The sequence below is a fragment of the Choloepus didactylus genome, chromosome 16, assembly GCF_015220235.1.
Source record: "Choloepus didactylus isolate mChoDid1 chromosome 16, mChoDid1.pri, whole genome shotgun sequence".
Lineage (NCBI taxonomy): Eukaryota > Metazoa > Chordata > Mammalia > Pilosa > Megalonychidae > Choloepus > Choloepus didactylus.
Genome location: NC_051322.1, coordinates 14,156,438 through 14,300,616, shown reverse-complemented (window position 1 = coordinate 14,300,616; position 144,179 = coordinate 14,156,438).

Sequence of the window (144,179 nt, the reverse complement as noted above, 5' to 3'; positions counted from 1 at the left end):
GCTGGTGACAGGAAGGGATGTAAAACTCCTCCTCCCCAGAACAGGGGTGGACACAGCAGGTCACTGGAAATGGCTTTTGATTAGTGAAATCAGATTGCTTGTTCCCAGCTCTGAGGACAGTCACTGTTTCAACCCTCCCTGGACAGAGATGGGACAGTGGAGATTCAGACACACGGGGCTTCCTCAGAGTGGCAGGGGACAGTTAGCAGAAGGGCTGCATTTTCCAGGTAGGCCATGAAAGCTCAGCTTCAGGGAGCCATTGGAGAAGCTTTTGGAACATTCCTGAACCCCTTCCCAGGACACTGTGGTGGCAGTTGGCACCACCTTTGTGGGGCCCTGGCCCTGTTTTGGCTGGGGACAACTGACTTGGGAAAGTCCTCTCTGGTGTGACGCTCCTTCCAGAAATTGCCCTCAAGGAAAAAGCAGCAGGAGACAACGAAAGGAGTGTAAAATCTACAGAGGCAGACGGAACAAAGGCCTCAAATACCCAGGAGTGGGAGGTCTGCCTCTCGGGAAACAGAAGGGACAACCAAATTCCTGAAACAGGAGAATTCCAAAAGAAAAAACAAGTGAAAGCTTAGGACAAGACAGAAGCCCAGAAAACAGGGAAAACTCAGCACACTCTATTTGCCTTAGGCAGACTTTCCAGATAGGAGGTCTTAAGTTTAAGGAAATCTCTGTCTTATCACCAGCTGGTTAAAAAAACAAACAAAAAAAGCCAGACATCCCAGGGAGCAAATGTCAGGGTTATGTTTTAAAATATTGAAACATACAGTGTGCAAAAAAAGAGTACAAGACAAACAAAGAAACAGGAAATGATGGCCCACACAAAGAAGACAAGAATGGGAAAATACTGAACAACACTTTAAAAAAAAAATGATCTTAAAAATGAAGACAAGAATGGGAACATACTGAACAACACTTTAAAAAAAAATGATCTTAAAAATGCTCAAGGAAATGGACCTAAGTGCAGAGAAAGAATTAAAATACATCAGGAAAACAATTTATGAACAATATGAGAGTATTGGTAAAGTAACAGAAAATTTCAAAAGGAACCAAAGAGAGCTACTAGAGTTGAAGACCACAATAACTGAAATGAAAAATTCCCAGGAAGTTTTCAAGAGCAGACTGGAGCTGGCAGAAGAAATCTGAACTTGAAGTCAAGACACTTGAAATGAGTCAGGTTGAGGAGGAGTGTGCCAGTTTGGATGTATTATGTCCCCCAAAACACCATTATCTTTGATGCAGTATTGTGTGGGCAGGAAACATATTGGTATTGATTGGGTTGGAGACTTTTGATTGCATGTTTTCATGAACATCACTCAACTGTGGGTGACATCTTTCATTGGATAAATTCCATGGAAGTGTGGCCCCGCCCATTCAGCATGGGCCTTAATTAGTTTTCTGGAGCACTATATAAGTTCAGACAGAAGGAGCGAGCTTGCTACAGCCAAGAGGGACACTTTGAAGAATGCACAGGAGCTGAGAGAAGAACATCCTAGGAGAAAGCCATTTCGAAACCAGAACTCTGGAGCAGATGCCAACCATGTGCCTTCCCAGCTGACAGAGTTTTTCCGGATGCCATTGGCCATCCTCCAGTGAAGGCACCTGATTTGTCAATGCATTACCTTGGACACTTTATGGCCTTAAGACTGTAGCTGTGTAACCAAATAAACCTCCTTTACAAAAGCCAATCCATTTCTGGTGTTTTGCATTCTGGCAGCATTAGCAAACTAGAACAGATTTTGGTACCAGAGAAGTGGGGTGCTTGTGCTGCTGAGTTTGCAAATACCAAACAGGTTGGAATTGCCTTTTACATGTATAAGGGGAAGATTCTGGAAGAATTGTGAGGAGCCAATGGCATCTGGAAAACCTCTGTTAACTGGGAAGGCACATGACTGGCATCTGCTCCAGAGTTCTGGTTTCAAAATGGCTTTCTCCCAAGACGTTCCTCTCTAGGCTTCAGCTTCTCTCCAAAATGTCACTCTCAGTTGCTCTTGGAGCATTTGTCCTATCTTAGCTTCTCTGGAGCAAAAGTCTTCTTTCAAAGGCCATCTCCAAAATGTCTCTGTAAGCTTCAGCTCCTCTCTCAGCTTACATGCATTCTTTAAAGTGTCCCTCTTGGCTGTGACAAGCTTGATCCTTCTGTCTGAGCTTATACAGTGCTCCAGTAAACTAATCAAAGCCCACACTGAATGGGCGGGGCCACACCTCTATGGAAATTATCCAATGAAAGATGTCACCCACAGTTGAGTGATCACATCTCCATGGCAACATCCAATCAAGTCTCCAACCCAATCAACACCAATACATTTCCCTGCCCACACAAGACTGCATCAAAGATAATGGCATTTTGGGGGACATAATACATCCAAACTGGCACAAGCAGAAAGAAAAAAAATATTAAAAGTGAAAGTAGGCTGTCACCATTTACTTAGGCTTCAGCCTGCCTGCACACAGCCAGACAGTAAAACTCCTTTTGATCGAGTTTTCATCTCTTCTTTTCTTAATTGAAAAAACTAACATACTGGTGCTGAAACCCAGGATCGAGAAAAGGGATGAAATCTCCATCAGACGGGTCAGAACCCAATTGCCTGACTCCAACACCCACCACCAGCAAATCACCTCAGGGTAAGAAGAAAGTGCCTTCTCTCCCTCTGGCACTCTCTTACTGTATTGTCTGGGACAACAGTCATGGGAATCCTAGCACAAGGTGAGAACTGCTTCTGTCTGGTCTGGGACCTTAGGGGTGAGTATCATGGTGGGATGCCACTATCTGCTCCCCCATCACTGCACTGGAGCTTGGGAACTCTTAAGAGGGGGCACCCTCTTGATTGTTCCTAAGCTTGGTAGCTGGGATTTATCCTTACCCTGTACACCCTTATTCTATTTATGGGCTGCATGACCACAATACAAACTACATAATGGAACAACCTGGCCAAAAAATGGAACTCTTGATCCCCAAATTCTTTTAACCTTGACAATTACTGTCAGCATCTCAGCAAGTGGAGTGAAGTCCCACATGTCCAGGCCTTTTACAACCTGCACAGGCACTCCTCCTCTCTCCCCTTCTCTCTGCCAAACTTGTTCCACATCAAATCCTTCTCCTCCTCCTCCTCCCAACTCTTTCTTCAATCCTGCCAAAAACTTTCTCAATTTTCCTCCTTCTCCTCCTTACACAGCCCCTCCTGGCCAAGCTGAAACTGCTGTTAAACCACAGCCAGTAAACAACCCTCCCCCCATCTCTAAATTCTACCTCAGCATCTTAACCCTCCTTACCTTTCCCACAAAAGACCCACTCCTCTTGACCTCAGCCTTTCCTCTCCTTGCGAGAAGTGTCTGGACTGGAGGGTCCCATCTACGTCCATGTTCCCTTCTCTTTCTGACTTTTCCCAAATTAAACATCACCTAAACTCATGCTCTAAAAAACAAAACAAAACAAAACAAACAAAAAAACCCTGCCCCTTTTCCTCTCATCTCAGGAAACTCATATTCTGAAGAAACTCTGCCTTTTTTCTCTCCGGTCTCGGAAATGCCCTCCTGCTCTATGCTAATCTTTTAATAATAAAAACCTTGAGTGTACTCAGCAGGAGCAGAAGAAAACAAAATCCAAGGCTAATTCTAAAAGCAGGCATGTCCATTACTAGCAAAAGCCTTAAAGGAAAAATGCTTGGTTCCTGCCAAACCCCCTCCTGAGCCATCCTACTGTGCAAACAGTGAGGCCACTGAAAGTCCAATTGCCCTCAGGCCCCTCCAGGCCAAAGAACATCAGACTCCCAAAGCCAATCCAATCCACAGCTCGAGCTCCCCAATCTTCTGGGGCTCGCCATGGACAACTGAAAATACCCGGGTACCAAAAAGGCTCCAGTCACCATGGGTAATCCTCTCATTTGCAGGTAAAAACATTTCATTCCTTTTAAATGCGGAGGCCACTTAATTTGATATGCCTAAATTCTCCAGGCCATCGACCCACTTCTCAATCTCCAATATGGGAATACATGGTATAATTTCTAGGCCCCTGCAAACCCCTCCACTATCTTATATCCTCCATAGTGTACCTTTTTCTCACTCCTTCTTAATAATCCCAAATGTCTCATTCCTATCCTAAAAATTCTTGTTAAAAAGCATGTATTGCTGTTTCAATAATACATTAACTAAAGTGTTTTAAGTATTTAGTATTATTCTAACAAGTTTCATTTTAATGATAATAGTATGTTATGAAATGCTCACTTAAGAACAGTTTCCAAGATTGTTTTAATAACTTAAATGTAGAGGGTATGAGAGATGTTTTTATTGAAAGGAAAAGGAAAGTAGGTTTATCTGGAATGACTGGTTGTTTAAAAAATAATGTGGAACAAAACCTAAATGGATACGGAAAGTTAAAGAAAGTTTGTGGAAAGGGAAATTTATTTCTGTGGTCAAAGTTAGAGAATGGTAAAAACTAGTGCTATCACTGCTTAATAATGCCTGGAATTTCTTAAAAGCTGTGTGTACCAAAAGAAATTCAACGCCCTAATCCCTCAATAAGGGAAGAGGGTGGGGCAGCTGCCACCACCCCAGCAGTAGCTACTGATTAAAAGAGAGGGAAGAATGGCCACAAAATGGCACTCTTGGCTCTAACACCATATGCCAAATAATCTTTTTTTGCAAAAAAAGAGGGGTGGGAATAGTCTGAAATTCCATACATCCAACTTTTATAATCTTCTATCAGGACAGGACCGTGAGGGGGACTTGTAAAGTATGTTATCTTAAAGGTAAAATAAGAAATAAATCCTTTTTATCTCAGGAAAAAAAGGAAGCATGATATTTTAAATAACTCCTTATTAGTCAAACCTCCACAATTCGAGGTATGAAAAAGCCCCAGGAATAAAAATCCCCTAAACCTAGCCTCTAAGCCCATCAAACCTACAGCAAATAGGAATATGGGAACAAAAAGAATCCATGTCCCTTTTCCATGACAAACTTAGCACAGTATAAGAAACAATTGGAAAAATTTTCTGAAAACCCCTCCAAATTTATGGAGGAGTTCAAAAATCTAGTCTTAACTTATAAGTCTACTTGCGGACACATTCAAGTTATTATTTCCTTTTGCTGCACTCCCGAGAAAAAGTGGTGGATCTGGGTAAAGGCCCAAAAACATGCAAATAATCTCCAAGCGAAACAGCCCTCACAGTATAGGGCTGGGACTAAAGCTGTCCCTAGCATAGACCCTGTCGAGAACTATCAGAGGGGACAATAAAACCTGAAAGCAAAGAACCATACAATTCCTTGCCTAATAGAAGGTAAAAACAAGTCATGTTAAAAACCTACTTTATAGGACAGTCAGCCTCAGGGCCTCAAACACCTATGAATGATCTTATAAATACTGCCTTTTCTGTCTTTAATAATCAGGACCAGACTGCAGAGGAGGCGAAAGCAAGATGGGACCAGTATAAGGCAAGGTTCACCGCTTTAGCTGTAAACAGTAATCAGCCATCTCAGGGTCACTCAGGGGCAGAAGACACCAGGAACCTTCATCAATGCAGAGAAATGGCACTGGAAACGAAAGTGCCCCCAAGAATGAAAGGAGCCCTGAGAACGGAGAGTCTCTGTGGCCCTGTCCACGGTGTGGGAAGCCAGAACACTGGGACTGAGAGTGTATAAGCCCCCAAGGGGTGGCGAGGCCTCTCCAAAAGCCCTGTTGGCTGCCCCTGACCAGGACAAAAGGGGCCCAGAGCAAATGGCTCCCTGGATCTCACCAAAGAACATCAAAATCATCAGGCCCACAGTGTCTCTTGATGTGGCGAGTAAGGCTGCTAATGTTAATTTTTTTAATTAATATGGGAGTCACCTATTCTGTCTGAACCTCTCACTCCAGCCCTCTCTCTAAAACCTGTCCCACAGTGGGAGTAGATAACAATCTCGAGCTTGAGCCTTTACCCCACCTCTCCCTTGCCAAATTGGAAAAACCTGTACTTTGCTTAATAATTGAAAGCTTAAAAACTTTACAAGCTAAAGAAAGTGCAGCTAACAACACAGTCTAGCTTAGCTCTCTCCTATTTGACTTCTTATCTCCTCTGCATTCATTCTGGGATCTTGTTTCTTACAACTTCTAACCAGGTTTATTTGCAGAACAGTTCCAGTTGTGACAAACTAGGCTACTCCTCTAACAAAAACACCCTTAACAACCACTACCCCACAATGGACTGTAGGGCTACCCACACCCCCCCCCCCATCAGCCAGAAACAGGTACAGAAGAACAGACCTGTGTCCCTCAACATCCCAGAAACAGAAAAAGCCTGGAATATTAGGTTTAGGCCCTGGGCCCTCACCCCACGCCCACCCTTAGGAATTTTGTGATAGAGTCACTGCCCCCACCTCCCACCCTAGGAATGCTGTACGTCTGCACTAAGTGACTGCCTCCACCCTTACGAATCCTGAATGTTTAAAATTTTAAACTTTCCTGCTCCCAAGCCCTTGCTCTCAAACCAGCCAATGGAAATCTCCCAACTATCCCCTTTCCCAAAAGTAGCCACTGAAAGACTACAAACTGCCAGCCTCCCCTTCCCTGGACAAAGAACTTCTTGCCACCCATCTTTTATAAGCCCTACTGTTCACTTGGCTTGGGGCTGTTGCCATTTTCTTGGGCTTCAGTCTGCCTGTGCATGGCTGGACAGTAAAACTCCTTTTGATCAAGGAAAAAAAAAAGTGAAAGTAGCCTAAGACAGCTAAGGGACACTATCACACACACCAACATAGGCATGATCATAGTCCCAGAAAGAGAAGAAAGAGAGAAAGGGGCAGAAGGAATAGTCAAAGAAATAATGACAGAGAATTTCGTAAACTTAGCAAAAGACATGAATATGCACATCCAAGGAGCTTAGAAAATACCAAACAGGATAAACATGAAGGAAAACACACCCTGTCATACACTGATTACACTATCAAATGCAAAGGACAAGGAGTGAGTTCTGAAAGCTGCAAAAGAAAAGCAATGTGTTATGTAGAAGGGAGTCCCAATTAGAGTGAGTACTGATTTCCATCAGAAACCATGGAGGCAAGAAAACAGTGAGTTGAAGTGCCAAAGGAAAACAAATGCCAGTCAAGAATTTTATACCTGGTGTGACTCTCTTTTAAAAATGAGGGAGGAGAAACTAAGACGGTGGTTAGGTAAGACAGGGCAAAAAAACACCTCCGTGACAAAAACTAGATAAAAACCAGAAAGTGACCCAGAATACCGGTTACAGCAATGCGCCAGCTGGACGAGGTCTGCTAGTATCACAGGGGCCATATACTTGGTGAAACTGGGAGTCTGCATTCTGAAATGAGTGAATAAGCTGGCTGGAAGACCCGCAGCCGCGCGGCGGTGAGGGGAAGCCAGGGCTTGGCATTTGGAGACTGACTGGCTCTTTAAAAAAAAAAAAAAAGGGAAAAACCCAGGCGCAGCTGCAGTTGCAGGAGTGGGAACCACGCAGTAAAACACAGCAAGAGGGGGCTGGGCTGGCCTTTTGGTGTCTGGCCTGGAGGATAGTCCGCTGCTGATACCCTTGGGGCTGGGGGAATGGAGGGGAGAGCCAGAAGCTGAAAGAAACCCCACGGCTCGCAGCTGGCTCCCCGGAGGGCTGGATAAACTCCTGACCAGGGCCGTGCCCACAGCCCAGATCCCCACCAGTTGTCCTGGAGCTGGGAAGGAGGAACTGTGTGAGGAGGTGGGGGTTGAGACGCCCCGTTCGGCCATCTTTGCATCAAGCTGAGAGCGCCCCTACACGGCCCGGCGGCCCAGGACTTCCCTTGAGGGACAGCGCACACTGGTGATGTAGCACAGCATTTTCTCAGTTGAGCTCCTGGAGGATCGTGGCTGGGAGGGGGGACCCGCTCGGAGAATCCAGGGACACTACGCCAAGTCCAGTGGTTTGTGAGACAGTGAGAGAGAGGGTCTGGGGCTGAAAGGAAATGAAGGCTTAGACTCTTGCAGCAGCCTTGAATCTCCGGGAACCTGGGGGATTTGAATATTAAAGCTGTCCTTCCTCCCTGGCCACCCGTACACACGCCACACATTCAGGGCAGAGGGCTCCAGCAAGACAACCAATGTGAGTTCTCCAGCTGAACCCCACAAGAATCATTTCCCCACACACCGTGAGAACAAGGTTGAGAACTGACTTGAGGGATATAGGTGACTCACAGACGCCATCTGCTGGTTAGAGAAAGTGTACGTCACCGAACTGTTTCTGAAAAATTAGATTGGTATCTTTTTTACAACTTGAAAGAACCCTATCAAGCAAAGCAAATGCCAAGAGGCCAAAAACAACAGAAAATCTTAATGCATATGATAAAACCAGACGATATGGAGAATCCAACTCCAAACACACAAATCAAGATATCAGAAAAGACTCAGTACTTGGCAGACTTAATCAAAGAACTACAATCAAGGAATGAAAACACGGCAAAGGATTTAAAGGACATCAAGACCATGGCCCAGGATATAAGCGACATAAAGAAGACCCTAGAAGAGCATAAAGAAGACAATGCAAGAGTAAATAAAATATAGAAGACCTTATGGAAATTAAAGAAACTGTTGGCCAAATTAAAAAGACTCTGGATATTCACAATACAAGATTAGAGGAAGTTGAACAACGTCTCAGTGTCCTAGAAGTCCACAGAACAGAAAATGAAAGAACAAAAGAAAGAATGGAGAAAAAAATCGAAAAAATCGAAATGGATCTCAGGGATACAATAGATAAAATAAAACGTCCAAACTTAAGACTCATTGGTGTCCCAGAAGGGGAAGAGAAGGGTAAAGGTCTAGAAAGAGTATTCAAAGAAATTCTTGGGGAAAACTTCCCCAACCTTCTACACAATACAAATACACAAAGCATGAATGCCCAGCGAACTCCAAATAGAATAAATCCAAATAAACCCACTCCGAGACATATTCTGATCAGACTCTCAAATACTGAAGAGAAAGAGCAAGTTCTGAAAGCAGCAAGAGAAAAGCAATTCACCACATACAAAGGAAACAACATAAGACTAAGTTGTGACTACTCGGTGGCCACCATGGAGGCGAGAAGGCAGTGGCATGACATATTTAAAATTCTGAGAGAGAAAAATTTCCAACCAAGAATACTTTATCCAGCAAAACTCTCCTTCAAATTTGAGGGAAAGCTTAAATTTTTCACAGACAAACAAATGCTGAGAGTTTGCCAATAAAAACCTGCCCTACTTCAGATTCTAAACGGAGCCCTACCAACAGAGAAACAAAGAAAGGAGAAAGAGATATAGAGAATTTTAACAGACATATATAGTACCTTACATCCCAAATCACCAGGACACTCATTTTTCTCTAGTGATCACAGATCTTTCTCCAGAAGGGACCATAAGCTGGGACATAAAACAAGCCTCAAGAAATTAAAAAAAAAAAAATTTGAATATACTCAAAGCACATTCTCCAACCACAATGGAATACAAATAGAAGTCAATAATTTTTGAACTGTAACTCCACTATTTACTTCCTACATGATATAAAATACACAAACTCTAATGACAAATCAGTGGTTTTGAACTCAACGTAAAATATGTAATTTTAGACAACTATATAAAGGTGGGGGAATGGAGGAGTATAGGAACATAGTTTATGTGTCCTATTGAAATGAAGGGGGTATCAAAGAAAAAACAAGATTGATATAGATTTAAGAGGTTAAATTTAAGCCCCACAGTAAACACAAAGAAATTATCAGAGAATATAAACATAGAGATGAAAAATAGAGTTTGGGTTAAGAGAAATTGGGGAACAGGCAATGGGGAGTTAAGAAATGAGTGTAGGGTTGCTGTTTGAGGTGAAGGGAAATTTCTAGTAATGGATGGTGGGAAAGAGCATTACAACATTCTAAATGTGATTAATCCCACTAATGGAAGGCTAGGGAGGGGGTGGAATGGGAAGGTTTAGGCTGGATATATGTTTCTACAATTGAAAGAAAAAAAGACAGTCTAAATAGATGACAATTGAATGCCAAGGATGAGCCTGGATGGGATTAAAGGATGGAGGACAGGAGACTCAAAGGGACACAGTTGAGACATAAGGAAAAGGAAATATAGAACATAAGCTTTGTATCATTGTTGAATCTCTTGTACTTCTTAGCTGAGCTTAATGGGATGGCATAAAAGAATGTTCTTATTCATGTAAAGAGTATATATGAATTATAGTGTTTGTTCAAGGTTGTGTGCAGCTAGCTCTCATACGTTCAGAAGACAGAGCAATAGATGATGGATGATAGATAGGCAAGGAGGGAGGGAGGGAGGGAAAGAAATAGCAACGTGATAGCATGTTAAAGTTGGTGGATTGGGCTATCGGGGGAGGGGGGTCAGGGTATGATGGAATTCTGTGTATGGGGTTAGTATTGTTTTTGCAACTGTTCCTATAACTTTGAATTTATTTCAAAAAAAAAAAAATGACGGAGCAATTAAGACATTCTCAGATAAACACCACTAGCCCAACCCTGCAAGCAATGCTGAAGGGATTAATTCAGACTGAAACAAAAGAACCCTTGACAATGGTTCAAAGAAGCATAAAGAAATAAAGAACTCCAGTAAAGGTAACCATTTGGGTAGTTATCAACGTCAGTATTATTACATTGTATTGCTTGGTATGTAGTCCACTCCTATAGGTGCTAAAATGCAAATAACAGAGCTAGGCTTTGGGACATACAATGTACAAAGATATAAGCGGTAACAAGTACAAAAGATATGGTAGAGGTACAGAGGGGTTTAGGAAAAGTCTATTTGCATGCTATTGAAGTTAATTTGATATCAAACCAAATATAATTGCTATATATTTAGGATGTTAAATTTTAACCCCAATGCAACCACAAGGAAAATAGATGAAAAATATATCTAGATAGAAGTGAGAAGACACTCAATATGGTACAACATGAAAAAGTAAATGAATGTAAAAGTAGGCTTTAACAGAAATGAGGAACAAAAAAGTTATGACTGACAAAAGGCTAAATAGCAAAAAGGCAGAAGTCCTGTATTATCAGTAGTGACTTTATGTAAATGAATTAAACTACCAGTCCAAAAAAAAAGACATTGGCAGAGTGGATAAAAAAGCATGACCCAAATATATGTTGTTTGCAAGACAATCATGTTAAAATAAAAGATACAAGTAGACTGAGTGTGAAAGGATGGAAAAATATATATATACCATGCAAGAAGTAACCAAAATAGAGCTGGGGTGGCTACATTAACGTCAAATAAAATAGACTTTAGGTCAAAAAGAGTTACAACTGATACAGATGGTCATTATATACTGATACAGGGGCAATTCAACAGGAAGATGTAACAATTATAAATATGTCTACACCTAACAGCTGAACCCCGAAACACATGAAACAAATACAGATTTGAAAGGAGAAATTGATGGTTCAACTTAATATTGGAGACATTAACAGACCACTGTCAAAAATGAATAGGATATCTAGTCAGAAGATCAATAAGTTAGTACAGGACTTCAATGATGCACTCAACTAACTAGACCTAACAGACATATATAGAACACTGCACCTAACAAAAACGGAATACACATTCTTCTCAAGAACATAAGGATCATTCTCCAGGATAGACCATACATTGGGTTACAAAGCAAGTCTAAATAAATTTAAAAATATTGCTCTCCTACAATGTATATTCTCTGACCACAATTGAATAAAGCTAAAACTCAATAATAGAAGGAGAAAGGGGAAATTCATATTTATGTGGAAATTAAACAACATACTCTTAAATAACCAATAGGTTAAGGAGGAATTCATAAGTGAAATTAAGAAATATCTTGAGGTGAATGAAAAGTAAAATAAAACATACCAAAATTTATGGAATGCAGCAAAAGCAGTGCTGAGAGGGAAATTTATAGCTCTAAATACTTACATTAAAAAAGAGGAAAGACTTCAAATCAGAGACCTAACCTCAAAACTGAAAGAACTAGCTAAAAAAAGAGCAGGCTAAAACCAAAGTAAGCAGATGGAAGGAAATAACAAAAATAAGAACAAAGATTAATAAAATGGGGGAAAAATAGAGACAATCAAAAAAACTAAAAGCTGCATGTTTGAAAATCGCAATCAAATTGACTAACCTTTAGCTAGACTGACAAAGAAAAATGAGAGCACATACAAATGATGAGAAACAGAAATGAAAATGGAGATATTACTATCGACCATACTGTAAAAAAAAAGACTATAAGAGGACACTATGAACAACTGTATGCCAATAAATTAGATAACCTAGATGAAATGGACAAAATCTTGGAAAGACACAATCTACCTATATTGACTCAGAAAAGATTTAAACAAATTACTGGTTAAGATATTGAATCAATAATCAAAAACCTCCCAATGGAAAAAAGCCCAGGACCAAATGGCTACCAAGCGTTCCAAGATGACTGAATTCCAATTCTACTCAAATTCTTCCAAAAAACTGAAGAGGAGGGAACATTTCCTAACTCATTCTATAAGGCCAACATCACTCTCATACCAAAGACAGATAAAGACACCACAAGAAAACAAAACCAGAGACCAGTATTTCTTATGAATATAGATGCAAAAAAATCCTCAACAAAACACTAGCAAATGGAATCCAAAGGCATATTAAAAGAATTATACACCATGATCAAGTGGGATTTATACCTGACATGCAAGATTGGTTCACCATAAAGAAAAAAAATAAATATAAGGCCCCACATTAACAAAATGAAGGGGGAAAAAAACACACATAATCATTTCAATTGACACAGAAAAGGCATTTGAAAAAATACAACACCCTTGCCTGATAAAATCCCTTAGAACACCTATCAATAGAAGGAAACTTCCTCAACATGATAAGTGGCTTACAGGAAAGTCCACAGCTAACATCCTAATTAACAGCAAAAGACTGAAAGCTTTCCCTCTGAGATCAAGAACAAGACAAGGATGCCCATTATCATTACTATTATTCAACACTGTACTAGAAGTTCTTGCCAGAACAATTAGGCAAGAAAAATAAATAAAAGGCATCCAAATTGGAAAGGAAGAAGTACAATTTTTGCCTTTTGCAGATGATATGGTCCTATACACAGAAAATCCTGAAAAATCTACAACAAAGCTACTACAGGTAATAAATGAATTCTGCACAGTGGCAGAGTACAAGGTCAACATGGAAAAATCAGCAGTGTTTCTATACACAGGCAGTGAGCAACTAGAAGAAACCAAGAAAAAAATTCCATTTGCAATAATAACAAAAAGAAAATATCTAGGAATAAATCTAACCAAGGATGTAAAAGAGTTGTACACAGAAAACTACATAACACTGCAAAAAGAAATTTAAAAAGACCTAAATAAATGGCAGGGTATTCTCTGTTCATGGATTGAAAGACTAAATGTCATTAGGATGTCAAACCTACCCAAAGCAATATATAGATTCAATGCAATTCCAATCAAAATTCCAACAACTGTCTTTGCAGAAATGGAAAAGCCATTCATCAAATGTATATGGAAGGGTAAGGGTCCCCAAATAGCTATCTTGAAAAAGAAGAATGAAGTTGGAGGACTCACACTTCCCAACCTAAAAAGTTATTATAAAGCCACAGTAATCAAAAAGCATGAAAGTGGACAAGGACAGAACTACAAACCAATAGAATTGAATTCAGAGTTCAGAAATCAACTCTTACATTATGGCCTTTTGACAAGGTGGCAAAGATCACTCAACTGGGGAAGAATAGTTTCTTTAACAAATGGTGCTGGGAAAACTGGATCTCCAAATTGCAAAAATAAGAAGGAAAATCCCTAGCTCACATCATATACAAAAATCAACTCAAAAATGGATCAAAGACTCTAATATAAGAGTTAGAACTATCAAACTCCTAGAAGAAAACATAAGGAAGCATCTTCAGAACCTTGTATTAGGCGATGGTTTCTTAGACTTTATACCCAAAGCACAAGTGACAAAAGATAAAACAGATAAACGGAACCTCATCAAACTTAAAAAAAAAAAAAAAAACTTCTGTTCTTCAGATGACTCCATCATGACAGTTAAGCGACAACCTACACAATGGGAAAAATATTTGAAAAGTACATCTCTGATAAGCATTTAATATCCAAAATATTTAAAGAAACCCTACAACTTAAAAATAAAAAGACAGATAACCCACTTAAAAACTGTGCAAAATACTTAAATAGACATCTCTCCAAAGAAGATAAACAAATGCCCAAAAAGCACATGAAAAGATGCTCAATATCATTAGTCATTAGGGAAAAGCACATCAAAACCACAAAAAGATACTATGTTATACCCATTAGAATGGCTGATATTTTCAAAAATGGAAAACTACAAGTGTTAGAGAGTATATAAAGAAATAGAAGTATTTTTCCATTGCTGGTGGCGTGTAAAATGGTGTAGCCATTGTGGATGACAGTTTGGCAGTTCCTCAGAAAGCTAAATATAGAATTACCATATGAACAGGCAATCCCACTACTAGGTATAAACCCCCCAAAAAATTGAAAGCAGGGACTTGAACAGATATCTGCTCCCCAAAGTTCATAGTGTCATTAGTCACAATTGCCGAAAGATGGAAACAACCCAAGAGTCTATCAACCAATGAATGGATAAACAGAATGTGGTAGATATATAGAATGGAATATTATTTAGGCATAAAAAGAAATGCAGTCCAGATACATGCAACACCATGAACCTTGAAGACACAATTTTGAGTGAAATAAGACAGAAGCAAAAGGACAAATATTGTATGATCTCACTAATATGAATTAATATAAAAAGCAAACTTGTGGAGTTCATATCTAGAATATAGGTTACCAGAATATAGAATCAGGGTAGAGAATGGGGAGTTGATGCTTAATTTGTGCAGAATTTTTAGTAAGGTTGATTTTAAATGTTTGGAAATGGATAGAGGTGATGGTAGCACATTGTTGTCAGTGTAATTAACATCACTGAATTATGTGTCTGATTCTGGCTGAAAGGGGACATTTAGGGTCATGTTTGTCCCAAGAAGGAAAGCTAAAGAATGAAACAAGGGACTGTATAACATAGTGAACCTTGTTATGGATGAAGAAGGTGGTTAATAGTATAACTATAAGAATGTTCTTCCATGAACTAGAACAAATGTATGCCATTATTACAAGGTGTTAATAAGAGAGTGGTATTTGGGGAAAACACATCTAATGAAAACTATGGAGTACAGTCATAGTAATACTTTAATATTCTTCCATCAATTGTAAGAAAGATACCATACCCAAACTGTCAATAAAAGGGTGATATAAAGGGTATGGGGCTTTTCTTTTTGAAGCAATGAAAATGTCCTAAAATTGATTGTGATGATGAAAGCACAGCTCTGTGATTATACTGAGAGCCATTGATTGCACACATTCAATGGACTGTATGACTAAAAAAATAAAAAAATATATAACTACTAAAACAAAACAAGCTCATCTAAGTACTGACTAAAATTTTCTTCCATAGAACTATTTTCTTCCATATGTCATTCTTTAGGAAGCACTTTTATTGGGTATAAACATATGTGTAGCACTAACAAAAAGTCAATTGACATGAGAAAACATCAAGTTAACTGATGGTAAATGATTAAGGATGGGAAAAAATATATAAATTTTTAAAAAGCCTTCGTATTCATAATTTCTCTTTACTGTTTTACATTCTTTTAATTCTTTTTTCTTTCTTGTAAAAAAGAAGTAGCAGATAACAAGAAGAGAAAATAGAAAATGTTGAAAAGTAACAGAAATTGTTATAATAAATTAAAATTTAAAGGAAGTGAAAAGAAATTTTTATTATGATTTTCCTGCCATTCATCAGATATTTTATATATATATATCTCCATAAAAGTTTTAGGACTTCTAAATCCATCATGCAACTTAGTAAAGTTTAATAATTCACAGTAATAATATGGAAAACTAATTTGACTGACCAGGTTTGTTGAATTACTTTTTGTTATAAAAATGATGAGAAAACGGAAGCAAGTCGTTCAGAAAATATCCCTTTATAAACCTATTTTGACAAGTGCCATTTAATTCCCATTATTTCTAACACTTGATGATATATTATTAAATGTGTTTAACTAAACTCAATGCCAGTAAAGAATTCTTAATCTAATTCTAAATATTTGCAGGGAGGTAGGCTGAGACTTTAAGAATGTGTGAGAACAACTCAGCCCTCGGGTTAATGAACTCAGTCATCCTGTTGCAGACTGCACTGCTTGTCTTTCATTAGAAAACGTTGGGAGGTAAAATTTCTTCTCAGCCTATTTCAGAAAAAGAAGCTTATTTTCCCTTTATACACCCAAATGATTTGGAGGATCTGTGTTTTCCAACTCTAGACGTTATTAAAAGAAAAAAAAAAAACTAAACTAAACTAACTAAACTAACAAAAAGTTTAATACTTGAAGAATCATTTAAATGCAAGGAGTGCATTACAAACCGATCAGGAACAACCCAAAACAAATGGCAAGAAGGGCATTTTCATAAAACTACTCTAATTACCATGTCAGGTGCTTAAAACATAAAGTTAGAGTAATATGTGCAAACATTCCCTGAGGCAGTACGCTACCATCTGCCATAGGGAATATGAGTCCAACATTTTGTTGCTCCATCACCGGAGCAGTGATAAAAATTTTTTCCTAAGCTGTCACATAAAAGATTGGCAAAGTGGCTTAATAAAATCCTGGCCAAAGGGCCAGATCAGGTTGGGTGAAGCTAAACACAATAACTCTACAGAAAAGAGAAATAAGATAAGGCTAGTATCTTTCACTGTTTTTTAATGAATTACCTTGGGCTTCCTCTTCCAATTATTTGGAAAACAATTAGAATGACTTTTTTCTAACAAAGAGAGGGTTCAAGAGAACTTGATAACTTTATAATTTGATTTGCATACTGAAAGGAAAATGAGCATTTGACATGGCGGCTTATTTGTTAATTGTCTATTCTTTCGTTCTTTTGCCAAACATTTATTAGCTCCTACTGTATTCCTAGCCCTGAGCTGGGTATGGGGGATACAGGGCTCCATCTACTGAGAGAGAAAGTGTCCACATTAGACTGCAGGGGACAAGAGCAGAAAGGCAGGGACCCAGAAGGGGGCGCCTGACTAAAACGGAGCGGGAGGACCCTGACGAGGGAAGGATAAACTAGGCAAAAAAAACAGCAAAACTGAAAAGGGTTATTTAGAAACACCAGGAATCTATTCTTTTCATTCAAACACTTCGATGTCTGGGAGGGTACAGCTTTCACAGACAGCTCAGATTTTGGTTACAATAGGCTAAAAATAAAGTCAAAATACCTGATAAAAAGAGCAGAAAGAGATGCTGCAATATCTTTAATGAATTTTTGCTTGCTAAGTAACAATAGTTGCATTTCACTTCTGTGACGTCATGTTGGGGCATTACCTGATGGACAACACTGATAAATCTGAACTGGGGTTGATTAGTCACTCGTAGAAGCAGCACTGAGAGTCTCTGGGTAAATTCCGAAGATGACTTTCAGTGAAATCCATGCAGTTTACAAATACCATATACGTGAAGCAGGTATAACCGCAAACTCTCTCTGCACTATTTTCTCAGCAGGCTTTTTGATAGTTATCCCTTTGGTCTTAACCTCTGTAAGATTATCAGTTTGTCATAAATTCTAGTTGTTTGTAAAATAATAATTTCATGCTAGCACTTTTATTGATGAAAGAGTATTACACAGTTTCAGTGCCATATAGGCGATGCTATATGTGCATGCATTGTATTTTCACTATATGCAATAAAAATTAAGCAAAGGAAAAAAAAAAAAAGCAAAATGAAAGATACTGGCACCCGTAATTCCATATACACTGTTTCCTCTAAGTCTGGTGCAGCCTAGTGGCCCTGCTGGTATACCTGATGATGCTTTTTACCTCGTAGTCTCCCAGCAGGCAGGGAGCTCAGAGCAGACCTGCTTATGCTTCTTAACTCCTACACAGCATGAACTGTCTAGTATTGACATTGACCTGCCATTGTTAAAAGTGAGAATGAATAAGTCAGATTCAGCCAAGTTTTAAGTTATCAAATAAATGGATTTACTTTAACATTATGGCAAATAAAGAAACAAAATTCTACCCCCAAATGCAAACAGATTAAGCTCTGTAAACCATGCCAGCTGGCGATGATATAATTTCTTACAGGATCAAAAACTGACTTTCAAATTTAAGAAGAAACTGTTGACATATAAATAATAAAAGCATTTTTGTCAGGCCTGGATATTTTAATGCACATGATCTGGGGTTTGGGCCTTGTCCCGGTTTGCTAATGCTGCCATTTTGCAAAACACCAGAAATGGATTGGCTTTTATAAAGAGAGTTTATTTGCTTACAAAATTAGAGTCTTAAGACCATAAAGTGTCCAAGGTAAGGCATCAAAAATAGGGTACCTTCACTGAAAGATAGCCGATGGTGTCCGGAAAACCTTTGTTAATTGGGAAGGCATGTGGCTGGCAACTTCTTCCTTTGCTCCCAGGTTGTATTTCAAAATTGCTTTCTTCCAGGACATTTCTCTCTAGATGTCTGGGGGTATTCTCTTTGTTTCTCCCAGGCAAACTCTGGAGTAGCAAAAGTCTACTTTCAATGGCCGTCTTCAAAACATCTCTCTTGGCTGCAGCCAACATCAGGGGTCCACAACTCCAAGCATCTCTGAGCTAAGCTAGCTAGCTCTGGGTCTGTGCCAGCGTTTTTAAAGGACTCCAGTAATTAAATCAAGACCCACACGAATGGGCAGGGCCACACCTCCATGGAAATAATTCAGTCAGAGTTATCACCTTTGGCTGGGTGGATCATATCTCCATATAAACAACTTTTTCTGAAGATTCCAACTTAACACTAATACGTCTGCCCCCACAAGACTGCATCAAAGAACATGGCATTTTGGGGGACATAATACATCCAAAATGCAGAGGCCTTTATTTCATATAAAAAGAAATCAAAGCATGAGCAATTGCCCTGTTTCTGTTTCTGCTTAAAGAAGGCAGAGATTAATTTAAGCACATCATATACATTTAAAAGTTTAATCTTGATTGGATTAGTTAGGTCTTTCCTGGATTGATTTTGAGTTTAGTGATATTTGGAAATAAAATTTTTATTTCAGTTATATATATTTTAAATGTAAGAAACAATGACCACAGTTGCAAGGAGACTGACCTTTGAATTCTAACAATAAATAGTAAGATTAAAATTCACTTACTGTTATAAGCACTGAGGGTTTTGGAAAGGTCAAGCAAGACAAATATTACCAGCATGGCCATATGTATATACATAAAAAAATATATAAAATTCTTATTGGATCAATGAAAATACCATTTTTCCAGGTGATGTGATAGGGTCTTTTATACATGTTCTCTCACTAAGTCCTCAGAAGCATCCTGTTACATAGAGATGGGGAAACTGAATTTCCAAGAATTTAAATGTGTTTCTGAATGTCACATACCCAGGTCATGGCCAGGCTGAGAATAATTGCCAGCCTGCCTGTCTATAGAACCCATACTCTTTCCATCACATGGGCTGCCTAAAGCACTGTACCCTGTTTTTTTCCGCATACCTTGTGTTCTAAAACTTGTTTTGCATATCTAGCCCCAATGAATTCTCTGACTTTGTATATTGTTTACAACTTCTCAAAATGATAGCCATATGGAAGAGTAAAAAAGTTAAAAGTACTTTATGATTTTCATTTTATTGACTTAAAGATCATTACAAATTCCTGTAGCTTTGCCTGTTTTCATGCAACTTTCAAGTCATTCTTGACCTTTGAAAAACTTATAAAATGTACTGTAATTTTTATCAGATTCCATAGTCTTTGATGCTCCATCTTACACATCTGTAACCAAGCTTTTAGATATTTTGAAAAATATGAATTAATTTCAACAATTGGAGGCATTACCCTTCCCATTTATTCAGCTGCTGCTTTGATTGGATAAGTATTGATTTAATTTTGGGGTTGCCTTTTAGTAGAAAAGTATTCCATCCACACGCAATAACTTGAAGAAAGAAATTTAGATAGTATACTGTTAGGCAGAAACTCTAATGATTTTTCTCTCTAAATTCAAATTACTGAACAGCTTTTGTACTTTCTGCCCATTTGATCAAATAATAACTGTGTGCAGTGTCAAATGTGTAGCAAGACCAGTTTCAACTGCTCACTTTCCTGCTCTGGAAAACAGTACCACATTTGGAAACCACCAATCCATACTGGTTTGAGGAATGCTGGGTAGATAGTACATTTAGCACAATCAATGCCCTGGCAGCTGCACCTTAGCTACAGTGGCCTAGGATTAATGATACAGTCCACAGTGATTTACTATTAAGGTATTTAATTATATAACAGAAAGAGTGATGTTCCCAAACTGTAGAGTTCTTGAATTATTGAATACCCAGGACATAACAAGAAAACTATTATTTTTTTCTTTGGCCCTAGCATTATTTATGATTGAAAGCCCTCATAAGCCATGGAATATGATTTAGTAGATGGGACAAAACTCATGTTTTTATCTTTTAATTTGTTTTATAATCAGATTTATGCATTGATGCAAAATATATTCAAAAATATTTGAAGAATTTCCAAGACTTAAGAGAATGGAATGAAAGCAGTGCCTCTTTTATTGATACCCATCTTTTTCAATTAATTGCAAGGTTGCTTCTGTATAGTTTAGAGGATATGGACAAATTTAGAATTTTCAGTTTTACAGTTTCCTACTTTCATGACTTCAGAAAAATTACTGCTCTGGGATTTAGACTGTATACCTCTAAAACAGGAAAATAGTAGCAAAATAAAAGGCCAATGAAATCATATCATGCCCTTTGTGTAAGGGCAAATACAAATAAAATAATAATAACAAAGGGTTTAATTCTCCCTGTTGAGAGTAAGGGAAGTGACCACTCCCTCCCTCTCATCTCTAGTCCATTTATTTTTGAAAACCTGGAACTGTCATTTCTCTTTTTCTTTGCCCAAACATTTACAAAGTGTTTGGTTAACCTACCTGATTGAAAAGGGTGAATAAGCTTCTTCCAAATTCCACCACAAAAGACGGTCTCCTCAGAGAAGGAATTCATTTCTATGTAAAGAAATTAAGAACGATATTGTCCCTATCTCTTGTTTTCTGGGAAGAAGTTACCTTAACTTCCAGAGGGCTCCTGGTTCCAAATCCTCAACTTACCTCTGAAATATCTTGAGTGTGTATGTAATGGCTGGTATCTGGTTAGCCTCATAAAGAGGGTGGGCCCTCTTTGACTTTGCATTCTCTGTGTGGCTTGCTGTGATGTATCACATTCTGGCTTAATGCTTACTCAATAATAAAACTGTGTTTCTTTCACATCTACCTTTGTGGCAAGGTTGTCTGGGTTAGGAGTAAAGATATATTTTTAAATCATAATATCCCAACACTCATTAATGAGGGTTCTAGCTAATAATAGTGGATTGACCTTACATTTTTTTAAGCCATCCTCCATACAATCCACTAAAATGATAGCTAAACTAAAAAGATGAAATGTAAACCCATAAAAATGAAGAGAACAAGAATTGACCAAAAACAAGATTGGATAAGTATATGGTTGAGGAAAAGCAGGAGTAGAGTAGTAAATAACAATGACATATGAAAGAAACCAAAATCTAGAATGAGATTGTAATAATAAAAGACACCCAATGGCCACTTTCATTGTGGCAGGCCTATTATAAGTGTTTCCAATCAATCAACTTATTCAATCATCAAAATAAACTTTCAGTGTGCACTGGATCTTGCTTTTGCAATTAATCCATCTCTCTTTTTTTATTATCTTTATTCACTTAAATGTTTCTTTCCTTCAGCATAATGAGGTGTAATATTTTCCATTTCAACTCCTTTAACCTAACATTTCCATCTACCATCCAGTTTCTCTTATCTCATTGATTGTAAATGCTTTGGAATAGATTCTGCGTCTCTATTCACACTGTCCATTTCCTTATCTGTGATTCTCTGTTCTCTCTCTACTTGACAATTTGGCAGCAGGGGACAAATGATACCGCCTCCTTCTTGAAATGCTTTCTCTCAGTATCTTGCATGATACTATTCCCTCCAGGCATTTCTCTTACCTCCCTGCCCGCTCTTTCTCATAATACTTTGCTAGAATTTTGTCCACTTTCTATTCTCTAAAATTGAGCTACCTCAGAGTTCAGTCCTTGAATTTCTTCTTCCCTGTTAACTACAATCACATTCTAAATGATTTCATTGAGTTTATTAGAATTTAAAAATACCTATATTCTGATGACACTTAAATATAATATGTCCAAATGTGAATTTTAATTTCCATCTAACACTGTGGCTTTGTTGTTGTTTCCTGTCTTAGTGAATACATCATCCTTTGTCTACTTGCTCAAATTAAAACTCTGGGAGCTATTCTGGACTCTCTCTTTCTCTCATATCCCACTATCCAAACAATAAGCAAATCCTATCAAATATATGTTCAAAATATGCTCAGAAATCAGACTGCTTACCATTCACAAACACTTAAAACATAATATGCCAAGCCTCCATAAGGGACAATTCTTGCCTTAATTGTCTATAGTCTCCCAGCTGGTCTGTTTGTTTCCATTCTTTAATTAGGATAAGGGGTGGGTGGGTGGGCAAGTGAGTAAGTAAGTAAATAAATAAATGGCTTAATTCTCCCTGTTGAACCCAAGGGAAGACACTTCCTCCTTCCTCCCATCTCTTAGTAAAGAGTTTATCCCTATGCACAAAGCAGGAGATCAGGGGGCCTGTCCACCCAAAAAAAAACAAGGGAAGGATGGAATTGTTACCACTACAATGGTACCTGTAAACAGGTATAAGAATAAGCATACACAAGGCTGAGACCTGGCTAGAAACGCCATGATAATAGTAAGTATAAACAAGGGTGAGTCTAGATGAGTTTCAGTAATCTCAGGTATTAACTTCTGCCTGTTCTACAATATAGAAAGAAAAACAATCTATGTAATGATTCAGTAATTACAATCATTTGTTAATTCTTAATTTCTCAGTTACAGTTACTACAAAACAAAGAGTAAAACCAAGAAAGAACTGATGTGATTCAGGAAATAGAAACCAAATCTAGAAACAGAGTGAGGATGCTCCAGGATGACAGCTGTCCTTCAGGCCTGGAGAGCAGCTAGTCCAGACTGGCTCATAAGGCAGAGGGTAGTGATGGGTAGGAGATGGCTCTCTGGCTGCCTAAAGCTGATTGTCAGATATTCAGGAATTTTACAAGCTACTTGAAATCTGATGCAGTGAGATCATATACAGCATATCAAACTGCCACCTACTAATTCACTAGACTAGTCCCTCCTGTACTAATTTATTAAACTTTTTACTTTTTTTTTTTTTTAAGCTGTTTCCTTATATTTATTAACAAAGGACTTGCCTCCTGGAGGACAAGTTCCTTTTGCTTCTTCCCTTATGGAACCATTGATGCATGTGCAGAAAGGAGAAACCTGAACTTAAAGTGATCCCAGAATATAAAATACCCTGCAAATGGAATCAAAGAGAGCAGGAACAACAGGAAAGAGAAACACCAGATCCTAAAAGAAAACAAAAGGTCTGATCATTACAAGTTCCAGCAACATCACAAACCCCTCCTCAAAATAGGGAATCAATCAATGATAATGGCCAATTTATAATCCTTAATTTGAATGTGAACATAGCCAATTACAATAAGCAACTTGCAATTCTTAATTTGAATATTAACCTGCCAGTTACAATGTGCCAAATTCTCATCCCCACCTTCCTTTGTTTAACCTAATAAAAATCCCTCTCCCCTCCAATTTGGGGAAACAGATGCAAGGATTTTCCTCCCGTCTCTGCTCGGCTAGCCTGTGCTAATAAACTCTTTTCTCAAAATCCTGGTGTCACTGAATTTGCTTTTGGGTGCACTGGGCAAGAAATGACTTGAGCAGTGTCACATGGACTTTGAAAAAGGTTACAAATTAGGCCCCATCCCCACCTCCAGAGAGCTAGTTTACCAGGGCACCGCTGCACATCCCAGTAGGTTGATGCTGGAGAAGTCACAGACACATGTTCAGTGGCCAGCCCCCAGCCCCCACCTACCCCCGCCTCCTGGCCTATTGTGTGATGATTTGATAACATTTTGGTCTGGTCCCATTCCACAGCCCTAGGAAGATGTTAGGTCTAATGAAAAGGCCCCAAAAGACCTTAAACCTGGAACCCAGCCCCAGAAGCTTATCAGGACAGGAATTCTCAGTGGCAGGGACCCCTCACCCTGGAAGGATAAAACTCAATCCTCAAACAGCACAGGTGGGTCTCTCCCCTCCAATGTGAAGTGGGGCGTGCAGAGCTGCCATCCGCCGACCGTTATCTGAACAGTTGGCTTCCCCGGGGGACGGGCCATGATGGGATCTCTTCCCCTGCTCTTTTGGACACTTTGTGCTGTGTATGTAATAAAGTGGTATTTTCTAAAACTTTCTGTTGTGCCTGAGCCTGTGTTCCTATGACACACCGTGTAGCATCTTGCTCCACAGGTGAAGTGTGGGGCTAATATATCCAGAAGAACTGTTTGTAGTGAAAATTTGTAAGAGATGACAATGGATAGGGGTACTAGATTTATTTTTTAAAATGTGTTTTAAAATTCCAGGAAAAGAGCTGTACCAGATAGGAAATGCCAACAGAATTGTCATTCAGTTCTGTCATAAGGGCTTATAAATAATTGAATACTGCTTATAGATTTGCAATATTAGAAACAACATATAGACAAAGCATGGAAGACAACCTCTAGAAGGAAATGTTACCAAACCTGATAGAGTGAAAAGAAAGATGCAAATGACAGAGGTTTGAGATTCTGGGCTGGAAGTAGAGGACAAAAACAGAATGGAAGCCCAGGGCATTCATTTTACAAGTATGAAATCAAAAGATGTCAGCCACAGATGGAGTCAATAACAATGATAAGAATCTAGTAGACAGGCTTTATGGGGGGGGGGTGTTAGAAGTGAACTGTATCCTTATCCTCATAATGGGAAATCAGTTAATTCAGCCTAAAACTAATTTTCAAAAACCATAAAAACATATTATTTAGATATATGAAGGACTTTACCAAAAAGAATGGCTAAGAATTAAATATGATGGTCTCTGAAGTTCAGACCAAGAGTGAAAGCAAGTGGAGCTGGAGACTCCTGTTTTCCATTTTATCCCTTTGTGGTTTGATGTTTTTAGCCAAACACATGTATTAATTTGATAAAGGTTTTAATCAGGGAAATCTTGAATCATTCTAGCACTATACATTTTGGTAAACTCTGTTCTAGACATTGAGAATAGAATAGAAAACAAGAGATATTGTTCTTGGTTCATAAATTTATCTTTGAAATGAACCTATTCTAACTGAGGTTTGCATTAAATGCCCTCTCTCACTTTTTCTCTTTTTTTTTTTCCTTTTAATGAGTGAATTTATGAAACTCAGGGAGATTTGATAATTTGAAAATGTCAAATAGCTGATATGTGACAGACTTTGCTGTGAGGTCTTAATAATCCAAGGCAGATCTATGAATGTATTTATCAAAGAAATAAAACAGTTTTATCCTTAGTGGTTTAATTTCTATAGTGCTTTGAGTTTAGCACTGTACATTGTGGGTTAAATATACTTTGAGAGTAACTTGGGCACATAACTACCTTAAAATGAATTGTTTTCTGTGAGAATGCACTCTGAATTTCAAATCCCCAACTTGTGATGTAATGCTTAGAATTCAGCCTGTAAATAAGTTGGAGATTCACATTAAGAAAAATAAAAATAAAAACAGAATAGGATATTCATCCATTTAAGAAGAAAAAATTAAATATATTATTGAATTTATATCTAAACATTTTTAAAATCTTTAAAATATGGATTTTACAACAAAATATTATGTATGGTTATACCAAATTCAGGAAAAAAATCTGTGAAATTTTACTTAAGAAAATCAAACAACTTAGCATTTGTAACATTTTGATTCATTCATTAAACTTAAAGGTACTTGTATATGGAGTTTCTATATTATGAATATGAGGAATAAACCAATTTATATTCTGTAGTCTTTCAATTATTCTTAGAATGTTCTTATGGTTCCTGAATGGACTTGGAATTTATTTTAGATGTGTGCTATCCATTTGCAGACATCAGAAGAAACAGTCCTAACTCACAATTAACTTTACCCCTTAGAAGGTCTGAGGAAACCAAGGGACAGCAACACTTTTGCTTTGGAAGAAATAGTAAGTGATGTTACCAGGTCATCATGCCCTTTTATTTAACAATTCATCTAGAGTCACTCAGGCTAAACAAAGCAAAACATCTTGTTAAAATGAGCTTTTTCAGTTCAAAGATTTGATTTGCCTAACTTTATCCAGAAAGAAAAAAACAAAACAAAGTTTGTGTTTGGAAAGGAATATATATTAAGAAGTTGTTAATGATAGACTTTTTTTTTTTAGATTAGCAAACTAAATGAATCTAAAAATAATGAAGGTAAAATACTTTTACATATCAGAGTATTTTTAAAAATTAATGCTAGCTTCTGATCAAGGAAACATTTAAATTACTTAATATAGTGCCCAGATACACTAGGCTCTCAGTTTGTATTAGTTTTTTTTATTTTAAATTCAATTTTATTGAGATACATCCACATACCATACAATCATCCTGTATTAGTTTTTATATACATAAATGTTTGAGAAATGTTTATTTCCAATGATCCATGTGGTCATTAGATCAGAAGGGAGCACTTGCTTTCACTGGCTTATCTCTTTCTGAGACCCAAGCAGGAAAATAGGAGATTAAATAGCATTGACTAAACTTCTGCGTCTTTCAGAGAAAAAAAAAAAGCTTCAGAAAATTTAGGAAAGCATATAGGGCCACTACACAGTAATTACTGTATTCTGTGATTAAGATTAATATTATCATACCCTATGATTAAGAAAGCTCTGGGTTCAGCTCTTTCTAAACCAAAACATATCCAAGAACACAGCTTGAGTATTCAACATGACTTACATGTTATTTTACATGAAGAAGAAATCTTAATATTCTTTAAAAATTCCCCAAACACAAGTTGACATCTTACTTTTGTTATCTCTCATGCTAAAATAATTACAAAGAGCATTGTGAGAAATATCTGTTATACAACAAACCACTCAGCAACAAGGGCAACTTGTATTCAAGAACCCCTTAATTTGATAATATAATATGGCCTTGCCAGTTCTACTTCTACATTTATAATAAAAAGTTATTACATAACTTATGCTTCAAAAGCCTTTTTCTTTTAATCATGCCAGACTATCTTGAAAGCAAAACAAAATTTAAAAAAGTGATTTGAATGAAAGTCTGGGCATGCCTCTTTCTTCCACTGATTTGACCTGCATGATTTTATTTAATTGATTATGTTGGGCCCTACTTGTTGCCAAGTAATAAAAATGTACAAAAATTTGAAGGTGTGAAAGGCATTCCTGAGAATTATCTAGGGGGTATCCAGTTCAGGTTGCTGCAAAGAGAGTGGATTTCCCTTCCTCTTTCCCCAAGAGCTACCAAAGAGAAAACTCTGAAGGAAAACATCGAATTCAAAAAGGTGGCAGAAAGGAAGTGAGGAAATTTTTTTTTAAACACACTTTAATTCACTTGCTCCCCACCTTCCTTGCCTTGGTAAAAAGCATTACTTGTTCTCCTTTTGCAACATTTCGGTAAGGCCCAGATCACTGGAAACGGGGTCCACAGGGTAGCTCAAAAGCTATGGGCACAGAGGTACAAAGAAAACACGTAAGAACTGGTTACCTTTTGGAATATCCCCCCACTCCTCCTTCCAAATTCCCATGGCGGTGGATGACATTCTAGAAAGCCTCCCTCAAAGCTGTTTCTCCTTGAGCTGCTTGGTGCTGATACAAAACGGGAGTGATAAACTCGGATAAGTAGTACTTGTGGCTTTCCACCCTAAGGCTCATTCAATCATCTTTCTTTTAAACCATCTGAAACAACACAGATATGCCTCTAGCCTTTGGCTCTTCCACAATTTGTGCTGCCAGAATAACCTGTAGACCCGGTGAGGATAACCTCACAGCCCAAAATGAGGACATAGCTAAGGAGTATGAACACCTCAAAAGGAAAATAACAAATGGCTTTTAGATGCCACACATGATAGTGGAGAAAAGCAGTGGGTTCTCTGCCTGAGGCACATAACAGCCAATCCATGACACCTGGGTTTCAAAGAGAGAAAGAGTTTATTCCTAGGTGTGAAGCAGGAGATCAGATGGCCCACCAGCCTAAAAATCTGTCTGCCAAAACTGCAGTAATTCTGATAGTTTCATAGTACCAAAAGATGGGCAGGTTTTAAGATAATGAGCACAATGGCACGAGATGACGAGGTTAGAAATAATGTAATTATTGAGCATGTGCAGATTGATTACTGCTTAGTCACAGAAAGTATGTAAGAAAATGGTAGGCTTCATATGATGAGGGGTGTGATTTTTAGTATTATAATGAGGTATAGGTCACTTTACATTAACATCTAAGCTACTGCACATGTCAGGCAGGCCCATTTTGGTTAGATCCAACTTTAGTTATCATGATAAGTTTGGAATTGGGTGGGTTAGTTCTGAACTGACCCAAGGCCCTTCACTAATAAACAGCAGGGGCTGTCTTTAGTGATCACAAGACTCAAAAGTCGAAAAACTGGATTAAATGGGTAAAAGTGAGGGTCAGTCACAAGGCTTGTACAATCACAAGGGCACAAGATAAAGGCTACCTAATTATTACCAGCGATCAAAGCAGCTGGATTACAGTTCAGAGATTTCAGGTATTTCCCTCTATCTATTCTAATATACCAGAAAGAAAGAAAGAAAAAAAGGAATGTCTATCTAATGATTCAGTAATCATTATCATCCCTTAAATCCTAACTTCTCAGTTACACACATAGCAAACACGTTAGAATAGAAGGACCTAGATTTTAAAACAAGCACATCAAAAGAGATAATGGAAGATTATAACAGGAAACAAAAACAAGATTTTACAAAGAGAAATAAGCAGAAATAATGGGTAATATAAATAATGGCTAAAATGAAGATCACGATAGATGGCACATATAATGCAACACATAACTAAAAAGGGCTTGCTCAATTCTTACAAACGGAAAGAGTAAGTCACACTGAATGAATTTAAAAAGGGAAAAGACATGAAAAACTTTTAAATATTTCTTCTAGTAAAATTTATTTTCAAATTTATTTATTTTTCACCCTCCTCCAGGCCCTCTCTCTCCCCCAAGACCTCTCCTCACTTCACTTCTCTGTACTTTCTTAATGTTACATGGGGTTTTATTCCCAAATTATTGCTTAGATCATTATTACACTCTTTAAGAACATTTTATGTTTATGTTTTAACATATAAATTATATATATAAAATGTTGATCTTAATTGTTTTTAGAGCCCACTGCTAGATTTTTTATGCAATTTTATAGACTTATATTCACACACCATATAATCTATCCAAAGCATACAATCAATGAGATTTTTTAATATATTAAATTCAACACTTATGATGTTTTACTTTTGTAGTTTATTATAGCATATACTAAACTTTGGGGAAAGACTAGAGGAATGATCCTAACAACTGAGTATACAACTGTGAGGGAAAGCTGAGATCTTGCCCTCAAGAAGTTTATATCCAAGATATTGGGGGGGTGGGGGTGGGGAGGTTTAAAAGGAGGTAGAGTCAGGGAAAATACGTTAATCATGTAAGTTTGAAATTACACATATGATAAATACAATGGAGGAATAATTCACTATCATGTAGTAATCTGAAATAAAATATCCTTAGTCCAGTGTCAGAGAATGTTTCTCCGAGATGAGAGACGAAAGCACCTAGATGTTCCCCAGGACAAGTGGTATGGAAGGAAAGTGCATTCCGGGCAACAGTAACATGGCTACAGCAGGAGGGAGCAAGGCTTGCTTAAGAAGTAAAGAAAAAAAGAAAGGCCAGGATAGCAGGATGAGAGAAAGATAAGAATCATGTACAAAAGTTTATAGGGCAGTTGAAGAAAGCTCAAATTATTCCTAAGAGCAGTGGGAAGCTATAAATGGTTTTGAATAGTGGAGGCCATTACTCACCTTTTTTCTAGGTTAAGGAATATTTGAAAATGTCACTCAGTCATATCATAGACAGGCAAAGAGTAAATTAAATAACATTGAATAATGTTAAATATAAATATCATTTTATATCTTTGAATATATAAGGCAACTACTTTTCCAGTGTCCCTGGAACATACAGAACACATTAATATATATTATACCACAAAGAAGAACATTGCTTAATAAATAATGCACAAGCAACAATTTGAAAAAGAAGGCATATTCCCATCAAAATAACTTTGTTTAAAAAGGAAATCAAAATAACTTTGTTTAAAAAGGAAATCAAAATAGTAATATCAGCTGCTGCTTCTCATCCTACCTCTTTCTTTTCCTAAAGAGGTCTCACAAAAGAAGTATATATCCTTTACCTGATTTTCCTCCTTTCTGACTCAATGAACTCTGGTTTATTGCTCCAGCAAACTACTTAAATTAATCTCTTCTTAATTTCTAATAATGTCTTACAACTTATCTTAGTAGATAAATTAAGCTATCTCTGAATACTTACAATCATTGTCCTTCTGCAACACATGATACTAGCAAGCATTCTCAGATCTTGAAAGTCTCAAGTTCCAGATTATTGCTTCATCTGAGTTTACACTCTTTTCTGATGACTCTGTACACACTTTGATGTGTCTTGCTTCTTTTTTATCCTCATAATCAGGTTTCCCAACCTTCAAACATCTATTACTTTATCTCCACATTTATTAAAGTAATGATTTCATTTGGGAATAACTCTTCTGGTGATTTTATGACCACAATTTATGTAATAGCTAATTTTTGATAGAAGAATAAAGTAAGAGCCATTATATGATACAAACCATAGAGTGGAAGGAGATAGTCACTGTTTTAGTTTCCTTAGCTGTTTAAGCAGAGACCATGAAATGGGTCAGGTTAAACAATGGGAATTTAATGACTCACAGTCTTGAGGTAGGAAAAATGTCCAACTCAAGTCATCATCAAGGCGATGCTTTCTGCCTGAAGACTTTGGCATTCTGAGGCTGGTTGCTGGTGATCCTCGATTCCTTTGTCAAATAGCAAATCAAATTGTTGTGTTTCCTGGTATCTTCCTTCTCTTCCAGGTTTTGTTTCAGCTTCTTGCTTCATGGGGCTTTCTTTGTCTGAATTTCATTCTTTTATAAAGAACTCCAGTAATAGGAGTAAGACCCATCTGAATGAGGTGGGTGACACCTCAACTGAAGTATCCTCATCAAAAGGTCCTACTTACAATAGGTTCACACCCACAGGAAGTGATAAATTTAAGAACATGGTTTTGCTGGGGTACATACAGATTCAAACCACCACATTCAAATTACATGTATCAAATTATTTATTTCAGAATATAAAAAGAACTGTATAAATCAGTAAGAAAAAGACAGACAACTCAATAGAGCAGGCAAAAAGCCAAAAAAACATGAAAATATACCCAACTGCATGTCTTTATGAGAAATCCCATAAAATCCACAAGCAATACAACTACATTTCTGGCATAATGGCTAAAATGAAAAGGATAGATAAAACAAAGTGTTGGTGAAGAGGTGGATTTTGAAACTCATAAATTACTGGCAGAAGTATAAATGCATTTGTATAACCTTGTGGCAAAAATGTATTGGCTGTGACTACTAAAGAAAAATGTATGTATAATTTTTGACCCAGGATTTCTACACCTAGGTATGTATCAAATACAAATGCCTGCCAACAAAAGAAAAAATAGGTAAGTGGGCCCTCATCAAAATTAAAAACTTTTGTTTCTCAATGAACTTCATCATGAAAGTAAAACAACTACTATATAATGGGAGAAAATATTTGGAAACCATATATATGATAAAGAATTAATCTCCAGAATATATATATCAAGTCCTTCAACTTAACAAAAAATAAATAATGGGCAAAAGACTTGAACAGGCATCTCTCCAAAGAAGACATGCAAATGGCCAGGAAGTTCACAAGAAGATGCTCAACATCATTAGCCATAAGGGAAATGCAAATCAAAATTACAATGAGATAACATTTCACACCCATTAGAATGGCTGCTATTTATAAAAAAAAAAAAAAAAAGAAAAGAAAAGGAAAGAAAAGAACAAGTATTGGAGAGGATGCAGAGAAATATAAACAATTACTTGCTGGTGTTAATGTAAAATGCTGCAACCACTGTGTATGATTGTTTGGTGGCTCCTCAGAAAGCTAAGTATAGAACTACCGTATAACTTGGCAATCCCGCTATTAGGTATATACCCCAAAGAATTGAAAGCAGGGACTCAAACAGATATTTGCAAACCAATATTCATAGCAGCATTATTCACAATTGCCAAAAGATGGAAGCAATCCGTGTCCATCAACCAATGAATGGATAAATAAAATGTGGTATATGCTTACAATGGAATATTATTCTGCCATGAAAAGGAATGAAGTCCTGATACATGCAACAGCATGGAATAACCTTGAAGACATCATGTTGAGTGAAATAAGCCAGATGCAAAAGGACAAATATTGTATGATCTCACTGATTTGAAACAATTAGAATAAGCAAACTCATAGAGTCAAAATCTAGAATGTAGGTTACCACAGGACGGGGTAGGGATAGGGAATGGGAAGTTGAGATTATAAATGTACAGGGTTCCTATTTGGAATGATGAAAATATTTTGTAATGGATGGTAGTGATGGTAGCACAACATCATGAATGCAATTAACAGCACTACACTGAAATATATATCTGAATATGATTAAAAGGGGAAATGTGAGTTTTTAAATATGATAAGAAAAAATTTTTTTTTAAATCCATGGAGCTACACTTCACAAACAGTGAACCCTAAGTTAAACCATGGACTTTAACTAGTAGTACAGCTATAAAAATGTGCTATCATCAGGTGTAACAAATGTCCCACACCAAAGTTAGTTGGTGGCTGTAAAGTGGTACATGGGAATCCTGTATTTTATGAATGATTTTTTTCTGTATACCCAATACTTCTCTAATAAAGAAAAAAAGAAATGTATGCATATATCCAGCAAAAACTCTATAAGAATATTTATGGCAGCATTGTTTGTAATTACTTGAAATTAGAGAAAACTCAAATGTCCAACAGTAGAATGGGTCAATAAACTTCATTCACACAATGAAATATATAAGAAAAGCAATGAAAAACGATTGAGCTATACCTACTTGCAAAACTATAAATGAATTCCATAAGCACAATGTTGATATAAAGAAGCCAGACACAAAAACTTTCATATTATCTGATTCTAATTGCAGGATGTTCAAAAACAGGCAAATCACTCTATGGAGCTAGAAAATTGTTCTAACCCAGTAGTCTAACTATCAACGAAAATCTAATTCTAAACTTCTCTTTCAAATACTATCCCCATGTTTTGAGCTTGCAGCTAAATATATATATCCTTGCATTAGTCTAAAAATCTATTCCATTTGACTTCTCTATTTCAGATGACACTATAATTACATTTTGCAGTCTCATTTAAAACAATATGCAGGTAATATTGTTCATTTTTCTAGCTTCTTCACTCTTTCTATTATCAAATAGAATGTATTTCAAAGCAAAATGCCTCGCAAATATTTTTTTCCTTTAAAAACTATTGTCTCAGCTCAACCCTATTCATTTTATAAACTAATAACAGATTAAACTTCTTAAAATACTAATTTCATTTTATAAATGACATTATTTTGATCCATGCGCTAAGTATGACATGGATCACAATTTTATCTAGTACCAAGATTTTTATTGTTCATTATAGCACTCAGCATTCATCACACAGGAGTCCCAATATGCATATGAATATAAATGTTAAATCCTCTAACAAGTATTATCAAATTCTTCCTACTAGGAATATAATTTGTTTTTAAAATTCCTGTTAAAATATTTCCTATAAATTATAAAATATTTTGAGTAAAAGATATAAATTCAAAATAATATTTGAGGATTCAAAAGTCAGAATTGAGTAATATTTCATCTTATCATTAATATATATTTTAATAGAGTGTTTTGTTTTAATACTACATTAAATTCTACTTTGTAATCTACTTATGTAATGGGCATTCACAAGCTTAAAACAAAAGACAAACATTTTAACAGGTTATAAAAAGAGTGACAGTGCAGAACAAAAATCAAATAGCAGTGACATGTAATAGAAGTAAGTGAAGATCAAAATAGGAGTTTTCAAAATATAAATTGCTTGATAATTCAGCAGTGAAGTTAAATTATATGAAAAAAAAGAACTGTGTGCCCAAAAAAGCAATACTAATGGCAAAATAAGAATATGAAAGAGTTTTGGAATTGTGTGAGTGCTTAGCTGTAAAAGTAAAAAGCTGTGTATGAGAACCAACAATACATATCAACCTGCAAAAACCAACAAATATTGGAAATTCACTCAGATACCATACCTAGTTTACCTTTTACCTAAAAGATAGATTTATTATTCATGACATGTTTCTTAAGCTCCTATATCACACCAGTCAAGGGGACCCAGACATTGAACAAAATCTGCATGTCTTTGACACATGGATATTTGCTTGAATAGAAATTACAGTAAGTGCTATATTAAGCAAAGCTAGAGTTCTATTTCAGAAGGGGTGCTTAGAAGCATTTGCAATAAGATCTAAAGGATAAGTTGGAAAAAATGTGCTCATTTTTCTATGTGTTCTTTTTAAGTAAATGGCAGTATCATTAACTTGGTTTCCTCATTAATATTTACCTCAGTGTCTTATGCTAATATTTTACATTTAATCCAAATTATTTGGATGTTTATTTTACTTCATATATAGCTAGGCAAACATCCTATCTCTCTCCATCTCCATTTCCATCAGGGAAAATTTTGCTATGATATCTACCTGGATTAATGCAATAGCCCTAATCAGTCTTTCTATATTCTGATTTTCTGTGTGGCACCTTGTACTCAGAGCCAGAGTTCAGCAGTGGTGAATGTTGGCATTGCCCCATTCTGTTAAACTGTTAAAGAGGCTGAAAAGGAGATCAGACTTTGATTGAAGGTATGAACAAAATGGAATTGGTTGAGATTGGGGTAGATCAGACTAAAGGGTAGAGGATGATATTAACTGTGTTTTAAAACTTCAGCTTCTATGTGGGACCAAGGAAGAGAAGTTTATTTGGTGAAAATTTATATCTTCTGTAGCACACAATATAATTTAACTCGTATGGTCAGTTTACTCAAACACTTGGGTACTACCAGTTTAGTGGGCCGAGCCCTTGATCTTGGGGCTTATCCTTATGAAGCTCATTACTGCGAATGAGAGACTGAGTCTACTTATAATTGTGCCTGAGATTCACCCCCCAGAGAACCTCTTTTGTTGCTCAGATGTGGCCTCTCTCTCTAAGTGAACTTAGCAGGTAAACTTACTGCCCTCTCCCCTACATGGGACATGACTCCCAGGCATGTGTATCTCCCTGACAACATGGGATGCGACTCCCAGGGATGAGCCTGGACCTGGCATCAGAGGACTGAGAAAGTCTGGTGGACCAAGAGGGGGGAGAGAAAAGAAACAAAATTAAGTTTCAGTGGCTGAGACATCTCAAATGGAGTCAAGGGGTCATACTGGAGGTTATTCTTAAGCATTATATAGATATCCCTTTGTAGTATTTAGTCTAAAATAGCTAGAAGGAAATATCTGAAACTGTTGAACAGCAATCCAGTAGCCCTGATTCTTGAAGATGACGATATAACTATATAACTTATATGGTGTAATCATGTGATTGTGAAAACCTTGACTCATACTCCCTTTATACAGTGTATGGACAAATGGGTATTCTTTCTTTTTTTTTTTTCCATTTTTATAACTTTTACTTTGAAAATAATTTTAAAGTTACAGACAGTTACAAAAATTATATCATAATACAAAGAACTCCAATATATCCCATACTCACATACCCTATTTGTCTACCTTCAATATTTTGCCACATTTTTGCATAATTCTATCTATATCTGTGTCTATCTATCCATCATTTACCTATCTATCTACCTATTTTATATACACCTATTTTCAAAAATTTGATAGTAAGTTACGTACATCATAATCCTTCAACATGTCACACCTCTATGCATATTACTGACCCCATAGAAATTAAAAGGATAAGAGATCCTATGAAAATTGATATGCTGATAAATTGGAAAAACTAGATGAAATGGACAAACTACTGGTAACACACAGACAACCTACACTGACTATACAACAAATAGAAGATCTCAACAGACCAATTCCAAGCAAAGAGATTCAATCAGTCCTCCAAAAATCTCCCAGCTAAGACTAGTTCATGATCTGATGTCTTCACAAGTGAATTCTACCATTCATTCCAAGAAGAATTAATATCAATCATGTTCAAACCCTTCCAAAAAAACTGAAGAGAAGGGAGAACTACCTAATTCACTGTATGAGGACAACATACAAAAAGCCACATAAAGATACTACAAGATAATAAAATTAAACACCAGCTTCTCTTATGAATATAGGTGCAAAGATCCTAAACAAAATACTTGCAAATTGAATCCAACAGTGCATGAAAAAAAAGAGCAAGTGGATTTTATCCCAGGCATGCAAGATGGCTCAACATTAGAAAATCAAAGAATATACTACACAACAATATCAAACAGAAGGGAAAAGACAACATGATCCTCTCAATGCATGCAGAAAATGCTTCTGACAAAATGCAGAACTCTTTCTTGATAAAGAAACTTAGTAAGAACAGAAGGAAACTCCCTCAACCTGATAAAGGACATAAATGACAAACCCCACCTAACATCATACTTAGTAGTCAAAGAATGAAGCTTTCCCCCTAAATTCTGGAACAAGACAAGGATGTCCACTGTCACCACTCTGTTCATCATTGTTCTAGAAGTTCTATTCAGAGCAGCTCTGCCAGAAAAAGAAACAAAAGGCCTGCAAATTGGAAAGGAAGAAGTAAAACACTCACCATTTGCAGATGACATGACCCTATATATGGAAAGGCACAAAGAAAATACAAAAATGCTACTCAACCTAATAAATGAATTCAGCAAAGTGGTAGGGTACAAGATCAACAGCTAAATATATTCACTGTTTCTATCCAAAACATTGAATAATTGGAAGAAAGAATCAAAGAAAAAAAATTCCATTCACAATAGCAACTAAAATAATCAAATATCTAGGAACAAATCTAACCAAGATGTAAAGGGCTTGTACACAGAAAATAAGAAAACATTGCTAAAAGAATTAATGAAGACCTAAATAAATGATAGAATATTCTGTGTTAATAGGTTGGAAGAAAAATATCATTAAGATGGAATGAGTGCATGGATCTGCCATATTGTTATCTCTCAAACAGAACAGGGATCCAGGTTCAAGTTGTTGTAAAGACCAGAATCTGGATCAGTCAGAGGTGGCTGACCACTGCTGCTGGGGTGTGGGGTCTTCTGGGAGAATGGCAGGATACAGGTATGGAGGTGACCATGGAGGGCTTGGGGTCCAGGGTGCCCATCCTGGTACCTGAGGGTTCTCCATGTAGATCACAAGTGGGGAGTCACCATCAGTTCTTCAAGCGGCACAAGGATGGTGCAGGCCTGGAGCTGGAACTCAGGACGTAGAAGGTTGGCCATGTCTGCCTGGGGACAACCTGAGGAGAATCTGTCCTCCCAGTTATACTCCATTATCCTGTGTGGGGCCTCTCCATAAGCACAAGGCAGGGATTCAGTCCTTGGCTTCTAGTTGGCTTCATGTATAGTCCAATGTAAGTCTGTCAAACATCAACATGTGGAGATGTTGTTGCCAGCTCTTCTTTATGCCCCTCTTCCTGAGCCCCTGGGCAATTGATTTTTTTTTTTTTATTAAATTCAGTTTTATTGAAATACATTCACACACCATACAATCATCCATGATATACAATCCACTGTCCACAGTATGATAACATAGTTATGCATTCATCACCACAATCTATCTCTGAACATTTTCCTTACATCAGAAAGAACCAGAACAAGAATAAAAAATAAAAGTGAAAAAGAACACCCAAATCATCCCCCTATCCCACCCCATTTGTCCTTTAGTTTTTATCCCCATTTTTCCACTCATCCATACACTAGATAAAGGGGGTGTGATCCACACGGTCTTCACAATCACACTGTTACCCCTTGTAATCTACATTATTATATAATTGTCTTCAGGAGTCCAGACTGCTGGGTTGGAGTTTGGTAGTTTCAGGTATTTACTTCTAGCTATTCCAATACATTAATGCCTAAGAAGTGTTGTCTATATAGTGCATAAAAATGTCCACCAGAGTGATCTCTCGACTCCATTTGGAATCTCTCAGCCACTGAAACTATTTCGTCTCATTTTGCATCCCCCTTTTGGTCAAGAAGATACTCTCAGTCCCACGATGCCGGGTCCACATTCATCCCCGGGAGTCATATTCTGCATTCCCAGGGAGATTTACACCCCTGGGAGTTGGGTCCCACGTAGGGGGGAGGCAGCGAGTTCACCTGTCGAGATGGCTCAGTTAGAGAGAGAGAGGGCCACATCTGAGCAACAAAGAGGTACTCAGGGGGAGACTCTTAGGCACCATTACATACAAGTTTAGACTCTCCTTTGTGGTAATGAGCTTCATAAGGGCAAGTCCCATGCTCGAGGACTCAGCACATCAAACCGCCAGTCCCAATGTTTGTGATAACATCAACAACAGTCCAGGTGAGGATGTCCAACACATCCGTACCTTCCCCCAGATCCTCGGGGCTGGGGAGGGGGAGGCTGTAAATATATTTTTTATTATATGGGCAACTGATTTTGACAGCACTTGATTCTTTTTCTTCAGTCTGGGATACATCTCACATTCAAGGGATTCCCATTCCTGAATGAAACTCCTGATTTCCTCATCACTCCAAGGAATATTTAGCTGACCTGAGGGCTTCTCTGGTTCCTGAGTGTCTTCTTCCTTCTTTACTTCCTGGACATTTCTAGTAATTTCAGGCTGAAGCATCACTTTCTCCATTTTTTCCCTGAGTTTTTCCTGAGACTCTTTTCTCTGCTGCCATAGGGCCTAATCCAGGGTGGGCAGGGCTGGCACTTACAGTGTTGCAGAAATCTAGGTAGGTATGGAGGCACTGAGTGTGGAAATGTGTTTGCTTCTCTCTGCTGTGTGGAGTCTCTCTTGGGTGGTCTTTTTTACATTTATTTTTATTCTTATTTTCATTTTTATTTTTTTAATGAAAAAGTTCAAAAATTGATTGTGATGATGCACAACTATACAATGATACTGCGAACAACTGTTGTACACTTTGGATACTTGTACAGTATATGAATATATTTAAAAAAATTGCATTTTAATAAAAGTAAATGGATTAAACTCTCCAGTCAAATGTTGGAGATTGGTAGAATGGAGAAAAAAGCATGACCCAACTGTATGCTGTTTACAAGATGCAAATAGGTTGAAAGTGAAAGGATGGAAAATTAATATAACATGAAACAGCAAACAAAACAGAGCTGGGAAAGCTATTCTAGCGTTAGATAAAATATACTTTAAGTCAAAAAGTGTTATGAGGGAAGAAGAAGGACACTTCAATTTAATATGAAGACATAACATATATATACATAATTTATAATTATAAATATATATACATAATAACAGATCCCCAAAATATATGGAACAAATATTGACATATTTGAAGGGAGAAACAGATAGCTCTATATTAATAACTTCAACACATCACTTTTCAATAATGGATAGAACTTCTAGACAAAACATCAATAAGGAAATAGAAGACTTGAACAATACTCTAAATAAAATAGACCTGCCACACATATGTATAACACTGCACAAAACAGCAGCAGAATTCTCATTCTTCCATAATGAACATGAATCATTCTCCAGGATAGACCATGTACTAGATCACAAAACAAGTCTCAATAAATTTAAAAATCTTGAAATAATATTGTATAACATCTCCAGCAACAATGGAATAAAACTAGAAATCAATAACTGAGGGAGAAATGGAAAATTCACAAATATGTAGAATTTTGAAACTACACTCAAATAACTAATGGACTAAAGAATAACTCATAAAAGAAATTAGGAATTATCTTCAGGTGAATGGAAATGCAAATACAACATACCAAACCTATGGGATGCAGCAAAGGCAGTGCTGAGAGGGAAATTTAAAGCTGTAATGCTTACATTAAGAAAAGAAGGATCTCAATTCAGAGGTCTAACTCCACAGCTAGAGGATCCAGAAAAAGAAGAGGAATCAACATGCAAAGTAAGCAGAAGGAACCAAATTATGAAGATCAGAGCAGATATAATGAAACAGAGAATAAAAAAAAAAAAAAAGAAATAGACAATCAACAAAACACATAGTTTGTTCTTCAAAAATATTAATAGAATCAGTAAGCTTTTAGCTGGACTGCCAAAAAAGAGAGAGGATGAAAACAACTAAAATCAGAAGTGAAAGGGGGGTGGGTCATTATTGCTGGGGAGGTTGCACACACATGCTCAGTAGCCATTTCCCAGCCCTTGCCTAACACACATCCATCTCTATTGTGTGCAGACATCTCAGTCTGTTTCTATTCTGCAGCCTGTGGAAGATATTAGGCCTAATGAAAAGGCCCTACCATACCTTGATCGTGGAAACTGGGAACAAAGAGCCCCAGATGCTTATCGGGGCAAGAACTTGCAGTGGCAGGGTCCTCTCCCGCTTGCAATTATGAATATCAACACTCAAGCAGCACAGGCCCTCTCCTTTCTGATGAGAATTATGTGTGCAGAACTGCCATCCACTTACCCAGACCTTGAGCAGTTGGTCACACCCAGAGACTGGCCATGATGGGATATCTTCCCCTGCCGTTTTCAACCCTTTGTGATACGTGAGTGATAAAGCAGTCAGTTGCTAAAATTTTCTGTTGTGTTTGAGTCTGTGTTCCCATGATGTGCAAATTAGCAACTTGTTCCACAACTGAGCCCACTGAAATAAAAGGATTATAAAAGGATACTATGAACAATTATAGGTCAACAAATTAGAAAACCTAAATAAAATGGACAAATTCCTAAAAACACAAAGCCTCCTAAACTGACTCAACAAGAAATAGAAGCTCTCCACAAACCAATAACAAGTAGAGGTAGAATCAATAATCAAAAACCTCCCATCAAAGAAAAGTCCAGGAGCAGAGGGAATCATTGGTGAATTTTATCAAACATTCCAAGAATTAACATCGATCCTGCTCAAACTCTTCTAAAAAACTGAAGAGAGGGAAACACTTCCTAACGCATTCTATGAGGCCAAAATCACCCTAAGATCAAAGCCAGATAAAGATACAAGAAAATAAAATTACAGACAAATATCCAGTATGACTATAGATGCAAAGATCCCCAACAAAATACCTAAAAACTGAATCCAACAGCACATTAAATGAATTTTACACCATGTTCGGGTGGGATTTATTCCAGTTATGCAAGGTTGAAAAAAAATTTTTTAAATGCAATTTTAACCTGATAAAATACAATTTTGCAATTTGAATTTGATATCATCTTTGATTTGATAAAAAATAAAATATCAACTATTTAATAAAAACAATTGATATAATACACTACATTCATAGAATAAAGAAAGAAAAACACACACACACACATGATCCCCTCAATTCACCCAGAAAAGGCAGTTGACAAAATCCAACACACCTTCTTGAAAAAACATGTAGAAAGCTAGGACTAAAAGGAAACTTCCTCAACATGATAAAAAGCAAAAATGAAAAATCCATAGCTAACATCATACTAAATAACGAAAGACTGAAAGTTTTACTCTGAGATCCTGAACAAGACAAGGATGCCCACTGTCGTTATGCAACATTGGACTGGAAATTCTAGCCAGAGCAATAAGGCAAGAAAAAAAATAGTGCTTCTAAATTGGAAAGGAAGAATTAAAACTTTCCCTATTTTCAGATGACATGATCCTATACATGGAAAATCCTGAAAAGTCCACAATGAAACTATTAGAGTAAATAAATATATGTAGCAATGAGGCAGGGTACAAGATCAGCATACAAAAATTAGTAGTATTTTTGTATACTAGTAATGAACAATCTCAAGAGTAAATCAAGAAAATAATTCCATTTACAATAGCAACAAAATAAATCCAATAACCTAGGAACAAATTTAACAAAAGATGTAAAGGACTTGTACATAGAAAACTACAAAACATTGCTACAAGAAATTTTAAAAAGTCTAAATAAATGGACATTCCATATTCATGGAATGGAAGACTAAATATTGTTAAAATGTCAATTCTACCCAAAGCAATTTACACATTCAAAGCAATCCAAATCAAAATGCCAACAATCTTCTTAGCAGAAATGGAAAAGTCAACCATCCAATATATACGGATATTAAGGGACTCTAAATAGTCAAAACCCCTCTTGAAAAAGAATGAAGTTGGAGGATTCACACTTCCTGATTTTAAAACTTATTACAATGCTAGAGTAATCAAAACAGTATAGTACTGGTACAAGGACAGATATATAGACCAGTGGGATTAAATTAAGAGTTCAGAAATAAACCCTCATAACTATGACCTAGTAATTTTTTTAAAGCAGTTTTATTCACACACAATATAATCCATACACCTTGTATAATCAATAGCTCTCAGCTTTCATCACCACAATTTTAGAACATTTTCATTGCTCCAAAAAGAAAAGCCCCAAATCTCCTTTATCCCCCTATTATGACACTTAGTTTTGTTGTGATACCTTTCTCACAATTGATAGAAGAATATTAAAATATTACTGATAACTGTAGTCCATAGTTTGCATTAGGTATATTTTCCCCCCATACCACCTTATTATTAACACCTTGTAATAGTGACAAACATTTGTTCTAGTTCATGGAAGAATATTCTTATATTTGTACTATTAACCACCTTCTTCATCTGCAACAGTGTTCACTGTGTTATACAGTCCCAGGTTTCATCCTCTAGCTTTCCTTCTAGTGACATACACAACCCTAAACTTCCTCTTTCAACCACAATCACACACATGATTCTGCACTGTTAATTACACTCACAATAATGTGCTGCCATCACCTCTATCCATTTCCAAACATTTACTATCAACCTTATTAAAAATTCTGCACAAATTAAGCTCCAGCTACCTATTCTTTATCTTCACTCTATCTTCTGGCCAAGTGATTTTTGACAAGGGTGTCAAGTCTACTCAGTGCGGAAAGAATAGTCTTTTTAACAAATGGTGATGAGGAAATCCAGATATCCAAATGTGAAAGAATGAAAGTTGACCCCTACCTCACACCATATACAAAAATTAACTCAAAATGATTCAAAGACCTAAATATGAGAACCAAAATGTTTAAAACTCCTGTAAGAAAATAGGAACTTGCCTTAGGTAATGTTTTCTTAGACTACATCAAAGCACAAGCAACAAAAGAAAAAATAGATAAATGGGACTTTTTCAAAATTTGAAAACTTTTGTGTATCAAAGAATTTCATCATGAAAGTAAAGACAACCTACAGAACAGAATAAAATATTTGGAAACCACATATCTGATAAAGATTTAAATTCCACAATGTATTACAAAATCTTACAACTCAACACCAAAAGGACAAGAGATCCACTTACAAACTGGGAAAAGATTTGAATAGACATTTCTCCAAAGATATACAAATGACCAATAAGCACATGAAAGATGCTCAATATCATTAGCCATTAGGAGAATGCAAAGCAAAACCACAATGAGGTATTATCTCACACCCAGTAGAATGGCTACTATTAAATAAACAGAAAAAAGCAAGCGCTGAAGGGGATGTGGAGAAATAGAAACAGCTATTTATTGTAGGTGAGAATGTAAAATAGTGCAGCACCTGTGGAAAACAGTTTAGAGGTTCCTCTAAATATTATGTAATGATCATTTGGCCTGGAAATCCCACTTCAGGTATATACCCCAAATAACTGAAAACAGGACTTGAGCAGATATTTGCACACCAGTGTTCATAGTGGTATTATTCACAACAGCCAAAAGATGGAAACAACCCAAGTGTCCATCGACCAATGAATGGATTAACAAAACATGGTCTATACATACAATGGAATATTCTTCAGCCGTATAGAGGAAAGCCTCCCTGATACATGCTGCAAGTAGTTGAATCTTGAAGTCATTATCTTGAGTGAAGTAAGCCAGACACAAAAGGGCAAATATTGCATTATCTCACTAATATGAAATAATTAAAATAAGCTAATTCATACAGTCAGAAACTAGAATGTAGATTAAGAGGGACTGGGGTCTAGGTAGGGAAAGGGGGGTTAATACTTAATGGGTACAGAGTTTCTGTTTGGAGTGACAGAAAAGTTTTGGTATTAGACTGTAGGGATGGTTGTACAACATTGTGAAAGTCATGGGGCCACTGAATCATGTATTTGAATGGGTTAACAGGAAATTTTGGGTTGTGCATATATTATTAGAATGAAAAATTTTAAAAACAAACAAATATATGAATGTACAACACAAAAAGTGAATCCTAAGGTAAGCTATGGACTGTGGTTAAGGGTATAATGGTAGTGATAGTGCTAAATCAATTGTATTAGGGGAGCTACACTGCAGCAAAGCGTTGTAATGGGGAGGACTAGGTGTGTGAGGAGGATATATAGGAACTGTATTTTCTGCCCAAATTTTCTGTATACCTGAAATTTCTCTAAAAAATGTTAAATTAAATAAATGAAAGTCTGACTACTTCAATCCCTTATAATAATCTCTAAAAATTAAGCTTGAAACTTTCAATAGCTTCCTACTATTTTAGAAAATGTTCTACAATGTTCTAAGTCCTGAGTGGTTTCTCCCACGCCTACTTTGCCAGATATATCTTGCATATCCCTCCCTCTTATTCTTCTTGATACAGACACAATAGCCTACTCTTGATCTTTTCTGAACACTTTTCCTTGCTTGACGTAATAGATCCTATTGCTGCATTTTGTGTTGATGTAAATATTTGAATGATACCTTTACATACATCCAGATTTGTTAAGCTGTTTGAGAGGGGATGCTCATACCCATTTTGCTCACAGTTTTTTTTTTTTTAATTAACTTTATTTTTAGAACAATTTTAAATTCAGAGAAAATTGAGATGATAGTATAGAGGGTTTCAATATATTCTACACTCAGTTTCCCAATTATTAACCTCTTATATAAATACAGTAATTTGTTATAATTAATGAACTAATATTTATAAATTATTATTAACTAAAGTCCATAATTTATTCAGATGTCCTTAGTTTTTATCTACTATCGCTTTTCTTTTCTGGGATGCCACTCAGGATACAACCTTACATTTAGTTATAATGTTTCCTTAGGCTCCTATTGGCTCTGGCAGTTTCTCAGACTTTTTTATTTTTTGATGACCTTGAGAATTCTGAGGAGTACTGGTCAGATATTTCTTAGGATGCCCATTACTGGGATTGTCTGATATTTTTCTCATGATAAGATGGTGGTTGTGGGCTATTGAGAGGACACTACAGAGGTAAATTTCCATTTTCATCACATCATACCAAGGGAAACTATTATCAACATGAAATATCTCTGTTGATGGTGATCTTGATAGTAGCTGAGATGGTATTTTCCAGGTTTCTCCACAGTGAGCTTTCATTTTCTCCCTTTCCAGACTGCACTCCTTGGAAGGAATCTGCTATGCACAGCTCAAACCTAAGTTGTGGGGAGTTGTGCTTTCCTTCTTTGAGGACTGAGCATCTACATAAGTTATTTTAAATTCTCATGCCTGAAAGATTTGTCCCTTCTCCCCTACTAGTTAATTTGTTCAATCATTTATTAATGGATAATTATATTCTACTTTGATCATAATCCCAAATTACCTTATTTATTTTCCTGCTCAAATTGTTCCAACTAGGACATTGCAAGCTCCTTCAGTTGGCTCCTGTGCTCTTTTGATATACCCCCATCAGTGTGGTTTTTATTTTTATTTTTTAAAACTTCTTTACTTCTGGCACTACAAGAATCTTCAGACTCATCTTATATATTTCCTGTCCCAGTCACAGAATCGGCCATTTCTCTGAGGATCTCTGGTTCCTTTCATTGTAGAATGATACTATAAACCAAGGTCTTGCTGCTATCTGTTCCTGTTGCTACTGAAGTGTCATTTTCTTAAGCCCTCTAAGCTAACAGAGCACAGAAATGTATTTGTATATACTAACTCGGGTATTCACATATATCCATAAATACTTCTATATGCAACCCTTTTTGTCTATATTTAGCTAGACGTGAATTTATTCTGATGTTTCCATCTGTAATCCATTCCCACAAGGATCATTCTAGCTCTTTCCCCTTGTTTATTTTTAAATTCCAACATCAAAAGTGAGAAACCTGAACCCCACTCTCTGACTTTCATTTATTTATTTTTCAACTCCAGTATACATGTATAATGGTTTCAGAATTTTTAATCCATACCCCCATAGGAAGCAATTTTATTATCTAGAGTATGATGCATATGTATAGTTCCTTTTACCTTCAGTCTTAGACTCCACTCATTTCCCAAGTTACTTGGTTCAGCAACCTTGTCCCTCACCGTATTCAGTGAGGTTGCTTCATAAATTTGTAATGCAGTTAGATTATCTCACCACATTCTGCATTCCTTCCTAGAAACCCCTGATTTCCCTAATGATTTTTTTTAATCTGCATATATTAATGTTCACTTTTCATGCCATGAATTTCTATGGTTTTGAAATTTATAATGCCATGCATAATGCCATGTATCCATCACTACAGTCTCATACAGAATAGTTTTATTGCATCAAAACTCCCCTGTGCTTTACCTATTCATCTCCTCCCCACCCTCAGATCTGTACAGTCAATGATCGCTTTATAGTCTCAATAGTTTCACCTTTGACAAAATGTCATATAATTGGAATCATGAAATATGTGATTTTTTCAGACTGGCTTCTTTCATCTTACAGTACACATTTAAGTTTCTTCCAAATATTTTTGTGGTTTGAGAGCTCACTTATTTTTATCATTGAATAATACTGACTAATAATCAATTGTATAAATATACCAGAGTTTATATAATGCATTCACTTTTAAAGAACATCTTGCTTGTTTCGATTTGGCAGTTTATTAATAATGCTGTGATAAACATTTACGAGTAGGTTTTTATGTGTACCCAAGTTTTCAAATCAGTTGGGAAAACACCTGGGAGCACAACTGCTGGATGTTTGGTAAGACAATGCTTAGCTTTACCTTCCAAAATGGATGAACCATTTTGTATTCCCAGTATCAATAAATGAGAGCTCCTGCTGCTCCACATGCTTGCTCACGTTGAACATTCTTAATGTTTTTGTTTTTTTCTTAATTTTAGCCATTATAATAGGTGTGTGGTGGGATCTCATTGTTGTTTTAATTTGCAATTACCTGACGACAAATGATGCTAAGCTTCTTTTCATATTCTTATTTGTAGTATGTTTATCTTCTTTAGGCAAGTATCTTCTTTAGATCTTTCACCCATTTTTTAAAAAATTGGGTTGTCTTACTGCTGACTTTTAAATTTCTTTGTATATTTTGGATGCAAATAATATATCACATATGTGTTTTGCAAATATTTTTTCTCAGTCCATAGCTTCTCTTAACACTATTTTGCAGAGCATAAGTTTTTAGTTTTAATAAAATCTAATTTATCAATTTTTTTCATTGACGGACCATGCATTTGATGATGTATCCAAATTCTCTTCACCAGACTTGATGTCACATAGATTTCCTCTTTTACTTTCTTCTTGAAGTTATATAATTTTGCCTTTTAGGTTTAGGTCTATGATCCATTTTGGTTAATTTTTGTGAAAAGTGTAAGATCTGTGTTAAGATTCATATTTTTGCATGTGAATGTCCAGTTGTTTCAATTCCACTTGTTGAAAAGACTGTCCTGTCTCCATTGGATAACTTTTATCCCTTTGTCAAAGTTTAGTTGACTAATTTGGGGGATTACTGGATTGTGTATTCTATTCATTGATCTATTTATCTATTCTTTGACTAATACCACACTGTCTTGACATCTGTAGCTTTCTAGTAAGTCTTGAAGTCAGGTAGTCCCAGTCCTCCAATTTTGTTCTGGCTCTTCAGTACTGGATTGATTATACAGACATTTGAGGAAAACACTGGCAGACAACAACTGAGGGACTGAGGGTAGGGAAACTACTCTCTCACCTCAGTTCATTGACTAAGAACAATTTCTTGAGTGCAGAGGGCTGGAATCCCAACAGATATAAGAATTCAGACATGTTAGAATGAAGCTGCTGGTGTGGCTTTAATCATGAAGTCAGAACACCACAGAGGACACAGTTACACATAAGGGGATCCCATAATCTGTATACAAGTTCCCCATATGTCTTTGACACAGACTTAGATATGCAAATGTAGGTCTTATCAGAAAGCCTCTGCTATGGGGCTTATATCAAGAAAAGTAATGACTGGGTGTATATCAGGGCTTAGAAATATTGAAGTTCCAGCACAGCCTGGCTAGAGAGATGGCCATTAACATTCCACACAGAAAGCTAAAAGATCACACCTTAGGAATAAGAAGTAAATCATAGAGGAAGTTCTGGTTTATACTCACATTACAAAGTATAAAACCAACACACAAATCTTCAGGGGATAAATAATTTAGAAGGTGACTACTGACTGACAAGTTAGAAGAATTTTGGGTTTTTCACATAATAAACCTAACAAAGCACCAAACTAAGCCCACTCAAGATCAAGGTTTTGGGCCAGTAAACAAACTGCCTACTAAGACAAAAGCCAAAACTCTTCAGAGGAAAATAACAGAATCCAAAACTTCTAAAATATGTCATCCAAAACATCCCAAATATAATTTAAAAATTACTATTCAAAGAAATAGGAAAATTAACATGTAAGATAAAAGCAGTCAAAATAAAGTAACCTCAAGATGGTACAGATACAGAATTTAGTAGACAAAGATTTTTTAAAAAAACTAAAATAAACAGATTCAAGACCTTAAAGGAAAATATGATTTTTATGAGTAAAGAAATAGAGAATCTCATTGGAGAGACTGAAATCACAAAAGAAAATACCAAATGGAAACTTTAGAACTGAAAATAGAGTAACACAAATGAAAATTTTACTGAATGGGTTTACCAGCATATAGGAGAAAACAGAATACAGTATTAATGGATTTGAAAATAAAACGATAGAAATTATCCAACAGAGAGAAAAAATATCAAAGAAAAATTAAGATGTTCATGGGATAATGCAAATGTTTTTTTAAAAATACATGCAAATGGATTTCCAAAATGGAAAAAAAAAATCAGAATGGGAAAGAAAATCAAAATTTGCAAGCACTGCAATATATAATTTCCCAATTTTGGCTAAGAAAATCTCGAATTACAAATATAAGCAGCTCAGGATTTCCCAGAAAGATAAATACTAAAATGCCACATCTAGAAACATCATATATAATTGGCAGAAACTAAAATAAAAAGAAAATCTTGGATTTACAGTGGTATAAAAATATAAATAATGGCTAGTTTTTCCTTAGCAAAAATGGAAGAAGGCAGATAATTAGACTGCATCTTTAGGTTTCTGAAAGAAGAGTGGTCAAACTTCCAAGAACTGTGAGGGAACTGAGATTTTTCTCCCATCTGCAATCTGCAAGTTAGTATGTTAGTTGAGTCAGAGACAAAAGACTTTATTACTCACAGCACGGTAGGCAGCGTGACTTTTAAGTTCACAGTGGACCCCCAATCACCAAGCCCAGCAGGGCAATGAGGAGCAGCCCAGGTGGATGCTGTACACACAATGGATTTGAGTTAAGATGAAAAACCTGAGCTCAAAAATCCCCCAAATCGTTCAGGGGCTGCTGGCAAAACTGCAAAATCTTTGCTCTGGAGGAAGACATTATCTTTATTCTAATTGCCTGGAAATAAATTTTCCCTCTGCTTCAGAATTCAACACTATCTCAATCTTCCAAGGAGGTTTGCTATAAAAACATACTTGAAAATATAGTCTGGATCTGTATAAAAATGTAGCTTATGAGGGGTGACAATGGGATTGGGAAAGCCATAAGGACCACACTGCACTTTGTCTAGTTTATGGATGGATGAGTAGAAAAATAGGGGAAGGAAACAAACAGACAAAGGTACCCAGTGTTCTTTTTTACTTCAATTGCTCTTTTTCACTCTAATTATTATTCTTGTTATTTTTGTGTGTGTGCTAATGAAGGTGTCAGGGATTGATTTAGGTGATGAATGTACAACTATGTAATGGTACTGTGAACAATCGAAAGTTTGATTTCTTTTGTATGACTGCATGGTATGTGAATATATCTCAATAAAAAAAATAAAAAATAAATAAATTCAATGGTATTCACAAATATATATATATATATATATATATATATATATATATATATATATATATATATACATACATACATACATATAGTCTGGATCAAAAGCTGCCAAGGCTTCTTCAAAAGAAACCTACTTCTTGTTTCTACACGGTCTTGCATTCCCATATATACAGGTCTCCATCAGCCATTCTGATTAATCTGAATGACAGAAGTTGGGACCAAATCTGTTCAATTAATTTCATATATCATTTAATGAAGGCTAGCAACAGGACTCCAAGCATCAGATGAGGTCAATTTGCTGTATTTATCACAACAGTGTCCCTCAGGGTTTCCACCAAACAAATCCCATCTTACAGTCACCTTAAGGGGCAAGTCACCATATATTTTTCAGGAGATAATCAAGGTAATGCCTAGCTTCCACACAAGAAGCCCAATACTGAGGGTCCAACCCAGAATTCTATTTTCTACCACTAAGACTCAACTCTTCTACTCTACCTTAAATGCCATGAATTATGAACACCAGTGGAAACAGATGAACATCTCAGTGTTACTGCTGAGTTCTATTCTCTCTAATCCTTTTGATGGCTCTTTCTCTGGGCTTGGGCAGTTGTCTTACTCACACATACACTCATAAGCACGTACATTTATTGCTTTTGTATTTTATTCTGCAGTAATAAACAACCTTAAAAAACAAAAGATTTATAACTGAACTTCAGAAAAAAGGAGACTTTGTTGAATATTCCAGGAGGACTCTCTGCAGAGGTCCAGAGTTCTCACTCTGTGTGGTTCCCTCCCCTCTCATACTCTGACCCTAGAACTCACACTGCTGTGATCTTCCTAGAGCCTGTATCTCTTTAGATCAGTGACTCTTCCTTCCTCTGCCTCAGTTCCCTTTCCCTGCATACACCCTGAAAACTCTATCAAGGCTGTAATTTCAAATGCAGAGCTTTCATCAATTTGTTTTTTCCCCTTTGTATCTCAGGGATTACTCTCCCTTGATGCCTGATGACCACTATCTTGAAAATTACTGCATCATATATTTTGTCCAGTTTTTTGTTGTTGTTGTTGTTGTTTTAAGGAGAATGGAAAATCCAGCCCTTGCTCCTTCTTGACCAGAGCAGAAAACTAGGAAGCTTTAATGAGTTAACACATATTGTTGGCCATATAGCAACCATTTAAAAAAAAAAAAATCAAAGCCAATAAATTAAAAGTGGAAATAAAATGGAATATTAAAAAATAAATATCCATTTAACCCTAAAAGGGAGAAAAATGTACATGGTGCGAACCAAAACAAATTAATAGATAATAAGCCCAAATACAGCATTATCAATAATTACATTAAATGTAAATTGACTAAAATTGCCAATTAAATGTCAAACATTATCAGGCTAAGTTTTGTTTTTTTTAAAGTAGATTCAACTATATTCTTTGTGTATATTTAAAGATGAACTTTAAGTAGAAAGATATGAATAGGTTGAAATTTTAAGAATGGAAAATCATTTTTTAAACTAGATAGGAATCATTTAAAAAAACACTATTAAACAATTTGACCACATGTCATTATAAAACACTATAACCAATAATTGAAGGAAAGTTGGATGATAAAATGATGTTTCAAGACTGAAATCTTAAATACAATGTTCTGTGACTGCAACAGTGTGAAATTATAAACCAGTAGGAATACAATATTTAGAACCTCCCTCTAAATATTTGATACTTAAACAACACATTCCACACATTTCTAAGTAACAATGGGTTAAAGAGGAGATCAAAAGGAAGATTAGAATTTTTTTCAAAATAAATGATAAAAGTAAAGAGAAAATTTTGAAATTTGTGATATACAGATAAACAGTTCAGATGAAAAAATTTAACTACAAATATTAATGTTAGAAAGAAGAAACATTTAAAAACAAGTATCTACAAATTTTCTACCTTAAGAATCTAGAAAAAGTATACATTAACCCCAAAGTGTGTACAAGGAAAACACAAAGCAGAATATAATGAAGGAGAAAGCAAACAATAGAGAAAGTTAACTAAAGCCCAAAATCTGTTCTTTTAAAAGATTAATAAAATTGATCAAAAGCTAGCAGAACTAATTGAGGAAAAAATATAAAACACAAATTACCAATCTATGGCATGAAAGAAGGTAGGAATAATAAGGAAATACTATGATCAACTATATGACAAAACATTTTATGCTTTACATGACATGGAGAGTTTACTTGAAAAGCATTATCTTACAAATACTGGTTCAAGAAAAAATTAAAAATCCAAATAGCCCTATCTTAAAGATAATGAATTCATGTTAAAAAACCATTCACAGAAAGACATCTGCACATCCACCTGGTATTACTGGAGAATTCCATCAAACTTTAAGGAACAAAATACTATCAATCTTGCACAAACTCAGATAATTTAAAAGAACTATAAAACTATATTAGGAACTTCTTACACTATTGATTTTTATTGAACAAAAATTTTCAATCAGATAACTAATTGTGTATCTATATTTAACTTATTTAACAAAACCAAGCTGTGTTTACCTATTCTGCAATCAGGCTGAGTAGCCCTAGGTGTAATGGTAAATAAAGAAAAGTCACTTCCTGCCTGTTCTCTTGCAGTCTGCATTCCAAAATTCTCCCAGACACACACACACACACACACACACACACACACACACACACACACACACACACACACACACACACACACACGGAGAAGGGAGAGAGTGCGGGGGAGGGGAGAAGGAGGAAGAAAGAGGTAGAAAGGGCAAGAGAGGGAGAGGCAAAGAGAGTGTGGGGTGGGGGGGGAAGACACAGACTCCCACATACACTCTCTCACACAAACTGAACAAATACCAATTTCAACCTATCATTGGATCACTGGTTTTACAGGCTTTGTCCCTATGCTTTTGTAGACTCAGCACAGAAGCCACAGTGTTGGCTATTGCAATAGTATTGCAATAGTATTGCAAATAGTATTACTAATTGGCCCTTGCAATTTGTAATAATTATTGTGAGTGTCTGCAGAGTTTCACAGAACACTCCTACTCTACAATACTGAACAGCCAAGCATGAAGTAATACATTAGATTATAAACATACTGGATGAAAGTTATATTCTCTATTCACTATGGATTTGAGATTACAATTTGGTTTCAATAGATTTTAAATAACAATATGATACAGTACCACCCCAATTATACAAGCAGGAAGATAATGAGGGTATTGCCTGGTGGAAGAATCCATTCATTGATATTATGTGATATTTGATGATTCAGAAAAAAGAACTGTTATATAAACACCTTCAGAAGACATTTGCCTTTTCTTTCATTGTTAAATACTACTATATTTCATGAAAGATTAAAGAATTATTTGATAAAATAAAAATTCAACTAATTAGAATCACATTGGACAAAGAAGATACCATTCAAAGTATCATTTTTCTTCATACTCATTAATTTATTCATTTTAAGTGTTGTATTCAGCAAGTATTTAATAGCTACTGACTTCTTTGTTCTGTGCTAGTATAAAATAGTATAGGAACCTGTGCCAGTTTGGATGTATTATGTCCCTCAAAATGCCATGTTCTTTGATGCAATCTTGTTGGGGCAGATGTATTAGTGTTGATTAGATGGGAATTCTTTGACTTAGTGTTTCTGTGGAGATGTGACTCAAACAACTGCAAGTGAAACATTTGATTGGATAATTTCCATGGAGGTGCTACCCCGCCCATTCAGGGTGGGTGTTAATTGGATCACTGGAGTCCCATAAAGGAATTCACAGACAGAAGGACTTTAGAGCAGCTAAGAGTGACATTTTGGAGAGCAACTGAGAGTGACATTTTGAGGAGGAGCTGCAGCTAAGAGACGACAAAATGCCCCAACAGCAACATTTTGGAGATTGCCATTTTGAAACACAATCTGGGAGCAAGCAGATGCTAGCCATGTGCCTTCCAAGCTAACAGAGGTTTCGCAGACACCAATGGCCATCCTCCAGTGAAGGTGCCCTGTTGTTGGTGCCTTACTTTGAACATTTTTATAGCCTTAAGACTGTAACTTTGTAACCAAATAAACCCCCTTTATAAAAGCCAATCCATTTGTGGTGTTTTGCATTCTGGCAGCATTAGCAAACTGGAACAGAATCTTAGCTGTGAGTTTTGTCTATGACTGTTAAGCATAAAAACATCAATGTTTCAATAAGAAGGAATTTCCATTTAAACTTCTACGTGCATTTATGAAATGTAATTTATGATACTGTATCCAGGACAACCCCCAAGATTCAAGTTTTTGTTTAGTTTCACTAATTATTGTCTGTTTCTCTTTTTTAAAAAATCAGTTGTAAGTAAATTCCTTCCAAAATCTATCTTTGGGACCCAGGTATTTCACTGCCATTTCTAAAATGATACCTTTCTTCTTAAACATTCTCTACCCCAGCACAATACTCTAAGTAGATGCATCAGTTAATCATTAAAGATGGCCCCTAATGAACCACATCTTCTGGTATCCACATTCTTGCATAGCTCCCTTCCTGTACATCTCTGTGGTCTCTAACTGGATTTTGACCAGTGAAATACAAGGAATGGGATTCTTTCTTCCAAGACTGGGTCACAAGAAGTCTGGTAGCCTCCACCTGGATTTCTTAAAACATACACTCTAGGGAAAGCCAGTGACCATGTAAGAAGTCCAATAACCCTGCAGCCACCACACTGTGAGAAACACCAGGCTGGTCACAGGTGGGAACCACATGAAGATAAAGAGATGCTTAGCCAGCTCCAAGCTTGTCAATCCCACCTGAGGTGCAAGACCTGTGAGTGAAGATGCCATCATGAACATCTAGCCCAGTCCAGCCTTCACATGACTCCAATCCCAGCTGCCATCTGACTACAACAATACAACAATACGAGAAACCAAATAAAAACTGTCCAACCAAACTGAGTAAACCCACAGAAACATGACAGTATATGATTTAAGCCTTAATTTTGGATTTACAAGTTATGTGGTAACATAAAACCAGCATGTTAGGTAACAATGTTGCCGATAGGATTCATTTCCAAAAATAATTAGGATATTTTCAATAATTAGGCTACTTTTCCAATAACAGTGAATCACGAAACCATATATAATTGTGTAATCCATGGGAATATATACCTTTTGAGCTTTATAGTAATTTCCAGTTCCTCTTTGTACTTTATATCCAAGGCCAAGTCAGAGCTATATATCCTGGGCCCAGGATCATTGACAATTCTTTTAAAACACAATCTTTATTTAGTTCTTCAAGTAATAGCTTCTCTAGTGATGTCTTCTCAGAGAACTATAGTTGAAAATTCTACTGAATATGTATTAATACAAATCTGTTTTCTACAATATTTAAATAGATAATGATGAATTTATACAGGTAATTATTACCTAACAAGTTTGTTTTTCAATAGCAGGATATTGAATGGGAAAATATATTACTTAAAAATTTAAGGCTTTTTATAACTTTCTTTTTTGAACTTCTAGCACTAACAATAAGACAGCAAAAAATAATAATGCCTTATTAAATTTAGAATAAGAGGTATGATGTTTCCTTGCTAAGTCTACACTTATGTGTCAACTCATATCAACCAGTTTCGCAGATTGGTCTAGTAGAGGTTCAGAGGCTGCCTCTAAATTCAGTTTGGAAAGAGTGCCATGACAGATGGCGAAGATCTCTATCACTGGGGAAGAGCCATATACATCACATGTACCATGTATTTACAATCCACCAACCATAAAATAATTTCCTTTCATTTTCAATCATTTTCCAGACATATAAGTAGTTGTTCCCATTGTAGGAATGAGTTAGGGCCATCTTTGATCATTCTACACACAGAGTAGCTTTAGTAGGATAGTTGAGCCCCAGCTAATAGGATGTCTTCTCTCGAAGGCAGCGATAGAATGCAGTTGAGAGGAGATGAATTTAGCCCTCTTTCTAAGCTATTTCAAGGAGAGAGGGAAGAATAGTTCCATGACAGCCAAGTGTTCATTAGGAAAGGTTTGTTCTCAATTGGGGTCAGTATATGATCTCTAGTACAAAAGAAGGATATGGCCTAGTCCAAGCATTGTCCCCTTATTTCATTAGTCATTCTCTGTTCTCATTTGCTAAAGCTGCCATTATGCAAAATACCAGAAATGGATTGGCTTTTATAAAAGGGATTTATTAGCTTACAAATTTATAGTTCTAAGGCCATAAAAGTGTCCAAACAAAGGCATCAACATGAGGATACCGTCACTGAAGAAAGGCTGATAGCTTCCGGAACATCTATCAGCTGGGAAGGCACGTACATGGCTGGTGTCTCTCATCCTTTGCCCCTAGGTTCTGGTTTCAAAATGGCTTTTTCAAAAAGTCTCTGGATTTCCATCTCTCTTACCTTCTCTCTCTGCTCCCGTGCATCTGTGCTTGTTCTCCCAGGGCATTTCTCTCTAAGTGTCTGGGGGTCCTCTCTTAGGACCATATACTGGTCTAGAATTAAACAACTAAAGAGGTCTAATTTAATTTTCATCTTTTGTATACAATCTGTTATGCTTCAAAATAAGCTGGGGTAAGCCCTCTTCATCTGTTAGCTTAGCATCTTCAAACATCTTTCTCTCTGCACCTCCAGGTGTCTGGGTCTGTGCTGGCCCCTGAGCTCTCTTAGAGGACTCCAGTAAATTAATCAAGACCCACCTTGAATGGGTGGCATCACACCTTCATGGAAATTATCTAATCAAAAGGTCTCACCCACAACTAGGTGGGTCACATCTCCATGGAAACAACTGAATCAAAAGATCCCACCCATAATAAGTCTGCCCCCACAAGACAGCATTAAAGAACATAGTCTTTCCTGGGTACGTAAGAGTTTCAAACTAGCACAGACTCCTTTCCCTATTCTTTATTCTGTTCTCTAGGTTTTTGTTTTGTTTTGTTTTGTTTTGTTTTTTTACTGTATACATTTCTTCCTTTATTCTTTTATTGTGTTTTTATTATTTAAATTTTGCTAAATGTCCTAAATGGGGCTTCTGAGTGACGGTCACATAGAAATCAGTCAGGTAGTGTATATGAGAGCAGGAATGAAAGTAACTACAGATATCACAGTTATTTCACAGATATCATCTAGGTGACAGAGTTATAATATGCTTAAATCTATAGGTAAAAGAATTGCCAGAGACTGTCTAGGACATCACACTTCTTTCAGAATGGATGTGCCAAGCAGGGGAAATTATATTTTCTCATGTGTGTTATGAAACAGAACACCATTCAAAGAGATCAGGAGTTATATTATTACCCCACACTGGATGCCAGATCCATAATGTTCTGCTGTATACTTCAATATATTTTGTGGTCCTTTCTTCTTTTGAATAATAGTACCATAATGACTACAATTTGATGTTCAACTGGTTTTGAGCAAAGTAAAATGATGAAGCTAAATGCTATTTTAATTTACCATAATGGACAATAAGAACATAATTAACAAGTCAAAGACAAATCTAAAACACTGATTCAATATCATCCTTAGTATTCTGCTCTAATAATTTTGCAATTATAATAAACTGAATTATTTGACATTGATAAAGCAATCTTTCGTTATATTATTATAAATGACTTATTTTAATCAATTTGTAACTATACAGTTTTCTGTCAATTTATTCATGTAACTGGCAGCACTCAGCAGATCATGAACTTTTACTCTAACTCAGTAGGGTCAAAATTATAATTTCAATTCTCTAATATTAAAATTAGAAGTTAAAATATTATGTTTCATTGTGTGTTTAGAAAGGTCTAAATGCAAAAATTGAGGTCTTGACCTCAATTTTTTTATTGAAAATTTGCTCTATCTTTTCTGGTTGAACTAAAAGGAACTTTCATAACAGATATTAACCTATTAAACTACAAGCACACTCAATTCAACTGATTAAATTCTCCATAGTTTAACTTGAAAAATGGAAAAAGAGGCATAGTAAATATCAAATTTATTCTGACCATTTTAAACTTCAATCATTTGTCCACCCCTAAAAATTATCTTTAATTCAATCAAACATATTATCACTACATAATTAAAGATCCATAGAGGCAGGACACTTCGGCTTTTGAGCAGCAATGACATTAAACCTTCCACAATGAACACCTAGGGTGTCCTTTCCATTTCTACCATGTTCTTCTAACAAGTTCTTATCTGTGGGTGCTTTTATCAATTTTTGCTGCTTTCACACCATTTGGCATAATCTGATATTCCTCTTTGGAAAACAAACAATTTGGCAATTTCTTGTAAAGTTAAATATGCACTCATCATATGATCCAGCAATCCCCTTCCTAGATATTTACTTAAAAGAAAAGAATATTTTATGTTCACACAAATGCCTGCATGTGAAGGTTTATAAAAGCTTTACTCACAAACATCCAAACCTGGAAAGAACCCAAATGTTCTTCATCTGGAAAATGGAAACACAACCATGATATATCCATACAATGCTATTCAGAAATAAAATAGATAAAAAACTATTGGAGCAAAAAAAAATAACATTGATGAATCTCAACAATATTGTGCTAATAGGAAAAAGCCACACACAAAAGTCTATGACTCCATGTATGTCTGTATGACTCCATTCACATAAATTTCTAGAAAAGGCAAACTTACAGGCATGGAGAATAGATCACTAGTTGCCAAGGATCAAGGACTATTGTAGAGGCATTACAAAGGAATTGGTGGTGGGGGAGGGGGTTATATAAGTGGTTTGTATCTTGACTGTGGTGGTAGATACATGACTATACGTTGTCAAACCTCACAGAAATGTACAAAAATACATTTTATTGTATGTAAATTTAAAAATAAATATAAAGAATATTTAAAATAAAAGTATGCAACTAAGTTGTTTTAGAATGTAATATATACTGGTCTAGAATTAAACAGCTAAAGAGGTCTAATTTAATTTTCATCTTTTGTATACAATCTGTTATGCTTTAAAATAAGACTTTCTCCTTCACTCTATTTTGTAGTGAAGCAAGTACTGAGGCCCCACAAACCCAGACTATGATGAGATACTATTATGTTTTTAATATTTGCGTTTATTAATTTTATCATGATAAAGTATTCTTGAAACTGTTGTAATGTTTCAGTTTGCTAAAACTGCAATACACCAGAAATGGGTTAACTTTTACAAATTACAGTTCTTAGACCATGAAAATGTCTAACTCAAGGCATCAATAGGATGACACCTGGACTCTGAAGACAGGCTGCTGGCATCAGGGACACCTCTGTCACATGGGAAGGCCCATGGCCAGCCTCTGCTGGTCCTTAGCTTCCTGGTTTCACTGTGTTCAGCTTATGGTTCCAGTAGCTTCCTCTCTGAGGTTCTTTGGGTCCTCTCTTAGCTTCTCTGAATTTCATCTCTTCTTCTGTATATGTTTTATCCTCTCATAAAGGACTCCAGTAAAAGGATTAAGACCCACCTTGAATGGGACGTGTCATATCTCAATCGAATTAACTTAACCAAAAGGTCCCACCTACCACAGATCTGCACGCACAGGAATGGATCAAAAGAACATGGTCTTTTCTGGGTTACATGATGGCTTCAAACCACCACACCTATCAATATGTCCAGTTTTCAACAAAAATTAAGAGGCCTAGAAAAAAGCAAGGAAAAGCACAACGTATGGGTAAGAGACAAAGCAATCAACAGCCACACCAAGATAGGAGAAACTTGTTAGAACAATCAGACAGAAGTATAATTACGGTTAATAAGATAAAGGCTACAGTGAAAATGGTAGACAAAAAGCAAGATTAGATGCATAAGAGACACAAGCTACAAGAAAGAATGAGATGGAAATGTTAGAAATGAAAATAAAAGAGATGAAGAATATGTTTAATGGAATAATCAACAGACTGAAAAAAGAATAAGTTAACTAGATGGGAGCACAATAAAAATTACCCAGACTAAAACTCAAAGAGAAAAAGAGAATGGAAAAATAAAAGTATCTAAGAGCTCTTGGACAGTATCAAATGTTCTAACAGATGAGTAATAGGAATCCTAAAAAGAAAAGAGAGAGAATGGGGGAAAGAAATATTTTTATAAAATAATGGCAGAAATGATCTTAAAATTAGTGACAGGCAGCAAACCATAGATCCGAGAAACTCAAGAGAAAATGAGGCGGGATGATAACAAAACAAAGAAACAAAACCATACATACACATACACACACACATACAGTGTTAAGCTGAAAATATTCAAAGTGCTGATAATCAAACACAAAAAGAAAACCTTGATGCTATAGAGAAAAAGGACATACAGAGAAGAAATATAAGAATTGGAGCTGATATCTCATCAAAACCTAGGCAAGGCAATAGAAAATGGAGGCATCATTAAAGTTCCAAAAGAAGGAAAACACAAAAAACATTAACCTTGAATTTCATACACTGCAAAATACCTTTCAAAAAAAGGAGAAAGGCTTTTCAGACAAAGCAAAACAGAAAATTCATTGCAAGTTAACCTGCATCAGAAGATGCAGAAAGTTCGTCACATAGTAGGAATAAGATACTAGTCAAAAACTAGGGTGTAACAAAGAATTGAAGAGTGCTGGAAATGGAATAAATAAAAGTATGTATAAACTTCATGCTTTTCTTTATTTTTAATTTAAGAGATAAGGGACTAAAGAAAAATTGTAGAAATATATAGTATTATAGAAAATGTAGAATTAAAATGTGTGAAAACAATAGGTGTAAAAGACGGCAGAGAGGAATTGGTAGTATACCATTGTTAGGTTCATACAATACAGGTAAAAGTAGAATAATAAAATTTGAAGGCAGAATCTGATTAAAATATATATTGTAAACTGAACGGTAACATTATATAAAGGAATATTACAAAAATAACCCAAAATGAGGCACAAAAAAAGAACAAAGAAAGAAAAAGAACAAATGGAACAAATAAAAAATACTAGCAAGTCGATAGGTTCCAACCATATCATAACAGCAATTACATAAAATGTAAATGCTATAAACATACAAATGACACATTGTGAAAAGAGAAAAAACAAAATCCAACTATATGGTGACTCAGAAAAACCTGTTTTAAATATTAAATACATTTGTAGGATAAAAGTAAAAGCATAAAGAAAGACATACGATGCTCCTTACTGAAAGAATGCTGAAGTAGGTATATTGAAATCAGAAAAGATATTCTTCAGAACAAAGAACAAATTTGGAGGACCCATAATACCTAATTTCAAAGAGCAAAGAATACTGAGAGGAATAGAGAGTGTCATTATATAATGATTAAAGGGGTAAAATCTTCAAGAGCACATTACAAATCTAAATGTGTATGCAAATACACAAAATACACAAAACAAAAACTTACAGAATGGAAAGGAGAAACAGACAAAACCACAGTTACCATTGAAGACTTCAACACTCTTCTCTCAGTAATTGATAATGCAAGTAGACAGAAAATAGTAAAAAGTATTCAAGATTTGTATAATTAACATTATCATCCAACTTGAGTTAATCTTCATTAATCAGTGACTTAACCCAATAATGGCAGAATATACATTTGTTTCAAATACACATGAAGCACTCACAAAGATAGACCATATTTTCCCCAACAATCATTACTTTTTAAAAAAATTTAAAATTATAATGGAAAGAAGAAATCAATAACAGAAATAATAGAAAATCTCCAATTACTTAGAAATTAAACAAAACACTTCTAAATCACCCATGGCTCAAAGAGAAATTTTAAAAGGAAATTAAAAAAATATTTTGAACTGAATAAAAACAGAATACATTCTATCAAAATTTATAGCATGGAACTAAAGCAGAGCTTAGAGGGAAATGTATATTAAATGCTTATACTAGAAAAGAAGAAAGATCTAAAAACAATAATCTAAGCTTTCACCTTACACCAAAAAGGCAAAGAGGTCAAAATAAACCCAAAGCAAGCAGAAATTAGAAATAATGATGATAATAACAGAATGCAATTATATTAAATCTAGAAAAATACACTGAAATGCAGTGAAAGCAAAAGCTTGTTTTCTGAAAAGATCAATAATGTTAATAAATGTTTACCCAGACTAATCAAGGAAAAAGAGAAAATAATCAAAATTTTGTATCAGGAAAAATAGAAGAAACTTCACTATGTCCATTACAAATATTAAAAGAGTAACAAGAGAAGACTACAAATAAATCTCTGTCCATAAATTGAGAAACTTAGAGGAACATTTTTGGAAAGACACAAATTACCAAAACAAAGGAATAGAGCCCCTGAATAGCCTTATATCTATTATAGAAACAGAATATGTAGTTAATAAAATTCTCACCTGGAAATTTCAGGCCCTGATGATTTCACATGAATTACATCAAATATTTAAGTAAGGAATAATACCAATTCTTCACAATCTCTTCCAGAAATTAAGAAAAGGACATAATTCCAAAATTCTTTATGAGGTTAATTTTACCCTGACAATGCCACAAAAATATCCCTCTTGAACAGAGGTGCAGATATCTCCAAAAAATTAATAAATCTAATACTGCAAAAACTCAAAAGGATAATAAGTCATATCTAATGGAGGTTATCCTGGCAATGTAAGGATATTTCAATAACTGAAAATCAATCGCTATAATTCAAAATATTAACAGACTAAAGAAGAAAATCAGAATATCATCTCAACTAATGCACAAAAGGAATGGATGATATCTATTATCCATTACTGATTGAAAACTCTACATAAGGAAAGAATAGAAAGTAACCCTCTCAATCCAATAAAAGGAATCTACAAAAATACTTCAGGGTTATTATAACTATAATTTATATATATTTATTGTATAATTACAACATAATTATAGTTACAAAACAATTATAAAATAAATTATAATATAGCAACTATAGAAACAGTTGTATTTCTATGGGCAAGCAATGAACAATTGGAATTTGAAGTTTATAAACAGTATCATCTACAAAGCACCAAACAGCTTAGAAAATATGCACAGAATCTGTATGCTTTCAGCTAAAAAACACTGATAAAAATAATCAAAGAGTTAAATAATTAGAGAGATAAACCACATCTATGGACTAAAAACTTAATATTGTTAAGTTGTAAATTTAAGTGCAAATTTCACCTGGATTTTTATTTTTTAAGAAATCAAATATGCAGCTTCACAAATCTAAATGGAAAGGGAAAAGTACTAGAACAGCCAGAATAAATAGGAAAGAGAAGAACAAAGTTGGAGGGCTCACAATACCTAATTTAAAGTCTGAGAACTAGAGTCATAAAGTCAGTGAGGTATTGATGAAAGGATAGACATATAGATCAATGAAACAGAATAGACAATTCAGAAATAAATCAATATATAATGAAACATTCAAAATTCCCTGCTAATAGAATGAAAAGACTAGCAAAAGACTGGGAAAATATATTTGTAAAGCAGGTACCTAAGATAGGACTTGATTCTGGAATATATCAAGACCTCTTCAAATGCAACAAGAAGAAAACAAACAACCTAATTTAAAAATGGAAATACATTTTGAATGAACATTTTAGTAAAGAAGATATATAATGGCAAGTAAGCACAGAAAAATCTGCCTAATACTATTAATCATTAGAGAAATACAAATTAACACCACAATGAGATGCCACTGTACCTATTAGAATGGATTTAGAAGAAAGCTGAAAATACTAAGTGATAACAAGGATTTGAAGCGACTGGGACCCCCATGTCTCCCTGGTGGGAATCCAAATGGCAGAGCACTTATAGCATTCTTGCATTCTTTAAAATTTCATCTAAATTGTCTTCCCCAGGTAATTTCTGATTTTGCCACCAGAGATAGTGTACTTAGGGGTGTAAAGAAAATACTTTTGTGTTTCTTCAGTTGGTGTCTGTGAGTAAATTTTGCTGGAAAATTGGGTTCTTGGGTAAACATCAAGGCTTGAGAAGTTAATTTACAATAGTAGATAGTGAGAGAACTCAAAGAAATTTAGCTAACTCTGAGGGCAAGTATTTTTACTTCAAGGGATAATGAGGCTCTCAACTTTGGAGACATTTCTAGGTCATAAAACTAGAGAGCTGCCCCTTGAAGACACGTAATTACTCTGCAAAAGGTGAGAGTAAGAACCCAAGTTCCATTTAATCCCATTTCTAAAGAGCAAAGATTTTCCTTCCTCCTTTTTCCTTTTCCCATATATAAGCAGAGAAAATCCATTTCCTCACTTCTGATGCAGACTATGTGTGTGTATGAGATTTGACCTTCCATCACATCTTCCCAGGGGTATTAATCACGATAAGGGCAACCACTCAGTCATTACTTACTTTGTTCGTGAACTGTGATCATCTGCCTGATCTACAGCACCTTACCCAGCCTCTGGGACAGGGCACTGAATTACGAGTCGCGTTTCTCTGGATTTGGGATTTGGGTTGCTATGCACCACATGATTTCTATTTCCTTTGGTGTCACCGTGTGTTTAAGTTGAAGGGGACTTTGCAGGAGGGATGTTCTCAATGTCTGCTCTACCTCCTGCTGTATGTCTTCCCCTTCTGCTGGACCTCAGAGAGGGGCAATCCCCCTGGCTTTCACCCTCCCATAGCAGTCTGTGTTTCTTGCCCCATTTTAGTCTGATGGTGAGGGAGGGAGATGGGTTCAAAGCTGTTTCTTAGTCCTCATTCCTGGGCAGGCGTCCTGTTCCTGGATCTTGGAGGTACAGCCTTCTCAGCTTGCCCACTCCACTTGTATGTCTTGCCCACCTGTGTCCGTGTCCTCCACCACGGTTAGAGGATTTCTATTTTCCTGTACCTTCCCCCCACTGATTTCAGCTCCTTAAGGATTACAGTGCTTGCTGCCATTCCCCTAAGAGTTTAAACTTTTCTCTCCAGAAGAGAGTTAGGGGAGAAGGATCTGGGGGAAGGGTTCTATTTTTCCCAGTGGCTGTTTTTCCCACACTCCAGCCATGCACCACAAGAGACTCTTCCTCATGATTCTTGTCAATTTTTGTGAGAACCTGGTGACATCTGTGGAGAGAAACCCATGAATGGGAGCAAATTCCCCGCTATGTGTCCTATGCCCGGGGGTTCTATATTCTCTGGCTAGCACATACCTGGCCTCTACAAATCCATTAACAATGTCAGTTAAAATTTTTCACTAAGTATCTAGCAGCATCTGATACCACCAGGTAATCAAGTGCACATGCCTGGTCTCTCCTTGGAGGCATCTTTTTTTCCTTAAACTTTACATTTGTTGGTTGCTCTGTTACCCCAGAACTCTGATGGGCTCAAGAAAACTGCAAATATACAGACTTTTCAGCTGTTGTTTTTGCTTAAAGGAAGGAAAGGACACTCTGCAGTTTTGGACAAATTATGTGGAAGTCAGAAATTTATCTGGAAGCATATACATTTAAAATAAAAGTTAAACTTGTTCCCATTGAAATAGGAGAATTGTCATGGAGACTAGCTAGTTACTCCTCCCTTTTTATCCCATAGCCCCTAAGAACTCACTTAAGAACACTTACAGCAATAAAGAGCATAGTTTTTATTTTTTTATTATTTTTTATTAACAATTCTTCCAAACCTTTGTTATATTGTAGTACATATACTTCTATAGTCAGGGGTCAAGATGTCCAATGAGTGGGTATACTCAGCAGGATGCCATTTGTTAATTTGTTCATTCACAGAGCTAAGCAATGCAAATACAATGATGAATATGTCGCAGTCCCTAGACTCAAAGAGCACAGTCTACAGAAACAGAGATGTATAATGCAACATATTGCATGCTATCATAATCAAATGCAAAAAACTGTGTAGGGATATGTGAGCAAGGGGCACTACCCCACTATTAGATGTTTAATTTCATGGCATAGTTGGAGCCTAGTCTAATATTACACAATTTACGCTGTGATAAAGTTTATGCTAGAAAAAGTAATACCAGAAATAAAGTTTATTTTCATCCTGACTCAGCTTAGCATAACCCTTTCCTCTCCTTTTCCTAGAACTGCACAGCCTCCTTCCTAAGAAGAGGCCATTAAAGAAATGCCAGAGAGATAGGAAGGAAAATCCAGAGAAAACAGTGCCATGGAAGCCAAGCCAGGACAATACTCTGAGGAAGAATGAGTGTAACATTTATCAAGGGCTAAATTTTAGAACTAATTTGATTCTATACTTTAAAAGAAAGTTAGTATCATGGCCATATTCTTACGACTTATTGTTTTAAAGTAGGAAGTCTGCTCTGTTTTCCACTCTTCTGTAAAGTAAGAAATGCTACCCATCAATCTGTAGTTTTCCAGAGCAAACACATTCCCTAATATGAAAAGCAGAATATTGTCAAGAAGCTGATTATTTTAATACCAACAAATGATATTACTGGGTGATTTCTATATGCTGATTATCTCTATTTGCTGACAAACATTATTTCCTTTCATTCACAAAATTTATTAATGAAGGGAAATTTTTTTAAACGGCATTTGAGTCAACAAAACCTTTGTAAATCAAGATGTTTATATTTCAGCTATACGACATTAACATAAAAATTCAGTTTTCAGGTATCTTTCCATCAGGATAAAAACTGAAAGGGAAATTATCATTCTCAAAGGATAGTCAAGATGCAGGTGTCTTTGAAGACCTCACATATAAAAATCAATGTATGGATCACTCATCATTTCTTCCTTCATGAGAAATATAACACAGAGAGGGTTATTCTTTTTTTTTTCAAATCTATCTATATCTGAACACATTGTGAAAGGAGGAAAACTATAATGGAACTGAAAAAAAAGAGGAAATTATTTAAACCTCTTGGTGCGGTACACATTTGTGAAGTAAAACAACATGCAGATTACTATGCATTGACAGTGCAAATACAAGGAGTGGTTAATGCAAAAAAAACAAATCAAAACAACACTGGAATCATGAATAATCACACTGATGCTTTAATTGCTGCATTTATGAAGTTTCAGTTAGTAAGATAACTTTTAAAATAATCTGCCCTCTCATTATAAAAGTAATATATGTGCAATCTTCAATTCATAGAATTGTTTTTAGAAAACACACAGAGGCACGGAGAAAAGAATAATAATCACTCATCTTTCTATATATATAAAAAGGTAACATTTGATATATTTCTTTCAGCTTTTCTCCAAGTGTGTGATTTGTGTATAAGTGTGGTGAATATACCCATGTGAATATACCCATGTGTAATTGACATTTAATTTTAATTGTTAAAAAATAATTATTGCACTTACTTTTACGTTTTCATTTACCATGTAAATTTAAGTAATCTTAAATGTTACTTTTTGAAAAAATGCTCACTATTGCATTAAATACATATAACAATTTTATATGACCATTTCATTATCAATGGACAGTTACTTTCAAGTTTTATAGCATTTAAGGTGTTGCACTGAAACTATTTGTACACATTTCTCTGTGGGTGTATCTAGTTATGTCCACAAAATTATTAGAAATTTAAATTACTACATAAAATAATGAATATGTACAAGTTCTTGATAGATATTTCTTTCCAGCAACATAATAGCAATTTACATTGTCACTTAAAGTATGTGAAAATGACCATCTGAATAATTTCATTTCTGTGCAGTTTTGTCAGTTTCCAGGAAAATCAGAAAATCGTCCGGAAAAAAAATTGTATACATATGTATTTTAATGACCTCATCTAAATTCTCTGTCTCCAATTCTCCTCTCAGTCAATGACTACAAAGATCATGCATTTATGTTGCAGAAATAAAATTATAATGGTATTGACACAACATTAATACAAGGAACACTACTGCAGCCTAAGTCATCCTATAGATCCACAGAGATAGTTAAAATTAATACATTTTTTTCATGACCCATTTATTTTATATGAGTTAATAAAGGAAAAAAAAAACTTGTGATAAATTCTAGTGAAATATAAGCTATGTAGGGAATCCCTGGTGATGCTCCTTTCTATTTTGAGTTTGTTAAAAACAGGTAACAGAAAAATCCATTTAAAATTTCCTAATCAGCTGAAGGAAATATGGCAATTTAAAAATCTACAGCGTGATGCCCAGAGATAATATTGCCTTTTCAAATGCAAGGAAAAATTAAGGTTGGTTCACTCAGGCATTCTTTATATCAATGTTTGTTGAGCATGTACTGGGTACCAGGCCTGGGCAATTATGAACAATCAGATGTCTTGTCTGCTCTCATGCTACAATCCAATGGAGGAGAGAACTAATAAATTAAAAATGCACAAAAGCTATATAATAATAATGGTGATATATATTATGAAGAAAAAGGAAATCAAGTACAGGGTGTTATATGAATATTTAACAGAAAAATCTGATCCCCTTGACATGAGGAAAGTGAAATTCAGATTGAGTCGTGAAAAACTCATCAGTGTTGGATAGGCACAGATGATGGCAAGAGCCTGTGAAGCAATGGAAATAGCCTGCATAGACTCTCTGAGGCAGAAAGAACCTTGGTATATTTGAAAAACTAAAACAAGTTCAGTGTAAATAAAATATAGTGGATGGGAGTTAAGGGTTAAGTTTGTAGCAACAGAGCTAAGCATCCAAGAAAGGAGATTCTTATAGGTTATGCTGAAGAATTGAACTGGTGTTAAAAATCAGTGGGAAACAGGAAACACATTAACAAAAGTAATCAGAAAAATGCTCAAGAAGCAACTAAGCAATCTGACTGAAATTCCCCTGAAGGGGTGCAGAACATAAAGAATATCTCTTGAAAGTCTGAAGTCTATACAAGTATATACAATGCTATAAAATAGAACTTCGATAAAATGAAAGGCTTTGTCTGGAAAAATTTCTTTGTCATTTCTAAATTCACAGGTAATATGCTAATATACAATTTCCTCCATGAAATAAATAAATTTCATAGCTCTCAGGTGCTGAGTTGATCTTTTATTTAACATAAGTTTCGGTTTCTCAATTCTCTCAGTTTTACTTTACTCGGTAACAACGGTAAATAAACTCCTCCAAATAAACAATGTTTGAACATTTTAAAAGAAATACTGAATGTAATAAAATGGATAGGGGAAGGAAGGGTCTCCTTAAGATACAGACACTAATAACCATATCACCCAGCCATACTTTTTATGGCTTTAGATTCTAATCTCTGTGAAATTATAAATGTTCTCGTTATTCTGAAACCTTGCAAAAATAGCTAATATCTACTTAGATCTCTTTTATTGGGAAATTTTTCATTTATACAGAAAAGGTATGACTATTACACACCAGATAGGACTTGATTTTTAAAAAGATATCACAGAGCCGTGGTTACAGAGGAATATGGGAGGCCATTTTCCTGGCGGGAGGCACTTTCGGAGTCCAAGCAGGGGCAGGTGAGTGTGTGAGCACCTGTCACAGGCACACAGGCTCTAGGCGGGTACAGGGAACCGAGAACACCTAGAAGAGCGGTCTTTATAGTCCCTGTACTTCCCAAATCTCAGATTTGGCTTCCCCATTTCGGAAAATCTATTCACAATTTCTTTCCCCCATTTCTATATTCTCTTCTCCTGAATCCACTATTAGAGGTTCAGATAATTCTCCTTCTAACCCGTTTCACTAAAACACTTTCACATTTTCTCTTTCTCTCATTTTGTGCCATGAATCAGTCCTTATAGGACAGGACGGACTACCAAGTACTGCTTTTTGTTTGTTTGTTTGGTAATTTTGGGGAGTTCTGTTAGGTAGATGTTTTGCCCAGGCTCAAGCTGTAACTGTGTCCTATACGTGTGACAGCGGCTGACATCTCTGCTCACCCTTAACCCCTATAGCTGCTTTTTTATCTCAGCCCCCGGGTGTCTGCCTGAGGCCTGGTGGTTTATAGTGTCCAAGGATTTGGTAGTTCATACTCAGAATTGTGTGATCTCCCTCTCTGTATTCTCCATTCTTCTGGGGATCCCCCCTAAATTTCCAGCCATTTTGCCAGCCCCTGACACCTCAAGCCAGTAGGTCTTCTACTTTCTGCTGCTTCAATGACATATGGGTCAATGAATGCAGAGTCAAAAAAGCAGCGAATAAGAAAATCTCAGTACAACTGTCTTTCCATTTTAGGATACTCTTGTGCTTTGGTCTGCTTTTTCACTGTCCCCCAGGGGTCTCCCCTAGGCATGGCACTCTTCCAGGGTTTGCGGGCGTTTATATTCTGCGGGATACTGATTACGTGCTTCGACTTGGCGGGCCTGGGCTGGGGGACCTGATCAGCCCCTGGGGAGGGTGGTGGGCACGGCCGACAGCACCCTCCACAGCCCCCCAGGCCTGGGAAAGTGAGGCCGGAGGCAGGCCCCATTTCCTCACCCAAAATACAACCGTTAGGGGAGGCTTGCCGGAGGGAACTGCCTTTTCCCCCACCCCCTTATCTTGCCCGCACACTCCCCGTTGCCAGTGCAACTCCCACCAACGCCAGTGCGCATGCACCGTTGCCAGAGCTACTCCCGCCCGCTGCAACAGCTTCCGCGTTCTCTCAGAACCAATCCTAGCCTTTTTCCCCTCAGCATTACCATTTAAGGCCCTTACACCCCTACTCCAACCCCGCCCTTCTTGCCAGCCTATATAAACTGTGCTCACCCCTGAATAAAGTTCCTTTTGTTCTACCCCCACTGGAGGAAGAGTGTCTTGCCTTTCCCTTTTCGCCGCCCTCCACACCTTGCACGCCACCGCCGGGGACCTGGCCAAGTCCCCCGCCTCGCCCTCGCCTCCGGGAAAGAGCCCCCGCCGCCGGTACCCTCAGAGCAGCGCCGAGAGCTGAGGGTTCAGCAACCGGCCGCCATCCCCCCGGAAGATTTAACTGCGACCGCAACTGGTGCCCCGTGTGAGGCTGGTCCTCTCCACACAGCGGTCCAGTAAAACCACCCGCTCGCCCGGATGCCTCTCCAACTCCCCTTCTCCTCGCCTGCAAGGTAAGGGCCGCCTCTCCCTCGCCGCCCCGCGGAGCCACCTCTCCCTCGCCGCTCCACGTCCAGAGCCGCCTCTCCCTCGCCGCTCCGCGCCCGGGCCGCTCCTCCCTTCCCGAATTAACCCGGCTATTGCCCCCAACTACCTTTCGTCCTCTCTTCCTATGACCCCCATTCCTCCTAACACTCTCCCTCTTCCCCTCCATTACTTTGCTGTAGTCCTCTGTGTCTTTGTTTCTTTGTTTGGCGCGGTGTGCCTCTTTGCGACCGCCCCCCCAGACTGCTCCCGCTACCAGAGGGTCCTGCTTTCTGCTCTCGCCGTCTCCTCCGGCCTCGCGGCCACGGTTTACCTCATTCTCCTTGCTCGGTAAACAACACCCCCCTCCTTTCCCCTCCGCTATGGGTAATCGTCTATCCGCACGCCAAGTGCCTCAAGTTCGCGCTCTGGCGGGTCTCCTAGACACACATCGCTGTAAGGTGTCTGTCTGGCAGCTGCAAGTATACTGGGACCTCCTGCTGCCCTTTAACCCATGGCTCACCACTTGCCACCTTTGGGACCCCGTCACTTATGATCGCCTTATTGATCGGGTCACCAACGCCATGGAACATGAGAGCAAGCGCTTCCCTCCCGGCTTGCTCCCCACCTTAATAACCGTCCGCTCCTGCCTTCAGGGCTCCCTCCCCCCTGATCGAGGCCCCATTAAATCCAAGGAGGCCCTATCAACCCAGTCAACAGATTCAGACAGTGAGACTAATGCAGACCACAATTCGGACACAGAATCCTTAGTTGAGCAGATTAACAACGCGCTCGAAGTCGCCCCCCAAAAACGAAACAATACCGAGCCTCGCCAAGATGGCGAACTTCCTCCTTCTTCTTCCATCGAGGGGAGGAAGTGCTCCGGTGATGACGTCAGCCCTAAGCCCGGCCGGAAACCGCATGCACTTTAGCCCGCCCTTCCACAGGGCGGAGCTAGTCCGCCATCTTATGCCTTAGCCACGCCTACCGCGCCGCCATCTTGCGACGCTTGGGGCCTCCCGCTTCCGCCTCCCCCTTCGGCGAGCTCCCCCTCGGAGCCGCTACCGGCGGCTGCCGCCGCCACTCCCGCCCCGCCGACAAACAACCCCTGGCTGCCTTCTACACCTCAAGGCAACCCTTGGGGCAATGCTGCCCCTACCCCCACTCCCGTGCCAGGCCCTCTGCAAGCGCGTCCTCCTTTCTCTCGTGCTTTTCGCTGCTTTCCCCTTAACCTTACCCCCACACCGCAGAAACCGTACGACTGGTATCCCATTGACTCAGATACTATCAAGCAGCTTCGCAGGGCCGTCAAGGAAAACGGGTTAGGTAGCCCATACGCTTCCCAAATACTGCAGGATCTCGCCATGGACTTTTGCCTCCCCCAAGACTGGGCCTCGCTTGCCCGTACCATCCTTAACCCCAGCCAGTTCGTTGATTGGCGTGCCCACTTCCAGGCGGAAGCAGCTAGGCAAAGCGAGCAAGACGCAGCCACTGGAGTCTATCATCACCCCGAAGCTTACTTGGGCACGGGAGCGTTTATAAATGCATCTGCCTATACTAATGCACCTGCCACCTTTTGGTCTATCCTTCGGGGAATCGCCTTGCGAGCGTTTGCCAACTGTTCTGCCTGTCGGCCTACTAAATTCACCAAGCTCCTCCAGGAGCCAAATGAGCCTTTTGCCACCTTTGTCTCCAGGGTTGAAGAAACCTGCGCTCGGAAGGTTAGTGATCCCCAGGCCCAACTGGCCCTCGCTCGAGAACTCATTCTCGAGGGAGCCAATCCCCCTTGCAAGCAGGCTATCCTTCCCTTACGGGAGAAGAGCCTGCACGATTGGTTACTTGCCTGCAGCGCCTTTGACCCAGCTGCCGCATCCCTAGCCCAGGCTGTCTCTGGCGCTGTCACTGCCGCCTTAGCCGCTACCGCCGGTTGCTTTAAGTGCGGGCAAAACGGTCATTTTGCCCGGGAATGCCCCAATGCAGAGGTCAGCCGCCCACCCCCCATACAGCGCAATGGGCACCCCCCTTCCACTCCTTGCCCACGCTGTCAGCGTGGCTATCACTGGGCGCGCGATTGCAAAAATAACCCCAAAAACCTCTGCCGCTGCCCCGGTGTTAATCAGCGCCAAGGCCCTGAGCAAGCTTTAAACTCCAAGCGGGGCAAGCCTCAGCCCCGCCCCTAAGAGGCAGCGTGCCGGCCGGTTCTACTAAAACCCATCACCTCACCGGCAATAAAACACTTCTCTGGACAGTCCCTATCACTCCGGAAAAGCCTACTCGTAAATTAAGAATAGGGGGGCAATGGTACACGGGCACACTCGATTCAGGGGCAGAAGTCTCTTGCATGCCCGCTCAGTATGCTACCATGTGCATGGTTCTCGATGGTCCCTCGGTAGTGGGAGCCACTGGTACCTCCACTTCTCTTCAGGCCATGGGACCCATTAAGTGGGAGGATGAAGAAGGCCACTCGGGCATCTTCCGCCCGTTGTTCCTCCACACCATAGACCAAATTTTATGGGGCCGTGATATCCTCGCCGCCTCTGGGGCAGTGCTTACCACGCAGCCCCCCCAATAATGTGCGCCACTGCTCGTTTAACACCTCCAGCGCCCGTTCCTCTGCAGTGGGATACTGAGGAACCTATATGGGTGGAGCAGTGGCCCCTTCCCACGCACAAATTAGTTGCACTCCAAGCCCTTGTCCAAGAACAATTGGACGCAAGCCACATAGAACCTTCTACTAGTCCCTATAATTCGCCAGTGTTTGTTATTCATAAAAAGGCCACAGGGAAATTTAGACTCCTCCATGATCTGCGGGAGATCAATAAGCATATTCTTCCCATGGGTTCCCCGCAGCCTGGCCTCCCCCATCCGGTGGCCATCCCGGCCCACTATCATGTAGCCACCATTGACATCAAAGACTGTTTCTTTTCCATCCCACTACATAAGCGAGACCGCCCGCGCTTTGCCTTTACAGTTCCCGTCCCCAATCACGTGGGCGCGGCTAGCAGGTACCAATGGAAAGTCCTCCCTCAAGGGATGCGTAACAGTCCGGCCATCTGCCAAATGTATGTTAATCACGCAGTGGCCCCCCTGCGAAAGCGGGCCATGCTCATCCATTACATGGATGACATCTTGGTGGCCTCTGAGGACGCCGAGGCGCTTCCTCTAATCCTCAAAGACCTCACCACTAATTTAGCTGACCTCGGCCTTACGGTTCAGCCCGAAAAGGTTCAGATTGTGCCGCCATTGGCCCTCTTAGGGTTTAGTATTGATAAAACCATTGCCCCGTCTGCTCCCCAGCTGGACATACCGGATCGGGTCACTATCACTGAGCTCCAACAGCTCTGTGGCCAGATAAATTGGCTCCGCTCTGCGTTGCCAATCACCACCGCGCAGCTCCAACCACTCTTTATGCTGCTGAGTGTCCCAGAAGCCCCGCCGCTAGCAATCTCCCGGCGCATTAAGCTCACCCAGGAGGCAAAGGAAGCCATTGCCGCCATTAACAAGGCACTCGCCGCCTGCTGTCTCAACAGGTTCAGCACTAAAGAGGGCAATCTTATAGCACTCATCCTTCCTACGCCCAGCACACCCATGGGCTGCCTGTGGCAGGAAGGCCCTCTACTTTGGGTGCACCCTGCTAAAAGCCGGCTTAGAAAAATCTGCCCCGCAGTGCGGCTCTGGATCAGCCTAGCTTCAGATCTAGTCACCCTGACTGTTCATGTATTCGGAGCGCCGCCGGAAAAAATTGTTTGGCCCCTGGACGCAGGCCAAACCCGCCTGCTTATACGTGACAACCTGGACATGCAAATCCTTTTAGAAGGTTTTCATGGGGAATTCAGCTGCCACTATCCTAGCCATCGGCTATTACAGGGACTCGCCAAGCTTCCCTTCCGCAGCCCCTTCCATCCTTTCCCCTCCTCTGCACCCATCCCGGGTGCCACTACCGTCTTTACTGACGCCTCCAAGACCCGTTTCACCTTCCTCTCTTATCCCCCAGACCACCCAAAACCCCACCTATTCAGCTATGTCAACCTTCACTCAGTCCAAGTGGGGGAAATCCTGGCGGTGTCATACGCGCTAAACACCCACTGCAACCACCCAGTAAACATTTTCACTGACAGCCTCTACACTTATCAGGTCTGCCGAGTCCTCGCATTTTCCACCTTTTTCCCCGGGAACTCGGCCATCGATAAAGCACTTTCTGACCTCAGGAGCATCTTAGAGCATAGGCAGGATTCTTGGTTCATTAGCCACATTCGTAGTCACTCAGGCCTTCCGGGGCCCTTGGCTAATGGCAATAGTATAGTAGACCAAGCGGTCTCAGCTCAGAATACCCAAGCTATGCTAACTCACACGGCAGCCCCTCCGGGAGATGCTGTTAACCAGGCCAAGTTATTGCATTCTAGATTTCACTTTTCGGCTACGTCGTTGCATCATCTATGTGACCTCCCCCTAGACACCTGTAAACATCTTGTCCGCAATTGTGCAACTTGTGTGCCCTTTGCGCCCCTTGGCCCCCTGCAACCTCAGGGAGTCAACCCACGAGGCCTAAAACCCAATTCTAGATGGCAAATGGATGTAACTCATGTTCCGTCCTTTGGACGCCTCAAATATGTGCATGTAATCATTGACACCTTCTCAACCATGTGTTATGCAGTCCTCCTTGCCGGGGAAACGGCCAAACACTGTATCAAGGCCCTGAGACAAGGAATTCTCTTCATGGGAGTCCCCTGGGACCTAAAAACAGACAATGGGCCTGCCTATCGCAGTGCCTCCTTTGCGGCCTTTCTTCAGTTATATAACATCACCCATCATTTCGGCATCCCCTATAATCCTCAGGGGCAAGCCATTGTGGAAGCAGTCCATCGCCGCTTAAAAACACAAATTGAAAAAGAAAGGGCAATGCTCCCCCAGGCAACTCCAGGGGACCTTATCATAGCAGCCCTTATTCACCTTAATCTACTCACATTCAATAAGGAAGGGCTTTCGCCCCTACATAAACATTGGGGGCCCTCGTATAGGCCCACCCAGGCCCCGAGGGTCTACTGGAAGGACCCAGAGAATAATGCCTGGAAGGGTCCCTCCCCACTCCTCGCCCAGGGGCGCGGGTTTGCTTGTGTTTTCCCAGATGATGCAGCACAACCAATCTGGATCCCAGGAAGGGCAATCCGGCCCGCCACCAGCAACCACGCGTCTAACGAGACGAGAACGCCGTCGTCTCTGCAACCTGGTGCACCAGATGACAACAGTACACCTGGGCCTGGACCCCAGTCCGAGTGAAACCCCGGAGAAACAAGAAATCAGAGAAATCATACGCCTCTATAGACAGGCAAAAGCCAGCCCCCTACACCTCCACAACCCTCACCCAAGCATAGCTTCCCTTCTAATAGCCATGTTAACCCTCGCCTCTTCTACCCAGGCCAACCCCCACCAGCCTTGGAAATGGACCTTGGCACGATGGGAGGATTCCAAGATTGTGCAAACCCACGTTACCGCAGGACGCCCTTCCTTCGTCATTTACCCCTGCGACCTAATCCTGTTCCCGGAGGGCACACCTTGCCTTAACCAAGCCCAATATTACATGTGCCCATCCTCAAACCCCGGGAAACAGTACTGCAATGCTCCCAACCAATACTACTGTGCATACTGGGGGTGTGAAACATTAGCCACTACTTGGAAGCCTTACGCCCCTGATCTTTACCTAACTTTAAATTGGGCCCCTTTTGGTTGCAAGCCCCGTGACCATTCCATCAATCCTTATTACGATAAATATAATTGTCAAAAACTAAATCTCACCGTACAGCTCCCTACTGATCCCTCTTGGCTACTCGGTCGAACCTGGGGCTTCAGAATCTATTTGGAAGGAGTCGACCCAGGTTCCCTTATTTTGATAAAAAAGGAGGCTGTACTAAAAAACCCCTCTGCCATTGGTCCCAATAAAGTCATTAACCCCCTTTTTCCACAGCCCTCCAGCCGCACCTTAGCTCCAACCAGCCGCACCTCAGCTGCAAACAACGCATCGCCAACCCCACCACCCCAACCTTTCCTACCCCCCTCTCGTTACTCCTCTCCCCTCCTCGGCCTTATCCAAGCGGCCTTCACCTCAGTGAATTCCTCTAACCCCAATCTTACCTCCTCTTGTTGGCTTTGCCTCTCCACTTCCTTCCCCCTGTATGAGCCCGTTGCCTCCAACCTTTCCTTTTCAGAAAACACAGAGGACAGCCCCTCGGAATGCAATTGGAATACCTCTGCCGTCCCCCTAACCTTTCATTCAGTCTCCTTTACAGGAAAGTGCATCCGCCCTCGCTCAAGTAACTCTCCCAACCTCACAGCTTGTGCCAACTACTCATCTCCCAGCAGCTCTGCCAAGTTTCTTATTCCCCACAACTCCTCCCAATGGCTCTGCTCCTCTACAGGACTTACCCCCTGCCTTAATGTGCAAACCCTCAATACAACTAATGAAACTTGCCTCCTAATTGTCCTTATCCCTAGGGTCCTATACCACAGCGAGGAAGACTTCTTCCTCCGCCTGGAAAGAACTGCAGCTCCTGCCCCTCTGCAAAAGCGAGAGCCCATCACCGCCCTCACGATTGCCTCCCTCCTAGGTCTTGCAGGCGCTGGCACCGGAATCGCTGCGTTAGCCAGTCAAGGTTCCGCCCTAACTCACCTCCGGGCGGCCGTTGACGAGGACATTCGTCACCTACAAAACACTATTTCCCATCTTAAAAACTCTGTTAAATCCCTCTCTGAGGTCGTGCTCCAAAACCGCCGAGGTCTCGACCTTCTTCTCCTCAAAGAAGGAGGCCTTTGCGCCGCCCTAGGAGAAGAATGCTGTGTTTATGCCAATTCCACAGGTCTCGCCGAAGACAGCCTAAAGAAAGTCCGAGAGGGACTAGAACAGCGCAAAAGGGACCGTGAAGCTGCCAACTATTGGTCCCACATCTTTACCTCCCTCCTCCCTTACCTCCTCCCCCTCATAGGCCCCCTACTAATAATTATTCTAGCTCTCACCCTAGGACCCTGGGTTATCCGCAGACTTCGCCAACTTGCTAAAAGCCAGGCCAATACCAATGCTGTCCTCTCATCATTTGTGCAAGTCCAGTATCAACAACTTGCCTCCACTGAAGAAGCTAACCCTCCACAGCGTCGCCACCCTCGTCCATCCCGCAAGCAGCGAGACCCCTGTCGAGCGCCCGGGCGCTACACCAACGTCAAACTCCAACCTCGCTGAGCCACCGTCAACCCCTTTTCCCCTCCCCGGCCTCCCCCTTCCCTCATCCCTTAGCGGACCTCTCCGGTAAGCTTCTTCCTTTAATTAGAACAGAAGGGGGAAATGCGGGATACTGATTACGTGCTTCGACTTGGCGGGCCTGGGCTGGGGGACCTGATCAGCCCCTGGGGAGGGTGGTGGGCACGGGCGACAGCGCCCTTCACAGCCCCCCAGGCCTGGGAAAGTGAGGCCAGAGGCAGGCCCCATTTCCTCACCCAAAATACAACCGTTAGGGGAGGCTTGCCGGAGGGAACCGCCTTTTCCCCCACCCCCTTATCTTGCCCGCACACTCCCCGTTGCCAGTGCAACTCCCACCACCGCCAGTGCGCATGCACCGTTGCCAGAGCTACTCCCGCCCGCTGCAACAGCTTCCGCGTTCTCTCAGAACCAATCCTAGCCTTTTTCCCCTCAGCATTACCATTTAAGGTCCTTACACCCCTACTCCAACCCCGCCCGTCTTGCCAGCCTATATAACCTGTGCTCACCCCTGAATAAAGTTCCTTTTGTTCTACCCCCACTGGAGGAAGAGTGTCTTGCCTTTCCCTTTTCGCCGCCCTCCACACCTTGCACGCCACCGCCGGGGACCTGGCCAAGTCCCCCCCCTCGCCCTCGCCTCCGGGAAAGAGCCCCCGCCGCCGGTACCCTCAGAGCAGCGCCGAGAGCTGAGGGTTCAGCAACCGGCCGCCATCCCCCCGGAAGATTTAACTGCGACCGCAATATTCGGATTGAGGTCTCATCCCTTCTCAGCAAACTAGTTCAAAGAGGTAATTCCAGCAACTGGAATAGATACCTAGTGGCATATTCTAGTCACTCACTAAGTATCTGTTGACTGACTGGTTGATCTCCATCATTAAGATGAAAAAGCTGAAGTCAGACAAAAAATTGTTCTTGTTTAGTAGACATTAGTGGTATATATTGAATTTGAAGAAGCTTTGATGGAAATGTTAAAAGGTAGAAAGACAGAGGGAGAGAGAATGTGTGTGTTTTCAACATAACAGAAGCAAATAATCTGTTTCACAATTCCTGGTCACTATTTGATGGGAGATTGTTTATAAGATCAGGTTGATAGTTACCCTGTGTAAATGTCAATACAGTAAAATTAAAGAATATGCTCTCTGTGCAGAAAACAATTATAGTGTTCAAAACTGTCAAGAAATGGGTTGATCTGCAATTTAGATACTTAATGTCAACATCAACTTCTAAACTGCTATTCTATATCCAACTATTAGCTAATAGAATGTCAAGTATGAAAAATGATTATTGATTGATAATAAATGGTTCTTGTTCTTAATATAACCTGTTAATTTTACTAGTTTGGAAACTTTTTTTTACTACAACTCAATTACATAAATCATTGGGGTAGAGAATTATGTAAAATTTTAGTTCACAGCAAAATAATGTTGCCCGTTTAGTATTAATTTACGAAACAAGAATTAAAGAATGGTTATTGCTGACTCATAGATTTATTAAATTTCACAAGGATTAATTTAATGTCTCCTAATAGTTTATTTAAATGCTTTATATTGATTTACAATGTATGAAAGACAGAAGACATCAGAATTAAAGTGTAAAGATTCACTACTAATTTAGTATCAATCCAAGAGAAGGTAAAACAACTTTAAAAATTTCCTGGAAATTAAATCTGTAATTATTTTGCTGGCAAACACTAAGTTCTTATTCAGGAACACAGAATGCTAAGAAAATAATAGCTTTTCAATGAAATGCAAGAGCTAATAGAATAAAAGTATTAAGAGGCTCCAGGTAAACCAACTCATTTCCTAGATCATACTGTTTGAATTTCCCAAGCATTTGTTCAAGAATGTATTGATCATTCTGTTCAATTTGAATGTCAACAATAGCATAATCAGTGTAAGTTTTAGAGTCAGAGTGTCATGGATTAAAAATCTCATTTTTTAAAAAATTTACTATCTCTTTGACCTAGTGAAGGTAGCTTTATTTTTCTCAGTTTTCTCATTTATTACCTTGGAAAAGTATTAGTCTCCTTGTGTACATGTGAGAAATGAATACATTTATGTGAAGTGCCTAACAGTGGGTCCAGCCCATAGTGCCCACTGAAAAATATTTTCAATTAAATATTTTATCACAGCACTTAAGTTACTCACACATTAGAAAAAAAAAAAAAAAAAACTTTCTCAGAACTTCTAATCATAACAAAAATTAAGCCTAAGTCAGTTGGCAAAGCCTTTTACTGAAAACACAGGTGGCAGAGGGGTAATTAACATCAACAACTTGTGTTACTCCAGATTGTAAAGCTGAAAAATTACTTACATGTACACTGGTATGAAAATAACTTGGTTTATAACAGTAAAACACAGAAAAGCAAAATATAGCCCAGAAGATAATCCATACATGACCCAGCTAAAATTTCAAAGGATGAAACAGCCACACCAACAACCACACTTGGTACTTCCACAAGTCAGTTTGTCAAACTAGATGGGCAGAACTGTGCACTTCCAGCTCAGTCCTTCTCCCATGGAGGCCCACAGCAGGCCCCACGAGAAAGGCAGCAGGCTTTGCACACTGCATTTTCCTTCTGTTTTTCAGTCTCTCTTGTGAGTCATCCAACACCCCCACTCATCCCTCCACCTTCATCTCCTGCCATGACTGCTTAGACCCACGCGCCTTGACCCAAAATCATGGTCTCTCCAGTGGCTTTTAGGGACCCTTATTGTTTTTACCTCCTCTTACTCTATATTGGAATAAAATAGTTCCCTAGGGGACAAGCAGATCCACTGCATTTTATCTTCAATTTAATGCTTGAAGAATAAATATCCTTTACCTTTAACCTTCTTATCTAAGTTATATATATGCCTATTTGAGAAAAAAAAATACACTACTAAATTTAATAGAATTCCATTGATATTATGTAGTAGAATTTAATTTTCTAAATCTTAAGAACGGGATAAAATCTTCTAACAGAGAAAACTTTCTCTGGCATAACATGATGATTGTTATAAGAAATCACAAATATCAAACAAAAGAGATAATTCCTGCAAATTCCACATGAAATGCAAAATGATACAGCATAACATATTATTGATTGATGCGTTTCCATTGGTACTATCCATAGAGTCAACAGGCATATTAAAAATGCTAATTATCAAAATGCATGATAATAAAGGAAACAATGAATACTATTAAAACATTTCCAGAAATATTTAGCAACTGTCCATACCAAAATATTAGAAGCATAAGAGACCGATTAATTTTCCTGGTTGCCTTCATTAGGTTCCCTGGAGACAGCCTCAGACAGGAGTCCAGGTGAATGTGATTTATTGAAGTGTGGCAAACTGTATTTTCCAAAAGTTGCCACAGCAACATGCCCCATCTGATAAGTCCTTTCAGAACCTTGCCACATCCCCTCACAGGAAGTGAAGTCAGTTCCCCTTCTCCTCCTAACTGGGTGGGCTGTGTGACTTCTGAAGCTAAACCATGAGAAGCATAGAACTTCTTCCTGGCTCTCCTTCTTGTGACACGGGTCTTCACAGTGCTGAGTTAACATATAGGAGGTCCAGCCACTCTGAAGCCACTATGCTGAAGGTATGCTATAGAGGGACTGCAAAGAAATAGGGAGAAATGCCCAGAGAGTCCCAACTGTTCCAGCTTGCAGCTGTTTGAGTGTAACCAGCATCAGCCATCGAGTCTCAAGATGATTTCTGCTTCGAGTCACAGATGAGTAGAACGGAAACATGCTGTCCCCATGGATCCTTTCTCCAATTTCAAATTGTGAGCAAAACAAATGCTGTTGTTGTTTCAAAGCCACTCAGTTTGAGGGTGATTGTAACACAGCATAGGAATATGAGGGATTGCTCCTTTAGCAAAGAATCTGAAAGGGAGTCAGAGAACCAGAAAGGGCTGAAAAGAATGTAATTTCAGGTTTTGTCTAGCTTTAACATGATCCAAATAGGGTAATACCTCGAATACAAATTACACTATGAAATTGCCTGTGAAGACACCAGACTTTTGTACCCCATAAGAGTCAGTCATTGTCTAAAGGGAACCAGGAATGAGGGAGCTCCAGGTGAGGTAGCTTTCTTGGTCAAGGGAGAGCTTTTTGAAAAGGGTTATTTATGAGCCATCAGCAACCAATTCTCACAGCAGCTGAGGGATCTGGGTGGGTCACCCAAAGCATTCATTACCACAGGATAAATCTGAGATAACTATCAATGGGTCCAGGTAAGAGCCTTTGAAGAGCTCTCACATAAAAATAAAATGTCATGATGTGGCAGCATGGCATAGTGGAAAGAGTTCACAGTCATAAGACCAAGATGAGATTTGTCTCTACTTTTATGCTTGAGTAAATCAAACATGCTCTCCTTTCTTCGTTCATTAAACATTTATTGAGCATCAAAGACTGGCTCACAATTTCCATCTGAAATCCTGCTTATATATCCAACTATTTATTTGACATCTCTGCTTGAGAAATCTTAAAAGTATTTTCAAACTGAACGTGCTAAAAAATAAGTCATGGAAATCATAATCTTCCTCTGAAAACTCAATCATCTTCCAGTGTGCTGAATACGCAGTTGTGCAAGTCAGTAATCCAGGAGATGTTCTCGACATGTCTTTGAACTCCCCTTCCATCTCACTATGTCCTGCCTGAATAAGTATCTCTAAATTTTTATTCACCTTTCCTTCTCCACCATTATCAATTTAATCCCATTTATTATCCTTCCTCTGAAGTTCTGCAATAGGTTCTTAAGCTCTCTTCCTAGAGCTCCGCTTAGGTACTTTCATATCTGATCATATTTCCAGCCTGTTTACAACCCTACAAAGATGTCTCTTTAATCTTCTGTGAATAACCATAATCTAGGGCAAGGCCCAGAAAAGGCACATCTCTTTTGGATCCTGGTTCAGAACCAGCCTCCGTCTCTGCAAGTCGGCCCTATGGTGTTCTTGCAACTTCTCCAAAACCAGAGTTTTGGCCCGCAATTCTCTTTGAAAATTTATTCCCAATTCATATCTTAAATACTGAATCATTCATTACTTTTCTTTCCTTCCTCTCAACACAGACTAGGTAAATTCTCCATGTTGTGTCTTCTGGCACCATGTGCCACCCCTTCACAGTCCTTATCAAAGTCTCAACTTTAATAATGTATTTGTGTGATTATCTGATCAACAATGGTGAAAGCAACAATGAGAAGGAGAACCAAGTTTTGTTTATTTCCCAATGAAACCTCAGCATATAGCACTCTTCTTGCCAGATGGTAAGCATCCAATAAATATTTGTCAAAATGAATCAACCAGTGAAAATATGATAAACTTTTCTGGCTTCACAAGTCTTGTATCCATGACTGATCTTTTTCTTTGAGAAAATCAAGATCTCTTACTTTCAGTAAGGAATCATTTTATCTTCAGCAAATCACATTAGCTACACATGTACTTATTCCTTTTTCTTGTACAAATGGAGAAAAAAGAGCACAGATGCTTTGCAATGTAGATTTCTTTCTCTTTTGAAAATGTGATCAAATCCTTTATCATGAATTCTAAAAACATTACGCATTAATATTTGAAAGTACTTAGCAATGTCAGGAATAATTATCAAGTAATCTGTAAAAGCATGTAATTACTTTGTGCTGACATGGCATTTGTAATTGCTTGTGGGGGATGAGTACCTGAACACACATAAAAAATGAAATTACAGAACTCTGGGTAAAAAAAGACATGAAGGCTATTTGTTCTATGCCAAAATTAATAACGTTATAAAAAGAAGAAAGGAAGCATGAGGTAGACAAGATAACAGTGGAGGGAAGAATAAGAAGAAAAGGCTAGGGAAAAAATTGCAGCCAAAAAGAGAAGACAACATTTTTAAGATCTCAGAAGCCACTTAGGCTAGGTCCCAGTTTTTAATTTTTATTGTTTTGGCAAATAAAATAAGAATATTCAAAATTAAAGAGGAAGCACAATCTTCCTGGGTTCTCTTCAAATATACATAGGTGCAACATCCAGTATTATTTTCACACATATTTTGAAAAAGCAAAGTGGCATATAATGAAAAAAGCAAACAGATTACTACACAATTCAGTAACCTTCCACAGGCTGAGAACTTGGCTAGTTGTGAGTCTTAGTTCAAGGAAGCTACTCCAAACAGCTCAATAACATCAGCAATCTGGGAATGACACATCCCATCCATCAGAAAATGTGTAATTAGACAGCAGGGTCTTACTCCAGGCTGTCATCTTTTCTAATTTTGGAAGACAAGGGAAGTATCTCATTTCTTCATACTGAATGTCTTTGATACTTGTTTAGATGAGGAAATGTGATATGTACTCAACAAATGAAAATGGATGACAAGCCAGCATCTTTTAAAAAATAAATCTATTTGAATATTAAGGGGAAATTCTGCCCTCCCTGCTTGAATGCATCCCTGCTGCTCCCTAGTTTGTCAATGCATGAATCCCAAGTCAGCATTAATCCAGTATGATTCTGACCTAAGCATAATAAGCATAACTGAATTTTCACTTTGCTAAGCCAGAATGAAGATTTCTTTGAAACAAGTTATGTCTTCCTTTATGTTAATCTGGATTTCAATAATGGTTACCACTTTTTTTTTTTTTTTTTTTTTACCATTTTTTCATATGCCATACACTCTTAGTAAATCAGAACCTTGCAGCCTAGGATAGAACATATTTTAGAGGCTCAAGCCTGGCTATAGAACTGTATTGATAATAATTGTGGTGGAATGAAGCTTATGATAGCAGATTATGGCCAGATTCAAGGGCTTTAAAAGTTTGAAGATGGAAAGGTCAAAAGCTAAATGAAAGCATATTCCTTAATTTTCAGGAAAAAGAAAACAATATGCTAAGTTATATGTACGTTAATCATAGCCTAGGGGGAAGGGGGTGACATTTAAGGCAATGATAGCATTTTAAATAAATCTACTGCTGTTTAATATTCTTGTTAGACATCCTTGACAAGTTGGTGTATGGCATGGGAAGCAACATAAAAATGAAAACTGACTGCTTATCAAATAACTTGAATGTTTACAGGTGTCCATCATGGACAATAAAATTTAGGGTTCCTTGTTGTTTTAATGGGTGCAGGGTGCAGGGTTATACTGTATAAGGGTGAGGGAAATTATTTTAAAACCATAAAGAATAATATAACAAACACCCGTATCCATGCCAGCCACATTTAACAAAGGTCATACATGCTTTTATTCTTTAAGGTTTTAAAATTTTAAATATGTGTAGGAAGAGCTGAAGTCCTCTTTCAAACTCATTCCTCTCCAAAGCTCCTCTTCCAGAGTAAAGCACTATCATGTTTGGCTGTATCTTTTTCAGTCCTTTACCTGTACTTTATATTCATGATACTTATTCTTAAACAAAATGTAATTTTGATTTTTTCCAGTTATATTCTCTCATTACAAATGATATAGTTACACAATAACTGAAGAGACTTGGCACTATGTGAAAGAATATATATATAAAACATATCTGCGGGTCTCACAAATGAAACAAATTGCCTAGGTTTCACAATTACTCTTAAATATTTTTTTTATTATATATTGAGATCATAGTCGACATTGCTACCAACCTTGGAGAACTATATACTAGGACTTTCACTAATATTGTAAATAAAAAAATAATGAATATTTCATTGTTTTAGAATAGAAATGGAAATAAATATTGATTCTCATGGTGAAATTATAAAATAAATAAAATTATGGATAAGAAATAGACTTTAAATCCAAAAAAAGCTAATATAATTTTCCTCTAAATCATTTTTTTGGGGTCTATCTTGTTTATGGCTATTGCCTCAGCACAAAACAGTTGCCTTGTACATATTAGCTACTCAACAAATAATTATTGATTGAATGAATATACACTTAGATGAATAATTTTAAGCAGCAGTTATGGAGTTCAAATTTAAGAATTTATAAGGCTGGCTTGGAAAATCTTCCTAGAGGTCCAGGAAGAGTCCATCTGTCCACTGTGAACAAGGGACAATTCATCTCCTGCTTCACAGGCCGGAGCAAGGCCTGGCCTCCTAACTTCACTGCAGCTGCCACTTTCTAGACCCCATTTAAAAGTGAAAAATAAAATGGACATCAAAGAAACTAGATGGTTATTCAATTAAAAGGGAGAGAGAGTGCAAGTAGCTACAGGAAAATCCCAAAGACCCAGCTAAAAGTGAACACCACAGCAAGCCAAGCCATGTTCTTTGTCTAAATTAGAAATAAGTGAGCTCCACTTAGGCTCTCTTTCTGATTAAGGCAATTTGGATATTTTAATACCAATCAGAAAATAGTACTTTTTTCAAACTGTAGTATTTTTCTTTTAAGTTGGTCAAGGAGTCGGTCTCCTTAAAACCAGATGCGAGTGTCCTGTGGGTCAGCAAATATGCAGCCCGGGCCGCGAGGGACTTCGTGAGGACACACAGCCAGCAGGCTGCCATGCTGGGCTCCTCAGGGGGCCTGGGCTCTCAGTCGTATTTGAATTTTATTTTCAACAGCAGACATTTAGCCAAGGCACTAGAAGAAAATCAGAGAAAATAGGAATGGCTACTAAAAAAATGATAAGATTGGTAAATCAAAATACAACAATTAAAAACCTAGTAGAAAAAGTAATTCTGTTCATTCTGATTTTGAAAAAAATATTTCAAGCACGAACTTTTTATTTGATTATAATTACTGAACATAAAAGTGAGAATGCATGGTATACCATGAAGCTGTAGAAACAATCACGCAAGGGGAAACTGTGCAAAGTGATCTTAATAGTCAACAGGCAGTATAACATTGTTCTGTGACCTTTAAACAATTTGCCAATGTTTTGACCTTTACATACACACAAAAAAATTCTTACTGTTGGCTATAAATTTATAGGGAAGAGAAAAATGGTAAAACTATTGTTATTTAGTATTCAGAAATTTTAAATATGAGAAACACTGAGTATTAAAGTTTTTTTTTGTTTTTTGTTTTTTGTTTCTTGTAAAACAATTACCAAGACTAGGTGAATAATTCTTACTTTTGCCTTCTCATATAACTTACAATATAGAGAGTGCTTTCTTTGGATCATTCAAATAATTTTAAGAATCTACTTTTTGCCTTTTTTGAAGCTTGTGAGATTTACATCTTTTACTGTTTTTTAGTGATTATTCTATCTATTACAATAAACATCCTTGATTTATAAAAATCTATTATAATTTGGTACAACTACTATTTTGCAAAAAATATGAAAATTTTAGAATACCTTTACTCCATTTATCTCTTCCTCAGGATGAGAAACAAATCAAACAATTTTTCATATACAATGTACATTCAATCAAACATTCCTAATCCTACTAGAAGAAAACAATACATGAGAAAACAACAGGAAAAAGCAGACCATGTGCCAGTCCACTCAACCAAGATTGGTGTAAAATGCTCCAGGGTAGAATTTCCCCACAGAATCTCTGAATAACTAGCAAGAACTGGCAGAGCTCTTTTCTTCAAAACTCCAAATAAAGTGTTGTAGTAACTGGACAAGTGCCAAACCAAGAAAGCCCAGCATTAAAGATGCTACAAGAAGCTTGTGGCACCCCTGCTGGCAACTTCCTCATGCCCTTAGAGGCACAGTATAGACTAAGTCCACTGTCAGTACCACTGTTGGTTCTTGGCCCTGTTCTAGATGGAGCAGAGTAACCTATCTACATACTGATGGCCTGTATATTGCTGCCAATCTATCAGATGGCAGTCAGAAACACTGAACCAGGAAAATTGTCTCTAGTCCCCCTTCAAGAACTTGCCCTGCTGGGAGAAGTAAATTGAGGATAGCTAAATCAGTATAAAACACAATTATGTCACACTAGCTTGGGTTAAAGATTACCTGTTTTAAGAATAGGGCACCCAGGAGCAGGGTGGGAAGTCTACTTCTTAGTGTCTGGAGGGGGCATTCAGATTTCTAAAAGAAGGGGAATTCCTAAGGACATTAGCAAGCACAAGCATGGGATAAGAAAGATAAAGGCTCAGAAAAGACATCAAGGTTCCTGAACTTCACTTTTAACTTGCGGTGATCTTCCTAATGGGAGAGCTAAACTCTTAAGGAGAACACCAGTCAACACAGAGCCAATAGGCAAATTCTGTGAAAGGTATTTTTTTGCTTTGCTTTGTTTGTTTTTGTTAGCTGCAGGCACTGAAAGAAATCTCTATCATAACACTAGATAGATATGAACTTAAAGAAAACTAGAGATTAAATCCAAGAGTTAACACTTTCAAGTACAGTGTGTCACAAAAGATTACAAGAGAAACAAAGAAACAAGAAATGATGGTACATACAAGGGAATAAGACACAAATTTAAAGCCATCAGTGAAGCTGACCAGACTCTGAACATCCAGATGAAGATTTTTTTAAATGATCATGGCTATGCTCAAGGAGATAAGAGAAAATGGGAAGAAAGAACCAAAAAAGATCAGGATAGACTATATGCTTGGTCCCAAACAAGGCTCAATAAAATTCAAAAACACTGAAATCAAACAATGTATCTTCAACAACAATAGAATGAAACTAGAACTCAACAGGAGAAATGAAAATATTAAAAAAATGTATGCAAAATAAATAACACACTGTGAACCAAACAATGAATCAAAGAGGAAATCACAAGGGTAATTAGGAAGTAACTTGAGGCAAATGAAAATGAAAACAGAACATACCAAAACTTATCAGATGCAACAAACTCAGAGATGAGAAATTTATAGTTCCAAATCCTTGCATTAAAATAGAAGAAAGACCTCAAATCAGAAACCTAATCTAACAACTGGAATATCTAGAAAAAGAACAGAAAACTAAACCCAAAGCAAGAAAAGGAAAGAAATAAAAATTATTAGAGGTAAGTGAAATAGAGAATAAAAAAAAAAAAATACAGATAATCAATGAAACCCAAAGTTGTTTTTAGAAAAGACCAAAAAGTAGACAGACCTTTAGGTAGATTGACAAAGAAAAAGAAAGAGAGGACACAAAACTAAAATCAGAAATGAAAGAGGTATATTACTACCAAACAGAGAGAAATAAAAGGGATTATAAGAGGATAGTATGAACAACCGTATGCCAACAAACTAAATAACCTAGGTGAAATGGACAAAGGGCTGGAAACACACAAACTACCTAACTACACTGACTTACGTAGACCTCAGCAGACCAATAAGTAAAGAGAGGGAATCAGTGTTTTCAATTGCTAGGCTGCTCAAAGCAGATAATATGAAATGAGATGGCTTTTAACAATGGGAATTTATTAGATTACAGTTTGGGGCTGTGGGAATGTCCAAATCAAGGCATCATGGAGGCAATGCTTTCTTCCCAAAGACTGGCTCCTAATGATCTTTGGGTTCTCTGTCACCTGGCAAGGCACCTGGCAGTGTCTGCTGGTCTCTCCCTTCTCTGCTGGGTTTCACTGCTTGCAGCTTCTTGCTTCCATGGTGTCTCTCTCTCTTTCTCTCTCTCTCTCTCTCCATCCCATTTACAAAGGACTCCAGTATGAGGATCCAGACCATGCCTTAACTGAAGTGACCTTATCAAAATGTCCTACTTACAATAGCTTTACACCAACAGGAATTGATTAGCTTTAAGAAATGATTTTCTTAATTTCTTAAATAATTTCTTAAAATAAAATCAAGAAATGGTTTTCTAAAAACCTCCCAACAAAGAAAAGCCTAGTACCAGATGTCTTCACTGGTGAATTTTACCAATTATTCCAAGAATAGACACCAGGCCTGCTCCAACTCTTACAAAAATTTGAAGAGGTGGGAACACTGCACAAATCATTGATGAGGCCAACATCATCCTAATACCAAATTCAAATACAGTTATTACAAGAAAAGAAAATTGCAGATCAATGCCCCTTATTCATAGAGATGCAAAAATCCTTAACAAAATATTAACAAGCTAAATCCAATAGCACATTAAAGAATTATCCACTGTGAATAAGTGGGATTTACTCATGTATGCAACGGTGGTTCAACATAAGAAAATCAATTAATGCAATACACCATATTAATAGAAAGAAGAAGAAAAACCACCTGCTCATCTCAATTGATGCAGAAAAGGCATGTGACAAAATCCAGCACCTCTTTTTGATAAAAACTCTCAGAAAACTAAGACTAGATGGAGACTGCATCAACATGATAAAGAGCATATCTGAAAAACCCACAGGTAATATCATACTCAACAGTAAATGACTGAGTCTCCTCTCTAAGATGAGGAACAAAACAAGGATTCCAATGTCACCACTGTTATTCAACATTATATTGAGAGTTCTAACCAAAGGAATTAGGCAAGAACAACAAATAAAAGGTATCCAAATGGGAGAGGAAGAAAGAACACTTTCCCTATTTATAGATGACATGACCCCGTATATAGGAAATCCTGAAAAATCCACACTAAAGCTAATAGAGCTAAAAAATAAATTCAACCAGTGATGGGTACAAGATTGACAGGCAAAATTCAGCACTGCTTCTATACACTTGTAAAGAACTATCTGAAGAGTAAATCAAGAAAAAAATTCATTTACAACAGAAACCAAAAGAATGAAATATTTGGAATAAATCTAACCAAGGATGTAAATCTCTTGCACACAGAAATCTACAAAGTATTGCTAAAAGAAATCAAAGAAAACCTAAATAAATGGAAGGACTTTTCACGTTCATGGATTGGAAGACTAAATGTCATTAAGATGTCAGTTCATCTAAAGAGATACACAGGTTCAACACAATCACAATTAAAATTCCAGGAGCCTTCTTTGCAGAAATGAAACACCATTCATCAAATTTCTGTGGAAAGATAAGGGACCATGGGTAGCCAAAAACATCCAGACAAAGAACACAGTTGAAGGACTCACACTTTACACCAAAAGCATGAGCAAAAAAGAAGAAACAGATAAATAGGGTTCATAAAAACTAAACATTTTTGTGTATCAAAGGACTTCTTCATGAAAGTAAATAGACAATCCACAGAAGCTACTGGAAGATGGTGGAATAAGAAGAGTCAGGGCAAGAATCCCCAAAGAAGCTTTGAAAAACCAGCAAGAACTGGCAGAAACATCTTAAAGCTTTAGCAAATAGTTGAGGACTACAGTACAGGGCCTGAGCCAAATCAAGAAAGAGCAGTAGGATCTCCTGGCACCATGGTTGGCCCCTCCTCTACCCCTTACCAGCTCAGCACAGAGCTTACACATGCTACTAGAGCAGATCACTGGTCCCAGTTCAAGAGGGAACAGATAAGACTTGTGACATAATGGGGTCAGGTATTTCTGGCCCAATCTGTCTGTTGGTGGCTTGAGAAACTCTCCATCCTAGAACTTGCCCTACTCATACAGGCAATCAGAGAACTCGCCTACAGAAGGAGTCAAGTCATGCTGCTTGGGGCAAGGGACTGCTGGCTGTAAGACATATAGTGCCCAGGTTTACTAGGGAAGAGAGGACACTCAGGACTGTGTAAATGGGGGAACTCCTAGGACCACAGGCATATGTCCAAGACAAGAAACATGCACAGAAAAAAATCAGGGAGGCCCCTATGCTTTGGCCTCGAGCTATTCTCTAAACTGTGGTTCATCCTGGGACAAAAGTCCTCTCCAAGGGACTTGTGAAACCAGAAAACAAGTCTTTGGCTTCCAATATACAATGGTGGGACAGGTACAAGATAAACATTCCCATTCTAGAAGGAGGGAATTAGAAGATAATAGGGGTCATGAGTCCCAAATTAGTCTGACACTCAATAGGGAGAACTCCATTAGACCCAGAGATCTGAGAATAATTTGTAGCTTCACACTTTGCCCTCTGGGCCTGATAGAGTGCTTGTTCAGAGGCCATGCTGGACCCAAACCCTGAGGTGTAGTCCCTACCCTCTCTCAGCATTGGGATGGTGGCCAGGCTCTCTGAAAATTCTGGGGCATAGACCCCACCATCTCTACACACTGGGGTGGAGGCACTCTCCCTGAAAAATGGTGGGCAAAGCCTGCTCTCTCAAAGTACCAGGGCAGAGGGCCAGCCCCTTCCAAGTGCAGAGGACGACCACCCTTTCCACACATTTTGGTAGGTCTGCTCTCTTAGCCCAAGGAAATGTTTAGTCCAGATCTTTCCTTTGATGGTTCTACACTTGAAGTGATTTCTTCCTTCAGTGCATCCCTTCTCTGTCCCTTACAGCCCCTGCTGGCAGTGGATCTGTTCATACGAGCTTCTGAAAAACCTCGTTGAAGATTTCCATCAGAAGAAAGGACTTCCACAGATCCTTCCTGGTTAACTCTATTTCCAATTTTGACTTCAACTAAAATAGCTGACTGGATCTCTGTTCAGCCACACTCTCTTTAGCAAAGAGTTGTCCAGTTAAACCCTCACATGGAGCCCTGTTATCCAGGGACTTACTACCTGGAATCTCAGGGAGATCCTGAAAGAGCCACTTCTGGCCCTAATCTCAGAGGATTCTATCTAGATAGGTCAAGAATTTTCCAAATTATTAATTTCTAGTTTCCTTGTGTGTAACAGTTCAGGTCTCAATTTATCTCTTTCCTCTCTCATTTCACTATAAGCTGCAAGGAGAAACCAGGCCACACCTTCCACAGTGAGCTTGGAAATCCCCTTAGCTAAATATCTGAGTTCATCACTTGCAAGCTCTGCCTTAAATCCAACATCAAAACTCAACTTCTTAAGTCTTGCACTTTATAGCACGGATATCTTTTCTTCCAATTTCCAATGACATATTCATCATTTCCTTCTAAGGTCTTGCAGGAAGTACATTAAACATCCATATTTCTACCAAGATTCTGTTCATGATGAATTATGTATTCTCTAAGACAACACAGCTCTCTCATTTTTGACCCATCATAATTCTTGCAGCATCAGCCATTACACAATTCCAAAGCCATTTCCACATGCGAAGTATCTGTAGTAACAGCACCGCACTTTCTATTACCATGAAACTATATTAAGTTTCTTGGCTGCTAAAACAAATACCATACATTGGTTGGTGTGAGAATGACAGGAATTTATTGGCTCACAGTTTTGAGGCTAGGAAAAGTCCAAACTCAAGGCAACAGCAAGGCAATGCTTCCTCCCCAAAGACTTCGGCATTCTGGCACTGGTGGCCAATTACCCTTGGTCCTTGGCTTTTCTCACAAGTCGCAATGAACATGGCAGTATCTTCCCCTTTCCCTCTAGGTTCCACTGACTTTCTGCTTCTGTATTTATCCCACAGATTACTCTCCACACCCAACTCCTTTGTTTATAAGGACTTCAGACATTTTGAATTAAAGCCCAACCCTCATTTAGTTTGGACATATCTTAAAATAACATCTTTCAAAAGTCCTATTTACAAATAGGTTCACACCTACAGGACCAGGATGTGGGATTGAACATGCCTTTTGTGGAGGACATGATTTAACCTCCAACATCCATCAATATGACTGTGAGTAATAAAAATGATGTACACTCTCATTCTTTAAATATTCCTAGATATAATTCAACAAGAATAGTCTGTTTAATACATACCTATATAAATGTACCTCAAAAAGGCACTGAGGTTTAATTCGTATGAATTTTGTCTTTACTGATAAATAGCAGGGAAATCCGTGTTCAATAAAATAGTGTCAAAGGCAAAAAATGAACAAGTAAGGAGACTGATTTTATTCAAGCTATTGCAATAAGGAGAGGACCCAGATTAGAAGACCAGAGTGTCTTGACAGGGAGATATCGTCCTAGACTTTTATAGGTAGGAGTAGACAAGTTAGAAGTGGAATGATTTACAGTTGGGATTATTTTGCATGTAGGGAAGTAACATTCAGTTAGCCGACCAGAAAATGTTTTTTCTCTGTGGTTAGCTGGTTTCAGGGAGGCAAACAGTTCTACACTTAGCTAACAATCATTAGAAAAAGAATAGAAAGTTGGCCAGGAGCAAAGCAGGTTCAGACAAAGGGGAAGCATCCATATGTGGCCTTGTCAACACTTCAGGCAAGAGAAGAAGAGTCTGTGTGTGGCCATGTCAATGTCACTATCTTGGATTTCCAGGTTGCTTGTCAACCCACTACAATGGGTTGGCTTAAACAATGGCAATGTATTGCCTCACAGTCTTGAGGCCAAGTGAAGTCCAAGATCGAGATGTCAGCCAGGCAATGCTTTCCCCCCAAAACTGGCATTCTGGTGCTGGCAATCCTTGGGTTCCTTGGCTTTCCCCATCATGTGACAATTCACATGGTGATGTCCTCTCCTTTCTATGTCATGTTCCCAATGACTTATGGCCCCTCCCTATGGTCTTCTCTGAATATCTGAATTATTTCTTCTTATAAAGGACTGCAGTAAAAGACACAGCCACATTTAGTTGGGCCATACTTTAACTAAAAATAACATCACCAAGAAATCCTATTTACAATGGGTTCACACCCACTGGAATGAGGATTAAGAACATGTATAAGGAGGGATACATAATTCAATATATTACAACCAATTAATTAAATTTTTAAAAATAGACAATACAATAGTGTGTGTGTGCATGGATATACATATATATAAAATTTTAAGAAAAAATAAAGGGTGAAATTTTATAAAAAATGATAGGCAACATCTCTGGAGAGAGGATTATGGTAAGATGGCAGAATAGGGAGCTCCAGGACTTGGTCCTTCTACCAGTACAACAATTAAACAGGCAAGAACTGTCTGAAATAAGTATTTTAATACTCTGGAGGCCAGAAGAACACTGTACAGCATCCAGGGAAGAGTGGGAGGAGAAGGCTGATAAATTATGGTAAAGAAGAGTAAATTGCTCTCTCCTTGGCAGCTCCCAGTACTCGTCACCAACTCTCACAGCAGGCCACCATGAAGCCTAGCCTCTGGCTAGCTCACTGGTGACAGAATAGGGCGTAAAAATCCTCTTCTCCAAGAATTTTCATTAGCAACTTTGGATCACTGGGGTGCCAGCTCTGAGGGGAGGCGGCCACTGTTTCAACCCACACTGGGCAAAGGCACTGGTGGTCACTCTTTCAGTTTGCCCCAGACAAAGGCAGCAGCAGCCATTGCTTCAATCCTCCCTGGACGGGCGTGGTGGGGGTGGTAGGGGTGGAGGTGGTGGAGGAGGCAGCGTTGGAGGCTTAAGGATTCTGTGCTTCAGGGCTGGGGAGGGAAAGTTAGTTGAAGGGTTACATTTTCTGGGCAGACTTGGAAAGCTCAGCTTTGTGGAGCTGTCAGAGAAGCTCTTGGTGCCCTTCCTGATCCCCACTCAGGGCATTTTGAAGCTGGTCTGCTCCCCATTCATGGGTCCCTGACCCTGGTTTGGATATTAAAGAATAACAGAGGAAAGTCCTCTCCAGTGTGCCCTCCTCCCAGAATTTTCCCTCCAGGAAAAGCAGCTTAAAATAACAGAAGGAGTATAAAAACCCTGGAGGTGGGCAGCCTGGGACAAAGAGCTGCTGGCTTCAAACACCTGGGAGAGGGAGGATCCTGAAGATGCTTCCCTATGTTTTCTTTCAGAAGTTTGAGAGTTCTGGTTCTTATATTTAGGTCTTTGAACCATTTTGAGTTGATTTTTGTATAAGGTGGGAGGTGGAGGGCATCCATCCTTTTTAGGAAATGGAGATCCAGTTTTTCCAGCATCATTTGTTGAAGAGACTATTCTTGCCCAATTGAGTGGTCTTTGCCCCCTTGTCAAAAATCAGTTGGCCATAAATGTGATGGTTGATTTGTGAGCCCTCAGTTCTATTCTGTTGGTCTGTATGTCTGTCCTTGTGCCTGTTCCATGCTATTTTGATTACTGTGGCTTTGTAATAAGTTTCAAGATTAGAAAGTGTGAGTCCTCCAACTTCATTATCTTTTTCAAGATGGCTCTGGTTACTCAGGGCCCCTTACCCTTCTGCAGAAAACGGATGATTGGATTTTCCATTTCTGTAAAGAAGGCTGTTAGAATTTTTATTGAGATTAGTCTGAACCTATAAATCACTTTGGGTAGGACTGACATCTTGAGGATCTTGCACTAGGCAATGGATTCTTAGACTTTACACCAAAAGCATAAAGAACAAAAGAAAAAACATAGATAAATAGGACCTCATCAAATTAAAAACTTTTGTGCCTCAAAAGACTCCATCATGAAAGTAAAACACAACTTACACAATGAGAGAACATATTTGAAAACCACATATCTGATAAAGGTTTAATATCCAGAAATATAAAGAAATCCTCCAGCTTAACAACAAAAAGACAATAAACCCAATCAAAAAATGGGCAAAAGGCTTGAACAGACATCTCTCCAAAGAAGATATACAGATGGTCAGAAAGCACATGAAAAGATGATCAACATCATTGGCCATCAGGAAAATGCAAATCAAAACCACAAGATACCATTTCATACCCATGAGAATGGCTGCTATTTAAAAAAATGGAAAATAAGAAGTGTTGGAGAGGATGTGGAGAAATAGGTATACTCATTCATTGCTAGTGGCAATGTAAAACAGATAATTACACACCAGTGTTCATAGTAGCATTATTCACAACTGCCAAAGATGGAAGCAACCCAAGTGTCCATCAACTGATGAATGGATAAATAAAATGTGGTATATACTTACAATGGAATATTATTCTGCTGCAAAAATGAGTGAAGTCCTGATCCATGTACAACATGGATGAACCTTTGAAGACATGTTGAGTGAAATAAGCCAGACGCAAAAGGACAAATTCTGTATGATCTCAATGATTTGAAACATTAGAATAAGAAAACTCATGAAGTCAGAATCTAGCACATAAGTTACCAGAGGACAGGGCTGAGGTCGCAAATGAGAAGTCAGTCAAGGCTTAATATATACAGGGTTCCTCTTTGAAATGATGGAAGTGTTTTGGTAATGGAGGTGGTGATAGTTGCACAACACTGTGAATGTAATTATCTTTGCTGAAATATATATCTGAATATGATTAAACGGGGAAATGTTAGATTGTATATATGGCAACAGAATAAAATTTATTTGAAAATCCATGAAACTACACAACCCAAACACCAAACCCTAAGTTAAACCATGTAGTGCAGTTAATAGTACAATTATAAAAATGTGTGATCTTCAACTGAAACAAATGTTCCACACCAATGCAAGTTGCTAATAATAGGGTGGTATATGGGAATCCTGTATTTTATGCATGGCTATTCTGTAAACCCACAACTTTTCTCATAAAGAAAAAAAAATAGCTTTGGGGTAAGGGGAAATGAAAAGTTTCTTGCATTAGACATCAAAGAGGAATTCAGCTTTAACTTGAATATTTTCCTATAAATGACATAAAAAGTATTTATGACATAAGATTAACATCTTTTTTTCTGACCAGTGAGAATATCAGTATCACTATAGCTGTGTTTTCATTTTCTGTATATTACAATTTTGTGTATTAAAAAAAGAGTGGGAAACAAAAAGAAAAAAAAAAGGAAATGAAAGAAAGGAACAAGAGAAAACAGAAATTTATAGAAGGAAAGGAAAATGATGAACCCAAGAGTGTCAAAACTGCTGAAGAAGGGCATAAAATGAATATTTGAACATCTATATTATTTCATGATATAAAGAACATTGAATTCTTTAGTGAAAGTAAAGGTAGCAGAGATCAGACCGGAGAGCATGGAGGAATGAATAAAACAAGAGGAACTAGAGACAAGCAATGAATGCTTGATCTAAAAACAGGACAAAGAGAAATGCAATGGTAAATAAGTGTGTATGTGAACCCAAGGAAACAGTTCTTTGCTTTATTTTCAAGATGAGAAAAAAATAGATCAAACTTTCTCACCATCTGGTGACTTAAAAAAAAATTCATACCTGATTACAATCTAGAACAATTAAAATGAAACTCTGTCATCTTCCCAAGGACAATGACTCTAAAATTTCACTGCATTTTATCAGTGTTCATCAATGCCTGGCACATAAAGCAGACTCAAATGATACTTGTTAAAGAATAAGCAGAATTTCTTAGATGGACACAGTATTTAAAGTGGGTTTCTTGCAGACAACATTTCCCTGCATACACCACTCACTCATTCCTGCATGTTGTCAACTTTCATTATTCATAGATTTTTAAGTTTCTGGTCTGATAATTCCAAACTCTGTTCTATATCCGAGCCTAGTTCTGATGCTTCCTTTGTCTAAATATTGTTTTTTAATATATATTTTATCTACTATGATGTATTTTATCAAAGGTGTATTTAGACCATTAACCTTTAAAGTGATTACTGATATATTTGACTTAATAACTACCATATTTGTAACAGTTTTCTATTCATAGCACTTGTTTTTTGCTTCTTTTCTCCCCTTTTCTGCCTTTGATGGTTTTAATTGAGCATCCTATAGGGTTCCTGTTCTAGCATATCAATTATACTTTAAAAAATGTAGTGGTTTCCCTATAGTTTTCAATATATATTTTTAACTAATCTAACTCCATCTTTAAATAATAATATACTACTTCACATGTAGTGCAGGTACATTATAACAGAATATACGCAATCCCTCTCTCCCATTCTTTATAACATTGAGGTCATTCATTTGACATCTATATAATCACCCAATTCATTGTTATCATTTTACCCAGACAGCTATTTGTTAGACCAATTAATAATAATGAAGAGAAAATATTTCATTTCACTTTTATTTATTCGTTCATCAATGCTGTCCCTTTCTTTATGGAGATTCAAGTGTCTAACCTGTAACATGTTCCTTCTGCCTAAAAATCTTCTAACATTTCTTGCATAGCAGGACTGCTGGTAATGAAATCCTTCAGTTTTGGTTTTTATGAGTAAGTCCCTCTTTCTCCTTCACCGTTAAAAGATATCATTATTGGTTATAGATTGCAGCTTGGTGTCTTTTTTCCTGCAGTGATTTAAATATTTTACTTCCCTCTCTTCTTGCATGTGTGGCATCTGACAAGAAATCCACTACAATTCTTATCCTCGTTCCTCTCTGGATGAGTTTTGTTTTTATTCTGGCTACTTTCAAGATTTTCTCTTATGTTCTCTCTAGTTTGAATATTACATACCCTGTTGTAAATGTTTTGCTATTGTCCCTGGTTGATGTTTTCTAAACTTTCAGGATTTGTGGTTTGATATCTGTCATTAATTTTGTAAATATTTTGGCCATTATTACTTCAAATGCTGCTTCTCCTCAGTTCTCTCTTTTCCTGGTATCACAACAATTGCAAATATGCTACAGAATTTTAAATTATCCCACAATTCTTGGATATTACATTCCATTTTCTTCATTTTTTTTTTTCTGTTTGCATTCCAGTTTAGAAACTGGAAAGTATCTATTGATACATCTTCAACTTCACTTATTCTTTCCTCAGTCATGTCCAGTCTACTGATGAGCTCATCAAAGGCATTTTTCATTTCTGTCATAGTGCTTTTTTTATTTCTACCATTTCATTTTGATACTTTCTTTGAGTTTCTGTATCTCTACTTACGTTACCAATCTGTTTTTGCATATTGCCTACATTTTTCAGGAGCCTTTAACATATTAAACATAGTTATTTTAAGTTCCCAGTCTGAACTTCAGTTTGAAGGTTTGCAAATGTTGAGTTCTAAAAGCCCTTCTTATAACACTCATTTATTTGTAGCAGGCAGGCATGCTTATTGATTGTGTACTATATACCAAGTACTCTTTCAGGCACACAAGATACAGGAGTGTACAGAAAAGACAAAAATTGCCACCCTCATTGTTCCGGTTTACTAATGCTGCCATTAAGCAAAATAACAGAAATGGATTGGCTTTTATAAAGAGGGTTTATTTGGTTACAAAGTTACAATTTGAAGGCCATAAAGTGTCCAAGGTAAGGCACCAACTATCGGGTACCTTCACTGAAGGATGGCCATTGGCTTCCAGAAGACCTCTGTTAGCTCATAAGGCACGTGGCTGGTGTCCGCTTGTCCCCAGGTGGCATTTTAGAATGGCATTCTCCAAAATGTTGCTTTTGGAGCATTTTGTCTTCTCTTAGCTGCAGCTTCTCTCCAAAATGTCACTCTCAGTTGCTCTGAGGTCTTTCTGTCTGTAAACTCCTTTGTATGACTCCAGTGACCCAATTAACACACACCCTGAATGGGCAGAGTAACACTTCCATGGAAATTATCCAATCAAACATTTCACTCACAGGTGATTAAGTCACATCTCCATGGAAACACTTGAATTCCAATCTAATCAACACTAGTACATTTGCCCCCGCAAGATTGCATCAAAGAACATGGCATTTTGGGGGACAGAATACATCCAAACTGGCACACTCATGGAGATAACATTCTCATGGGAAGGTAGAAAACAAACAAGAGAAACACGTAAAATATGTGGTATGCTAGAGAGTGTTGATCAACGAGGAGAGGGGAACACGGAGTGGGAACTTGGGCATTGCAATTTTAAATAGCACGGCCGGGAAAAGGCTCTTTAGAACGATGACATTGGAGCAAGAGCCTGAAGAGGGTGAGGCATTCCAGGCAAATAAAATAGTAAGTGTAAAAGTCTTCAGGCAGGAGCTCCTCTGAGTTTGAGAGAGAAAAAGGCAGGAAGCTGGCATTGCTGAAGAGAAGTGAAAAAGAAGTAAGAGTGAAGGCAGGAGGGAGGGAACAATCTAGGCAGAGGATGCATCTTCTAGACTGTGTAAAAATACACTAATGGGTTTTGTGCAGAGAAGTAACGTAATCTGATATTAGTTTAAATGAAATCATAGGGAGCAAAGAATTGGGAGGGTTTGAAAGAAACAGCTTATGCATTTCTTGTAGGCACTAAATAAAGACAGCTTCGTTTAATACCAAAGGCCATCATTGCCATGGCAGATGTCAAAGAAGTGAACTAGGGGATGATGAGGTTTAATTGGGGGATGACAGTGGAAAGGGCAGCACTGGTCTTGGGCATGAAGGTGGACACAGGGGTCCAGAGGATGGCATCTGGGGGACTGAAGAGCAACTGAGTGACCCGGGCTGGGGATTTAGGGTGGCAAAAAAAAGAGGGGGTCCCGGAAGGGGCTGTGGATGCCACATGGGTAAAAGATCATAAACTTGAAGTTTTGTTAAGATTTGGCTGACAGCAACAATCTTAATTTAATTCTTGTGCAGTATCTTAGGATCATCCAGGCACTTTTATACAACATTACCTTTTTCTTACCTGCTTCCTAAGCCATAGATGCCTTGCTACTTAGTCTGAAAGTCCTTTAGCTTGTTTGCTTGATTTATTATCTTGAAGTAAAAGTTTAACTTATACTAATAAGTAATTTTTATTATTCCCTTTGCCACTGCTCTAACATCTTCATATAAATACTTATTTCAGATGCACTAAAATGTGACCTCATTTCCCATTAACTATTTTTCTCCTGTGTATATAGCACAAACTGTTTAGTAATTCAAGAATGACATATTTTATGCTTGCTGAATATAACTTTAATTTTCCACAGTGATCAATAAAAACAATATAAATTCCTTTAGGAAATGTGTCCCTGGGAGAGAATAGACACACAAGTGAAACATGAACCTGACGAGAAATGAGAATCCAATAAACATTTGCACTTGAACTTGAGAGCACTTTGCAGCTTGTTGCTGCATTTCTCTAAATTAGGATTTGATATAGTGAGGCTTTATGAGAGATTTTCTCTTGTAAGAGCATTATTAAAGTTATTCACACTACGTTTGAAGTCTTAGATTATTGAGAATCATCATCTCTCTGTCAAAGTGAGTATTAACTAATTGGTAACAGGGGAGTAGAAAGTGTAGAAAAATACACAAAGTATTAGCAGTAATTTATTTTTTTGAAAGCAGCTGTTGACAGTTTGACGTTACATTTAGATAACACTTCTAGGTACTTTAAAAATTATTCTCCCTGTTGGGGAGGACATAGCTTCTATGCTTTCACGAGACTTATGAACAGACATTCCTTTATGATATCTTTTCCATGCATTTGAATTGAAAATGCAAACCACCTTTGCGTCTTTGCCAGATGCTATATCTACATTTTTTAACAGCTACAATATCCTCAGGATACAAATTTACCATTTTCACCTTTCAAAATGACAATTATTTTCAATATTTCATATTTCTCCTTCATTAGAAAAGAAGATCCAGAGCATAATTGAAAATCTGTCCTAAATAAATTCTGGAAAGGGGAGAAGCTTAAGCAATTGACAGAAAGCACAAATCAACAAAGGCTCTAATTCTTGTTACAGAAAACAGTCTACCTTCTCAACACAGAACATTTTATCATACATTCAGTAGTTTCTCAGTAGAATGGTGGTAACCTTTACTGATAATACAAGTTTTGTAACTGGATTCTGATTTTTAGGTTTTAAAATCATCTGGGACTAGACTTCACTGGAATATTTAAGGGGTTGTTTAAAAAAGACAAATACTTTTCCCTCCCTGCTCCCAAGACCACAACTTCCCCTACCAACCTGATCTCTGACTCTTGAAATGATTTCAGAATGGCAGTGTATTATTTTTTTTCATAACTAGAAACAAAGTTGGAATTGCAAAACATTCAGTGGTCTGGTTTCACATTAAAAATGATGCTAATTACTTTAAGCAAGTAACATTTATGAAATTGCAGGAGAAACCTGAGAACCTAAAAGGAAGGCAGTGTAAAGAGAGAGAATAGAGAGAATAAACAAAGTAGAGCTGAAATAAGTGATATGATACAGGTAAAAGTATAAAATATACCTATAGACAACTATATGTATAAAAGATACATACTTTTACACAGAGGTGTAGAAATGATGTAAGTTTAAAACTATCCTCATGCAATAATTGTGGGAGATAATCATTGTGGTCGATTGCATTATGAACTCCAATATAGGCATATTCATAATCTTAATCCATGTCCCAGTGGGTATGGACCCATTGTAAACAGGACCTTCAGAAGATGTTATTTTTAGACAAGGAGTAAGTACTCCAACTGAATGAGGTTGGGCCTTAATCCAGGTTACTGGAGGCCTTATAAAGAGAACCTGAAATCACAAAAGCCAGAAGATGGCAGAAAGAAGAAACCGGAAAAGCCAACACAAGGTGAAAGAGATCAGCCCTAAGGATCATGGCAAGCCAGCACCAGAATGCTCTCGATTTGGGGGAGAAAGCACGTCTTGCCAGTATCTTGATGTAGGACTTCTTCTAGCCTCAAACTGTAAGTCAATAAATTCCCACAGTGTACACTCAGCTGTTCACAGTACCATCATATAGTTGTGCATTCATCACCACAATCAATTTTTGAACATTTTCGTTAGTCCAAAATAAATAAATAAATTAAAATATGAATAAAAATAAAAGTAAAAAAGACACCCAAAACACGCCATCCCAGGAAAAGGGTATTTTCTTTCAAGAAGAACAATGTCTAGGGGTCACCAAATATCTATGTGGTCTTCCACATCTCTCAGACTCCCTTGGAATTGGTATTGGCTGTATTCCCGGGTTCCAGCTAAAGTGATATAAGTGGAAGAAAAGTAAGGTACTTCCTGACATGGCTCTTAAAACCATCTTGCCGAACCTTTCCGTCCTCTCTTCACTAGCCACACATTCCGGGTGGCATGAATACAAGATAGAGGAGTCTCTTCAATCCTCATTGAATAGAGATGTGAGCAAGAGCCAACACTGTATTGGTTTACTCTAAGAGTTTGGATTAATATGTTATCAAATAATAGATTAATGTCATGTCTTTTGACTCCCCTTGTTGCTGTTGCAATGACTCAGTTCTTTGAAGACAATTTGTCCTTTCTTGGGCTATTTTTAAGGTCTTTCCCTTGTATTTGTCCATCTGAACTTTTACAAGTTGTCAGTTTGTTTGTTTGTTTGTTTTTGTAATCTTCCATTGGGTTTTTGTATCTGAGGATTGGTGTCTTTAATATGCAGAAGTCTAAGACTTCAAATATTCTTTCTGCCCTTTTTTGTTCTCCATTTACTCAGAAGCCAATTCAACATATATAATAAAACAGAAATTTTAGAGAAAAATACAATAACAAATTAAGAACTCAATGGATGTGTTTAATAGCAGATTAAACACAGCTAAAGAGAAAATTGGTAAATTTGAAGAAGAAACTATACAAAGTGACAGGGAGATAAAGATGAGGAAAAATAAGAGGTTAGAGAATAATATACGTGGATGATTGCATGGTATGTGAATATATCTCAATAAAACTAAATTATAAAAAAGATCAGAATTTTTAAAAATACCATTTTACTAATTTCCCACATACAGAACACGGTTAACCCCCTCTTCAAGAGGACATAACACAGATTCCCTCCCAGACACTGAATCCTGCTCAAAGTCCAGGGTTTATAGGTAATGTACAGTCCTAAAACTTCTCCATGGCATGCTGTAATCCTTGTAGATAATGAATGCATTAATTTTTTTTTCAAGGCCATGGTGGGTGGGGTCCATGATGATAGTCTTTGTATGTTCTTGCTTGTTTTTCCCCATAGCTTCTACCTCTGCCTTCTGCAAATTTCATCTCATTTCTCATGATTTTATTCATCATCTGAAGAAGATATTTCAGAATATATTCTTTGGTATGGGAAGGGAGGGCAAATAGCTTCCTCAGCCTGTCTCCTGACTCTGGAAGGATGGGCTCTTAAAAGTTGTGATAACTTGAAGTATTAGAGGTTTTTTAAAATATGGGTTTGTCATTTCTTTGGCAATATAACCCTTTCAAACTTACAATGGGTTTTTATTTTTGTTGTCTTACCCAGTTTCCAATAACAATATTGAAAATTGTTTTCAATCGTATTTGTATTATTACCTGCTTTTTTTAAAACTTTCTTCTTCCTCTGTCTTTCAGTCTGTTTTCTCTCCCCTCCCTAATATAGGCTACTCTAAACTAATTGAGATTAATATTCGGATTTTTGCTATGAGTTGTTTTATTCTACCAGGTAGTTTTCTTTGTTTTGTTTCTAATTCAATTTTATTGAGATATATTCACATACCATACAATCAATCAATTGTTCACAGTATCATCATACAGCTGTGCATTCATTACCCCAATCTATTTTTTGAACATTTTCCTTGTACCAGAAAAGGTAAAAATAAGAATAAAAAATGAAAGTTAAAAAGAACACCCAAATCATCCCCTCCACCCTATTTTTCATTTTGTTTTTCTCCTCATTTTTCTACTCATCCATCCATACACTGGATAAAGGGAGTGTGATCCACAAGGATTTCACAATCACACTGTCACCCCTTGTAATCTACATTGTTATACATTCATCTTCAAGACTCCAGACTACTGGGTTGGAGTTTGATGGTTTCAGGTATTTACTTCTAGCTATTCCAATGCATTAAAACCTAAAAGGGTTATCTATATAGTACATCAAAATGCCCACCAGAGTGACCTCTCGACTCCATTTGGAATCTCTCAGCCACTGAAATTTTATTTTGTTTCATTTAGCATTCCCCTTTTTCTACAAGGTAGTTTCATTGGGTACAACATTGTAATTATAGTCTAATATTTTCCCTGAGTCACATTATTCAATTGAGTAGTTTTACTGAGTCTTTATCTTCCAAAAGCTTTTTAAATAGTATCTCTTTTGTTTTGGGATTTTGAACACTTCATGAGCTCCATCACCTGGACTCGCTCTATTTCCACTCATTTCTGCCTTGTAAGGCAGGCAAATATTTCCTAAATTCAAATCTTTCTTTGAATATCTGATAAAGGCAGTCAAAGAAGCCAGCATGCAATGCTAACCTTAATTTTATAGTCCCCTTCTTGGAATTTAGGCTGAGTAGGCACATGGTCTGCCACCCACATTAATGCAAGAACAGTTTAACTGAACATTTTGCCACAACATAATATAGATCAATAGTGTTTCAGACCACCAGGTGGTCTAGTCTCTTGTCTAGACAGAAAATATATGATAAACCTCTTCCCTCAGCTATCTACAATAAGCATCTTCTCTCTTGTTTGTCCAAGAGATGAGAGTAAACCTGAATCTCTTCATTCAGCTTGGGCTCGGTAACTTCATCTCAATAGGAAAACATATGGGAAATGGCTTTCCACTGAGAGTTCTGTACACATGGAATTCCGTTATTAAAACACTCAAAGTGAAGGAGAGGAAGACATTAAGAATCACTCAAACTACAGTGGCTACATTAACAATTTCATAATTTCTCCATTTTCCAAAGAAGTACTATACTCTGATTCTTTACTAAGGAAAATTAAAGTCTTCTTAGTAATTTTACACTGTAAGTAAAGTTTTCCTGGCCAGGAGGAAAATATATGGAATGTAAGAAGAAATTCTCCCACTTCTTCCACAAGTAAAAAAGTTGTTTCCACAGCTCTCAGTGTAAAAGTTCCCCCTCTAGACACATAATGAGTAATCAGTAAATTATTGCTGATGTTTTTTAAATAAAGACAGACACACTACCTATTTAAGGCCCATATATACGTATAAGTCATCTGTACAGTTTTATTTTTCCCTCTGGTTCAAGGAACATTGGGATTGCTAAAAAGATAGTTGCTTAAATATAAACATTGAAGACCACTGCATGTAAATATTTGAGTGTTTTGCATGTAAACTCATTAATACACTTTTAATTTATGCCTAATAATAAGTTAGAACCACCTTCAAGATACACTCCACTGAACAGAAAATCAAGAAAAAAATCTGTAAAGTTCATTTTCAAGGACCAACTTTTATTTCAAACATGTTTACATGGATAGTTATGCATTTAAAATGTGAACAATTTTCAGGTAAATGATTCTCAAAATAGATTTCACTGGGATCCACTTAAACACTCATTTAGAAATCTACCCAAGGTTAGTGATTTCTTGACCAACACCTCCAATATTTCAGCATCCAGAATAATGTTCTCAAAAGTATTAATAAACATATCCTCCTCTAACTCCAAAAAAGATGCAAGTGCACATACAGATGACGTTTTATATGTAAGATGTTCCATATTTATTTATGGATCTCTGAATAAGGAATAAGATATAAATTATTTTCAGGAGCATCTCAGCAGGTCTTAGTTGTGGTGTTTTCATTCCTGATGGAACTGATCATGTATCTTAGAAGAAAAATTTTATCATTTACCAAACAAAACCTTTTGTACTTTGTTGGAAAAAAAAAAAAAGAATGTGCAAAATCAATACAATTTGATGGCTGAACTTCATCCTTCAAACAGTGGTTCAATTCTCTGAGCTTTGTGCAGTGAGAGTAGACTGGATGCTTGACTTGGCTATATTAGAGTATTTCTAAATAATTCTAAATAATTTCTAAACTTACATAGTTTGTTTTGCCACTGAATCAGCCTACCACATAGAAGTTGGCTTATAGGTGCTATGCCAGTGGCTTTCCCTGTCCCTAATGAGCAGTCACTGAAACATCATAGACAGGGTAAAAAAAAGAAGAGAAATATTAGAAGTAATTTAGTCTAAATCCTTCCTCTTCAGAGAGAAAAGTGGAGACTAGTTAGATAACTGACACTCACAAAGTCTCATAATTAAGGGCAGAATTGAGACAATCTTGACTCTCAACAGCACACCAACCTCTACATTAAAGTTAAGGTTTTGCATGTGAGATATAGGGATCCCCTTCTCCTAACTACACACAAAACTACTAGGTTATAATGCAGGAATAGATGTTATTGCAAAATGTAATTATAATTCTGCACAAAGATAAGCTGATAATTATCACCACTGGTCGACCAATAAAAAGCCAAGAGATATCAATGTAAGAGGTATTGAATTCCTAAAAGCATGGCTCAGTTACCCATCTTGTCTATTAACAAATTCCCAAGTTGATATTATTGACTCTTCAAGCATCAGTGTTCTGAGCTATTCGATGAGGAACCAGAAAATCAATTTATGTGATTCAGTGAGTGAAACCTCTGTCAACTAAAGAGTTATTATTATGAAGGGCAGTGCACTCCAATGGCTCATTTTGACCACTAGTTCTGCTTGAGATTGACTCCATCAAACTGAAAACAAAATATAATTGGCCACAGCCTTAACATAAAACGTAAGGATGAGCATTCTATTAGCTGTCTGCTCTACATAAGCAATTTTATAATCTATATTATTTTAAAGCACTTTCTTTGGTATTGATGTTTATAAGGATTAGAGTAATTTATAGGGAACTGGAAATGGATAAATACAAATTTTAACAATCATGAAAAGAATACATTATTTTAATGAAGGGACTGACTCCCAACAAAATTCAAAATATAAAGATTTAGAATAAAGATTACTTATAAATGACCACTATTTCTTTGCTAAAATGGAATTAACTACACATAACTAAATGGAAATCTAACGTAAACACAAAGGTATGGAACAGATACAGAAAATAAGTCAGAACCTATTATGCAGGATACCAAAGTCAGGCCAATGGGAGTCTTTTGATATACAGTTATAACAAATGAGTTTGCCATTAGAGAAAAAATACAAGGAATGGATTAAATTAATTGACTGCATTTGAGAAGATCTGAGGGAAGGTGCAAATAAAAAATAATATTTATTGAGCTTAACTATAGGCCTGGCTTTATGCTTACTACTTTAAGAAGTTTGCAACATTTAGTTTTCATCCCAGCCATTTGAGGTATGTATTCTTATGCCCAAATTACTGTTGTTGAAAATGTATTTGCCCATGGTAACAGTCAATAAGATGAAGAGCTGGAACTTTAGTCCAGGATTATTAGACTGCAAAATTCAAGCACTGGACCATTATTCCTAGAGAAGTAGTAGGAAGAAGGAGAAAGACACAGAGTTTCTGAAGGAGGAATCCCAGCCCCAGGACAGACTTTAAAGAAGAATACCGGGATGTGTATCTTTTTAGTTGTGGGCACACAGACCGATTTATTCAATTATTTAATCATTCACAACAAATATTTAATGAGCACCTAGTATGTGCCCAGCACTATATTAGGTGCTGGATACAACAGTGAGAAAACCAGGAAAATTCCTTATCACCATAGAGCTCACGTTCTGTTGGGGGTGACAGGCACTAGACAAATAAAGAAGCAAATGCATATTATAAAATATATGATGTTAGTAATAAGTCATGAATGAAGAATAAATTTAAGTAAGATTATAGACTGAACGCTATCTTAAAGCCAGTGATGGGTGAAGGCACCTCTGAGGAGACAACATCGGCACAAGGGCAGGAATGAAGCAAGGGGAGAGTGAAGAGTGAGAATATCAGCAGGAGGAGTCACCCAGCAGGGCAGCAAGTAGTGAAGCTCTGAGGTAAAAGTGTGTGACAAGAGCAGAATAAGCCAGAGAAATGGCGACTCGAAATGCGATCAGAGAGGCATACGAGGAGATCATACATGATGCTGAGTCTAAGGTAAGGACTTTGGATTTTGTTCTGCCTGATGTGACTAACCATTGGAGGGGTGAGACATGGGAGCAGGATGGTCTGATATGTACTTTAAGATGACAACTCCGACAGGTGAATGAAGAATAGACAAGAAGTGATCACGACCGTCAATGGGGAAACCTGTTAGGGGCATATTGCAGTAGGCCAGGCAAGAAAGGAAGGTGTATTAGACAATATAATAAATACATGTGATGGTGGTGAACTGGTCGGATTCAAAATATTTTATATTATAGATTCAACTGCATTTGCTGATGGGTTGTATATAGGGTATGATGACCAAAAAAAAGAATCGAGAAAAATTCCATATTTGAGCTTACATATTTCTCTTTTAAAAAAGAGAACACTGGAGGAGAAAAAAAAATTAGGATGAGGAATATGGGGCATGTTAAATTTGAGGTGCTGATCAGTTTTCCAAGTGGAAAAATACAGTAGAAAGTCAGATAAACTTTGGAGTTCTGGAAGAAGTTAGGGATGGTGATGTACTATTTAGTGAATAGGTGCGATTTAAGCAATTAGATTAGATTTTACTTAAAGTATAGTAGAGAAGTGCTTTGAAGTTCAAAACATGTGGCCCTAGAACAATTCAGTTTGGGAAAGACATGGAAGATAAAATTAAAGAGATTAATAAAGCATTGCAAATGGAGCAAGAGAGTTAGTGATGTTCTTAGCACCAACTGAAGGAACTATTTCAAGGGAGAGATCTACTGTGTCAAGTGCAGCTGAGGGAAAAAGTAAAGAGCGGACTGAGAATTTGTCATTAACTTTGGTAACATGGAATCCTGGGGGCCACCAGAGTGACAGAATTATGAACTTTCATAGTTCCACTGGACTCTAAGATGTAGGGAAATAATAGAAAATACTAACCTGAATTTTGCCAGAGAAAGGGGAGGATAGCAGTAAGGTGTTCACCAAAAGCAGAAACACCCTACCAAAGGCCACTTGCCCCTGATAGGAACATTAGAACAAATTGCAGGTTTGCTGGTGGCAAAGGCAGTACTGCATCTGTGATCAAGAGCTGGGGTGTGGTGAAGAACTGGGTTCAACTTTCAGTTGTTTCACTTACAAATTGTTGTATCCTCCCAAGTTGTTTAACTTCCCTAAGCCTCATTTTCTTCCTTAACAAAAATAAGGGGAAAAAAACCACAGTTTCCACCATCTAAGCTTGCTTTAAGAATTCAGTAAATTGTTTTAGTTTGGATTATTATTTTGGCAGCAGCAGCAACAGAAGAGGCCCACTCATAGAGCATCATCCCCCTTATCCCAAACCATTATCCAAACTAAAGCCAGAGTAACTTTCCAAAATTCCAATCTATGCTGTTTAAAACAATTCAATGAAGGTCCGCTGCACTTAAGATAAAGACCAAATCCTTACCATGCCCACTCAGCCCTCCATGTTCTAGACTTTCCTAACTGTTTTAGTTTGCTAATGCTGCAGAATGCAAAACACCAGAGATGGACTGGCTTTTATAAAAAGGGGGTTTATTTGGCTATACAGTTACAGTCTTAAGGCCATAAAGTGTCCAAGGTAACACATCAGTAATCAAGTACCTTCACTGGAGGAGGGCAAATGGCATCCGGAAAACCTCTGTTAGCTGGGAAGGCACATGGCTGGCGTCTGCTCCAAAGTTCTGGTTTCAAAATGGCTTTCTCCCAGGACATTCCTCTCTAGCAAGCTTGCTCTTCTTCAAAACGTCACTCACAGCTGCACTCCGTTCGGTCTCTTTGAGTCAGCATGTTTTATATGGCTCCACTGATCAAGGCCCACCCCGAATGGGCGGGGCCACACCTCCGTGGAAATATCCCATCAGTTATCATCTACAGTTGGGTGGGGCATATCTCCGAATCCAAACATTCCAACTTAATCCCCACTATTATGTCTGCCCCACAAGATTGCATCAAAGAATATGGCTTTTTCTGGGGGACATAATACATTCAAACTGGCACACTAACCATTTAGTTCCAGGAGCCTCATACTCCCAACATGCTCTCCACACTCCAGGCAAACTGTCCTCCATTCAGTGCCTGATCTCTATGTTCGTACGCTCACATGGCAATTGTGCACCTGTTCCTTGGATCAGAAAAGTTCATTCTTCTGGGTCTTCTGTTATTAGCTCACCTATTCACTGCTCACAAAAGACTTTTCTGACACCTGGGTCAAATCACCCACTGCACCATGTGCTTCTTTTGTAACTCCTGTCAGAGTTGTGATGTAATATTAATTTATTACATGATTAATATTTGCCTCCCACATTAGCCTACACATGCAAAGGGGCAGAAAGTGAGTCTGGTTTACTTACCGGTGTAACACCAACTATGCCACCAATGTGAGAGGCTGGTGGAGGCACTACAGAAGTTGACAGTGCTGAGACGCTATCCCTGGCGGCTATAGATGGTACATGGGAGATCTGGGGTCACATAATTATGTTGTAAGGAATTCAAGATAAATTATTTTTTTTAATTTTATTTGTTTATATTTGTGCTTAGACTCTAGACTAATTCACTGCCCTCTTGAATGTTCTTCTCTAATTGTAGTAGAAAATAAATGGCTTTTAGAAAAGGTGCGATTGGCAAATATTGTACTTATAAAGCAAAAGCCAAAACTGAAAGAATTTATTTACCAAAAGAAGATGAAAGGTAGGTTATACTCAACATCAACACTTTATATTGCTCCCACATACCGTAAGTCAGTGGTGCATTGTATGTGATTCACATGATCTCTTCAGTGAAAAAAACAATTTTATTTTATTAATTACATTTTTTAAAAACTAGACTATCATTCAGAAATACCCAAGTGAACAATCAAGAATTTAGATATGGAAATGAAATATAACATGTATCTCTCTATCCTAAACTACCACTATTTGGATAAAGATATATCTCAACTATAGGTAAACTTCATTGTTACCTGGGGATGAAACATTTAGTTGCGAATGAAGATCATATGATTAATAGTAAAAATATTTGAAGTCTATAATAAAATAAAAATTTTGTAAAAGAAGTAATTTCAGAAAATAGTAAAGTGTACAGAAGGTTCAAAATTAATTTATGTTACAGAGATAAACATATCAAGAGTGACAGAATTAAGAAAATGTTTGGTTTACGGAATGTTATAAAAATTACTATTTAAATATGCTCTCATGTTGTCCTATAAAAGTCAAACATCTAAGGACATATTATAAAAAGAAGTCATTAAGTGCTTTTACTTCACCGTTTGAAAACATGGCTTATATTATTGATTTGGTCTCTAGTCTGTTAAAATTCAAATGCCAATGGATTTTTATTGGCTTTTTTTCCACCCAAGAACAGTCTTCTGCACTGTCAATCTCTGAAAACATACATGTATTTTATTAAAATCTAAAATTTTGCAAGATCTATGAGTGTTTAATAAATCTTGTAAAAATATCAAACTTATTTAAATATTCTCTTAGTATGAGAAAAGCTTAGGAATCATAAGTGTTGGTGTGGCTTTGCAGGAGTTCTAGGAACACCTTCATGATATGGTCTCTGTGATTCAGGAAGAAAAGTTGTTACCTGTGACAACTCCAAGACTTTGTGCCTTCAGGACTATTTTTCTATGCATGTAATTAACTTTCCAGAGATCTTCAAAAAGGTGTGTGTGTGTATGTCTGTGTGTGTGTGTGCAAACATACCTTTGTGTCTAATAAAAAGAAATAATACTGAATTGTCTACATATTTTCTGAGGATTGGGCAGTAGTGTGTCAAACTTGGGGGGTGGGGAGCACATAATTAGAAAATTTGAAGTTATTTCCATCTTAATTTTAATGTAGAATGGCCCTGTTTTTACTGATGTTCCTGAAATGAAAAGGATATGGAAAAAACCCAAATCACTTATAAACAAATGAGGTGCATTCTCCTCTTGACAAAGCTAACCCTGGAATTTGAGCAAAGCACCTGAGGATGTTAATAAGTAATTTCCTGCTTTAAATATGCAAATAGTATCTTAATATCCCGAAATAGCTAATTCAACTGGTTAACCTCACTCAGATCAGAGGTTTTAAGCACTCTGAGATTCTAGTCTAACATTGTATCAACTGAAAGTTATGGAAATAAGGTTTAATGGTTCACCTCAATAAAAAGTATCACAGCTCCGTTTTTTAAATAACTGTTAACACCAATCGCAAATGGTATCCTGGCAATCTAAACTTGGAAAATGGCAATTTTTTAAAACTCAAATTGTTCTCCTCTTTGTAATAAGGAGAACTTGGCTATTTTAAGTATGCTTCTGAAATAATTGAAGCTTCTGGCCTTGTAATTCAATAATGTTCAGATAACACTGCTAATATATTTAAATGTATAAAAATGTATCTCATAGCTTTCTACAGACCATCTTTTTATTTCATGAATGTAAATTGCCTCATTAACCAAGACTGCCAAGGGCATAAAGCATCGACCAGGTCTAAAAGTGCATTTTAAATACTTTAATAATTCTTGGGCACATTTGGAGAGTTTTAATATGTTCTATTTAACTGTCATTCATGAAATTGAAAGAAAGAGAGAAAGAAAGAAAGAAAGAAAGAGAAAATCACTACATAGAAGAAATGAGGCAAAACTCAGAAATTTGTGCCAAATTGTAATGTGGTCCCTCTGTCTAACTAGAGATATACTGTTAAAAATTTCTGAAAATATTTTAGAGGGAATGAAAAGACAAGTTCTGAAGTAACATCTGGAAGGGAACTCTTAAATTAAAAAAAAAAAAAAATTCAAAAATAGCCCAAGGGAAATAGGAAAGTTAAAATGACAGACCCTTACTACCTGCTCTCCATCTGCCATAATCTTTTGTCATAACTTGGAAAAAAGGGCCATGTTTCTAATGGAGAGTCTAATGAATGCTAAGAGAATCCAAGTTCAGCCTTGGAATTTAAAAGGTAAAAAACGAAACAAAACAAAACATAAAACAAGTCTTTTGAAAAATTCACAAATGATATAATCATTCAGTGATTATTTATACATTAGATTACTATTATTTATACATTAGATCACCTGTTCAATCTAGGCTAAATTCACAGGTGACTTGCCTCCTCTCCTCACCTACTAAATTCATTTTAATGCACATGGGAACCAGGCGTTTTTAACGAGTTGAGACCACTGGCCTGCCTTTTACCTTGTCACTCAACTCGGTGCCTATGGTTATAACTCCGCTATCAAAGTAAAAGCTGTACGGTAGCTTCTCTTTTAGTCACATTCTATATAATCCTCAGGCCAATTATATTCTTTATATTAAAGAAATATGGCTTCTCTCTAGGTCTTAGGAAGTCATGATCTCCCTGGGGTTTAAGTCCCTGAAATAACTTGGAATTTTTTGATGAGCAACTCCTGGCAATGTCGCTAATTCTGCTTAGTTATGGAAGAAATGGTTTATGCAGATCTTCTCTTCCAACATATAGCCTATTAATTCCTGGGTGCCTAATATTTCCTGAATCCACAAGCCAGTCAGAGAGTGACCCCAGAGGTCCCAAGGCAGTTTTTTGGGATCCCAAAGCCCACACTTCCTTCCTTCTCAGCACAGCACCCCAAAACAAGGCGGGATCTCCACCCTTGGGCTCCCACTCATTGGTCAGTTACTCAGCTGATGGTTTGGAGTCTTTTTTGACTGTTAGGTCCCAAAGCTGAAAATGATTTATTTTTCTTCTGCCTTCCAAGTTGCTGTACCCATTTTTCCTTCATTCAATATTAATGATACATATAATAGTTTCATTTTATAAACAAAATGTATTTGGGGGATAGTAAATGCCGACTCTGCTAAAGTCACTTATGAGCAGAAGAAAGACCAAAAATCATCATCATCATCATCATCATCATCATCAAGTGGAATAATGTGGGGCATTTTTAGTTCCCCTAAAATTGTTCAAAGAGACAAGTGGTTAATTGCTAAAGGGCAGTTTTGAGTGCCCTTGCAATCTGAATTTCTGACTCCACAATTACTCTATCTCTGCTTTCCACAGCTTGCTTTGTTGAGGTTCTTGTTTTGTTTTGTGTTGTTTAATTCCTTTTTGGAGGATGGGTGTTTTTTGGAAGGAGCCATCCATCCCTGTCCTTCAGTCCATCTACCCAAGGAGGGATGGGATTAAGAACCAGTGTAGCCATGGGCTCTGTAGACAGATCACACAGGGATTGAATTCAGTTTCTAATAGTTACTAACTACCGAGGAGGAGTTGGGCCAGTTGACTAATCCCTGTAAGCAGCAGTTTCCTCACCTATTAAGCAGATAAATCGGGAACCTATCTCATGGTGTTGCTAGTTACCTTATTACAAACGAGTACCCTACAAAATGTCAATTTGCAAACATTTTGTGAGATTTTGCCATATACTCTTCTAGACTGTACGATTATAAAAGTGAACAAAACATTGCCCTCAAAAAGTTTGCAGCTTTCTTGGAATTCATACAAGTCCATTATAAGTAACAATGAGGGAAGAGTTAGGTGCTACAGAAGGGCACGTGCAGGGCACCTTGGAAACTTATAGGTGGGAAACTTACAGCTAGGTCTTTATTCTTACTGTGCACTGTTGGGAGCGGTGGTGAAGATGGTGAGGAAGGCAAGAAGGAAGTAAGGAAGAGAGGCTTCTGGGTGGATTTTTGAGAATACATTATTTGTTTATGGCAGTGATGATTTTCAGTCACTGGTTTTTCACGGAGTGAAGCAGAATCCATCTTAAAATAGCACAGAATTCCCTAAATGCGAACCCCTGAACATTTCAACCAAGAAGTGACTTAAATAGATGGGTTAAGTATACATAGAAAATTGTTAAGTTTAAATTATTGTACTTTTCCATGTATATATATTATCTGAAAAGCACTAAGTCATCTTCTTCACAAAAACACAATGGTCATAAACGGAATGATGGTCCTTTTTAAACAGAACTAAAATGCTCACTATAAATCTTTGGGGAATAAATTGTTCGTAGGATGTCATGGTTTCAAGGGCTCTTTTCCTTCTTTACCAAAGGAACTCTTACTTTCTCTTCAAGAAAAACTCATGGATCACCTTTTTGGAGAGTGTCTTTGGAACTCCCTCACACCCCCGCCCTCCTCACCCACCTGGATCTGATTTAGGTGCCCACATATTAAGACACTGCACTAGAGTTGTTGGCTTATTAGTCAATGTTTCCTGCTAGACTTTTTCCCACTGAAGTAACATAGGCTATTTGATTTCTGCATTCCTACTTCTTAGCCCAATACTTGGCACAGGATAACTTAACAAATGTTTGTGGACTTAATTAATCAAAGGGTCAAACTAATCAATGTCATTTCTTAATGAAATGCATTTCAGAAAGATCAAAGAGATTTGGTGTGGTTGGTGTGGTCGGCAAAATAATGCCCCACCAACACCAAAAAAAAAAAAAAAAAAAGGTTTGCATATGCTAATCCCCAGACTCTTTGAATATGTTACCTTACCTGGCAAAGGTACTTTGCGGATGTTACAAAGGGAGAGACCCTGAATGAGATTATCCCAGGTTATCAGGGTGGCCCTAGATGTGGGGAAAGGTCTTTGAAATAGCAGAGGGGGCAGAAGAGGAGAGTCAAGGAGACATGACCAGTGAAGAACCGTCAGAACCATGAAATGATGCTGGATAGGAAGATGGAGGAAGGGGGCCTCTCAAATAGAAAAGCAAAGAAGTGGATTCTCCCCTTGAGCCTTCAGAAAGGAACAAGGCACTGCTGACAAATGGATATTAGCCCAGTGAGACCAGTGTCAGACTTCTAAACTACAGAACTGTAAGATAATAAATCAGCGTTGTTTTAAGCCATAAGCTTGAAGTACTTTGCTACGGCAGCAGTAGCAAACTAATGGATCACCTACTCTGATTGTAGCATATGTACACTGATTTTAACAAGAAAAAGGTCTCTTTTCATTACCTATATCCACAAAAACAAAAAACACACACATATTTTATAATCTCTAACATCTCCTACAAATCTGCTTTTCTACAATTTTCTTAACTATATTACATTTGTCAAATGAAGGTTTAAAACACCAACCGTTTTTAAAATTTAATACTTATGTCAGTAAATACAATTTTGAACACTTTTTTGCAGACAATGGCACAAATGCTTAAAATACATAAAATAAATCCAATTAACAATGTCCACTATAATATAAGATGGCTTAGAAACATGCCCAACAATGTTCTGCTGTCTTTGAAAATGGTATATGATTACTTATTAAAAACTAGGTTATTAGCATTGAGTCAGACAATAAATTATGTTTATTTCAGAAAAAAAATTCTTATTCTAATCAATTTATAAACTGCTAAATATCATTGATATTATATGATGACTATTCAATTTAGGAGTATAATAATCCAGCATATGGGATATTTGCATATTTATGCACATGCTCACACTTCTTTTTTATATACTGTTTGTTTACTGATTGAAAGATTATTTCTTAGCTATACATACACATATACATACATTTCTCATATGCAACCAGGCTTCTATGCTTCAGAAATTATTCATTACACATCTAAATCCTATTATACGCTGTAGAAATGCAGCAATATACAGAACCTGCCCTCAAATCACAAAGTTTGACAATATAAATGGATAGCCTTGTGCCAAAATATATCTGAATACCAAATGAATAGTTGAGATTATCTCTATTTCCTGCAGTATATACTAGAAAACCAAATTATCTGAACATACAAAATACCTATATAAAATAAAAATCTGCAGTTCAAAATTGTTTCAATTAATGACATTTCTTCTAAAGGCTAATGCTGGTAGAGTTAAAGAAAACTCCATAGGATGGGAAACAGGCCTTGAATTATTATTAAGGAATTTATATTTTGCCTCTAGAAACTACAAATTTCAGAATTAGTTGTTTGCACATACATCCCATTGTTATAAAACTAAGGTAGGGTTAGAATTAGGGTGGTGGCTGGCTGAGCAAAGGGCAAATTCCCTGAAGTGGCCAGGCCTCAAGGAGAGAGAGATCTCTGAGAACAGCAGTGAACAGTATGTGGAAGGGCCCCACCTGCATGAGTCACCTACAGGGAAGGATGGTGCCAGCCGACCCTGCCTGTAAGTCATGACTGTCAAGCATCTACCAAGGAGGAAAAGGGGAGGGTAGTAAAATAGTTAATAAAAATTACAAAGGGAACAAAAATCTATACAAGTGGATTTTTCCAGTTTCGGGGCCTCTCACCTCTCTTTCCTTGTGAGAGTGCTTGCGTGTCCTCTCACATGTATTCACATTCTACCTGCTCACTCCATTCTGTGCCGTGCCCTTGAATTCTTTCTCACAGCATGGCCAAGAAACTGGAAACCAAATCCCGCAACAAAACCTCTTATGGACAGAATGATTCTATAAGAAGGCTTTATTACTTTTTTTTTAATATATTATTCATAAGACACAGATATAAGAGGGAATAGGCGTGAAAGATTTAAAAGATTTACCATTCCTGTATCAACATAACTAAAGAGTATTCTGGACAGCTAAAATTGTTTGGGTTGACCAAGATGGCTGGATAAGATGCTCCAGGGTGAATTCCCAATAGAATCTTTGATAACCAGCAAAAACTGTCATAGCCATTTCCTCAAAACTCCAGAACAGGTAAAGGATTGCAGTAACTGTGTGAGGGCTGAATGAAGAAAACACACCTTTAAAAATCAGAGGAGGAATCTGTGATCTGCTAGCTGGCCTCTTCCCCACCCCTACTCAGGGCAGAGAGGAGCCAGCCTGTGTGCCCATCGAGGGTCCCCGTCATGTCCAGGGCGAGCAGAGTAATCCCTGTGCAAATCCCGGGGTGCCTCTGTGTAGGTGCAATTCTATCTGCTGACAGTTTAAAAGACTGAACCAGGAAACCTGTCTAGGGTTCATCCTCCCAGCACTTGCTCTGCACGTGAAAGCAGTTTGCATACAGCTAAAGCAGTGTGAGAAACAATCTGAAGTGAGGGGGCAAGGGATTGCCTCCTTTAGATCTTGCAACAGAACACTTGGGAGATTGAGAAGAACTAGTTCATGGAGTAGAGGAGGACTTTGAATTCCTGTTAAAAGTGGGTGAATTTCTGAGGTCACAAGCAAGCACAAGCACAGGACAAGACGCAGGATCCAAAAATCAGAAAGGATGCTGCACTTTACTTTTGCCTCAAGCTAATCTTATTGATGGGAGATCACCAGCCAAAGCAGAGGCATTTGTGTTTGTTAGATCCTGGCACTCAAGGAAGACTGAATAGAAAATTAAGGAACAGACAGCTCAGGGACTAAGTTGCAGAGTTAACACTTTAATATATTAAAATGCACAGTGTGCAACAAGAGATCACAAGAGAAACAAACAAGCAAATGAAAAACAAACATGAAATGGCTAGCCTATCCAAAGGAACAAGATAAAAATCTGGAAACTATCAACAAAAAATGCCAGACTTTGGACATACTGTATGCACACTTAAAAAAAAAATCTTCAATGTACTCAAGGAGATAAAGAAAAACATAGAAGAAGAACTAAAGGATATATGATGGATGAACAATATGAGAATCTCAATAAACAGATCGAAATTTTTCAAAGGAACCAAACAGAAATACTATAGTTGAAGACCAGAATAAATGAAATGAAAATTTTCCTAGAGGATTTCAATAGGAGAATGCAGCTGACAAAAGAAAGAAACAATGCAACTGAAGATAAGAAAATTGAAATGATTCAAAATGGATCAAAGACTAAATATAAAAATAAAAAACTATAGAACTACTGGAAGAAAACATAGGGAAGAATCTTCAGAATCTGTATTTGGCAATGGTTTCCCAGATTTTACACCAAAAGCATGAGCAACAGAAGAAGAAATAGATATGTGGGACTTTATCAAATCTTAAAAGTTTTGTGCATCAAGGGACCTCATCAGGAAAGTGAAAAAACAACCTATAGAATGGGAGAAAATATTTGGAAACCACATATCCAATAAGGGTTTAGTATTCAGAATATACAAAGAAATACTACAATTTTACAACAAATAGACAAACAACCCAATTAAAATATAGGCAAAGGACATGATTATACAATTCTCCAAAAACATACTAATGGCCAATAAACACATGAAGAGATGCTCAACATCATTAGCCGTTAAGGAAAAGCAAATCAAAACCACACCCACTAGAATGGCAACTATTAAAAAAAAAAAACAGAAAATAAGTTTTGGAGAGAATTTGGGGAAATAGGAATACTCATTCATTGTTGGTGGGAATGCAAAATGGTACAGTTGCTATGGAAGAGTTCTGCAGTTCCTCAGAAAGTTTTTTATAGAATTGACTTATGACCCAGCAATTCTATTTCTAGATATATGTACTCAAAAGAATTGAAAGCAAAAACTCAAACAGATATTTGCACACCAAGTTTCATAAAGGTATTATTCACAATTGCTAAAAGCAACCAAAGTGTCCAACAGATGAAAGGATAAGCAAAATGAGTTATCTGCATACAATGGAATATTATTCAGTCGATAAAAGGAATGATATTCTGATACATGCAACAACATGGACGAACCTTGAAGACATCATGTTGGGTGAAGTAAGCCAGACATGGAAGGATAAATACTGCATAATCATAATGATATTATATAATTAGAAAAATCAAATTTATAGAGACTGAAATTAGAATACAGGTTACCAAGAGAGATGGGGACTTAATGCTTAATTGGTAGAGAATTTCTGTTTGTGGTGTTGGAAAAGTTTTGATAATGGATATTGGTAATGGTAGTATAACTTTGTGAATGTAATTAACACTGAATTATACATTTGAATGTGGTTTAAAGAGGAAATTTTAGGTTGTATATATTTATCACTAGAATAAAAAGTTAAATGAAAAAAATAGATGGTACTATACAATACAAAAGTGAACCCTAATGTAAGCTATGGACTACAGGTATTAGTAACAATTATAATAATATTCTTTCATAAGTGTAACAAAATTACCACACTAATGCCAAGTTTAAACTGCAGATGTGAGGGGGTATATATGGGAACTGTATTTTCCAAATGATATTCCATAAACCTACACTTTCTCTAATAAGAAAAAAAAAACAATATAATTCATTGTCAAACGAAGAAAAAAGTAAAAATGTTACTTTTTACTTAATATTTGAGGGTACGAAGTAGTAAGTGACTTACGCCATGCAAGTAAGAATGTGTATATCAAGCTGCCACATTTTGCTAAGGATATATTTATTACTAACATTGTATTTCTCAGGGATGAAAGCTAGAAATTAGGTACGTTGAGATTGCACACCCTAAAACAAATATAAGTCATATAAGCCCAGGGGATGCAGAACTGACAAAGAGGGGAGTAACAACTTTGTTCTGTTTTGGCCACTTTTGGTAGCTGGAATTTTAACAGAAAAACAGACATATGCATACAGGTTAAAAACAATCCAAAATAAATAATTCTACTAAAAGTTTGCTCTAGAGCCTATTGATTATCTATTTGAGTCACTTCGGTGACTCACCTTTAGAACATACTTTAAGGTTTCTACTTTGAAACAGGAAGGACTTATAGATAAATCATGTAATTTGGTGATGGCTTTAAGAATATGAGGAATTTAAGATGACTTTAATTTTTTTCTTTTTTTTTATTAATTCAAGTCCCATTTGGTTTTCTTTAGCCACGAGCCTTCCCATTCCTCTTGGAATTAAATGCTCTGCATATCATGGATGGTGCCTGCCTCCTGCCTCTCCCCGTTATTTCACACTCCCCTACCCTAACTCACAGTGTTATCTCCACACTGGCCTGTTCCTCACTCCTGCTGCAGGAGCTCTGCTGCTGCTCCTACACTCAGCCTGAAGTGTGCTTCCCTGATTTCCTTTATCCTAATTCATCCCACACATCCTCCCTATTTTAGTTCAAATATCACCTCCCTAGGGCAACCTCCGATGGCTGCCCTCTCCATGCACCGACATCAGATCCCCTCATTAGGTGCTGTCCCAGACCAAGGTTCTTTCCGTGAGAGCACTTACCCCAGCTTGTAACTGGCATTCATCAGAGTGATTATTTGATTAAATGCTTACCTTTCACTAGACGAAGCAATGTGAGAACTAGGATCAGCTTTGCTCTGCTCAACACTGTATTCCCAATTCCTGGCAAAGTAACTGGCATAACTCTAGTGAGAATTAATACAAACTTGAATGAATGAATGAATGGTAAAATAGGATATCGCAAGGATGGTGAGTAGCAAGAACCATTTTCTTTAAGCTACCCTGAATTCTGATTATTCACTAAATGCAATTCCCAGACACTTAACAAATAACAAGTTAATTTTTATTGCTTTCCCAACATTTTTCTGTTTTCTTCAACATTTTAGGGTGGTAGACATAACTATATTCAGTTCAAAGGTAAACTGAGGGAGAGTGATTAGATGACTCGGCCAAGGAAAACACTAGTATATCTAGGACAAGAACTCAGGTTTCCTAACTATAAAAATATTAGGCAAATCTCTTTCAATTAGGTGTATATTTCTGAACCAGCCTGACTCTAAAATTGCATGGATATCATTTTGGCATTCTTGACTTGTATCAACTCTCTATTCTCTTTTGGGACATAATCAAGATCCTATCATCTTAAGATCTCAGAGCTCAAAGAGCATATAAAAATTGAACAGTTAAAGTGACATATTCCAAGGGCATTAAAAATCTCATAACTCAGAAGACATTAACAAGCAACATAAAACCTAGAGTGTCATCAGTTCAAGGCAAAGATACTAAGGAAACGTGATGTGCTCATCCAAACGATGCCAAAATATAGCTTCAAAATTGGTAAGAAAGAGTTAACAGCAGGTGACAGAGAATCAACAAAAAGACAATTTTAATAATACAATATAAAAGTCATATTTAACATGTATTGCAATCTTAAGATCTGATATTTTAATAAAATTTAAAATGAAGGTAGTGCTTAAATTATGCATAGAGCCCTGGAAGATATCATTCTCAGTTGTTTTTTAAATCAGCTTTCTTGAAGTTTAATTGACATAAAATAAAATTTACAAATTTTGTGTGTACAAATTGATGAATTTGGACAAATATATTCAGTAGCATAACCACCAGAATCGCAATATAGAATATCTTCTTCACCCAAAAATGTTTGGTCATGCTCCTTTCCCTGACCCCAGGTCTCAGGGAACCACTGATCAACTTTTTGTCCTTATGATTTTGCTTTTTCTAGATTTTTATATGAGTGGAACCATACAGTTAGACTTCAAAGGAATAATTCCTGAATTTCTGTCCCCACATCCCTTTCCCACCCACAGGTGATGCCTTGGGACTTATAATTCAATCTACTTCCATTCTGGTACCTAAGAGGAAATCTCTAATTCATTTCCAATTTTGACCCACTGTCCACATAAAAGTGCATGCTCTTCTTGGGTGATGTCATTTACTCAAACAATGTTATGCAACCATATATTGAAATTGTCAAAATTATATTCTCAAATTTGACATTTTCCCTGAGCATCAGACAATTTATCATTCTCTTAATCATATCCTCTAGAATGTTCCACAGATGGGTCTGTCAAGAACTGTGAAGTATCTGAAATCTTATCCTACTTGCAAGCTAACAAGTTAGCCTGTCTCAGTTTCATGGATCCGGCAGAAGACATGAGACTCCTGGGTCAGAGACAACAGACTTTATTACTCACAGCACAGTGTGCAGCACAAGTTTCATGTTTGTCTCAGTAACCCTTGACCTTCCTTCAAGTCTCATGGTCCAATATGTAGTGGCCCAGATAGATACTGTATACACAGAAGGTTTGTGTCACCGCTAAGGAACTCTGACTTTAGTGAACTCCATATTTTTTAAAGTGCTACAAGCCATCCCTTGTCCCAGATTGAATTGGTGTCTTTATTATCCTAGACAGTAAACAAATCTGCCCTGCACAGAAGAGGGTGATACTATCCCTCCATCTATGTTTGCTTTACAAACATCCTCGAAAAGGCAATGAGGAACAAACACTAACATAAGAGCAGAACCACGAAAACTCAGAGAGAAGTGTCTCAACAATGTCAACTCTAAGAGTCCCCAAATATAACATCTTCCATAGTGTCTCAAAAACTTTGGCTTTTCCTCCTTTATTTTTTTAATCTCAGTTAAAGCCATCATTCAACTAAAACTATGAGAATCTTACCAGGAGTCATTTTTTTCAGGAATCAAATGCAGCTATTTCTTAATTCCAGGCTGTTTTAATGTCTAAATATTTATCAAAACTACTCCCTCTTATGCATCCTTATTATGTATCCTTAATTCAAGCCCTAATATTTCTGTCCTGAACAGTTGCACTAATCTAGATTGATGGTTCTCAAAGTGTGAACTCCAGACTAGCAGCATCACCATCACCAGAAATCTTGTTGGAAATGCAAATTTTGAGGCTCACTCCAGATCCACTGCATCAAAATCTTTGGAGTGGCACTCTGTTTCTGAAAGGCCTCCATGTGATTCTGACACACATCAAAGTCTGAGGGCCACTGTTCTAGATTATACAATCGCTACTTTTATCTCCCTTAAATATATTCTCTTCTCTGTCACCAGAATGAGTCAACAAAAACACAGATCTGATAATATAATTTCCCCTCAAAATTTTTCAACATCTTCACGAGGGAAGGATAAACTCCAACACTCAGCTTGCAAAGTCTCCTGCAGAAACCTCTCCTGGAAGCCTTGTCTGAGGGAATCCCTCCTCTGCATCCTCACAGCACCTGGGCATATTTATAATAAAACACTCTGCAAGGTAGAGCTTCAGCTCCAAGTCAGACACATCTGGGATTGAATCTTTGCTCCACCACTTACTAACTGTATCCTTGATGAAGTGACATATCCTCTTTAAACTAGCTCCATTATCTGTTAAATTGGGGCAATAGTTGGTGGGTGTGAGTATTTAATTCAATTTAATACAAGTATATCATTTAGTACAGCATACTCTGCCTAGTAGGGACAAACTTGTTTTTTATTAGGTTTGTATTACTGTGGTAATTATTACTTAAAATAATTATGTATTACTATTATCATTCATTAATATTTTTGTTGTTCTGGAAACTCTTAATATATTATGTTACAAGTATATCCTTACCTACCTATCACCTTCTCTATTCTTAATGGTAACAGTGAGCCTGAGAAAGAATGCGTTTTCAATAAAGCCTTGTGAACTAAATTCAGTTCATCTATCCTCAACAAACATGAAAGACACTACAGAGGAAATAAGAGATATAGGATCTATACAATCAGAAGTTCATTCAGGTAAATCATAATTTATAAATGTAAGCCTACCTAAGTAACAACAACAAAATCATTTCAACTCATATTGATTGGGTACTTGTTGTGCACTACCACTGAGAATGAAAAGATGGAGAAGACGTAATTCTTGTCCCCAAGCAGCTCAAAACCTAGTGAGAGAAGACATACACATAAACAGATAAATTAAAATGATGTACTGTACAAGGATAAAGTACTATCGAAGTTGTACAAAAAAAATTCAATAGGAGCACAGTCTGGGCAAGAAGGAATCAGGAAATGCTGTATACAAACTCATAAAATAAGGTACTGCATATTGGGGTTATCAGAAATACAAACAGGCAGCAAAATGCCCGATTTAGTCTCTATCAAGCCTGTTCTTTATCACCCAATAAAGTTGGTGACAACAGCTTCCTGTTGCATGGAGAAGAAATAACTCACTTCAGGAAATATTTCTCATCCAATTGGGTATGAGGGTTTGTAAGATCTTGATAAATGCTGTGTTGGAAGGTTTGCCGAAAAATATTTCTAACTGAACATCACTTTAAGAAGTAGGGCATGCAAGAGCATCAAAACCAGGGCAAGAACACTCTCTGTTCTTCCCAAAGTAGAACTCATTAACAGGATGAAGCTGGGCTTCCAAAACTGGACCTATTTTAACATCCCACTAATCACCTCAGATGTGGCAAAAGCTAGCAGGCATCATGCATAAAACTCATGACTAGGAATATGAGCAAATTGGATTATCCTCAAAATGAATAAAACCAACATCTCAATGAAGCTTTTTAATTATTCTTATAATTTCAAAAATCAATTCTTCCATGAAAACAAAAGGTTGGATTTTCTGAAAGTTGTGAAATTTACTCAGTATCTCAGTTTATATCAGACACTCTTTAAGAATTTGGAATTTCATCAAATCTTTTCCTGAAAATTACACAATGTTGTTGCTCTCTTCGTCAACCAGGTTAAAAGATGACTTTTTCTTTAACACTGGAATTTTATATTCATTCAATTTCTTTTTTATTGTAGGAAGTTTTCCTTGCATTAATTTTCAAGGTGTAATCATCACTACATATGCACTAGGTTTGGGGAGCAAATCCGTTTCATATAACAAAGTGGTTTTCCAGAGTAATTTTTTAAAGGCTGAGCATCCTTCTAGAAAGTGGTAGAGACACAATCTACAGAGTACCCCTAATATAAAGCAATAACTCCCAATTCATGTCACTTTTTATAACCACAACCACATTTTTGTAAAAACAAAATCTAAATTGTATTTGCAAAGTGTTTTCTAAAATTTACTGAAAAAGGTTTGGACAACCAACAACCAAACAGGTGTCTAGTTAGGAACGGAGTAGCCACCACCCACCATCTTCATCTATGACTTAGGACACGTCTGCCACAGTGAGGTTTTCAGGTTTCCTTGAATCTTGTTGCACAACCAGCTATGCTCCTGCGTTAACACTCCCGAATGCTTCTGGCCATACATTATTCTTCTGCTTCTCTCTGATGATATGTTACTATGATAAATCATCACCGTGCACTGCTGCTCTGATGAGCTGCTGCTTCAGTACACCATTGAAGCTGTCACGGGGATGATGTATGAGAAAGGCATACTGATGATGTTTTACGCAAAGATGGTGCTGCCCGGGGAACAAAAGGTTTAGGAGAGGATTCAACATAATTACCCGATAAAAGTCAGCCCGCACACAGCCTGCTAGGAGGTGCATTCCTGGGTATGGTAAATCACTTCCCCTTAGTGTGTGCTATTTCTAGTGCTACTGTCAAAGGTCTCCATCCCTGGGCTATAGACTGATCTATTATAAATATTGTCTTAATGGAATCAAAAGTTTAAATGGTGAAATTAAAAATTTACCGGAATTTCAAATATGTAGATCAACTCTGAGAACATGTATAACTTTTCAACTTTAGAGTGATTTGTCAAAAGAGCTAATAAGTGATGAAAAGTTTCTTGTTCTGTAGGAAATAAGCCTGTTTGTAATGACTATGCAGGACTTTCTCAGGCAAATATCTGTGCCCTGGCTGAAATCAGGGATTAATTCTGGTTTACACTAAATCCTTAACATTTAAAGGGATGATGGGTCACCTTTAATCATGACTGCTAAGACCGTGTGCCAAATCATTTCTTTAACTTAAAAATAGCCTCCTGATCCTCATTCATCTTGTCTAAGTATCTGTTTAATACAAAAATATGACAAATGCATCATTTTTTCAGGTTCTCCAATAACTGAAAGATTGTCTCTTTATATACTTAGTTCTCCACACAGTCTATGCTAAATAAATATGTGTTGCTTTGAGGTAAATGCCATAATTATATTTCCCTTTATGATCTCAGCTCTACCTCATGATGGGAAATGTCAATCAACTCAGCCAGGTCAATGTAAAGGAGAAGAAAGTATCCTAGAGGAGGAAATCAATGTTTTATTCCACCTTTTCATGGACGGGAAAATATCTTAGGCCATCATGCAATCATTTAATCACTCTTTTGCTCATCTAACAGAATTAAGAAATTTACAATTTGAACAGTCTATGTTCATTTTTGTCTTGGTTTCTTAGGGCAGCTATAACAAAGCACCACAAACTTCATGTAACAAAAAAATTTATTGTCTCACAGTCCTGGTGGCTAGAAGTCTCAAATCAAGGTGTCAGCAGGGCCATGCTTTCTCTGAAACTTGTAGAAGAGAATCCTTCTGGCCTCTTCTTAGCTTCTGATGTTCGGCCGGCGATCATTGGCATTCCTTGGCTTGCAGCTGTATTGATTTAATCTCACCCTCTGATGTCTCTTGGCCATCTTCTGTTTGCCTGTCTCTTCTCTTCTCATAAAGACACCTACTATATTGCATTAGTGTGACCTCACAGTTATTTAATTCCATCTGCAACAAACGCATTTTCAAATAAGGACACATTCTGAGGTACTAGAATTAGTATTTCAACATGTTTTTGGGGGGCACACAATTCAACTCATAACAATTTTCTATGAAAATTCTTCAAGAGGTAGGTTTAAGGGGAACTGCGCTCAAAACAGGATCTTTGAATTTGCATTTTCTAGAATTGTTTGAAATGTAAGTTAATCTCAACAGAAATAAAAAAAAATGCATTTAGTTTTGGCTTTGTGAGTTTTTCTACCTTCTGGAAAGTTCTTAAATTAGCTACTCTCTGGAACATTGACAATAACTTCATAATCTTATTAGTACTTTGGTAACCTCCTAAGTCTTTGGTAAAGTATCTTTACCTCTTCTTTTCTGCTAGATAAAACTTACTTCAATCACCTAATATCCTGGAGATACATCCAAAGACCTAGCCTCTTGTTGGAGAAAGCCTCTCTTGTAACCATCTGCTTTCTGCTAGAGGCCAACAGATCCTCACGTAAGTCTACCCTTCACTGAAGAATCTAAAAATAAAATACCAACTCCAGCTTGAGGACTAGGAAAGTCTGGGGATGTTATAAGTAAAACACAACATGACTTCATTCATTGTTATCTCTCTGTTTGGTTACTCAATATTCCATACCCATAACGAACTTAAAAAGTTTAAAGGGCCAGTTGCTTATACTTTTTCTTGAGTCTGGTCTTCATGTTTCAAATGGTGTGGTAGAAGTCCAAGATATACAGAATCAGAGGCTTAAGTGCAAGTTATGGAGGAATCTAATTCAGTCCACTCTGACCCTTCATTCATTCATTCTATTTTTTTTTTTTTTCATTTTTATTGAGATTGTTCAGATACCATATAATTATCCAAAGATCCAAAGTGTACAATCACTTGCCCCTGGGTACCCTCATACAGCTGTGCATCCATCACACTTAATTTTTGTTCAATTTTTAGAAACTTTTCATTACTCCAGACAAGAAATAAAGTGAAAGATGAAAAAAAAAAAAAAAAAGGAAACTCTAATCCTCTCCTATCCCTAACCCCCCTCAATTGTTGACTCCTAGTATTGATATAGTACGTTACTGTTTATGAAAAAATGTTGAAATACTACTAACTGTAGTATATAGTTTGTAATAGGTATATAGTTCTTCCCTATATGCCCCTCTATTATTAACTTCTAATTGTATTGTCATACATTTGTTCTGGTTCATGAAGTGATTTCTAGTATTTGTACAGTTGATCATGGACATTGCCCACCATAGGATTCAGTTTTATATACATTTCCATCTTTTGACCTCCAACTTTCCTTCTGGTGACATATATGACTCTGAGCTTCCCCTTTCCACCTCATTCACACACCATTCGGTGCTGTTAGTTATTCTCACGCCTTGCTACCAACACCCCTGTTCATTTCCAAACATTTAAGTTCATCCTAATTGAACATTCTGCTCATACTGCGCAACCACTCCCCATTCTTAAGCCTCATCCTATATCCTGGTACCTTATATTTCATGTCTATGAGTTTACATATTATAATTAGTTCCTATCAGTGAGACCCTGCAATAATTGTCCTAATGTGTCTGGCTTATTTCACTCAGTATATTGCCCTCGAGGTTTTGTCATCAACCCATTTTTTTTAATATGGTTTTGTTCACTCACCATACATTCCATCCCAAGTAAATAATCGATGGTTTTCTGCATGGTCATACATTTATGTGTTCACCACCTTCACCACTATCTATATAAGAGCATCTACATTACTTCCACAAGGCAGGAGGGAGAGTCAAAGAAGGTAGAGAGGCAAAAGAAAGAGGAAAAAAAAAACAACTGACAGCTAGGAAGCAGCAAAAGGAAAAATAACCTTAAATCAAAATAGAATAAAGAATCAGACAATACCACCAATGTCAAGTGTCTAACATGCCTCTCCTATCCCCCCCTCTTATCTGCATTCACCTTGGTATATCACCTTTGTTACATTAAAGGAAGCATAATACAATGATTCTATTAGTTACAGTCTCTAGTTTATGCTGATTGCATCCCTCCCCCAATGCCTCCCCATTTTTAACACCTTGCAAGGTTGACATTTGCTTGTTCTCCCTCGTAAAAGAACATATTTGTACATTTTATCACAATTGTTGAATACTCTAGATTTCACCAAGTTACACAGTCCCAGTCGTTATCTTTCCTCCTTTCTTGTGGTGTCTCACATGCTCCCCATCTTCCTCTCTCAACCGTATTCATAGTTACCTTTGTTCAGTGTACTTACATTGTTGTGCTACCATCTCCCAAAATTGTGTTCCAAACCACACACTCCTGTCTTCTATCACCCTGTAGTGCTCCCTTTAGTATTTCCTGTAGGGCAGGTGTCTTGTTCACAAAGTCTCTCATTGTCTGTTTGTCAGAAAATATTTTGAGCTCTCCCTCATATTTGAAGGACAGCTTTGCTGGATACAGGATTCTTGGTTGGCGGTTTTTCTCTTTCAGTATCTTAAATATATCACACCACTTCCTTCTTGCCTCCATGGTTTCTGCTGAGAGATCCTCACATAGTCTTATTAAGCTTCCTTTGTATGTAATGGATCGCCTTTCTCTTGCTGCTTTCAGGATTCTCTCTTTGTCTTTGACATTTGATAATCTGATTATTAGGTGTCTTGGCGTAGGCCTATTCATATCTCTTCTGTTTGGAGTATGCTGCGCTTCTTGGATCTGTAATTTTATGTCTTTCATAAGAGATGGGAAATTTTCATTAATTATTTCCTCTATTATTGCTTCTGCCCCCTTTCCCTTCTCTTCTCCTTCTGAGACATCAATGATACATACATTATTGTACTTTATTTCATCCTTGAGTTCCCGGAGACGTTGCTCTTATTTTTTCATTCTTTTCTCCATATGCTCCTTTGCGTGTAGGCTTTCAGGTGTTTTGTTCTCCAGTTCCTGAGTGTTTTCTTCTGCCTCTTGAGATCTGCTGTTGTATGTTTCCATTGTGTCTTTCATCTCTTGTGTTGTGCCTTTCATTTCCATAGATTCTACTAGTAGGTTTTTTGAACTTTTGATTTCTGCTGTATACACGTCCAGTGCTTCCTTTACAGCCTCTATCTCTTTTGCAATATCTTCTCTAAACTTTTTGAATTGGTTTAGCATTAGTTGTTTAAATTCCTGTATCTCAGTTGAAGTGTACGTTTGTTCCTTTGACTGGGCCATAACTTTGTTTTTCTTAGTCTAGGTTGTAATTTTCTGTTGTCTAGGCATGGTTTCCTTGGTTATCCAAATCAGGTTTTCCCAGACCAGAACAGGCTCAGGTCCCAGAGGGAAGAAATATTCAGTATCTGGTTTCCCTTCAGGTGTGTCTTAGAAAATTGCTCCACCCTTTGATGCCTCAGGTCACTGTGCTTTTCTGCCCAGCAGGTGACGCCTGTTAGCCTATAATTCTTGACTGGTGTGAGGAGGTGTGGCTGCGTTCCCCCAGGCTCTGGGGTCTGGTTCTGAATGGAAAGGGCCCCACCCCTTTCCTCCTAGAGAAGACAGACCCCTCAGGTGGAGGTCATTAGCATTTCAATGGTCTTGCTCTCTGCTTGTGCTGTCTCTGCCCTTCCCCGAGTCACAGCCCTGGAAACTTAAAATGACTGGGGCTTTCTCCACTGAGCTGAAAAAGAAACAGATATTCCCCTTCAGAGCCAGTCAAGATGACCCTCCGGCTCTCCCAGGTCAGTCGTCACCCAAAGCCTCTGTCTGTTTTTTTGGGGCTGCGTACCTGTAGTGAGCAGTTCACACTCCCTACTTAAAACTCCAGTTGGAGCTCAGCTGAGCTTTATTTGTTTGCTGGGAGAGAGCTTCTCTCTGGCACCACGCGGCTCCGCAGCTCGGACTATGGGGGAGGGGGTCTCCCGACCTGGTTCCGCAGGTTTTACTTACAGATTTTATGCTGTGTTCTCGGCATTCCTCCCAATTCAGGTTGGTGTATGATGAGTGGATGGTCTCGTTTGTCCCCCCGCAGTTATTCTGGATTATTTACTAGTTGTTTCTGGTTTTTTGTTGTTGTTCCAGGGGGACTGCTTAGCTTCCACTCCTCTCTGTGCCGCCATCTTGCCCCTCCTCCCATTCATTCATTCTTTAACTCAATAAATAGCTGAGAGAGCTTCCCAGCATGAGGCAATGTGCTAAAAAACAAAAACAAAAACAAAAACAAAAACAGAAACAAAAAAAACCCATACATGAGCCAGGGGGTTGGATAAAGGGGTTACATACAAATTATCCCATTTTTCTTTTAAACAAAAAATGAACAGGAACTGGGTTTTCAGAGGATCTCCTAGGTCAAAAAAAAAAGATACTGAACAACATTCAAAAGATTTAGATGATACCAGAATTATTTAAGAAAAGCAATACATCAAATAAAATACTTTTAAAAAATAAAGGACATTTTGTTCCATTTCTCTATTATAGATGAGCTGCTTAGATGGCACAACAGAGTTGAAAACCATTTTTTTTCCTTAAAATTCTGTTAAATAATGTCCCTTCCTTATAAGAGCCATATATTAGGGGGTAAAAGGGAGGCAAAGAGAGATAGAAACTTCAAACATTAGAAAGGGAGGATAGGCCACTTTCCTCAGCAATTATTTGTTTATAAATATATTTCTTCACTAAACTGTAGTTGCTTAGAATAAAGGACATTTTCTTACCTTTCTTAAATCTTCTTCACAAAGTCAACATCATGAATCAAATAAGTGTTGAGTAAGTGAAGACGCACAAGCATAAACATGTATACACTCAATATTTACTTTCAATATAACTTGTAAAATAGATAGATATGATAGGTACATCAATTTAGCCAGTGTGTATTAATTACCCATCACACATACATAGGTGTTCAGTAAATATTTTTTCCTTCTCTTTCCTACAGAAAACAAGAGCATCTATGGTAGGTGAATATAGTTTAGAGAATGTAATACACCACGGCCTTGAAATATTTTCTTATGGAGATTTGAAGCACGCTATAAAAGTACCGATTTGCATGGGGCAATGGAAAGAACATGTGCTTTTGATTCTGAGAGGCCCACTGTTAATAACTATTCTAACTACTTTTAATGAAAGGAGAAAAGTTGTCCCAGAATTCATGCTAAGAGAAAGGATATATTTCAACTGATCCATCAGTGGACTCAGAAGGGTATGTTTAAGTTCTTTAGATTCACCACCACTTAGGCCCCAATGAATTTTGTAAATTACTGTTTGCATCATTCGTTCCTAGAAGTTATTCTTTCCTAGCTCTGTGTCATCTCAGTCATTTGACTTAGAAAGTGCCCTTCAAAGGACCCTGCTCACTACTGCACTTCTGAATGAATTAAAATTTATTTCTCTGTCTGGTGGGGAAAAAAAAAAAAAAAAAAAAAAAAACACATCTGGAAAACCTCCCCTAGCCGGGAAGGCAAGTGGCTGGCGTCTGCATGCTCCCAGGCCATGCCTCAGAACGGTGTTCCCCAAAACGCCAGCACCAGCTTTCAATGGCCGCCTTCAAAACGTCTGTCTCAGATGCAGCACCAGGCTCCTTCTGTCTGCGCACTTACAGGGGTCCTCTGAGCTGGAGCAAGAGGTGCACCTCCGCCTGGCTATGGAACCACAACAAGCCCCCGTGCCCCGACTCCTGAATGTGTGAACTTTGATAAATTTCTTTAAATGTCTTAGTCTCATCTTTATTTCTAAAATAGAAATAGCAACACCTTCCCCAAAAGTTTGCTACAAGGAAACTCTTTGGAGGGTATAGTAATGGTTGGAAGTTGGTACTCAAAGGGATGTTAGATGCATGCCTAACTCAGTTAAATCAGTTATATAGATAATTAATTATAGTATAATTAGATTGATATCAAGATATGAGATTTTATTGAAGTCCTTGGTAGCCTGTCAAAAACATATAATCACTATATATTTACATAGAAGAGATGCTCAATTATTTGGAGCTCAATGACATTTTTAGAAGCACAATACAAAATATAGAAGGGGAAAGTAGTCAGAATTAGAATCTAATGACATCATGAAATAGGATGGAAATAGGAAGAGGTTAAAATGATTATTAAGACCTGGTCTGTCTGAATCCAAAGCACATGTTCTTTCCATTATACTACGCAAGCACACACGCACACACACACACATCTGTATTTGCATATATATATATATATATATATATATAATATGGGGCACAGTCCACCTTTATTATTCGCTGATTCCATACTTGTGAATTTGTTTACTCACTAAAATTTACTTGTAACCCTGAAATCAATACTCACAGTGCTCCCGTGGTCATTCAAGTACATGCACAGAACTATAAAAAATTTGAGTTGCCCACTTGAGTTGACTATTGCATGTTCCTAGCTTAGGTCAAAGAAGGCAACGTTCTGCCTTCTTGCTTTAATTCTCATACTGTAAACAAGTATCCTTTGTATAGCATATTTAGTGTTACATTTTTTAGTGCCACATTTTCACATTTTGGTTCTTTTTCTTGGTGATTTTGCAGTCTAAAATGCCCCATGATGAAGTGTTATCTAGAGTTCCTAAGCACAACAAAGCCACATGTGTTAAATAAGCTTCATTCCGTCACTGTTACAGTGCTGTTGGCCATGAGTTCAACGTTAATGACTGAATGATATATATTAATTATAGTGTCTTTCAACAGAAACATAAATAAAACAAGGTCATCTATTGGTTGGTTGACGAAAATGTTGTGACCAGAGGCTCTCAGGGACTTAACCCTGAATTCCTCAAGGAGGACTAGTTCAGTATCCACTAATTCAGTGTTTACAGAGACTTTACATAACACTACCATGAATAAAGAGAATCAACTGTTTACAAGTGTGTGTAGCTATATGATTTTGCCTCATTCTATTTTGCAAGACTGTTTTAATCTGCCAAAATCTAGGTTAGAATTTAAGTGACTAAGCCCAGGATTTACAAACCAATAAAGTCCACCAGATATTAACAAATATACACTGAGGGTCGAAACAGTTGTAAAATGTCTCCTGGTGAAAACTATCGAAAAATGGATTTTACTTAACTTTTATGACTATTGCAAATCAGAAAATCCTGTTTTCATAAGAAATCTATGATATGTCATTCATTTGAGCACAGTATGCTGTGATATTTAGGGAGCTCACACTTTGAATATAATTATACTGGGCTTATATATACATAGCTCAGCAATTAAGTGAAATCAAACATTAACAAAAATAATCCAAAGCAGATCACAATCTAAAATAAATACCATGAAGATTGAATAGTGATAAAAGAATGTTACCTAAAGGCAATATACCAAAGCCAAATGTGTATGAGAGGAGGATATAAGGGAGGGATATGGGATTCTTGGTAGTGGTGCTGTTGTCTGTCCTTACTGTTATATTGCATGACATTTTTCTTTTTATTATCTTTTTTATTATTCACTAAAAAAAAAACCTTTTTTCATAGCAATCAATATGTTCAAGTGCTGACTGTAGTAATAAATGTACAACTATATGATGATATTGTGAAAAACTGATTGTACGCTGTGGATAATTGTATGGTATGTGAATATATCTCTATACAGTTGTAGGAAAAAACATAAATAGGGATAAAAGTGCCAGAGAAAACATGGAGAGAGGGACACACCTATTTACTGTTGATAAGGAGGCAGAATGGTATAGACTTTCTGGAGGTCAGTGTGGTGGTTCCACAAGAAGCTAAGTACGTAGAGGCCATAAGGGCCTGCAACCTCATTATGGGGTATGCACTTGGAGGATCTGAGAGCAGAGACATGAATGGACATTTACACACTGGTGTCTATGGACAAAGTATTCATAATTTGCAATGGGTGCAGGTGGCCTAAGGGTACATAGACTGAGGAACAGAATGGTGAACTGTGGCGTATGCATACAATGGAATATTGAGCAACTAAGAGAAGGAGTGAAGCTGTGAGACATCCAACGAGGTGAATGGATCCTGTAGACAGCATGTTGAGTGAAGTACGCCAGAAACCAAGGCAAACACTATAATGCCTCACCAGTATGGACTAACTACAGTATGTAAACTCTGAGAACTGAATCTTAGAGCACAGCCTATCAGGGGAACAATTATTGTAATGGTCCCTAGATTGTAAGCTCTTACAGCAGTCGCATCTATTCCTGAATTGTAGCGGTTATTTCTAAATTCTGAGGTGCTGAGCTCTTTGTGTATAACTTGATTGGTCGCTGGAACACTGGGTATCTGTGTGACATCTGAAACTCAGCGCTAGAGCTTGGCAGATATGAATGTCAGTATTAGCACATACAGCAACTGTCAAAAAAAAAAGCTGAAAAAGAGCCCAGACTTCAATTAGAGATGTGAATGAAGCAGATCTGGTTAAGACTAGGGCAAACTGGGCCAAAGTGCAAAGGTCAAAACTGGCTTGTATTAAAACTTCAACTTCCATGTGGGACCAAGGGAAGAGATGTTTATTTGGTGCAGGATCTATATTTTCTAAACAGTATAACTTCTACAGTCAGTTTCTTCAAACACAACAATTACATGGAACTTTGAATAGGAAGTGAGCTATGGTAGGTTTGTAAAGGTTAGAGTAAAATAGCAACACATTCCAAAGTAATTTGGGCAAAGAATAAAAATATATCTGCAGGGCTCCCCTGAGGAGCTGGGGGAAAATGTGGAGGTGTTGGACTTCCTCACCTGGACTGATGCTGATGTTCTCATAAACATTGAGGACTGGCGGTTTGATGTGCTGAGCTCTCTGTCTTGGGGCTGGCCCCTGTGAAGCTTGTTGCTGCAAGGAAAGGCTAAACCTGCTTATAATTGTGCCTTAGAGTCTCCCCCTGAGTACCTCTTTGTTGCTCAGATGTGGCCCTCTCTCTCTCTCTCTCTCTCCAGCTAACCCAACAAGGCAGGTGAACTCACTGCCCTCCCCCCTACGTGGGACCTGACTCCCAGGGGTGTAAATCTCACTGGCAACACAGGATATGACTCCCAGGTATGTATCTGGACCCAGCATTGTGGGATTCAGAACATCTTCTTGACAAAAAAAGAGGGATGTGAAATGAAATGAAATAAAGTTTCAGTGGCTGAGAGATTCCAAATGGAGTCAAGAGGTCACTCTGGTGGGCATTCTTATGCACTATATAGATAACCCTTTTTAGGTTTTAATGTATTGGAATAGCTAGAAGTAAATACCTGAAACTGTCAAATTTGAACCCAATAGCCTGGACTCTTGAACAAAAGATGATTGTATAACACGTAGCTTACAATGGGTGACAGCGTGCCTGTGAAAACCTTGTGGATCACACTCTCTTTATCCAGTGTATGGATGCGTGAGTAGAAAAATGGGGACAAAAACTAAATGAAAAATAGGGTGGGATCGGGGGGGGAGTGATTCAGGTGTTCTTCTTAACTTTTATTTTTTTTCTTATTCTTATTCTTTCTAGTGTAAGGAAAATGTTCAAAAATAGATTTGGGTGATGAATGCATAACTATATGATGGTACTGTGAACAGCTGATTGTACACCAAGGATGATTATATGGTATGTGACTATATCTCAATAAAACAGAATTTAACTTAAAAAAGAATGTTACCTAGGTAGTAGATGACTAAAGTATTTCAGAATTATGAAGAAAAGACATCAATAGAAAACAGCCTTTTAAAAAATAAGAATTCCAGCTTTTACATTATAGCATTCTATATGCTTTTTTAGGGACAATGTAAAAAAGTATCAACTTTTTTTTAACACCAAGGAAAGAAATGTCAATATTTATAAGCCATCAGTACTCTTAAATATTCTATAAATATACATATATAGTATGCAGAGATGTAATATGCATATAGTATATAGCTAAAAAGCATATATGTAATATGTGTTTTTGTGGGTGTGGTTGTATAAACTTGAAATAATGTTAACAATGTTTCACATTCCCACCCTCATTGATTAGTACTTCAGAAGCCATTTACTTCAGAGTAAGCAGTTCTATGTGAAAAATCACATGACTATAGTATTAAGCAAAGCTCAAGGTCACTAAAATACCTACTATTATTCAGCCTGATTGATGTTAAGCCCACCATAACTTTATTCTACTGGTCTGGCCGATGACTCAGGGTATGTCACCTTATTTTCCCTAACTTCAGTTTTCTTTCTTTCTTTTTTAATCTGAGCCTTATTATAAATATCATGACCAAATAAAGTATAGTACAAGTATCATTTATATACCAAAGTACTTCACCTTAACCCATAACACATTTTTGCCATGTGGATCTGGAGTACAATATTGTGGCAATCTAGACAATATTGTGGCACTTTGTAAGCTCACAAAAAGGGATGGGGGGGGGAAGATAGTGGAGTAGAGAGCTGTAATAGTCACCCCTCCTCCAAAATCAACAAGCAGACAGGAAGAACCTGTCTGAAACAACTGTTCCAGGGCTCTGGAGGCCAGGGGAGCACTGCACAGCATCTGGTGAAAAATGGAACAAAGAAGATGAAACACTGCGATGAAGAACTGTGAGTCAAGTGCTCAGCGGCAGCTGCCAGCACCCAATCCCCACTCTCAAGGCTAGCCAATCAGTCTGGTTCCCAGCTGGGAGCTGCAGACAGAGAGGGATGTGGAAGCCCTCTTCTCAAAGAATGGTGGTAGTGTGTGTGGGAGGGAGGTAAAGTCAAGTACTGATCACAGCTTTTGATCAGTGTGCCGGTTTGAGTGTATTGTGTCCCCCAAATGCCATTATCTTTGTAGTCTTGTGTGGGGCAGAAGTTTTGGTGCTGGTTGGATTTGCTTGGAGTGTGTCCCACCCAGCTGTCGGTGATAATTTTGATGAGATGTTCTCATGGAGGCTTGGCCCCACCCATTCGGGGTGGGCCTTGATCGGTGGAGCTATATAAATGAGCTGACTCAAAGAGAGGAAAGAGAGTGCAGCTGGGAGTGATGTTTTGAAGAGAAGCAAGCTTGCTGGAGAGGAACGTCCCGGGAGAAAGCCGTTTTGAGGCCGGAGCTTTGGAGCAGATGCCAGCTGCCTTCCTAGCTAACAGAGGTTTTCCGGAGGCCATTGGCCATCCTCCGGTGAGGGTACCCGATTGCTGATGTGTTGCCTTGGACGCTTTGTGGCCTTAAGACTGTAACTGTGTAGCGAAATAAATCCCCGTTTTATAAAAGCCAATCCATCTCTGGTGTTTTGCATTCTGCAGCATTAGCAAACTAGGACAATCAGCAAATTGGGATTGCTGGGTCCTGGCTTTGAGATGCAGTTCTAGCCCACCCCGGTCAGGGAGAGCCATGATGGTCATTGTTTCAACCCCATCTCTGACCGGGGTGAAGAGGGTGGTGGAAATTCAAAGATGCAGGGCCTCCTTAGGCTGCAGGGAAAAGTTTGCTGAAGATCACTATCTGCAGGGCAGGCCAGGAAAGTGCAGCCTTGGGGAGTCATCAAAAAGACTTTTGATGTCTTTCTTGACCATTTCCCCAGGGCTTCTTGGAACTGATCTGATCCCCTTCATGGGTCACTGGCTGTTTTGGCTGGAAAATACTGACTTGGGAAAGTCCTCTCTGGGGTAACCCACCTCCCAGAACTCATGCTACAGGCAAAGGCAAGTAGAGGCAAAGAAAGGAGAGAAAAATAAAGCCCCATATAGTCAAAACAGAAACAAAACAGATCAAGATTCCCAAGGAACCAAGGAAAGGAAGCTTTTCCATGGGGGAGAAACAATTGCAGAAATAGTGCAATCTTAAAGATTATGCCACGTACTCAGGGCAAAAAAAGGATGAAGAAGAGCTGAAAAAATCTGATCAGTTAAACGGGTAATTCTAAAGGTCTTGAATAAGTTGAACCAAGTGTCAAAGAAGAGTCTTAACACAAAACCAATCAACAATAAAATCATAGGCAAGAGAGAAAAACCAAATTTCAGAGTAAACTCATCAAAATAATCAGATGTGTAGACATCATCAAAAAATTACAAGCCACACTAAGAAACAGGAAGATATGGCCTAGTCAAAGGAACAAATTAAAACTTTGGTGGAAACACAGAATTTGGAACAACTAATCAAAGATGTTCAAAAACAACCTCGTAAATCAATTCAATGAGATGAAGAAATATATAGCTAAAGAGATAAAAGATATTAAGAAGACACTGGGTGAGCAAAAGGAAGAATTTGAAAGAATGAAAACAAACATAACAGAACTTATGGGAATGAAGGCACAATAAAAAAGATTAAAAATACACCAGAGGCATACAATGACAGATTTGAACAGGCAGAAGAAATAATCAGCAAATTAGAAGATAGGACAATCACAATCTCAGAAACAGAAACTGATGGAGAAAAGACTGGAGAACATTCATTAGGGACACAGGGAATTTAACAACAGCATAAAGCACACACACAATGTGTCATAGGCATCCCAGAAGGAGAACAGAAGTGAAGAAGAACAGAAAGAGTATCTGAGAAATAAAGACTGAAAATTTCACAACTCTGTGAAAAACACAAATATACATGTCCAACAAGCGCCTCATACTCCAAAAAGAATAAATCCTAATAGACCTACTCTGAGACACATAGTAATCAGAATGTCAAATGTCACAGATAAAGAGAGAATCCAGAAAGGAACAAGAGAAAAGTTACTCATCACATAAAAGCGAATTACAATGAGACTAAGAGCCAATTTCTCATCAGAAACCATGGAGGCAAGAAGACAGTGGTATTGTATATTTAAGGTAGTGAAAGAAAAAAACTGCCAGCCAAGAATTCTATATCTGGGAAAACTGCCCTTCAAAAATGAGAGTTTAAAATATTCACAGATAAACTGAAACTGAGAGAGCTCATCAACAAAAGACCTGCCTTACAAGAAACACTAAAGGGAGTTCTATAGGGAAAGGAAATGATGAGAGAGAGGGGCTTGGAAGAGAGTGTAGAAAGGAAGATTATCAATAAAGGTAACTAAAGGGGTAAAAAGAGAGACAAAAATAAGTTATGACATATAAAAACCAAAGGATACAATGGTTTAAGTAAGTACTGTCTTTACAGTAATAGCACTGAATGTTAATGAATTAAACTCTCCAATCAAAAAACACAGATTGGCAGAATGGATAAAAAACTATGATCCACCTATATGCTATCCCAAGAGACTCACTTTAGACCCAAGGACACAAATAAGTTGAAAGGGAAAGGTTGGAAAAAGATATTCCAGGCTAACATTAACCAAAAAAGAGCTGGAGTAGCTATACTAATAGAGGAAAAAATGGACTTTAAGTGCAAAACTTTTATAAGGACAAGAAGGACATGATGTACTACTAAAAGAGGCAATCCACGTAGAAGCACCTAATCAGTATGCACCAAAATATAAGGAAAACACTGGAAAAACTGAAGGGAGAAATAGATGTCTCTACAATAATAGCTGGAAACTTCAATATACCACTTTCATCAATGGAAAGAACAGCTAGACAGAGGAAAAATACAGAAACAGAGAACTTGAAAATAGACCTGACAGACATATACAGAACTTTGCACCCCAAAACAGCAGGATATACATTCTCAAGTGCTCATGGATCATTCTCCAGTACAGACCACATGTTGAGTCACAAAAAACTCTCATAAAGTTAAAAAGATTGAAATTATACAAAGCACTTTGATCATAATAGAATGAAGCTAAAAATCAATAACAGGCAGAGAACTGGAAAATTCACAAATATATGGAGGCTAAACAACACACTATTAAACAATCAGTGGGTCAAAGAAGAAATTGCAAGAGAGATCAGTAAATATCTCGAGATGAATGAAAATGAGAAAACAACACCTCAGGACTCACGGGATGCAGTGAAGACAGTGCCGATTGGGAAACTTATGGCCCTGAATGTCTACATTAAAAAAGAGGAAAGAGCTAAATTCAAAGACCTGACTGCACACATGGAGGAACTAGAATGAGAACAGCAAATTAATCCAAAAGCAAGCAGAAGGAAAGAAGCAACAAAGATTAGAATAAGATAAATGAAATTGAAAACAAAAAGAACAATACAGAGAAGTAACAAAACCAAAATTTGGTTATTTGAGAAGATCAATAAAATTGACAAGCCCTTAACTAGACTGACAAAGAAAAAAAGAGAGAGAAGACACAAATAAGTAAAATCAGAAAATGGGTGGGGGGACATTCCTACTGACCCCACAGAAATGAAAAAGATCATAAGAGGATATGATTAACAACTGTCTGCCAATGAATAAAATGACCTAGATCAAAGGGATAAATTCCTAGAAGCACACACACTGACAAAATCCAGCATCCTTTCTTGACAAAATCACATTGAAAGATAGGTATCAAAGGAAATTTCATCAACATGATAAATGGCAATAATGAAAAAACCACAAGTACTATCATACTCAACAGTAAATGACTGAAAGATTCCCCTGTAAGGTCAGAAACAAGACAAGGATGCCCACTGTCACCACTGTTATTCAACATTGTGCTAGGAGTTCTAGCTAGAGCAGCTGGGCAAGAAAAAGAAATAAAAGGGATCTAAATTGGAAAGGAAGAAGTAAAATATTCACTATTCCAGATGACATGATTCTATATATATAAAGTCCTGAAAAATCTATAACAAAGCTACTAGAGCTAATAAATGAGTTCGGCAAAGTAGCAGGTTACAAGATGAACATGCAAAAATCAGTAGTATTTCTATACACTGGAAATGATCATTCTGAGGAGGAAATCAAGAAAAAAAATCTATTACAATGGCATCTAAAAGAATCAAATATTTAGGAATACATTTATCTAAGCATGTAAAGGACGTGTACAAAGAAATCTAAAAAAAAAAATCCTATATGAGAAAGAAGACCTAAATAAATGGAAGGACAGTCCTGGTTTATGTACTGGAAAACTAAATATTGTTAAGATGTGAATTCTACCCAAATTGATTTATAGATTAAATGCAATTCCAATTAAAATTCCAACAACTTACTTTACAGAATTATCAAATTTATTTGGAAGGGTAAGGAGCTCTGGATAACCAAAAACATCTTGAAAAAGTAGAACAGAAGTTGGAAGACACTGGCTTCCTGATTTTAACACATATTACAAAGCTATGTGGTCAAAACAGCATGGTACTGACTAATGGAATTGAATTGAGAGTTCAGAAATAGACCCTCACATCGATGGCCAATTCATATTCAACAAGGCTGCCGTGTCCACTCAACTGGGACAGAGCAGCCCATTCAACAAACGGTGCTAGGAGA